The sequence below is a fragment of the Macrotis lagotis genome, chromosome 2 (genome assembly GCF_037893015.1).
Source record: "Macrotis lagotis isolate mMagLag1 chromosome 2, bilby.v1.9.chrom.fasta, whole genome shotgun sequence".
Taxonomy (NCBI): Eukaryota; Metazoa; Chordata; class Mammalia; order Peramelemorphia; family Peramelidae; genus Macrotis; species Macrotis lagotis.
The window spans coordinates 242,284,960-242,424,874 of record NC_133659.1 but is presented as its reverse complement, the minus strand read 5'-3'; the positions used below and the strand labels follow the sequence as shown (position 1 = coordinate 242,424,874).

The 139,915-nt window shown below is 41.3% G+C and overlaps 10 protein-coding genes and 2 non-coding genes across 22 annotated transcripts in view; 3 read left to right on the top strand and 9 right to left on the bottom strand.

The window, feature by feature from the left end:
* TP53 (tumor protein p53) overlaps positions 1–4,986 on the top strand; it is a 12,103-nt gene extending 7,117 nt beyond the window's left edge. The window contains exons 7-12 of the mRNA XM_074225515.1: positions 6–118; positions 219–328; positions 1,381–1,517; positions 1,628–1,701; positions 3,265–3,371; positions 3,768–4,986. Of these exons, the coding sequence (XP_074081616.1) occupies positions 6–118; positions 219–328; positions 1,381–1,517; positions 1,628–1,701; positions 3,265–3,371; positions 3,768–3,852 (626 nt within the window). The 3' untranslated portion in view covers positions 3,853–4,986. The remainder of the gene's footprint in view (positions 1–5; positions 119–218; positions 329–1,380; positions 1,518–1,627; positions 1,702–3,264; positions 3,372–3,767) is intronic.
* Positions 4,987–6,708: 1,722 nt separating this feature from the next.
* ATP1B2 (ATPase Na+/K+ transporting subunit beta 2) lies at positions 6,709–12,717 on the bottom strand. The gene is made up of 7 exons (XM_074225514.1): positions 12,556–12,717; positions 10,523–10,651; positions 10,123–10,227; positions 9,806–10,011; positions 9,528–9,584; positions 8,610–8,708; positions 6,709–8,448 (listed from the first exon to the last, which is right to left on the bottom strand). Exons 1-7 carry the CDS (start codon positions 12,665–12,667, stop codon positions 8,281–8,283), a joined length of 876 nt encoding a protein of 291 aa, XP_074081615.1. The 5' UTR covers positions 12,668–12,717; the 3' UTR covers positions 6,709–8,280.
* A 12,655-nt stretch (positions 12,718–25,372) lies between these two features.
* On the bottom strand, positions 25,373–27,926 carry SHBG (sex hormone binding globulin). The gene is given in 9 exon segments (XM_074221009.1): positions 25,373–25,429; positions 26,367–26,471; positions 26,768–26,844; positions 26,847–26,928; positions 27,082–27,248; positions 27,251–27,270; positions 27,481–27,519; positions 27,521–27,570; positions 27,828–27,926. Coding segments are annotated over 9 exon segments (696 nt in total).
* A 2,311-nt stretch (positions 27,927–30,237) lies between these two features.
* SAT2 (spermidine/spermine N1-acetyltransferase family member 2) lies at positions 30,238–41,182 on the top strand. Of its 5 annotated transcripts, none has more exons than XM_074225509.1 (7): positions 30,333–30,441; positions 31,154–31,205; positions 31,382–31,465; positions 32,019–32,120; positions 32,247–32,287; positions 32,410–32,565; positions 33,160–41,182. In XM_074225509.1, the coding sequence occupies exons 1-7, from the start codon at positions 30,376–30,378 to the stop codon at positions 33,421–33,423; spliced, it is 765 nt and encodes a 254-aa protein (XP_074081610.1). In that variant the 5' UTR covers positions 30,333–30,375; the 3' UTR covers positions 33,424–41,182. The 5 variants fall into 5 exon arrangements, with proteins under 5 accessions (XP_074081611.1, XP_074081610.1, XP_074081612.1 ...); XM_074225511.1 differs by having other exon boundaries at positions 33,194–33,370; XM_074225510.1 differs by lacking the exon at positions 32,019–32,120 and having other exon boundaries at positions 30,238–30,441.
* Positions 41,183–79,266: 38,084 nt separating this feature from the next.
* Positions 79,267–92,642, top strand: FXR2 (FMR1 autosomal homolog 2). 4 transcript variants are annotated; one of them, XM_074225501.1, is made up of 18 exons: positions 79,523–80,042; positions 80,379–80,431; positions 85,034–85,086; positions 85,456–85,549; positions 86,296–86,367; positions 86,521–86,669; positions 86,928–87,021; positions 87,605–87,721; positions 89,508–89,678; positions 89,863–89,941; positions 90,355–90,464; positions 90,651–90,737; positions 90,989–91,199; positions 91,348–91,542; positions 91,650–91,850; positions 91,954–92,049; positions 92,168–92,271; positions 92,542–92,642. In XM_074225501.1, exons 5-18 carry the CDS (start codon positions 86,353–86,355, stop codon positions 92,629–92,631), a joined length of 1,719 nt encoding a protein of 572 aa, XP_074081602.1. In that variant the 5' UTR covers positions 79,523–80,042; positions 80,379–80,431; positions 85,034–85,086; positions 85,456–85,549; positions 86,296–86,352; the 3' UTR covers positions 92,632–92,642. The 4 variants fall into 4 exon arrangements, with proteins under 4 accessions (XP_074081599.1, XP_074081602.1, XP_074081600.1 ...); XM_074225499.1 differs by having other exon boundaries at positions 84,929–85,086; XM_074225498.1 differs by lacking the exons at positions 79,523–80,042; positions 80,379–80,431 and adding an exon at positions 79,267–79,413.
* Positions 92,643–96,109: 3,467 nt separating this feature from the next.
* On the bottom strand, positions 96,110–102,735 carry MPDU1 (mannose-P-dolichol utilization defect 1). 2 transcript variants are annotated; one of them, XM_074225507.1, is made up of 8 exons: positions 102,568–102,653; positions 99,210–99,414; positions 98,306–98,371; positions 98,010–98,142; positions 97,547–97,632; positions 97,234–97,352; positions 96,960–97,070; positions 96,110–96,737 (listed from the first exon to the last, which is right to left on the bottom strand). In XM_074225507.1, the coding sequence occupies exons 1-8, from the start codon at positions 102,568–102,570 to the stop codon at positions 96,609–96,611; spliced, it is 852 nt and encodes a 283-aa protein (XP_074081608.1). In that variant the 5' UTR covers positions 102,571–102,653; the 3' UTR covers positions 96,110–96,608. The 2 variants fall into 2 exon arrangements, with proteins under 2 accessions (XP_074081608.1, XP_074081609.1); XM_074225508.1 differs by lacking the exon at positions 99,210–99,414 and having other exon boundaries at positions 102,568–102,735.
* Positions 102,736–104,779: 2,044 nt separating this feature from the next.
* CD68 (CD68 molecule) lies at positions 104,780–107,514 on the bottom strand. 2 transcript variants are annotated; one of them, XM_074225505.1, is made up of 6 exons: positions 106,914–107,514; positions 106,415–106,830; positions 106,126–106,245; positions 105,968–106,040; positions 105,690–105,860; positions 104,780–105,143 (listed from the first exon to the last, which is right to left on the bottom strand). In XM_074225505.1, the coding sequence occupies exons 1-6, from the start codon at positions 106,960–106,962 to the stop codon at positions 105,010–105,012; spliced, it is 963 nt and encodes a 320-aa protein (XP_074081606.1). In that variant the 5' UTR covers positions 106,963–107,514; the 3' UTR covers positions 104,780–105,009. The 2 variants fall into 2 exon arrangements, with proteins under 2 accessions (XP_074081606.1, XP_074081607.1); XM_074225506.1 differs by having other exon boundaries at positions 106,938–107,514.
* Positions 107,515–107,614: 100 nt separating this feature from the next.
* EIF4A1 (eukaryotic translation initiation factor 4A1) lies at positions 107,615–114,076 on the bottom strand. 2 transcript variants are annotated; one of them, XM_074225503.1, is made up of 11 exons: positions 114,039–114,076; positions 112,623–112,671; positions 112,021–112,153; positions 111,678–111,817; positions 110,757–110,925; positions 110,330–110,439; positions 109,756–109,899; positions 109,527–109,664; positions 108,837–108,926; positions 108,493–108,572; positions 107,615–108,315 (listed from the first exon to the last, which is right to left on the bottom strand). In XM_074225503.1, exons 1-11 carry the CDS (start codon positions 114,059–114,061, stop codon positions 108,171–108,173), a joined length of 1,221 nt encoding a protein of 406 aa, XP_074081604.1. In that variant the 5' UTR covers positions 114,062–114,076; the 3' UTR covers positions 107,615–108,170. The 2 variants fall into 2 exon arrangements, with proteins under 2 accessions (XP_074081604.1, XP_074081605.1); XM_074225504.1 differs by lacking the exon at positions 114,039–114,076 and adding an exon at positions 112,830–112,867.
* On the bottom strand, positions 110,538–110,674 carry LOC141515796 (small nucleolar RNA SNORD10). Its single transcript, XR_012476534.1, has one exon. It is a non-coding gene; the product is annotated as a small nucleolar RNA SNORD10 (small nucleolar RNA).
* LOC141515768 (small nucleolar RNA SNORA48) lies at positions 111,244–111,382 on the bottom strand. Its single transcript, XR_012476513.1, has one exon. It is a non-coding gene; the product is annotated as a small nucleolar RNA SNORA48 (small nucleolar RNA).
* Positions 114,077–114,992: 916 nt separating the features above from the next.
* SENP3 (SUMO specific peptidase 3) lies at positions 114,993–124,212 on the bottom strand. Its single transcript, XM_074225502.1, is given in 12 exon segments — positions 114,993–115,587; positions 115,907–115,957; positions 116,057–116,140; positions 116,509–116,646; positions 117,057–117,134; positions 120,010–120,057; positions 120,356–120,503; positions 120,820–120,931; positions 121,073–121,309; positions 121,838–122,551; positions 124,162–124,185; positions 124,188–124,212. Coding segments are annotated over 12 exon segments (1,770 nt in total). The 3' UTR covers positions 114,993–115,476.
* Positions 124,213–125,544: 1,332 nt separating this feature from the next.
* On the bottom strand, positions 125,545–139,541 carry LOC141512143 (uncharacterized). Its single transcript, XM_074221008.1, has 13 exons — positions 139,359–139,541; positions 139,099–139,149; positions 138,508–138,571; positions 138,112–138,165; positions 137,975–138,010; positions 131,172–131,296; positions 130,729–130,971; positions 128,449–128,730; positions 128,005–128,089; positions 127,823–127,870; positions 127,547–127,665; positions 126,915–127,050; positions 125,545–126,578 (listed from the first exon to the last, which is right to left on the bottom strand). The coding sequence occupies exons 1-13, from the start codon at positions 139,515–139,517 to the stop codon at positions 126,469–126,471; spliced, it is 1,512 nt and encodes a 503-aa protein (XP_074077109.1). The 5' UTR covers positions 139,518–139,541; the 3' UTR covers positions 125,545–126,468.
* Between the last annotated feature and the right edge of the window lie 374 nt (positions 139,542–139,915).

The following is a 139,915-nucleotide window of genomic DNA, read 5'->3' as shown; positions in this document are numbered from 1 at the left end:
TGTAGTCCTGGCACCCCCACAGCACCTGATCCGGGTGGAAGGAAACCTACGGGCTGAATATCTCAGTGATGCCACCACCATGCGACAGAGTGTGTCCATTCCTTATGAGTCCCCAGAGGTATGGTTCAGAGCCCCTGGTTCTCTAGGAAACAGGGATTCTCAACAATGACCTATTGGGGAGGAGTAACTGAGTAGATAATGGGTCTTCTTACTTCCAGGTTGGCTGTGATTGTACTACAGTTCATTACAACTATATGTGCAACAGTTCCTGCATGGGGGGTATGAACCGGCGCCCGATCCTCACCATCATAACCCTGGAAGACTCCAGGTGATGTCTGCCCTCTGGACTCTCCCCCCATCAGAGAATCCCAGATATATCTCTTTATATATGTCCCTTCTCTCATTCTTTGTGTCTGTGTTTATCTTCCTAGACTTCAGAGTCCAACTACCCTCTCCATTTTCCCTGTGACTCCTCATGTTTCTCAAAGCTAACCCCTTCTTTCTGACCCAGTTAAGCTGTCACCCTTTAAAAGTATCCTTCCTTCATCTATCTGCTAGGAATAATTCATTCCACAAGTTTCCCAATGTTACTTTGCTGGGATTTCAAATCCTTCCTTGTGTTAGTTATTTGTATACATATCTAATTTGTTTCCACACACTTCCACCCCCAATTAAATTGAAAGTTTGCTGAGTGCAAGAATTGTTTTGTTTTTCATCTTTGTATCCCCATTGCTTACCGTAGTTGGTTTCTCTTCATTCTAAAAGAGGACCAAAATGACATCACTATATCATTTTATCAAGTTACAGTGTGTCCCACTGTGACTGATCAGACCTATACTAGCTCAGAATGTTCTATCACAGGTGAACATTTGGATTCTCTAAATTTGCTCATCTCGACCATTTCTTTTGAAAAGAAAGATACCATGGAATTTTGTACATAAATATTTAATTAATATTTATTGAACTGAATTAGGAAAAAATCAGTCTCCTTTAGAGCACTATTTCAGCAATACAAAAGTTAATTAGTGCAGTTTTAAATTTTAACAGCTTTGGAGATTTTGGGGGTGCCCTATTTTTGAATTTTATCATAAGCTATTATTAAATAAGAATTGCAAATAAAAATCATTAATGATTTTTTTGAGTTCCTAATTTTCCAGATTTCCTCCTCACTGATACCCACACATTCACTCACTCAAATTTCCTCTTTACTCTTCTCTCACTTCATACCTCCAATTTCTCTGACTTAAAGAACATTTTGACTTGTGACTTTTCTGCCTATGCCTTTGTTTTATTTGGGGGGGTGGGATGGGAGAGGATAGGACATAAAGAAAATTGGGAGGCATACATGAATATTTATTCTTCTATCCCTCTCTTCCTCAGTGGTCAACTTCTTGGACGTCGAAGCTTTGAAGTACGTGTATGTGCCTGCCCTGGAAGAGATAGGCGGACTGAGGAGGAAAATTTTCGCAAGAAGGGAGGTCACAACCCACAACCATCTTCTGAGAGCAATAAACGTGGTATGAATGGGGAAGAGATTGTGTTAGAAGGACCAGAGACCTGGAGACTGGGAGGCAGACTGGTAAAAAGAGAGTCCACTTGTTGACTTGCCTTTGTCCATCTCTTCCAGCATTGCCCACAACTCCTGGAAGCACTCCCAAGGCTAAAAAGAAGCTATCGGATGGGGAATATTTTACCCTCCAGGTATGATAAATTAGACATTATCCTGCTTTCACCTCATACTCAAGGTTCTTCTTTAATCTGTAATGTCTTTGCCTTTCTGTCAGCTCTTGTTGGGAAGTCTGCGACCCTTTCCAGATCAGAATACTAGGTGATCTAAGATAGGACAAGTAAGAAGCTAGGTTAAACCACACCAACTCATCCCATTGTTATTATCCAGGAGAGATAGTGATTTAAGTAGAGACCTCAGAGTAGCTCAGTCTCTTGCTGGTTTAAGTCTTTCCAGGTTTGTCCTCTTTCTTGGTTTTGAGTTCTGCCAACAAGTGTGGTATGATGAAAAGTGTTGAATTCAGAGTAAGGAAACTTACTTGAGTAACCAACCTAGCTAAGATATGTATTAGTTGTATAATTATGAGCAAGTCATTTAATTCTTCCAATCTACAGTTTCTGCATCTGTAAAATGGAAGTGATAGTTGTCCTACCTGAGTTGATGAAAGAAAACTTTTTAAACCTTAGTTATTGTATCACTTAAAGTTTTAGGTTGTTTATAAAGCCAGCACTGAGTGAATTCTTTCCTACTTGTATTTTGCCTGCAGTTAGTATATATGTCCACCCGGTGGTGCTTGTGCCTCCATCCTAGGTCACCTATGGTCAGGAACTTAAGATGCTACCAATGATTTTTCTCTTATTCATAAAAACAGTTCTTTATAGGTAGTCACCTCATGTAAAGTACATTTTTGGAATTATTTCTTTCACCATAACTAATTGCAAATAAGCAGTCGGTATTATTTTTTCAGGAACTAGTCAATGTATCAGTATCAGAAAGCTAGAGTGAAGCATTGTCATAATGAGGCTTTGGGAGAGGGAGCTTAAGTCAAATATGATACCCCATTTTCATTTCTAAGCTTTGTGTTCTACATAGACTGATTTGAGTCTTTCCTTCATTAACTCATCCTAATTCTGTTAACTTTGGACTACAGCCTTCAGTAACAGGCAGGGCTCTACAACTTGACTTTAGTTCAAACACATGTAGTCCTTTTTCCTCAACCAGGACCTTTGACAGGCTTTATCCTTGGGTGTTTAACAAGTGTTTGTGAAATGAAATTCCATGGGAGGGGGCAGATGGAAGCCCATGGAGAATCTGTTATCACATCTTTAAGAGAAACTATCCTGTTCTAGTTCAAAACCAAAAAATGCAATGTGATGGTTTATAGAGACATTTTTCCATGTAAACTGAAGAAGCCTCTAAGAGCTATTTTTATTCCTTTTTTTTTTTAAAGCCGAAAGTGGACAGCTAGGTGATACAGTAGATAGAGCACTGGCCCTGGAGTCAGGAGGACCTGACTTGAAATATGACCTTAGACACTTAATAATTACCTAACTGTGTGACCTTGGGCAAGCCATTTAACCTCATTGCCTTGCAAAAAAAAGACTATTAAGTACTCCCCTTTTTATAGAATATAATAGTTACAAAATCTACTTTTTAGCAAAGATTTGTGCCTAAAACAACAATCAAACAGGTTTTCATAGTTAAAGTATATACCTGTTTTCATGTCATCATCTTCAATTCTCTCTACAAACACTTAGATCCGAGGTCGCCACCGCTATGAGCTGCTCCGAGAGCTAAATGAAGCCTTGGAACTGAAAGAAGCTCACAGTGGGAAAGAACCTGAGGGGAACTGTCCACACCGAAGGTGGGTATCCCAGGCCAGCTTCTGCTTCCTTCCAAGTTAAGTCCCTCCCAGCCTGTGTGTGGTTGGCCATAGGAGTCAGAGTACAGCTGGCAAAGATGAAATTAGCCTTGATAAAACCCATTTCCTGATAAAATTCCATCCCATTAAGGATCTTCTCTTGTCCCAAACTCCTTTAGTACTTAATGTAGCCTGAACAATAATGCTCACCCTGGTTTCTTTACTCCTTTCAAGTTGACCTCTCTTTCCTAAGAGAACCCAGTGATGTTGAGGTCAGAGACCATGTGTCCTTTTTAGTATAGTGCTGAGCAGCGCACTGAAAGTGCCTAATAAGTGCTTAGTGAGCTTCTGTGAATGTTTTCCCAGTTTTATCTCCTCTAAACTATGTCTTTTCTGCAGCCAATTGAAGTCCAAGAGAGGAGATTCTACTCCCTGTCAAGGCAAGAGACTTTTGGTGAAAAGTGAAGTTCCTGATTCTGACTGACATAACCACTCCTACCCCAGGGACCCCTCTATTTCTTATTTCTCACATGAAATCTTTCCTCTGAACTCTCACCTTTGGAAATTTCCAATCTTTAGCCTTCCCCCTTCTTGAAGTGTTCCTCATTAAAGGAGTGCAGAGCCTTTCTCAAGTCCTCTCTCTCCTAGTCCATGTTCCCTCATTTTGTTGTTCAGTCATCCAGCTCTTCATTCCTCATGGACCACAGCACTCCAATCCTGCCTACGGGGTTTTATTGGCAAAGTGGTTTGCTGTGTCCTACTCCAATGGATTAGAGCAAACAGAAGTTAAGTGATTTGCCCAGGCTAACATAGTTAGGAAGTGCCAATTTTAACCCAGGTCTTCTGATTCTCTTATCCATTGAACCACCTTGCTGCCTTCCTTCACTTTGTCACCCCTTTAAAAGAGGAAAAAGAAAAGTGTTCTGAATACAAATGGTAGGAACATTGGAATCATAGACTAAGGAAAGAGAACTCAAGATTACCGATAATAAGCAAGATATAGGATTTAAACCCAGCACACCCAAGTGATGGGTACTGGCTTTCTAGACTAGAGCCATGATGGTTTCTTAAAACTATTACTTTGGAAAGTGTTTGTGTATTCATTCAGATATATGTGCCTGGTAAGGTGAGGGATGGTAGTCACAAATAATTGTTGATGGGTTGACATCTATGACAAAATGAGATGTCTTCTTCCCATCTTATCCCCAGGATTTAGATTCTGAAATATCTGTTGGAATGTGCTTTTCCAAAATATTTTGTGCCCCCTAGCCTTAAGCTAGAATCCATAGACCACAGGGTCAGTAAAGTTTTCTTTCCACTCATCTCTAACTGAAATTTAGCATTTCCTTTCATGATGAATGTAAGTAACAAACATTTTGAGAAGGGAGCCGTAAATTTCACCAAGACTGCCAAAGGGGTTTGATATAAGAACCCCAGCTCCAGCCCCAGATTCTCAGGAACACTCTAAAGAAAGGAGAACTATTCCTTTTCCCCACTCCCACAGATGCTTCCTCAATTTCTTCCACAAACTATCATCCCTTTTTTTGTATCTTTTTTTTTTTGCTATTTTTATAGAAGGTCTTATTTTCAAATAAAGAGTTAATACTTGTCCATCTGATGATGCTAAAATGCACGGGGCCTCTGGGGGGAGCAGGTGCTATTACTAGAGGAGTAGAGGGAAGGAACCAGAAAAGTGTGGGGGGTGGGGAAATTGTGAAGGGGAGGGAACAGGCTCCAACTTCCAAGAGTAAAACAAAGCATGGGGACTGGGTCAGTCTGTGGGTTGCATGACAATGAGGGGGGCTGTCTTATTCCTGCCCTTCCCCCCCCCAGGTCTTTTCATAACTCTAGATCCTCTCCACTGTCCCCTTCCCCAGGAGGGCAAGACTAGAGGGGGAGGGATTCTGAGCTTCAGCCCTTTCTACTTCCCTAGGGATGGAACTACTATCCCTTCATCTGCCTTTCCTCAAGGATTATGGGATTTAAAGGTCCAATTTAGCAAAGCTACGCAGCTAGGGTGGCCATCTGCTCACTAGCAGAGTGGGGGATGGGAACAATAGGTCTACAAAATTCGGGTTGAGGCAGGAGCTAGGGGGCTTCTGTCCCAGTGTACCCGGAGAATGTAGGGGCAGCTGAGGTGAGAGCTGGGAGCTAGGATGGGGGTGGGGAGGGAAATCTGGCATCTCTTCAGGCTGGGCTGAGTGCCAGGCGATTAGATGAATTGAAGCTTTAAACTCTGCCAGGAAAACCTTTGAAAAGACTTTTGGGGATGGGAAGGCAGGGTTGGTTTAGGGGGAAGCTCAGTGTTTCCCTGTTCTGTTCTCAAGTTTGACAGTTGGGGAAAGAAGGATGCTGCCCTTCTCCCAGTTATCTAGCTTACTAGTTCTACAATTCCAAAATGCTTATTAGCTTCCTTCACTCTGTATCTTGAGAGGGGCACCTCTCTAGGTCTCTGAACCTAAAGAAGCCCCAAGTGGTCAGGATCAATGTCTAACCTCTAGAGTTTTGGGTTGACAAGGCCTGAGAATCCATAACCAAATAACACACCTCATGAACACAGTGTAAAGCTCTAGATTCCTATAGGAGAAATCTTAGGAATTGGCTAACCCCCTTAAATCTTGAGACCTTGCCAGGAAATTTAAAGCCAAATGCTTCAACTATACAAGAACTCCCTACAAAACTTTTGTACCTTTGGTGAAACTGGGTTACATTTGCATCTTTGGGGTCATAATCTGATCCCCCTTATCTTCCAGGGTACATTCAGCCTTTGGTTCTCCCACTCCACTAGGAGTGCTGGCTAATCAAAAGCATTGACAGTACTGATTCAAAACCAAAGCATACTCCAAATCTTTCCTCTGTCACTCGCTTTGGCTGTAACTTAAGCCTTCTTTTGAATGGAATGAATCCATACAGATGATTCCACTAATTCTACCTGAATTGAGGAACAAAGGTCAAGTTAGAGAGGCCAAGGAATGGGAAATGTGCCACAAGGCAGGAAATGAGGAACCAGTGGCCTAAATAATCTGAAGAACTGTCCTTAGATAAACAATTGGCCTTAGTTCCCATTATGGGATCATGTTTTTTTTAAGGTTTTTGCAGGGCAAATGGGGTTTAAGGGCTTGCCCAAGGCCACACAGGTAGGTAATTATTAAGTATCTGAAGCCGGATTTGAACTCAGGTACTCCTAACTCCAGGGCCGGTACTTTATCCACTGCACCACCTAGCCACCCCTATGGGATCATTTCCTTCTTAAAACCATAGAAAAAAATATGACACAAGACAAGTTAGATGTGTGATATATATATATATGTATATGTGTATATATGTATATAATCTCTCATCATATTGTACTTTTATCTTTTACAGTAGATCTGACAAAAGCATTAAATAACTGTAGACAGACCTCTGGAGCTCCAGAGGTAAGGGGAAATGGGAACAGTTGGGTGAGAAAGATAATAGTTGACAACATATCTAGCTATGTTTTACATTATCTCATTTTAACCTCACAACAACCCTGTGAGATGGATTACAGGTATTATCCCCACTTTACAGATGAGGAAACAGGCTCAAAAAAAAGATTAAGAAATTTGCCCATGGTCACAGGTAGTAAGTATCAAAGGCAGGATTTGAAACCAGGCCTTGCCTGATTTCAAGAGAAAAGGGAAGGGAGAGTGCAGCATTAATAGGGAAGAATAGATTTGTTTGGAAAAGAGGAAGGGAAATATTAAAACACTTCTGTGATTAAAAAAATACTGAGCAGGGGGTCTCTTTAAATATGGGAATTACAGAGCTAAAAAAAGCAGAGAGGGTTTAGAAAAAGAGGGGAACTTAATGGAAAGGAAGTGTTAGTGATTTAGCCAATGACATACCAAGAAAAGCTGGACTACGGGGGCACAAGGGGAGGGAATACAGGGTAAGGATGTGGCCAGATGAGTTTCCAAAATGGCCACAGGGAGCAAAGTCAATTCAGGATAGACACCCAAAGCACTGGGAAAATGGAAGTGGGAGGAGTGGTGGTACTGGTGAAGGGAGGTTTATAAGGCAATGATGCATCTCCAATCTTTGGAGTAGCAGATGCCAGGTTATAGAAGACATCAGAAAGGAATGATGTAGGGACAGTTTGGGAATTTTCAGCCAAGTGGGGACAAAAATGACATCCCTGTTCTTAAATACCCCCCCTTTAGAAATCCAGGGGATGGGAGAGGACACCCCATTTTTCAACTCTGACATCCACCTGAGAAGGAAGGAATTAGAAGAGAAAGGAGATCTAGAAATGGCAATTTAAAGACTTCAGGAAGACATGGAGGGTTGTAAAATAGATGGGAGGAAAATTTGACAAACTTTATCAACTCAAAAATGACCACTTAAAGAGTTTTTGGTGAGAGCAAATTGGAAAGGGGGATCAAGACAGGTTCCCCAAAATCGTCCCCAAATCACTAAGTTGGTTGGGGAAAGGGGAGATGGGTTTGTAATCAGAAGAGTAACCCTAGCTAACAGGACACACTCCCCACCACTACTAGGGAAGCCATGGAAACTGAGAAAAGGATTTATTCTTGGAAATAAAAATAAGGTAATTAATTATCAGTGTACTCCACTAGTAATCATAGTTGATGACATTGGAAACAAATTTGTCAGTAAAGGGGCAAAGATGGCTGTCCTGCTCTAAACCTTCGCATAGCTACAGAGGGAGAAAGTATTCTTCCAAGGAATCAAAATGACTGCCACCCAATGGGATGGGAGTTGAGAAAGCTTGGATGGAATTACAGCTCAGTAGTAAAAAAATACCTTTGGGGCAAGAAGGGTGTTGAGGAGAGGCAGGGAAAGGTCCTCAGGCAGGGAAGGAGGCATCCAGAAAGCATATTCCATAAAGCCCTGGAGGAGACAGGGAGAGGGAGGGCTACAGGGAGTAGATTCAGGTCTTTTTTATTATTCGGAGTTTGAAGGCTACTCGGCCAGCAAACTTGTCCCGCTCATCATCAGTGGCAATATTGACAGCATTAATGCGGCACTCAACATTTACTTCCACGTTGGGAGTCACATTCATGAACTTCACAGCCACCAGAGGCTGTGTGTAATTCACCTGTGGAGGTGTATAGAGAAGTAGGTGAAGGAACCACAGCATCTCACTTCAATTTAACCCTTACCTTTGGGGATCCACCCAATTCCTTTCAGGACACTCAACAACCATCCTCCCCTTAAAAGAAAGATTCCAGATCCTCCTCCAACCCCCATTGGACTTACATGAAACTTTTTGCCATAGTAGGGAAAATACATCAGATCAATGTTGCCATTGGTAGGGAACATAATGAAGTCACCAAGATTTTTGGCATCCTCATTGCGCTGAAGAATGAATGACAGGATGGTACTGTTAGAGATGAAAGACCCAAGCAATCAAAAGTTTTCTCCATTAGCAAAATACTCTAAATCACTATTGATTAGAGAAAAACAAATCAACTCTGAGCAGAGCTCTCTGTTCATATCCTGTCTCCCTTCTCATTAGCCTCAAGTGAAGGAATCTAGTCTTCCAACAGTTGGGGAGATCATATGAGATCATCTATCACATTAAACTAAATCCATTCCCATGAGGATGGAACTAACTTTCTACCTTCCCCACCCATTCCTAGAGCTCTTACCCTTTCTTCAGGAACAGGTTTCTGGAGCAGAGTCAAAAAAGAATAAAGATGTAAGAGGGCAATAAGCAGAAGTAAGGTTTGGGAGATGTGGGAGAGGCAAGGAGGTAGCAGTTCCTAAGTAAATGGATGTGAATAGAGAATAGGCATCCTTTACTTTTTTTGCTAAAATTGAGAAAGCTGATGGGGACAGAAAAGGAAATGGAAAATGAGGAAGAGGAAGAAAAGTTAGTGACACTAATAAGCTTAGGCTTTTGAAAAGGAGTTGTCTCTACTCATAGGAAGCTTCTAAAGCACCAGGAGCTATCCTAAATCAAAAACTAAACAGGTGTGGAAGCCTCTTGGGATCCAGGCCAACTTCATGAGTTTCCAAGACTCCCCACTCCCCTACAGTCTAGCCACTAGGTCCTCTTACCCCCTTATCCCTGTAGTTTCTGGGCCTCTGAGTGAAAGAAAAAGAAAGAAAGATGAATGATAGTAACCATAACCATAATAAAAGCAGTGAAACTTGGAAGTTACCCAGCCTCACCTTTCCTGCACAACTAACATTCATGCTCTGATTGGCTCCTGCATAGAAGTTGATGATCTAGAAAAAGCAGGGAGAGGTAATGTTAGGTATCCTCCCGCTCCTCTTCCACCAACCCCAAATCCACCTCTTCCCCAAAGCCCCTGTTTTCCTTTTAGGAAGCAAGCACCCAAAAAAACTGGTTCCCATTAATTCTGAGCAAAGGAGCTAGTGGTTGTCTCCCATCCCATCACACCCAAGCCCCAGTGCTATCTTCCAGGAAAACCAGCTGCCTGTAGTACCCGGTTCATCTTGATAAAGATGCAAGGCTGGCCAGTGCTGTAGCCGTAATGGGTAGGGTCACTAAGCCCTGAACAATCACCCAGCTGTGTCCTGTTGAACTGACAAGCACGCTTGGGATAGTTGAGAACCCCATTGTCTGGTTGTTCGTAATAGTGCCCTGGGCGGCAGACATCATTCTTCTGGGCCTGTACTGAGTCATTGTAGGCTGTAGGAGTAGAGAAAGCTGTAGATGGGATATATGTCTTTCCAGCTCTCTTCCCTCTACCCATCCTTTGTCCTTCCCTCAGGAATTTGAGCACCTAAACCCCACACTCACGCTCCAGGAATTTATTGAGTATCAGCACATGCTGGTTCCAGCTGTTGGGGTCACTGAGATTGACCAAAACTTCAAGGTTCTCTGTCTTGGGACGAATCATTAGACCTAAAGGAAGCATAAGGGGTATAGGGAACATGAGATCAAAGAGGCAAAAGAATCAAGAGGAATGAACTTAGCTAAGGGAAATTCAAGTTCTATAGGAGGCTGAGGGAGGTCAGTTGTAAAAACAGGCATCTTTCTCCATTGCACTGTAGTTACTTTGCCACCATCACCCTCTAGGGCACACAGTGGGGCAGAAGAATTGAGTGTGGTCAGGCTAAATCCCTTATCTGGGGGTTCCTGGGAGGAGTGGTCAAATAGGTAGGCTCACCCTGGGGTGAAGAAAGGAAAATTTACTTACCCGGTGTTGAAAGTTGGTCCTGGTATGTGGGAACATGGTCTGAGACAGTCTGTAGCATGACCCACATGGTGAGAGTGAACAAAGCAGTCAGAAACCCATAGAAGACAAGGTAGAAGAGGATGACACAGGCTATAAAGGAGGGAAGTAAGGGTTAAAAGACTGATTCTGGAAGAGACCTCAAAGGTCACCCAAGACATAAGCATCTGGCCCCAGCCCCTGACTCCCCGCTGTTTTCAACTCTGCTCTTCCTCCTTCCCTGCTGGCTTCCAGATCAGCAACTAAGTCACCCCCACACACAACCCCACTAGTTTCCCAACATGAAGCAACAAGTTCATATATTATGTATACGATTATGGTGGACAACTAGAGTCCTATGGATACGCATCAAGCCAACACAATGCTAACTCTATAAAAGATCCACAAGACCATAGACTCAGCTCCTGGCATACTGTAAATTTTAAAATCTTTGTTGACTTGTCACCTTTGCTGCTACCCCAAAGGCACGGCCATCTTGCTAAACCTCAAATCTCAAAACTACAACCTCAGAAAGCCTTCCCTCAAGAAAAAGGCACAACAGCCAAACCTGTATAATTCTTATGATGGAACAGGTTTGTGTTCAATCCCTAAAATTCCATCTTGCAACTTTTCCAGAACTACCACTCCAGGCCATAAGTCTAAATACTCAGAAGTGTTATGCAACTCCCTCAACACATGTACAACATACCACAAAAATACACATTCTATACCAATTACACTTTCACTTCCCTTCATTCCTCAGTCACACCTTTGAATGAACAATTACACATGTAACAAAAGGAATAAAATAACAACCATACTCAGATATTTAATAGTGATTAATGGTACAATATCATTAGTTGTTGGTTTGGTTTTTACTAGACCCAAACTACAATCATACAAAATAACCTACATACTCTATTACTGCTAGATAACTTTGCAGAATGTAAACCTCTCCTAAATCTCCCAAAAAACATGCAATCAAGTCTATTGACAATGACACAGAGGTAACAACTCTGTCTTCTCAAGCCTATCCAAATTCCAAATTGACTTATTCTGAGTGAAATTTCACAATCACTCAACTCAAAGGAGGTATCAAGACATTATCTGCTCAGTTTCCTTGATATTGATCATGCAGGTCTAGGATCCCAAATTGCTCTTCCTCGGTGATTTTAAGGAAACTACTATCACCAAGAAGAAATGTGATGCAACTTGATATTACTGTATGTAGTCCCTCAAGTCTATGCCAACTTCACACTTCAACACAAGTGTCCAAATCCCACAATCAAAACTCAACTGCCACTTCCACTTCAAAAGCCTCAAATATCAAACTTTAGGATCACAGGCAATTCAACTCTAAACTTAACCCCCTACTTTCCAGGCCCCTCTGCCCACATGCGAAGTCTAAAATAATCTGGGCCAGATACAAACAGTAGTGGAAGATCATTCTCACCACCAAACCCTAACTCTTTAGACCCAAGGGGAGCCAGCATAGGATCCAGGACCTGCGCACTGGTGAATACTTCAATATTATGGAGTGGGGCTTGATCTAAAAATAGACTAGGTTTGATGGAGGGGGGGTCCTTCATGTATGATGGAAAGAGCATAAGAGGAAAGCATGGGGGGGTGTAGAAAGGAAAGGGAAAAACATTTTAAAAGGAAGAAATCCGGTGAGAGGAAAAAAACTAACATGTGAACGCTATGGACCCCAGCTTGTGGGGGCTCCATGGGGGGTGAGAAGGCAGCCATGACCTACTTTCTCCACCTCCGCAGCAGCCGGGAAGATTAGACCCAATGAATCCAGCTCCCAAAGCCCAGATCCCCAGGGGGAAAAGAACTGGATGTCAGGGTCCCGAACGGGGAGAAGGTTGGCCAGCCTGATCGGGGGGATCTCTTTGCAACCCCTAGCCCAATCCCCCTTCTCACTGGGCCAGAAAAGCAGAGCAAGGCATCCAGTTCAGCCCTCCCTCATTTGTATTGCCTTCAGAGACCGAGACCCCTGCCCCCCAGCCTCGTACCCCAGCTGCTCCCGGTACGACCCATGAACTCGTGAGTCCGCGGGTTCCACACGAACTCTTTCCATTCCTCCATCACCTGTCCACCGGTCTTCTTCTTCTTTTCAGTGACCATTTCTGCGTCTCCGGGGCTGGGGGCTAGGTAGGCCTGGAGAAGGGGGACCAGAGGCCGGGAGGAGGGGCGCCAGATGAGGACACCTCCGGGGAAGTCGGAGATCAAAGGGCTGGGAAGACCCCCAGGGAGCCCAGCCCCACCGGACTGGAGCCCAGCCCCACCGGACTGGAGCCCAGCCCCACCGGACTGGAGGCTTTGCCTGCAATTCTCGGGTGCGATGCCCGGCGGAGGCAGCGGGAGCACCACGGACTGCAGCGGAGATGGAGAAAAAGGCTCTGGGCACAGGACTAAAGGCAACAAAAACGGGGGGCAGGCAACGCACAGTGGGAAAAGCAAAACTCAAGGGAAGATGGCAGCGATGACCCCCCAAAACCAGCCCAATGGAGAAGCAACAGTGGGTGAGTATATAGCAAGCGACCCGACGAGGATGTCAGGAGAGCTGGGGTGCGAAGAAGCGTCGTGGAGTAGGGAAGGAGGGGTCCCCCGAAATCTGGAATTAGCGATGGTGAAGGCAAAAAAAGCAGGCGCGACGACGCACAGAGCAGAGGTGGAGGCGGCTGGTTGCTAGGGTGTAGGGGGACTGGGATGCAGGGCGCAGCGGTGCGGGAGGCAGCGGGACTTGGGGCGGGGGTCGCGGGGGGAAGCTCAGCTGCTCAGCAGTGCGGGAATGGGGGCTGCGGCGGCTGCTCTATATACTAGGGGGCTGCGGGGTGGGAGGGCGGAGGCCCGCCCCCAGAGGCTCCACCTCCTAGGCGATGGTCAGGCCAGCTTCATGCATATGCAGAGATGGTGAGGCCACGCCCCTCCAGGCTTGTCCCTGGGGCAAAGCCATTCTGTCCTGAATATTAGTATTGTTAACATCATCCTCACGAATATCCTGTCATTTCTCTGGTCCAATTCTTGCCCTGCCTTACCCCCTCCTCCTCCTCCCGCTCCCCGCCCCCACCCCACAGCTACACTTGGACTTGAAAGAGGTGAATATGGTTGGGGGAAAGAGATCCCACTCGCGGATGCCAGCACCTCAACTGCCAATTTGTCTACACCTCTTCTTGAACCCTTTGGTAGGTGTCCATTACTATAAAACTACTTCATGGTACCCTGCTAAACTATTGGAGAGAAATGAGGAGACAGGGGAAAGGTTATGAAAAGGTCATTCCCAGGGGAAGAAAAAAATTGCAGGAATACTTAGAATGAGAAATCAGTGAGGAAGACAAAATCAATAGAGATTGAAATAGATGAAGAAAAGGAGAAACAAAAAGAAAGAGAGAGAAAAACTGAGATCTAGACAGAGAAAATCAGAGATTTGGCATCCATAAAAAGTCAAATAAGGTAGTCAGTGGAGAAAAAGTGAAGGTAGGGGCAGCTAGGTGGTATAATGGGTAAAGCACCAGCCCTGGAGTCAGGAGTACCTGGGTTCAAATCCGGTCTCAGACATTTAATAATTACCTAGCTGTGTGGCCTTGGGCAAGCCACTTAACCCCATTTGCCTTGCAAAAACCTAAAAAAAAAAAGTGAATGTAAAGAGAGATTTCTTTCTCTTTCCTGGAATTCTGTTCCTCCCCTTTGAACTATGATAGGTCTTCCTTCTTAAATCCCAAGTTAACTCCAGTTTAAAATTGCAAATAGGAGACTTCATGATCTTGTATACATTTAGTTCCAGTTTCAATCTTTCTTCTGAACTCCAGATCTGATTGTCAAAATTCCACATGAATATCTTCATTTAAATGTCCCTCTGTCAATTTAAACTCAACATATCCAAAAATAAATTCATTTTCTCTCCTAAATTCATTCCTCCTCCTGAATTCTCCATGTTTACGAATGGTACTCCTCTCTTTTATACCATCAGTCACCAAATCCTATTGATATATTTATTAAAAATGTTTTTAGAGGCATTCCAAATAAGATCAGGGGTGAAACAAGGACACCCATTATCACCACTACTATTCAATATTGTATTAGAAATGTTAGCTTCAATAATAAGAGAAGAAAAAGAAATTGAAGGAATTAAAATTGGGAAGGAAGAGACAAAACTCTCACTTTTTGCAGATGACATGATGGTATACCTAGAGAATCCCCCCAAAAAATCTAAAAAACTACTAGAAATAATTAGCAACTTTAGCAAAGTCATAGGACATAAAATAAACCCTCATAAATCCTCAACATTTCTATATATGACTAGGAAGATGCAACAGAAAGAGCTAGAAAGAGAAATCCCATTCAAAGTAACTTCAGACAATATAAAATACCTGGGAGTTTACCTGCCAGAACAGACTCAGAAACTTTTTGAAACCAATTACAAAACACTTCTCACACAAATAAAATCAGACTTAAAATAACTGTGCAAATATCAACTGCTCATGAAAAGGCCGAGCTAATATAATACAGATGACAATTCTACCAAAATTAAACTACTTGTTTAGTGCCCTACCAATCAAAATTCCAAAAAATTACTTTAATGAGTTAGGGAAAATTGTAAGTAAATTCATATGGAGAAATAAGAAGTTGAGAATTTCCAGGGATTTAATGAAAAAAGTGCAAAAGAAGGTGGCTTAGCCCTCCCAAATCTAAAATTATATTATAAAGCATCGGTCATCAAACTGTCTAGTATTGGCTAAGAAATAGAGTGGTCAATCAGTAGAATAGACCAGGTGCAATAGCAGGAAATGATTATAGTAATCTGCTGTTTGATAAACCCAAAGAGTCCAACTATTGGGCTAAAAACCTCTCTCTTCAATAAAAACTATTGGGGAAAATTGGAAGTTAGTATAACAGAAGAAACTTGGATTAGACCAACACCAATATATGATTCAAATGGATATAGGATTTAGACATAAAAACAATATTATAAGCAAACTAGGAGATCAAGGAATAGTTTACATGTCAGATCCATGGAAAGGGAAGCAGTTTATTACCAAGGAAGAAATGGAGAACATCATTAAAAACAAACTAGATAATTTTGATTACATTAAATTAAAAAGCTTTTGCTCAGACAAAACCACTGTAACCAAGATCAAAAGAAATGTAGTAAATTGGGAAACAGTTTTTACAGCTAGTATTTCTGATAAAGGACTCATTTCTAAAATACACAGAGAACTGAGTCAAATTTTTTAAAAAAGAAGCCATTACCCAATTGACAAATGGTCAAAGGATATGCAAAGACAATTTACAGAAGAGGAAATCAGTGATCCATAGTCATGAAAAACTGCTCTGAATCTAGGGGCAGCTAGGTGGCGCAGTGGATAAAGCACCGGCCCTGGAGTCAGAAGTACCTGGGTTCAAATCCGGTCTCAGACACTTAATAATGACCTAGCTGTGTGGCCTTGGGCAAGCCACTTAACCCCATTGCCTAGCAAAAACCTAAAAAAAAAAAAAAAAAAAAAACTGCTCTAAATCACTACTTATTAGAGAAATACACCTCTTAGACTGGCCAATATGACCAGAAAGGACAATGATCAATGTTGGAAGGGATGTGGGAAATTTGGGATACTAATACATTGGAGCTGTGAACTCATCCAACCTTTCAATGAAGAGCTATTTGGAATTACGTCCAAAGGTCAACAAAAAAAATACTCATAGCAGCCCTGTTTGTGGTGGCAAAGAATTGGAAACTGAGTGAATGCCCATCAATTGGGGAATGACTGAACAATTGGAAACTGAGTGAATGCCCATCAATTGGGGAATGGCTGAACAACTGTAATATATGTATATGATGGAACACTATTATTCTAGTAGAAACCAGGAGGGATGGGAATTCAGGGAAGCCTGGAAGGATTTGCATGAACTGATGCTGAGCTAGATGAGAACCAGAAAAACTCTGTACACCCCAACAGCAACATGGGGATGATGATCAACCTTAATGGACTTGCTCATTCCATCAGTGCAACAATCAGGCACAATTTTAGGATATCTATGAGAATACCATCTGTATCCAGAGAAAAAAATTTGGAGTTTGAACAAAGACTATTACCTTTAATTTTAAAAAAAAAAAAAGTTAACTTATTATGTAATTTTGCTATCTCTTACACTTTATTTTTCTTCCTTAAAGATATGATTTCTCTCTTATCACATTCAACTTAGATCAATGTATACCATGAAAACGATGTAAAGACTAACGGATTGCCTTCTGTGGGGAGGTGGGGGAGGGAAGCAAGATTAGGGGGAAAAATTGTAAAATTCAAAATAAGATTTCAAAAAAGATTTTTTTTATTGAAGATTTTCTTTTATTGAAAAAAATATTTTTTAGTATCTATTCCTTCCTTCCCCTTCTCATTGCCACCACTCTATTCCAAGTTCACAAAATATAGGTTAGAGGATAAAATGTAATAGTTAAATGAATGGACTGAATAAAAAATCATTTATTAAACATTTACTATATACTAGGCACTGGACTTGACATTGGAGATACAAAAAGTGAAAAATATTTACTGGACGTTTTCTGATGACCTCAGATGTCAGAAATAGGCTGTTATGAGGAAGAAAATTTAGGCTGGATATAAAGGGTTGAGAAAGAACCAGCATGAAATAGTCCACAGAATGCTGATCTTGGAGGCAAGGAGTTCTAATTTCACCTGTGACACCTACTAACTGACTGACTGGCTATCTATCCTCTAACTGCTCCTACAAGGAAACTTTTCTGAACAATCAGAGCTATCCAGAGGTGGAATATGGGCTACCTCAGGAATTAAAGAATTTACTTTCACTAGACGTTTTTAAGCAGAGATCGGATGACCATTTGGGGGGAATGGAGTAGATGGAATTCTTTTTCGGATACAGATTGAACTATGGGGTTCCTTCTAACTCCTAAATTATGTGATTCTGTAAAGATCAAAGTCTTCAGTTTGTGAATTAAAACCTTCCCCATTCTGCCACCAACCTGCTTTTCTAGGTTTCCCCTGTCCTTAGAGTGCTTTCAGTTTAGCTGAGGGATAGGGCCCATAACTAAAAGCATAAAACCCAAGAGAAATTATAAACATCTGAGCAAAGTTGCTGAAGTCTCTGATTATGCCTTGGGACATTTAAAATATACAAAAAAGACTGAATTTGAAGTCAGCATCCTGGATTTATGGTTTAGGTTCTGGCAGTTACCATCTGTGTGACTTTGGAGAAGTCACTTCATCACCCTGGGTCTCAGTGTCAGAGCTACAGAATATCAGATATGGAAAGAATACATACTTCCTTTTCAAGATGATCTGGTCCATCTGAGCTATACAAAGACCTTTTATACATCTTTCTTTTTTAAGAAATTTATTTATTTATTTTGAATTTTACAATTTTTCCCCTAATCTTGCCCCCTCCCCTCACCCCCCACAGAAGGCAGCCTGTTACTCTTTACATCGTTTCCATGGTATACGTTGATCTAAATTGAATGTGATGAGACAGAAAACATATCCTTAAGGGAAAAAAATAAAGTATAAAAGATAGCAAAATTACATAATAAGATAATAGGGTTTTTTCTAACTCATTAAAGTAATTTATTGGAATTTTGATTGGTAGGGAACTAAATAAGTAGTTTAATTTAGGTAGAATTGTCATTTTTATTATAGTAGCTCAGTCTATCCATGAACAGTTGATATTTGTCCAGTTATTTAAATCTAGAAAATAATTCTTTTTTTAGAAAGATTTTATTTATTTTGTTTTTCAATTTTTCCACCATTCTTGCTTCCCTCCCTCACCCCTACAGAAGGCATCTTGTTAGTCTTTACTTTGTTCCCATGGTATACATTGATCTAAGTTGAATGTAATGACAGAGAAATCATATCCTTAAGGAAGAAAAATAAAGTACAAGAGATAGCAAAATTACATAAGATAACTGTTTTTTTTTTCCCCTAAATTGAAGGTCTTTGGTCTTTGTTCAAACTCCACAATTCTTTCTCTGGATACAGATGGTATTCTCCAATCACAGATATCCTAAAATTGTATCTAATTGTTGTACTGATGGAATGAGCAAGTCCATCAAGGTTGATCATCACCCCCATGTTGCCTTTAGGGCGTGTTCTTCTGGTTCTGCTCCTCTAGCTCAGCATCAATTCATGCAAATCCTTCCAGGATTCCCTGAATTCCCATCCTTCCTGGTTTCTAATAGAACAATAGTATTCCATCACGTGCCTATACCACAGTTTATTAAGCCTATACATCTTTCTTAATAGGTCCACTTGAAGATATCCAGGAAGGGAACAGTTCATTCCACTTTCAAATAGCTAAAATTTGTTGGGAAGTGTTTTCTTAAGTGAACTCAAATCAACACCTCTTTAATTTACACCTGGCTTTTCTAGTTCTGTTTTCTAAGGTCAAGCTGAATGAATCTAATCTTTCCCAAGACAGACCTTCAAGTAGGTAAAGATAGGTATCTCTTTTCCAGACTCCACCCTCAATTTCTTGAACTGATCATCATATGGAATGATCTCCAGGCTTCTCACCATCCAGGTTACAGTCCTTAGAGTGCTCTCCATCTTGTCTTTCTTAAAATTCAGTGTTCAGCCCTGACATGATCCCACCAAGATAAACTAGGGCATTTTCTACAGTCTAAAGTAGTATAAGCTTTTTGGATGTCATCAACCACAGACAACCTATTGAATTTGTTCTCCACCAAAACACTTCCTCTGTAAATTGAGGGGACTGTCATACTAGCATGCAATTTGGAAATAAGCTAAAAAAAAATTACTAAAATGTCCAACCTCTTTGAGATCCCATCGCTAAACCTGCACTCCCAAAGAGGTCAATGAATTAATGAAATATTTTTAAGGGCTTTGTGCTCTCAAGGAGTTTACAGTCTAATGGGGAGAAAATATATATAATAGCTTTTAGCTGCAAGTCAGATGGTAAAGTTCCATGGTCTTCAATGCACTTCAATTCAATAAACATTTAAGAGCCCACTATGTCCCAGGAACTGTGCTAAGCACTGTGAATGGAAAAAAAAAAAAGAGAGAGAGGCAAAACTTAGCCCCTGTCTCAAGGAGCTTACAATCTAAGATAGGCAAACACATACATACAAACAAAGCAAACATGGACAGAATAAATGAGAAATAATTAACAGAGAGAAGGCAATGGAATTAAGGGCTGGGGAAGGGTTCCTATAAGTGGGATTTTACTTGGGACTTCAGCAGGCACAAGTGGACAATGGGGAATTTCAGACATGGGAGACAGCCAGAGAAAATGAAACAGCTAGGAGACCAGTGTCACTGGATCAAAAAGTATGTGTTGGGAAGTAAGGTGCAGGAACCTGGAAAGGCAAGAGGTGTCTAGGTCATAAAAGACCATTTACATTTGCTCCTGAAGGCAATCTGAGGCCACTGGAGTTTATTGAGGAGGGAGACTACCTGATAAAACTTGAATTTTAGGAAAATTCCTTTAGTGACTAAATGGGAAATACACATTGATTATGAGATTGACCCAGACATTACCAGAGCTAGCTTGGTGTTTGGAAGACTGAAGGAAAGTGTGGGAGAAAAGCAGTATTAGACTGCTACCAAACTGAAGGTCTACTTCATTGCTGCATGCCTGTGAAACCTGGACAATCTACCAGCACCATGCCAGGAAACTGAATGACTTCCATTTAAATTGTCTTAGATTCTGAAGATCATCTGGCAGATGAAGAGTTCCTTTCTCGAACTAAACTGTCAAGCATTCAGATGTTACCTCAGAGAGCACAACTAGGAAGGACTAGCTATGTTGTTTGAATGCCAAATGTAAGCTTGCCCAAAAGACTATTTTATGAAGAACTCACATAGGGCAAACTCTCAGAGGAGGTCACCCTGAATGTCTTGCTAAAGAATTTTGGAATTGATTGTGCAGCATGGGAGGCACTGGCACAGGAATTCCCAGCATGGTGTGCCCTCAATCAGAGAGGATGCTGTGCTCTATGAGCAAACCAGAATGGAAGCAACTCAAAGGAACTATTTAAACACCCCAGGTATTCACATGGACTATTCGTGTCTGACCTGTGTAGAGAATTCTGAGCTCATATTGATCTAATCTGTCATAGTTGGACACACTGCAACTCATCTCCAACTCAGAGATGTCATTTTGGCCTTCTTCCATAATGAAGGATAAGAACCAACCAACCAAGGTCTCTGGGTTTTTTGGGGTTTTTTTTGTTTTTTGTTTTTTTCCTTAGGTTTTTTTTGCAAGGTAATGGGGTTAAGTGGCTTGCCTAAGGCCACACAGCTAGGTAATTATTAAGTTTCTGAGAAGGGACTTGAACCCAGTTACTCCTGACTCCAGGGCTGGTGCTTTATCCATTGCACCACCTAGCTGCCCCCAAGGTCTCTGTTTTAATGTTATTTCTTTGGACCACATAATATCAGTTTCTGATGTTGAACCATTTGACAGTGTCAAAGACTTTGATGGTAAGAACTTTCTTTACTGGGTCCTTAAATAAATGTGATCAGATTGCTGATGAAGGCATTGTTATTTCCAATGTATCTTGAGTTTAAGAACAAAGGGGCTATCCCCATCTGAATCTAAAGGAAGATAGTGGTCAAGATGATTGGCAGTTGTTTAAGTAGCCTGATACTTGTTTCCCTGATGTTTCCCCAATGGCAGAAGGAAAAGTCACATATAAGCTAATAGTTGTAATATCTTTTGTAGTATCAAAGAACTGGAAACAAGACTGATTCATATTGAGAAAGGAATAGATAAACTGCGGTGGGAACTCCTTTTCCTCTCTCTTTTTGGATCCCCAACATTTAGCAAGTGCATAGCATTTAGTAGATACTTAAGAAATAATTATTGAATGACTATGTAAATGGGGGGATGGGAAGGGAAAAGGGGAGGAATCCTACAAAACTGAATGTTTTGCAATTATAATAATCAAGTTTGACCCTAGGTAATAGATGAGAAAATGAACCTCTCTCGCTAACTTACAGAAAAGTGGTACAATGAGAATATAATATACTATTATAATATATAATATATTAAATATAATATAATATAATGTAATGTAATAATATAATATAATGTAATATAATATATATAGTATATAATAATATACTGTTAGAGTAGAGGTAGCTAGGTAGCAATGAATAGAGCTCAGGCCCTGGAGTCAGGAGGACCTGAGTTCAAATCCAGTCTCAGACAATTAATAATTACCTAGTTGTGTGACCTTGGGCAAGTCACTTAACTCCATTGCCTTGCAAAAATAAATAAATAAATAAATATATTTATTAGGCTGGGCTGAAGTGACCATTAGTTTTTCTAAACTGCTTTTTTTCCCTCCTAATTTATTATTTGTTATGAGGAATGGCTTAATGGTCAAAGGAGAGGGAAATACATATTTTTAAATGTAGGTGATATAAAAAAAAGATATTAATGGAAATTTAAAATTTTCATTTTTTTAAAACGAGGAATAACACATTCTGCTGCAGGGGATGCTGAAGTCGGTGCACCTTTTGAATTCCAGCTTCTAAGTTACAGTGGGCTAATGAATGTTAGTATCAATATGATGAACCCTTAGAGGAAAGGATCACCAGGTTAAGGAGAGGCAGTTAAAGCTTCTGTGCCAGTCACTGGTGGGACTAGACATGTGAATGACTACTGAACTTCCAGTCTAACTTAGATGGGAAGATTTGGGGTCAAAACCAAACCAAAAACCAAATAAAATAAGAAACCTCATTAGTTGATAAGTCCCATCCAGTGCTAAGTCTTCAATTCTATGACCTCATAACTAAGACTAGCTGTAGAATGAAATCTATAATTTGGGGTAGGGCCAACCAAGGAATTTATTTTGTTTCCCTTCCAATGGCTGAAGAGAAGTGAGGGGAGAAAATGTCCTTTTGTCAATTGAAAAATAACTTTAGAAAAATTTAACCAAATTCAGGAACTGTTAAAGGAAAACAATCTGAGATTGGAGTAGCCATTTGGGATTACTAGATAAAGGTGAAGTGTGAACAAAATGCCATTCCATTGCCCATTACCTAGATTTGCAGGCAGTGGGGCTAGAGGGGGGAACTGAGGGAAGTAAAAAGACTAGGACCCCACCACTAGTCACCCTATTTTCCTCTGAAAGTATCTGCCTCAGCCTCTCCTGAGCACGATAACATAGAGTCACTGAGGAAAAGAAGGAATTCCTAAGTAGGAAAATAGGGGCAGGGGCAGCTAGGTGGCACAGTGGATAGAGCACTGGCCTTGGAGTCAGGAATACCTGAGTGCACAGTGGATAGAGCACTGGCCTTGGAATCAGGAATACCTGAGTGCACAGTGGATAGAGCACTGGCCTTGGAGTCAGGAATACGTGGGTTCAAATCAGGTCTCAGACATTTAATAATTACCTAGCTGTGCGGCCTTGGGCAAGCCACTTAACCCCATTGCCTTGCAAAAGAAAAAAAAAAGAAAAAAAGAAAAATAGGGGCAGGCAAACCACTGAGAGAAGAAGCTACATTTGTGGTGAAAGGAGAACTGATTGGAGTCCTACAGAAGCTAGCACTAGGCTGGTTTAGGGTGGGGGAAAGGGAGGGAATTACCCAAGGGTGTCCTTGCTGGGGGATAGGTGAACCTCGTGCAAAGACAAAAGCTGCTTCAATGAGAGGGTGTGGACAGCACTGAGAGATAAGCAGAAATCTAGGAATTAAATTGGGTTAGGACTGTGGAATGAAGAGGCCCTCAGGAGTTCAGTAATCCAGGTGCCCAGGTGAAGCACCTTGATTCAGTGGGGGTAGAGGGCAGAGATTAAAACCATCCCTAAGAAGCAGGACCTTTATCCAGCCTCTTGGGATGGTTCCTTTCAAAAGAAACATTTCCAACTACTTCAACTAAGTAGGGAAGATCAAAGGTACCTAGCATCCACTGTAGGAGCTCTTCAGGGCACTGGAAAATCATTTATCTTCCCCTCCTCCAGCCTCCTTTGCTACCTCCCCGAAAGCCTAGGGCACTCTCCCATACCTTCACATTTCTGCCCTGAAAACTTCTCTTTTGCCCAGTAACCTCCTTATTTTTTCTTCTAAGTGGAGGAGGAGGAGGAGGAGGAGGAAGCTGATAAGTGAGGGATCAAAGATTATAGAACCCCCTAATTATAGAGGGTTGGAAAAGAGGTTATCTGAAGGAGTCAGGGCAAGGACATCATCAGTTCCCTGAGGGCAGAATCTGCCTATTATTCCTTCTCTCAACCAGCACAGGCTAGTTCCTAGTTTAAAGCAGTGGAGATGCCTGGGACTGCAACTAGGAGACTATGGAGGAGAGATCAGAAAGTAGTTGCTTCCTTTATCTTTTTCCCCCATCCCTTTTCTCAGATATCACCCTTTCACATCCCCTACTATCCCCTAGTATATTTTATATGTATGTATATATGTATATATTTAAAGAGTAACAAAAGACCTCTTAGATTGACAAAATTTTAGCAATAAGGAGAGGACTTTTCAGGTCCCTCAGTCCAACCCATATCTGAATAGGAATTCACTGTACGACATTCCCAACAAATGGTCAGTTAGCCTCTGCTGGAAGTCTTCAAATATTAGATTTTTTTATCCATCTCAAGCATATAGTCTTATCTTGGATTCTAAGGCTTCCTACCAAAAATTGATAGAATGGAACCTGAGTCCCAGAAGGCAAGAGGAGCATAGCTGCTACCTCAAAAGGGGTAGAGTGAGGGAAGGGTTATAGGTTAACAGAACTTTAGAACTAAAAGATACCCTAGAGGTTATCATACCACCTTTTTTTTCCTTTTCTTAAACTGATGACTTCCCTGAGGTCACACAGGTAGTAAACTGTAGAGCTGTAATTTAATTTCAGTATCTGTGGCTTTTTTTCTGTTCTTTTTTTCACCATTCATATTGAGGAGGCCTTTGGGTTGAAAGATGGGGAAGGAGAGATGGGTGGTGTCTAATGGGTTGAAAGCTGAAGGAGGCAATTTAAGGGGCTCTTTTTTTAAAAGAAAGATTTTATTTATTTTGAGTTTTACAATTTCCCCCAATCTTGCTTCCCTCCCCCACCCCCTACAAAAGGTAGTCTGTTAGTCTTTACATTGTTTCCATGGTATACATTGATCTAAGTTGAATGTGATGAGAGAGAAATCATATCCTTAAGGAAGAAATAAAAAGTATAAGAGAAAGTAAAATTACATAATAAGATAACGGGTTTTTTCCTAAGTTAAAGGTAATAGTCTTTGGTCTTTGTTCAAACTCCACAATTCTTCCTCTGGATACAGATGGTATTCTCCATTGAAGATAGCCCAAAATTGCGCCTGATAGTTGCACTGGTGGAATGAGCAAGTCCATTAAGGTTGATAAGGGACTCTTCAAGAAAGTTTAATGAGGTGTGATAGAACTGTTGTTCAGACTCCATGGACAGCTGTGAGTCCAGATGTTTTTGCTTTGGCTCAGAGCCTAACCCATGTCCAGTTCCCTGCCCTGTACCTGAAATTCATCCAGACAAAAAGAGGCAGAAGAGACCTCTCCTGGATGAGGATGGAGGTGGAATGTCAAGTCTGAAAACAGAAACTTCTGTAGCCGCTAGCTAGTCTGTTTCCAGATGTCTTCTCTGCCTTTACCTTCCATATTACCTTGTAAATATCTAAACAGTCCCTCTTACTATGGCCTTTTCCCCCTTTCTCCAACAGGTACCTCACTTCTCATAATTTTTATTTTAGGTATTCTTCTATGTTCCTGAGATAATTCCCAGGGTCCTTATCAGTTTTCATTCTCCTTCCAGATAGAAATCCCTTTCAGCTCCCAGGGATGTATGTACAGAGGAAAGTAGAAGGAAATTAGGAAAGGTTCACAACACCTGTTGCCACTCCCAGGTTAAGGTTCCCTTCTGGGTGGGTCCAGAGGTCTAGGAGTGCAGGGGTCAAAATAAGAGACATTCCCTGTGGACCTTGGCTCAGTGCTACCATGGTCAGGCTCTGCTTAAGTTGAATCAGAGGCCCTGGACTCAGAGTCACCTTTTTTGGTAACCTGGCAGAAAGTACCAAAATCTGAGAGAGAGAGAGAGACAGAGACAGAGACAGAGACAGAGACAAAAAGAGAGAGAAGGAAGAGGAAAAAGACAAGAGAGTCAAATAACTTTCCAATAAGCCATTTCCACTGTTCAAGTACCACTCTTCATGTCTTCTCCCTAGTTCCTCAACCTCCATCCCAGCCATATCTACTCCCTGGGGTGCAGCCTTAAAAAGATGTATACTGGGGTGGCTAGGTGGCACAGTGGATGAAGCACCGGCCCTGGAGTCAGGAGTACCTGGGTTCAAATCTGGTCTCAGACACTTAATGATTACCTAGCTGTGTGGCCTTGGGCAAGCCACTTAACCTCATTTGCCTTGCAAAAAAAAGCAAAACTTAATTTTTGATGCTTTAGATTTTTTTTCCTTTCAAAACTCCCTATTAAATATTCCTTGATCATTTATGTATTGGGAAAGGGCCCTTAGTATTTTAAATTTGAACAAAGACCAAAGATTATTGCCTTTAATTTTTTAAAAAAGGTATCTTATATAATTTTTCTATCTCATATTTTATTTTTTCCTTAAGGATATGGTTTCTCTCTCAACACATTCAATGTTGATCATTCTATAGCATGGAAACAATGTAAAATATTATCAGATTGCTTTCTGTGAGGGCTGGGGGGAGGGAATCAAGATTGAGAGGAAAATTGTAAAATTCAAAAAAAAAGAAAAAATAGAAGCAAGAAAAGAGGCAAAGGTAAGAGAAATGATGCATACAGAAAGATAGACTTTATGAGGTGAATTTAGCTTTGAGACTGAACAGTATGTAGGCACCTGGGGGTAAGAAGTTAGGCTGGTTGGGTGACTGAAGGGTTCAGTGTTGCCAGACTGTTTAAGACAGATGTGCCATCGGAGAAAACCATCCAGGGCATGAATCATCTGAGAGGTGAAGGTGGTGAAGGTGAAGGTGAAGGAACCCCTCCCCAGGTCATGGTCTCTCCAGTTCTTCAGTTTTTCATCCCTCACAAACAAGTACATTATCTGTGATGGAATGAAGTTCTCTCATTACCGACCCCCCCCATTCCCATTTCTATGTCCCCTCCTCCTAATTTCCCCTTTAAGAATTCAAGTATTAAAATAAAATAAAATAAAATAAACTTTAAAAAAAAGAATTCAAGTATTCCACCTCCTAGCGATAGCCCTTCCAAACCTCCCAGGCAATGACCCTCTGTTACTGGGAGATGAAGGTCAGTAGGAGGAAAAAGCAAGCTCCCCAGAGCAATACTCATTGTGGGGAGAGCTGTCTCTGCCAGGGCCTAGAGACTTGGCTCAACCTCAGCACCTCATCCCCATCCACCTCCAGGAGCACAGAATCACCCTGATTCTTGACTTTCAGCTGCATGGAAAAAATACAAGGAGGTATCAGAGCCATGCATCACACACTGACACATACTCATATTCTCCCTCTCCCCCCCAGTTACTTGGGGGTCCTTACCCTTCATTTATACTAATTCATTCATTTACTCAACACTTCATAAAAAACATTCACCTGGTGCCAGCATCCAGCATCCAGTCGGGGCCCAGCTCCCACAGTGAGCCGGGCCCAAAAAATTGTGGAGCTGTATCTCAAACTGGCCACCCAAAGTCCTAGCATAAACCAGTCATTTTTGGGATTTGTATCCCCATAATAAATCATTCCTTCTAGGTCCCAGTGGGAAGCTCAAAGGAGGAGGGGGCTCTGAAGGGAAGTAAGGGTAGTTGAACTATATTTGTGGATATGTGGATACGTTTGTGTTTGTGTGTGTGAGGGACAGATTATAGAGTAGAGAGAGTTCTAAATTAGGAAGGGAGGGAGGGAGTAGAGAAGAGGGAAGGCAGAGGTGGAGGCTAGGCAGAATACAAGGTAGGATATAGGAAAAGTGAAAACAGTCTAAGGTTGCTCATTTACCTAGTCACCTTGGTGAGGTTAAAGTCTTGATGGTGACAGCTCTTCCCTACTATTACTACCCAGGTGGAGAACAGTTGTATCCCTGAAGATCTGTGGGGAAAGAACCAAAAAAGAGCTGAAACTGTTTCCATTTTGTCTTAATGCCCCCAGGTCCTAACTGGCACCTGCTTCACCACCAAAGTTTGCAGATTGATTGAAGTAGAAAGATAATATTCAGGAGAGATAGAAACATAAACACAGGCAGGACTCCAGAATTCTTATCTTCCTGCCCAATCCCCTTCCACCCCTGCCCCCACAAGACCCAGATCTGTCTCCCACTGAACCTCATCCTCACCCCAAGCATGCACTTTTGTGGGAAATGGAGGTTTAGCTGCCATTCCCTCCCAGGTTTCAGATGGCCTCAGCAACAACAGCAGCAGCAGAGTTGGTGACCACAGATCCTCCATAGTGGGGCAGCTCTCTCTGCTCTGTGATTCTGATGACTCTGGGGAGTCAGTTAAGGGTCAGGCACCGCTGCTGGGCATGGGAGGTGGTGGGTTAAAGGTTGCCCTGGGAGTGGAGGGAGGGTAGGAGACAGGGACACTGACCCCTCCCACCCCTCTGAGGACAAATGGGGTTAGGAATAGTCCATGGGGCTCTCCTCCTAGATTCCCCATCTGTTCTAGGCTCAAGTCCATTCTAATCCAACATTCCAATTTACTTTTATTAAGTGTCTACTACTTGCAATTCAGCATAATAAGTGACAGGAATCCCAAAATAAGAGAAGAACAAAAACAAAAACAAAACCTGGTCACCCCAATCCCTTTAACAAAGTTCCATTTGGAACTATCCAAAGTCTATCCACTACAAGAGTTGCTCTCCTATTCCAGCCTAAGAAGGCAATCTGCCCTTAGGCTCTTCTTCCTTTAAATTATTTCTTAACCTTTGCTTCCTCTATCAGATTGTCTGTCTCAGATTGGGCCGGAATTATTGCACTGAAACTTTAATAAGATTTTAGGGTTTAGAGCTGAAAGGGCCTTTAAAGATTATGTAGTACAAACTGTGCCTCTCCTCCAATATTTTATGGATTAAGAAACTGAGGCCTAGAAAGGGAAAGTAACTTGCACAGGCACTAGTTATAATGACAATCTGTGTTACTTGACTTTAAAACCAGTATTCTTGCTGCCACACTATACTTTTTTTTTTTAGGTTTTTGCAAGGCAAATAGGGTTCAGTGGCTTGCCCAAGGCCACACAGCTAGGTCATTATTAAGTGTCTGAGACCGGATTTGAACCCAGGTACTCCTGACTCCAGGGCCAGTGCTTGTGCCACTGCAATACCTAGCCGCCCCAACACTACCCTTTCTTCTGGATTTTCCTGTAATGTCAGTACCTGCTTCCATGCCTCAGTGTCTGAAATCCTACAATGACAGCTTCATGATCTTGCTCTTGTCAAGGAATTCCCCTTTAAATTTTAAATTCTCTGGGGACGATTAATAAAGTCACTAATATTTTAACATAAATTTCTTTATCTTTCAAGTTTGTCCCAGGGAGACAGGACTTGGGGAGACTGGAGAATGGGTAGGCTTTCATAGATCAAGAAACTAGTCCATTAGTGTATGTGTAGGAGTGGTAGGCAAAAACTAAGTGACTGGGGTGGCTAGGTGGTGTAGCAGATAGAGCATTGGCCCTGGAGTCAGGAGTGCCTGAGTTCAAATCCGACCTCAGACACTTAATAATGACCTAGCTGTGTGGCCTTGGGCAAGCCACTTGACCCCATTGCCTTGCAAATAACTTAAAAAAAATATAAAGTTGAGGACTCAGTTTTCACCTTGTGAAATCTGGGGGTTGAGCAAACTCTATTGCTTTTTCTGATAGCAGGAGCCTGGTCTTAGGACACACTCAAGGAGCAGGCAGAGGACCTGCACTAGATAGGACTTGTGAGCTGAAGGGGTGGCCCATATATCCCTCAATGTATTTTTGTTTTTTGGTTTTTGCAAGGCAATGGGATTAAGTGATTTGCCCAAGATCACACAGCTAGGGAATTATTAAGTGTCTGAGGGCGGTGCTCTATCCACACCTAGCTGCGGGAAGGGAGGCAGCCTTTGAGTAAAGGGACTATGATTTTTATAGAGCTGTAATTGGATCAGAAGCCTCTGATATCTACTATGCCCTCTTCTTCCCCAAGCCCCTTCCAATTGCTTCCCATCCCTTTTGGAGACGCACTAGGATCTCAAAGTCCCAGCGTCGGGGGTCATTAACTTGAGGTCCAAGGGCATGTATGTAGATAGCTTTCAATCGACAAGCATTTTTAAAAATTTTACTTATTTAAGGCAATGGGGTTAAGTAAGTTGGCCAAGGTCACACAGCTGGGTTATCAATCCGCGTCTAAGATCGAATTTGAACTCGATTTCTCCTGACTCCAGGGCCGCCCCGATCGACCAGTATTTAATAAGCGTCTGCTCGGTCAGTCCCTGACACATCGGTTCTTCATTACGTCCCTGGGGAATAGATTCTGTCACTGCGTCCACTTTAGGGATGAAGACGCTAAGAGGAACGTGTGCAGTAAACGTCGGGGTTCAGCTTGAACTCAGGTCTTCCTGCCTCGGTCCAGGACTCCATTCGCCGCAGAAAGTGGGACTCCAGCGGAGACTTTGGGGGGGCGGGGCGGGGGCAGTCCATGCATTCGTTTTTCCTCCTTTGATAACTGCACGTCAGTATCGTTGCTTTCCTTGGAAATCCCGTCATTATGTGCATTTAACCCTTTTCTGAGAAGGCTCGGAGGCTTCGCCAGGCTGCCAGGGCGGCCCGGGACACACAGTCCCGGGGCCCCTCGGAGCGGCCGGGGCCGGGCCGGACTCTGTCCTTCCTGCTGGGAGGAGGAGCCAGGGAACTCGTGGTGTCGGGCTTGGCAGCGATGGCGGCGGTGCTGATTCGGGAGGCCACGGAGGGCGACTGCGGGGAAATCATGAAGATGATTCGGGTGAAAGCTTCGGGGGTCCCTGGGGTGGGAAGGAGAGAGGGCGGATTGGGGGAAGCTTAGATTTCTGGGGTCCGGGAGGGAAGGAGATGAGTGTGAGCAGCCCACACAGCCAGCACCTCCAGTGGCCCCCTCGAGTCCTGACAATTCAACAAACACTTAAAACTTTAAGCTGGGGCATTCGCTTCCAGTGGTTGGAATCCCGAATAAGTTTTTCATTGTATTTTTCAATAAAATCAATTAATATTTAGTATTAACATGAATAATAATAGCCAATATTTTTATAGTGCTTACTGTATGCCAGGTACCTTACAAATATCGCATTTGATCCTCACAGCAACCTTGGGAAGTATTCCCATTTTAGAGACTTGCTGAGGGTCACATTGCTAGTAAGTATCTGAGATCAGATTTGAATTCAGGTGTTCCTCATTTCAGGCCATCACCAAAATATTTGTTTTCATTCTCCCCTTTCCTCCTCAGCCTTCCTTCACAATTTAAAGAAAAATAAAACCTTTCTAACTAACATGCAAAATCTGGCAAAATAAATCCTTGCAGTCCAAAAACATCCCATTCTTCAACAAGTACCTGAGATATACTGAGTATGGATACCACTAAGACAAAAGGGGAAAAAAAATGTCCCAGACCTCAGGAAGCTTACTTCGCCATGCCTATCCTGTTCTCACATATTATTCCTCTTCCGTCTATGTATTCACAGGAATTAGCTGAATTTGAGAAACTCTCAGATCAAGTGAAGATCAGTGAAGAAGGTGGGTTTCTGAGGTTAGAGACCCTGAAAGGGGGAGGGATAGTGTTTGGGGAAAGATAGTTGATAGGATTGAGACACAAGGAACCTTGGATCCCTCCTTTCATTTCCCTAGTCACCCCATGGGTAGATCATTGATCATTTTCTCTACCTCTATATATCTCTCAACTCTTTTTATAGCCCTGAAATCTGATGGCTTTGGTGAAAATCCTTTTTATCACTGTCTAGTGGCTGAAATTCCTTCAGAGCACCAGGATCCCCTGGGTAAGAGCTGCTACAGTAACAGATCCTCTGAGGGGCATTTTAGGGTAGAAGCATCACAATATCCTTCCTCTGACAATCTCCTCCTGATTCTGGCCAGGTCACTTAAGTCTTAGGGCTTTAGGCAACTCTAATAATATAAATTTCAAAGCAGTAGCCAATCTGCATGAGTAAAAGGAGTATCTTCCCTTCTTCCCTCCCCCCAAAAAGATACTAATGCTTATGGCTTGCAAAGTATTTTGTGAAAGTTATATTGCATTGTTATGTCTATTTTATAAATGAGAAACATTGGCAGTCAGAATCCATACCGAGGTTTTCCAAGTTCAAAATCATCATTTCATTTATTACTTCACATACAGCTTTTAGCACTTATCATATGATGAATATTGGACACACACCACTTTTCTTTTTTGGCACCCATATGTTAAATACTGGACACAAATGCACACACATGCACACAATTTTTCTTCTTTTTTGGTCCCTCACCAGTATTGTGTCCAGAGCCACCTCTTGCTCTCCTAGCCTCCTACTGATCTCTCCCTTCTTGCCCTCTCAGGTTCCATTATGGTGGGCTATGGCCTCTACTATTTCACCTATAGCACGTGGACAGGACGAAATGTGTACCTGGAGGATATCTATGTGATGCCGAAATATAGGGGTACTGGCTTGGATTACAGGCGTTCCACTACCTTCTAAATATAAAGTTTTTTTTCATTTGTTATTATTGCTCCTTCTAGCTAGGTTTCAATGCTCCCTCCCATTAATATTTTTCTCCTCATGTTAGGTCAAGGGATTGGTTCCAAGATTATCAAGAAAGTGGCTGAGGTAAGGAAGTCTATCTATTTGGGATATCTCTGAGTACAGGGGGACACTAGGGAGGTGAGAGAGAGAGCTGGATATCTGGGCCTTTCCCTCTCTAACTACTATATGGGGTGACCTTCCTGCAGGTTGCCCTAGAGAGAGGCTGCTCCCAGTTTCGTCTAGCTGTCCTTGACTGGAACAAAGATGCCATGGACTTCTATGTGGCCAGGGGGGCCAAAGATCTCACTGTAGCAGAAGGCTGGCGTTTCTTTCGATTTGACAATGAGGCCATGAGAGAGTTGGTGAGAAAATAAGATGAGGTGTCTGGACCCTTTAGAATCTCCTTTTCCCTTGGCTCTTATTCCCCTTAAGTACAATGGAGTCCTATTCTTATAGTCATCTACTTCAAGGAAGGGAAAATGGTTGTGAATTTAAAATATTCTAAAAAAATTAAAAAAAATTACAAAAGGACTATGTGTTTCTCCCCTCCCCATTCAGAGATAACAACACTTGAGAGTCACTAAATTACAGCTCTTGTAGCACATGGTTTGAGAATTGGAAGAATGGGAGGATGGGAGGAAAATTGGCATCAGTTAATTTAGGCAGTGACCTGCTTGGGTTAACATTAGTCTACAATGAGTTAGCCAAAATTCCTCCCTAATGAAGTTTTTTTTAATTTATTTTTATTAAAGATATTATTTGAGTTTTACAATTTTTCCCCCAATCTTGCTTCCCCCCCCCCCCCCACAGAAAGCACTCTTGTCAGTCTTTACTTTGTTTCCATGTTGTACCTTGATCCAAATTGGGTATGATGAGAGAGAAATTATATCCTTAAAGAGAAGTCTAAGAGGTAACAAGATCAGACAATAAGATATCTGTTTTTTTCTAAATTAAAGGGAATAGTCCTTGCACTTTGTTCAAACTCCACAGCTCGTTATCTGGATACAGATGGCACTCTCCTTTGCAGACAGCCCAAAATTGTTCCTGATTGTTGCACTGATGGAATGAGCAAGTCCTTCAAGGTTGAACATCACCCCCATGTTGCTGTTAGGGTGTACAGTGTTTTTCTGGTTCTGCTCATCTCATTCAGCATCAGTTCATGCAAATCCCTCCAGGTTTCCCTGAAATCCCATCCCTCCTGGTTTCTAATAGAACAATAGTGTTCCATGACATACATATACCACAGTTTGCTAAGCCATTCCCCAATTGAAGGACATTTACTGGATTTCCAATTCTTTGCCACCACAAACAGGGCTGCTATAAATATTTTTGTACAAGTAATGTTTTTACCCTTTTTCCTCATCTCTTCAGGGTATAGACCCAGTAGTGGTATTGCTGGGTCAAAGGGTATGCACATTTTTGTTGCCCTTTGGGCATAGTTCCAAATAGCTCTCCAGAAGGGTTGGATGAGTTCACAGCTCCACCAACAGTGTAATAGTGTCCCAGATTTCCCACATACCTTCCAACAATGATCATTATCCTTCCTGGTCATACTGGCCAATCTGAGAGGTGTGAGGTGGTACCTCAGAGAAGCTTTAATTTGCATTTCTCTAATAACTAATGATTTAGCATTTTTTCATATGGCTATGGATTACTTTGATCTCCTCATCTGTAAATTGCCTTTGCATATCCTTTGACCATTTGTCAATTGGGGAATGGCTTTTTGTCCTAATGAAGTTTTAGGAAAAAAGAAAAATTTGGAAATTTTTGCCAAAAAAAAAAAAAGAGAGAGAGACACTAGAAGATCCTGGCCCATAATTCAATGTTGAGGCATTTATTATTGCCTCCTGTGTGCTTGATGATTTTAAAAGTTTAAAATAAGTATAAAAGAAAAGGAACTATCAATCAATCAAAAAAAGCATTTATGGCCACTTTTTAATATGCCAGGCATTACATTAAGGTTAAGGATAGAAAAATAAAAAATGGAACAGTCTCTATCCTTACATTCAATTACAGGTAGGCAGGAATATTTACTATATGTGAACAAAATAAATACTTAAAATATGTCTTTATCTTCCATACACCCATTTGAATGAAAGCTCCTTTAATCCAGGAATTATCTATCTGAAAAATAATGACCAAAAAAAAATATCAGATTCTATATTTCAAGAATTTAAAAATAAAAATTGCCCAGAATTCTTAGAAACAGATGGCAAACTGTTTGCAACTACAAAGAACATGCTGGTCACTTCCTGAAAGCACCCAGGAATGTCATAGTCAAAAGCCAACACTCTTATGTCATAGGAAAAATACTACAAGAATCCAAAAAGAAAGAATTTAGGTACCAAGGAAATGCAGCAGGAATCATACAAATTTTGGCTACCATCATAAAGGAGAGGGGGAACTTGGGACCCAATATTCCAAAAAGCAAAATATAAAGGTGTAAAACCAAGAGTAATCTATCCAAAAAAACTCAGAGAAAAAAACAGATCTTTAATAAACTAGAGGATTTCTAAGGATTGCAGAATAAAAAGACCAGGATGGAGCTAAGTGGTAAAGTGAATAGAGCACAGACCCTGGAATCAGGAGGATCTGAGTTCAAATTCGACCTCAGATACTTAATAATTACCTAGCTGTGTAACCTTGGGCAAGTCACTTAACCCCACTGCCTTGCAAAAACAAAACAAAAAAGACCCCCCCCCAAATAAAAAGGCCAAAACAGAGTAGACATTTTGAAATGGAGACACAAGGAGCCAAGAAAAAAATAGAAAGGCTTATTATATATTTATTTAATTATAAGGAAATATGTGGAGATGAATTGGGTTTTTTCTGGGGTTTTTTGGGGGGGAGGCAAGGCAATGGGGTTAAGTCATATAACTGGCTAATTATTAAGTGTCTGAATTCAAATTTGAACTCAGGTCCTTCTGACTCCAGGGTTGGGGCTCTATCCACAGGGTATGAATTGTTTATATATACCAATAGGGAAATAAGAAACAATTGTCTTCCCAGAACCTTAATATCTTTAAAGGTCATAGATCAAAGTATGTCTGATAGAGGACCAGTGGGTGATTTATTTTTATTTTGATGGTCTCCAAGGAACACAAATGTTAGTGTTGGGGAACTGCCCATTAGAGGGAAGAAAGGAGGAAGGAGGGAAATCACTATCTCCTAATAAAGGAAAATAAGAATTTAAATGTGCTAGAAGTAGGGGAAAATGGCAAGACCTTATAATAAACTTAAAAGGGAGGGCAGGGACTATGCTTCTGGAGATCAGAATTTAAGAGGAAGCATAGTTAAACAGAAACATTCAGGAGGGATTAAAAAGGGAAGAAAAAGTAAAATTTTGGGATCAAGGAATAGAAGAGGAGTAATAGAATGTAAACAAGTCACTTTATTTCTAGATCATGTGACAGTCAAACTCACCTTTTATCACCTTATTTGTTAAAGGGGGGGAAAGTAAAGAGAGGAAAAAACTTGGAAATGGTGGGGAATTTCACAAATAACTGATTTACAGTGAATGGGAAGAACACTTGAATGCAAGAGAAAAGCAGAATGGATTAGAAAACAATCCAGTTATATGTTGTTTACAAGAAATACACTTCACACTATCCTTCTAATCACCTAAATTTAGAATTTAGGTGTCAGATTTGGATCCTCTCTCTTTCACCTCCTCTCCCTCTACCATAGTCAATCTGCTGGAAAGGCCTGTAGGATTTTATCTTTTTATCACCTCTCAAATATACCCCCTTCTCTTCAATGACACTTCCACCCACCTGGTGCAGGTCTTCATCTCCTCCTATTGAGACTCTGTTAAGAGCCTTCTGGTTGATCTCTCTGCTACATCTCTTTCTACCTTAGTACATTCAGCTGTCAAAGTGATCTAACTAAACTACTCAAATTCTGTAGCTCCAGATCACTTCCAGAATAAAATATAAAATCTTGTCATTCTGAACCCTTAACCTAAACTCCCTTCTCCCACAATCTTTCCAGCCTTACTCCTTTCACTCTTGTTTTACCTCTAGCTAGACCTTCTATCTCTCGGCCCCCAGGCATTTTCCCATGCATAAAATACTCTTCCCTCCTTATCTCCACCTCCTGGATTCCCTGTCTTCCTTAGAGTTGCAGCTAATATCTTCTATAAGAAGCATTTCTCAATTCCTCTTAATTCTAATGTCTTCCCTCTATTATTTCCTGATTATCCTTGTCATAGTTGCACATAGTTGTTTGCATGTTGTCTTCCTCATTAAATTGTGAGTTTCTTGTCAAGGGCTATCTTTTTCCTTTCTTTGTATCCCTAGAACAGAGTAGGATTGTAATAAATGCATATTAACTCACTGATCTACCCAGAATTAAAATGAGCATCCAGAACAAAATCTATTTTGCTTCAGCTAAACTCAAAAAAGCTGATGTAACAACTAAGATTTCAGATAAGACTATATAGATATAACTATGATTTAAAAAAAAAGATAAGCTAGAAATTACATTAAAACTGAAGACCCCTTATAAAAGGAATTAAAATCAATACACAAAACCAAATAGCATAGCATCTAAATATTTTTTAAAAAGAGTTAAATTAGGGGCGGCTAGGTGGTGCAGTGGAGAGAGCACCAGCCCTGGAGTCAGGAGTACTTGTGTTCAAATCTGGCCTCAGATAATTAAATTGCCTAGCTGTGTGGCTTTGGGCAAGTCACTTAACCCCATTGCCTTGCAAAAACCTAAAAAACAAACCAAAAAAAACAGTTAAATTGGAGGGAGAAATAGATAACAAAATTATGATAGGAGACCCTTAGGGTATCTCTTTTAGACCTGTGCAAATATAACCCAAAAAGCCAATAGGCAGTTAAAGGTTTGAATAGAAGTTTAGAAAAATTAGAGGTAATAAATCTCTAGTGATGACTGAATGGGAATAGAAAGGAATTACATATTCCCATTTGTACTTGGCACTTTTACCCCAGAACTGGTGCATAAACATCTCACTAAAAAATGTAAAAAAGCACAAGCATTAAACATCATATACTGATCATGATGAAATAAAAACTACATCAATAAAAGGTCTCTGAAAAAAAGAGTTTAAAAATAATTGGAGGGGCAGCTAGGTGATGCAATAGATAGAGCACTGGCCCTGGAGTCAGGAAGACCTGAGTTCAAAGCTGACCTCAGACACTTAATAATTGCCTAGCTGTATGATCTTGGGCAAATCACTTAACCCTATTGCCTTGCAAAAACTAAAAAAAAAAAAAAAAAAAAAAAAGTAATTGGAGATTAAACAGAATGATCCCCCCAGAGGACTGGTGGATCAAAGAATTACAGAAACAAAATTTCACCAAGGAAAATGACAATGATGTGAAAAATACCAAGACTTAGCTGATTTAGCCAAAGGAATTCTGAGGTAAAAATGCATATATCAAATTCTTTCATCATTAGAAAAAAGAGGATAATCCCTGAGTTAGGCATGCAGCTAAAAAAAAAAAGAACACACCAACAAATCAAAACCTAGGCAACATGATGAAATTCTAAATATGATAGAGTAATAAAATTGAAAACAAAATAAATTAAGAAATCTAGCTATTATTTTTAAAAACTAATAAACATAAACAGCTAACCTCATTTTTTTAAAGGTTTTTTTTTTTGCAAGGCAATGGGGTTAAGTGGCTTGCCCAAGGCCACACAGCTAGGTAATTATTAAGTGTCTTAAGCCAGATTTGAACTCAGGTACTCCTGAATCCAGGGCTGGTGCTCTATCCACTGTGCCACCTAGCTGCCTCCTAACCTCATTTTAAAAAAAGGAAAAGGAATTATTCATATTAGAAATGAAAATGGAGGGTGGAACTAAAATGGTGGTATGAGGGCAGGAATTCCTGGAAACTTGTCCCTAAAAAACTTCCAAAAGCCATCAAATTATGATTCTAGCCAAAATTTAGAGGGGCAGAGCCCATAGAAAGAATGAATGATACAATTTCCCAGTCCAAGACAACTTAGAAGATACACAGAAAATATCTGTTTTACTGGCACCGAGGTTTGGAAAAAGCTGCAACACAGCTGGGACGGCAGCACAGCCATTTGCTCCAACTTTCCAGGAGCAGCCCCTTGGGTGCCTAGGTCCCTGGGGTCGCCTGGGTCCTTGGCAGAGGGGGTGGTTTCCAGACCTCTTGGCCCAAGGATCTCAGGGCACCCCTTGAAGGGGCAGGTGAGAGAACTCTGCCGTACCAGAGTGAATGAGGAGCCCCAGCCAACTCAGGTTTCAGAGCAACCCTGTGGTGGGAACCTGTGCTGGGAAGCTGCAGAGCCACTGATTTCCAGAGCATTCAGCTTACAGCTGGTAAGGGAGAGGGGAGAAAATGCAGAGGTCTCTCTGCTATCTCTGGGCAGGACTCTGCTGTTTGCCCACACTCAGATCCAGGTCACAGTCTGGGGCCCCATACCACCATAGAGAAGCAGGGACTCTCCTCACAGCTCCAGGGCAAAGGGGAGTGCCTGTGGTAATCCATAGAGCACAGGCAAGAGAGTAATCAGAGCCTCTCATAAGACCTTGGAGGAATTTAGGTCCCTGCAAGTGTCCCAAAACCCTGCCAAAGCCTTGGGGTAGCAAATCAGTCATAGACTGAGGAAATGAGCAAACAAGAAAAAAAGAACTTGATCATAGAAAATTACTTTCTCATCTTCTGAGTATGTGTTTTGATCCTCCATGGGAACAAAATCAAAGCTTCTGTTATCCAAAGCCTCCAAGAGGCTATGGACAAACTCAGAAAAGACTTTGAAAAACAAGCAAGGAAGGTAGAGGAAAAATTGGGAAAAGAAATAAGAGAAATGCAAGGAAATCATGAAAACCAAGTTAGTAGCTTAGTGAAAGAAATACAAAAAACAAACAAACAAACAGTTTAGGCCAATTGAAAAAAGCAACCCACAAGGCAAATGAGAAGAATGCCTTATAAAGCAGAATTGGCCAGCTGAAAAATAACTCCTTCAAATGTAGAATAGAGCTAAAGGAAGCTGAAGACTTAGCAAGGATTCAAGAAACAATAAAACAATACTAAAAGAACAAAAAATTAGAAGAAAATGTGAAATATCTCAATGGAAAAATAACTGACCTAGAAAACAGATTCAGAAGAGATAATTTAAAAATTATTGGGTTACCTGAAAGGTATGACCAGAAAAAGAGCCTAGGCTTCATTTTTCAAGAAATAGTATAGAAAATTGCCCTGAGATCCTAGAAGCAGAGGGTAAAATAGAAATTGAGGGAATTCACCTATCACTTCCTGAAAGAGATCTCAAAATAAAAACTATCAAAATAAATTTTATTCACATAAATAATCAACATATATATATATATATATATATATATATTTATTTATTTATTTGTTTGTTTGTTTATTTATTTATAAAAACCAAAAACTTCAGTAGGCATTGCCAGGGACAGAAATTCCATTCAAAACAACTACAGAAGATATGAAATATTTGGGAGTGTGTCTACCAAGATTCACTCAGTGACACTATGAATCTAACAATAAAACTTTTTGAAGAAGTAAAGCAGACATAAATAATCAAAGAAACATTAATTGTACAGGGATAGATCAAGTCAAAGGTAATCTAGGGGCGGCTAGGTGGCGTAGTGGATAAAGCACCAGCCTTGGAGTCAGGAGTACCTGGGTTCAAATCTGGCCTCAGACACTTAATAATTACCTAGCTGTGTGGCTTTGGGCAAGCCACTTAACCCCATTTGCCTTACAAAAACCTAAAAAAAAATTAAAAAAAAAGTCAAAGGTAATCTAAGTCTTAGTTACAAGTTTTGTCCTAACAATACCACCTAAATTAATTCATTTATTCAGAACTGTACCAGTCAAACTCCCAAAAGGGATATTTTATAAAGTTAGAAAATAATGACAATCATATAAGAAACACAAGATCTGCTTTTATTTCTGCAGAACACTATAAAACACTAATGGATTCAAATAGATCCTGTTTTTGTCTAGCTAGAAACACTACCAAATATTTTCTACCTTCTGTAGTTCTTGGGAATGGAATTTCTCTTTTTTATCTCTTCCTTCTGGGTTTTTTTTGATGATATATAAAAATGCTGATGGTTTTTGTGGATTTATTTCATATCTTACCACTTTGCTGAATTTATTGTTTCAATTAACTCTCAGTTGACTTTCTAGGATTCTCTAAAATGTCATATCATCGGCAAAAAGCAACAGTTTTGTCAAAAACACAACTTTGATTTTATTTATTTATTTTTACCAAGGCAGTGGGGTTAAGTGACTTGCCCAAGGCCACACAGCTAGGTAATTATTAAGTGTCTGAGGCCAGATTTGAACTCAGGTACTCTTGACTCCCGGACCTGTGCTCTATTCACTGTGCCACCTAGCCATCTGCTCCTCCCCATCTTATTTAAAAGACCTGGAACATTTTTCCATTACATAGGTTTAATCAGTGTTTTACTGAATATTATTTTTCATATTAAAAAGGTAGACATCTATTACTATGCTTTATGGTATTCTTAACAGAAAAAGATTTTTATCAAAAGCAGCTATTGGGGGCAGCTAGGTAGCACAGTGGATAGAGCACCGGCCCTGGAGTCAGGAGTACCTGAGTTCAAATCTGGCCTCAGACACTAAATAATTACCTAGCTGTGTGGCCTTGGGCAAGCCACTTAATCCCGTTTGCCTTGCAAAAAAAAAAGCAGCTATTAATATAATTATGAAGTTTTTACTATTTATAATATTGACTTGATTTACGATATTTATATTTTTCCTTATGTTGAATCAGTCCTGCATTTCTAGTATAAATCCAATCTTGTCATAGTTGTTGCCCCCATTTGCTAATTAATACTTTACAATTTTTACATCAATATTCATTAGGGACATTGAATCATAATTTTCTTTTTCTTCCTTATCTTTTATTGGGTTTGACATCAAGACCATGATTATATTATAGGCAAATATTGGAAGATTATTTTCTTTCCTATTATTGCAAAATGTTTATGTGGTATTGGAACCAATTGTTCTTGCAATGTTTGATAAAACTCATTTGTAAATTCATCTGGTTCTGCTTGTTTCATTTCTTTATTTGCTATTAAGTTATTTTAAAGATCTATTTCTTCTGTTGTTAATCTGAGTATTTTTTATTTTCAAGTCAGTGTTATTTCCTTTCCTGAAATTTATTAGTTTTGCTAGCATATAATTGAGCAAAATTGATTCTGTTAATGCATTTTATTTTTTCTTTAATTGTTATGAATCCTCCTTTTCTATTTTTGAGACAATTTGAGCTTCTCAAAAAATCCTTACTCCCTTCATTTTCAGAATTTTTAATTTGTTGCTTTTTACAAGGAAGTGGGGTAAAATGACTTGCTCAAGGTCATACTGCTAGATAATTATTAAGTATCTGAGGTTGGATTTGAACTCAGGTCCTCCTGACTCCAGGGCTGGTGCATTATCCACTACACCACCTAGCTGCCTGACTGTACTATCTAGCTGTCCTAATTTGTTGCTTAATTATAGGACACTGTTGACTTGAGATTTATATACTGTTGCCCCTTGCTCCATCCCTGATCCCAAGATTTTACTCTTCCTTTCTTTTAAAATCCCTCTTGATTTTTCTTCTGTTCACAATGAAGTATTTTGCTTACAACTATTTTCATACACATTATATTCTACCTTTTAAACTCCAATATTCCCTTCTTTTATCCTTGTCCTTTCCTAGTTCCCTTTTAAATTTAGCATATTTATATTTCATGGCCTTTAAATGCACTTAAATGTGCTTATGTGTGAATATGTGTGCTTGGCAGTGGAGGTGGTGGTGATGAAAGAGAAGGAATTGTGTTTGACCTTCCTTTATTCAATTCAACTAAAAATGAGACTCATGTGATGTTTGTACCACCCCCTCTCAACCCCATGCCTCGGTTAGCTCATTATTGGGATAACCTCATCATCCTATAAGACCTCATCTGGCTTGGTTTTCCACCTCATCACTAATTTCTGCCTCTTTGACTGAATGGATGAGCCACAAATATCAAACCATTTAAGGAGAGTTCAGATATTTCATTTTTCAGCTGGTTACCCTAGGTTGAGAATTCTCTCACTGACCACCCTACCCCTGAATTAGGTACTTACCTCTCCCTTGCTTTTCAGGTTCTTGTTGTATGTTGTCTTCCTTCATTAGGCTATAAGGCTCTCTTTGAAGGAAATACTTGATTTTTTCAATTTTGTATCCCTAGCATTTAGCAAAATGTCTGATAGAAGGCACTAAATAAATGATTACTGACAATTATTGATTTATTAAACTATCTATAAATCCAGTGATTAATTAAACCATCCATAAATCCTCTATTAGATGTAAATTACCTTTATCTAGACTCTTAAAATTATTAGAGTTCTGTGAAAGTATTTGTTTCTAATCTGCTTTTCTCTCCAGTATAAATCTGAATCTCCCCATTGTATAAGTAGTCTCTGGATGGTGCCATTGAATCCTGCCTATATCCTGCATGGGGAAGATTCCAGTGCTAAGAGAAGGTCTTTTAGCATAACTAATAGAGGACAACAATCCTGAATTGGGAGGAGTCAATTCTAATCTAATGGAATGTCTGATATAGAGCTCCTCCACCCCATCTGTCTTCTGATAGTACAATTCAGTAAATATCACCCTCCTCCTACAGTTTAGGTTGGCTTGTAATCTGAAAGTTTAGAGAAATTTAATAAATGTGTATATTAACCTAATTTTGTTTGTCTTGAGACCAAACTCTGGAGGCTGATGTTTGTTATTAGGACAAACCCTGGAGGTTAATATCATGTTTAGTTTAATTCTTTATTAAGGCCAAACTCCCAGGGGTCCTCAGTAAAAAAATTAATCCTCACATTTTACTTTTAAATAAACAAATATATGCATTTTTCTATGTTTCTTTGGCTCTTTGATTTCAAAACATCTATTAAACTCTCACCTTTTTATCTAGAATGCTTGGAAATCCTCTATTTCTGAATAGGTTATTTTTAGTTGTGTGCCTTTGGATCCCAAATTTTATGGTAGCAGGTGGCAAATTTTGTGTGATCCCTACTGTGACTCCTTGGTAATTGAATTCTTTCTTTTGGAAGCTTATAGTAATTTTTTATTGACATGAAAAGTTTAAGTTTTGTCTATGGCAGGAAGTTGTAATTTGGGGGTGACTAAAATATTCTTCTTAGTTTACTTTTGCCCTGGACAGTTTTCCTTTCAAATTTTTTTCTTTTTTGAGGGGGGGGGTTCTTTCCAAAGCAATGGGGTTCAGTGACTTGCCAAAGTCACACAACTAAGAGGCTGCTAGGTGGCACAGTGGATAGAGCATTGGCCCTGGAGTCAGGAGTACCTGAGTTCAAGTTAGGCCTAAGGCACTTAATAATTACCTAGCTGTGTGTCCTTGGGCAAACCACTTAACCCCACTGTCTTGCAAAAACCCCAAAAGCCCAAAGTCACACAACTAAGTATTAAGTCTCTGAGGTTGCATTTGAACCCAGGTGCTCTTGACTCCCAACCAGTCCTCTATCCACTATTCACTTAGCTGCCCTTTAAAATTTTTTTGAAAAAATTTTCCAGGTGGCTGGGTGGTGCAGTGGATAGAGCACCAGCCCTGAAGTCAGGAGTACCAGAGTTCAAATCTGGCCTCAGACATTTAATAATTACCTAGCTGTGTGGCCTTGGGCAAGCCACTTAACCTCATTGCCTTGCAAAAAAAAAAAAAAGACTAGAGAAAAATTTTCCAATGTGATTTTCAGAGAGTCATAATTCTTTTATCTCTGCTTGATTTGTTTTTATATTATATATATTTTTTAAAACTATACTTGTTCAGGGGCAGCTACATGGCACAGTGGATAAAACACCAGCCCTGGTGTCAGGAGTACCTGGGTTCAAATCTGACCTCAGACACTTAATAATTACCTAGCTGTGTGGCCTTGGGCAAGCCACTTAACCCCATTTGCCTTACAAAAAAAAAAAAAACCTAAAATAACCCAAAACTATACTTGTTCATTGAGCATTTTGTTGTTATCTGGCCTATTCTAATTTCCAGGCATTCAGTTCTTAGCTAAGATTTCCCATCTTTTGTTCTATGGTATTAATTCTCCTTGACATTTTCTACTGCCTAGCTATTACATTTTGTATTTTTCATGTCATTTCTTCTTTATTGTTGTTCAGACGTTTCAATCCTGTTTGACTCTTCATGATCCCTTTTGGGATTTTCTTTGCAAAGAGATGGAATGGTTTGCCATTTCTTCTCCAGTTCATTTTATGGATGAGGCAAACAGGGTTAAGTGACTTGTTGAGGATCACAGACCTATTAAGTGCCTGCCTGAGGACAGATTTGAAATCACAAAGATGAGTTTTTCTGACTCCAGGTTCAGTACTATATCCATTGCATCAAACAGTTCCCATTTCTTTTAGTGATTCTTGAAATCTTTGCATCTGGTACATTTTTTCCCCCTCCAAAGCCACACCTGGATTTGTTATGAGATCAATGTCTCTTTAGGGTCTACTCCTTGGGCATCTATCTATCCAGGATATTTCTTCATAGTATTTGGTGTTTTCCTTGGTTTGTTCATTTTAGCATTCACTGTCTAGGTTAAGGGTGGGGTCCAAGCTATGATGTTGTTTCTGTATGACCCTCATGGCTCTAAGTGTGATTTTCAGAGATTAGTATCCTCCCTCAAGGAACTTGAAGACTATGGCATTGGACTCTTCCTAAAGGCCTCCTTTTTGCCCTACAGCAGTAGGATCATTACTTGGGTTAAACTCTGATTAGGACCCTTAACCCTGCTGCCAGGATCAGTTGCTAGCTCTCAAAGTGGGTTCTACCTAGGCCCTCTTGCCACCTGGTTCTCTTGCCACTCCTAGCCCTCTACCTCAGGGCTTTCCCTCCAGTTGACAGGCTTGCATCTTGTTCCTCATCTCCATTCTGGGCTACTGTTAGGGGTTCATCTTTGTAGTACCATTCCAGTTGCTATAAGGCTACTGGGTGATGAGCTTTTCACCCTCCACAGTTTATCTTCTTCAAAAGTTTATGCAAAATTCCAGTTGTCCTATGTAGCCCTGGACAAGATGGAGAACTCTTGGGTCATTCTCTTTATTTCTTTTAAACTGGTACATTTTTAAGCTTTACTGGAATGTTTGCAGGGCTTCAGAACTCTTTTAGATACTAGTTTGCTACCATCTTCACACAATCCTTTCCTGGCCCTTTGGTACCTACTTTCCTAAATGCATAAGTCTGTAATGATAGGTTTTTTTTTTCCCCTTGGATAAGAGAAGTATTTATTTCCTATAATATTTCTAGTTCAACTAAAAAGGTATTAATATACTTCCATAATACTGTATTTATTTGCTTCTATATATTCTATACCTAATCAATTCCACTGATTGACTTAATCTGGACCAAATCATTTTGATAATAATTGCTTTTTTTTTTTTAGATTTTTGCAAGGCAAATGGGGTTAAGTGGCTTGCCCAAGGCCACACAGCTAGGTAATTATTAAATATCTTGAGGTAGGATTTGAACTCAGGCACTCCTGACTCTGGGGTGTGCTCTATCCACTTCGCCACCTAGCCACCCCATAATTGCTTTTTAATATAATTTGAGATCTCTTACTATTAGGTCCCCTTTCTTCCCTAAATTACATTTTTTTTTAGTTCTATAAACAAATCTTTTGGTAATTTTATTGGTGTGGCTCTGAATAAGTAAATTAATTTATTTAATTTTGCCAGATCAGATCAATTTACCCATGAACAATTATTGTTTTCTCCAATTATTCTGAGTTATTTTTATTTTGGCAAAGAGTGTTTTGTTTTTGTTAGCTATAAAGTTCCAGACATGTGGCATGTAAAGTCACAATTCCATTAAAAATTTCTTTTTCCTCCTAATTCCTACTGAATTTTGTTGATAACACATAGGAATCATGATGATTTATATTCAGCTTTGTTGAAGTTATTTATTTTAAATTAATTTTTAGTTGAGTAGGTAAACTTTCATATCACCATCAAAAAGTGATTATTTTTGCTCTTGCTAAATCCCTCAAATTCTTTTTCTTGTCTTAATGCTATGTAAATAGCATTTCTAGAACTTTATATGACACTGAACATCCTTACATTACCCCTTATCTTAATGGAAATGTCTTTAGTTTATCCCTCTTAAATATAATGTTGGCTCTGGGTTTTAGATAGATACTATTTATCATGTTAATGAAAGGTTTGTACATTTCTATGTTTTCCAGTGTTTCTAACAGGAAAGTAGTTGTATCTAGTCAAAAACATTTTTTGTTTGCATCTTTTAAAAACTATGAATATGTTCACTATATTGATAATTTCCTTTATATTGAATCAACCCTACATTCATGTTATAAATCTAATCTGGTTATAGTACATGAACTCTGTGACTTGCTCTAGCACAATTGTCTGTTGATATTTTATTTAAAATTTTTTCATTAATATTGACTGTGCTTATTTTTTACAAGGATTTTTCCCCTCTTTTTTCTTCTAAGTATTGGGTAATGGATTAAAAGGAAGAGGATTAGCAAAAGTAATACTAAAAAGAATGGTCATTTTAACTTGGAAAAATATTCACAAAAAAGAACAGAAAGAAGCAGAAGAATTTTGAAAGAAATGGTAGAATTTATTATATACTTAAAAAAATCAAACACTATGAAATCAAGATTCATGGTTTCATATATAATCCTTTTTGTGATCATCTGTGTTTCTTTTTCTGTTTTAAGTTCAAAATGAAAAAAAAAATTTTTAAGAGACTGATTCCCCTATTGAGCTCAAAGTTCTTTTAGTATCAAACCTGATCCTCCAGTCCAGAACTAGTGACTCTTCGTGGGAGAGGGTGACCCACATTCCCTTGGGCTGGGGGTCTTTACAAAAGGAAACACTGTCTCTCACAAAGGGCCTTGAATCGGAGACCAGCCAAGACAGCAGAGTAGGAGGAAGCAATTCAGCCTAGCTACCCTGATTTCAGATGAGTACCAAACCAAACTGAATAGTGATCAGAAATCTAAGAAACCAGAGTGGGTCACTTTTGCATTAGAAAATCATAAATCTAACCCTTGGGAAGCGAATAGGGCAGTAAATATAGAACAGGTAGGCTGGTATTGAGAAATCATACCCTCACACAATGCAGAACCTTAGAGTAGGGAACTCAGCCTGAGTTCCCAAGAGCCAGGACCACTGCTCTATTGTTAGGACAGTGGAGGGGATGTTGAACAAGCTGCAAAGCCTTAGGACATTTGCATAAATTCCCAAGGGAGGATCTAAGTCTTAGACTACAGCCCAGAAGCTGTAATATTATCAGGGGGAGTCTAAGCTCTGATTCAGATAAAACTGGTTTGGGCCATAAAAGACCACTACAATCCTATTAGATGTGTATAAAACCCAAGTTTTCTCATATCAAAGACAACTAACCTGGAAAACAGAGCAAGGAGAGATCATTTTAGAATCATTAACTATAATTAGTATCATATTTCTTATCCTTTCAATGGATAGGGGAAAATGTGGAGGAAGGGAGAGAATTTGGAACTAAAAATAATTTTTTTATTAAAGAAAAAAAAATTGGACTACCTGAATGCTATGACCAAAAACAGAGCCCTTCAAGAAATTTCATATTTCAAGAAATCACAAAAGAAATTTGCCAATATATATTAAAACAAAAGGAAAAAGCAAAAGTAGAAAGAATTCACCAGTTACCTCCTAATAGCAATCCCAAAATGAAAATTTCTAGAAACATCACAACCAAAGTATAGACTTCTAGGTGAAAGAAAAAAAGAAATTATTCAAGTACTAAGGAACTACAGTCAGGATCACATGAAATTTGGCAGCTATCAAATATTCTTTATATAAAAGTGAAGAGCATGGAGTACTAAATTCCAAAAGACAAAAGATAAAAGTCTACAACACAGAATAGATTGGTAAAGTAGTAAAACTAACTATAATTCAATAAATGTTCCAGGTACTATGCTAAGTACTGAAATACAAAAAAAAAAAAAAAAAGCACAAGGCCATCCCTTCCCTCAGGGAGCTTACTATCTAACAGGGGAAACAACACAAACAAATATATAGAAAACAGGAATATACAGGGTAAGTTATTGCTCCTCCATTTGAAGAGGTCCAAGGACATCTTGAGGTGATGTCTTGACTTGCACATGAATTGCATTTAAGTAGGGCAGAGTTGTACAAAGTCATCAACCTCACTGTCTCTTTCAGAGTCACTGAAGTCCAGGGGCAGGACAAAAGTCAGGACACCTGGGGATCTCCATGTGCAGTGGATGACCTTGGCTTCTTCCATTTCTGCCTAATTCAGTTACCTGGTTGGTTGTTGGAACAAATTGTTCTCAAATGCTGGGAGAGATCTTATCGCCCTAACTCACCAATCAGTTAATCAGTTTGAAGCATAAAGGTAACTCTCAATCTGGTTTAGCCCACCTGCCAGGACAGTTTTACTAGGGTGTGACCACTGCACATGCTACAGCTTTTGGAACCAAAAGTTGGGTGAAAGGTAGATACCAAAGATAGATGAGCACCCCCTGAAAAGGGCTCAGCAAACAGCAAAGGTGCTAGTCCACCCTGAACACCCCAGACACAATTAGTAGACAGAAGGCACTGGAATTAAGGATAGGGAAAAGTGTCCAAAAGAAGGTGAGATGAAACAGTGGAATTAAGTGTGGGACCCAAAATCAGGAAGACTCTTCCTGAGTTCAAATCCAACCTCAGACACTTAGTAGTTAGATAACCCTGGGCAAGTCACTTAATCTTCTTTGTCTCAGTTTCCTCATTTGTAAAATGAGCTGGAGAAGGAAATGACAAACCAATTCAGTATCTTTGCCAAGAAAACTTCAAATGAGGTCAGGAAGAGTTGGAGACTACTGAAATGATTGAATAACATAAAGAAAACCAGGGAGGTCAGTGGTCACAGTGGAGTAGGGAAAGCATTCCAAGCATGAGGGATTGCCAGAGCTGAAAAATAGAGTGTTTGTGGGACAGCCAAGAGGCCAGTGTCACTGGATTAGAGTACAATTTAAGGAAGCAAGGTGAAAAAAAACTGGAAAGGTAGGAGGAGGCTGGGTTATAAAGGACTTTTAAAGCCAAACAGAACATTTTGCATTTGCTGGAAGTCATCTGAGACCACTGGAGTTTAATTGGTGGGGTACAGGAGATAAGGTCAAACCTCTGTTTTAGGAAAATCACTTTGGTGGCTAAATGGAGAATGGATTAGAGTGGAGAGAGACTTGAGGCAGGAGAGACACTTTAGCAGACTATTTTAGAAATCAAGGCATGGAGTGATAAGTGACAATGTCATAGGAAAGAAAGTGTTGCAAAGGTAAAATTTTCAAGCCTTGGCAAAAACCTGGATTTGGGGAAGGAGGGGAGTAGCAAGAAAGAGAGAGAGAGAGAGGAATCCAGGATCACTCCCTAGGTTGTGAGCCTGTGAAACTGGGAGGACGGAATTGGTCTTTATAATTCCTGATTAAAAAAAGCAAAACTGAATAAAAACTTCAAAATACAAAATAAAAGTCAACAAAAACATAAAAAGGGAAGTATTGGAAGCATTCTTCAGAACCCTAATGTCATTGGAGGTCATTTAGAAAATCAAATAAGACAGGCTTGGAAAGTGTTATTAAAAATCATTAAAAGTTTTAGTACTTTTTTTTATTTAGGTTTTTGCAAGGCAATGGGGTTAAGTGACTGGCCAAGGCCACACAGCTAGGTAATTATTAAGTGTCTCAGTTTGAATTTGAATTCAGGCCCGCCTGACTCCAGGGCTGGTGCTCTATCCACTGCGCCACCTAGCAGCCCCCATTAAAAGTTTTGATGAACAAAACTGGATTGGATAAGAAATAGAGTGGTGGACCAGTGGAATAGACTAGGTGCAATAGCAGGAAATGATTATAGTAATCTGCTGTTTGATAAACCCAAAGAGTCCAGCTATTGGGATAAAAACTCTCTTTTTGATAAAAACTGCTAGGAAAATTGGAAGTTAGTATGGAAGAAACTTAGATTAGACCAACACCTCACACCCATACCAAGATAAGATGCAAATGGATACAGGATTTAGACATAAAAACAATATTATAAAGCTAACTAGGAGATCAAGGAATAATTTACCTGTCAGATTCATGGAAAGGGAAGTAGTTTATGACCAAGGAAGAAATGGAGAACATCATTAAAAACAAACTAGATAATTTTGATAACATTAAATTAAAATGTAAGACAAAACTACTGTAACCAAGATCAAAAGAAATGTAGTAAATTGGGAAACAATTTTTTATAGCTAGTATTTCTGACAAAGGACTTATATCTAGTTTAGTTTTGGGGGTTTTTTGCAAGGCAAATGGGGTTAGGTGGCTTGCCCAAGGCCACACAGCTAGGCAATTATTAAGTGTCTGAGACCGGATTTGAACCCAGGTACTCCTGACTCTAGGGCCGGTGCTTTATCCACTGCACCTAGCCACCCCGAAGGACTCATATCTAAAATATACAGAGAACTGAGTCAAATTATTTTCAACATTTTAACATTTTATTTGTTTTCCAATTATATACAATAGTAATATGTAACCATCATTTTTTGCAAGGCTCTGAATTCTACAATTTTCCCTCTCCTCCCTTCCCTCCCCCCCAACAGAAGACTGTCTGATAGTCTCTACATTGTTTCCATGCCATACATTGATGTGAATTGAATGTTAAAAGAGTAAACATATGAATAAACATAAACCCCCTCCCCCCTAGAATATGAGAAACTTCAAGGAGAGAGAGAGAGAGAGAGAGAGAGAGAGAGAATTGTACTTTAGTCTGTGTTCAGATTTCAATGGCTCTGTCTCTGGGGTGAGTTGCTTTCTTTATCATAAGTCCACCAGAGAAGTTGCTTCAATATTTTTCCCTCAGTTGCTATTACTAGTTGTACCTCCACCTCCACTCTATTTCTCCCCACTCTCATTTATTCTATTCTCTCTCTCTCTCTCTCCTTTCATCCTGGCCCTGTCCAAAAGTGTGTTTTATCTGAGTATTCTCTCCCTCGATCTATCCTCTCTTCTATCACCTGCTCCCCCCTTCCCTCCCCCCATTCCCCCTCATCCTGTCCCTTTCCTCTCATCCTTCTCCGGGGCAAGATAGATTTCCTCACCCTATTAAGTGTGTATGTCATTTCCTCCCTGAGCCATTTCTGATGAGAAAAGGCTCACTCATTCCCCCTTGCCTTCCACTCCATTGAAAAAGCTTTTTCTTGACTTGTGCGTGAAATCTCTCAGCTTCTTCTTCATCTCCTTTTCCTTCCTCCCAGTACTTTCCCCCATCACCCATTGTGAATCAATTTTTTTTTTTAAGAAAGCCATTCCCCAATTGACAAATGGTCAAAGGATATGCAAAGACAATTTACAGTTGAGGAGATCAAAGTGATCCATAGTCATATGAAAAATTGCTCTAAATCATTACTTATTAGAGATATGCAAATTAAAGCATCTCTGAGGTACTACCTCACACCTCTCAGACTGGCCAATATGACTAGAAAGGACAATGATCAATTTTGGAAGGGATGTGGGAAATCTGGGACACTAATATATTGTTGGTGGAGCTGTGAACACATCCAACCTTTCTGGAGAACAGTCTGGAACTATGCCCAAAGGGCAACAAAAATGTGCATACCCTTTGATCCAGCAATATCACTACTGGGCCTGAAGAAATGATGAAAAAGGGTAAAAACATCACTTGTACAAAAATACTCATAGCAACCTTGTTTGTGGTGGCAAAGAATTGGAAATCAAGGAAATGTCCTTCAGTTGGGGAATGGCTTAGCAAACTCTAGTATATGTATGTCATGGAACACTATTGGTCTATTAGAAACCAGGAGGGATGGGAATTCAGAGAAGCCTGGAGGGATCTGCATGAACTGATGTTGAGTGAGATGAGCAGAACCAGAAAAACATTGTACACCCTAACAGCAACATGGGGGTGATGATCAACCTTGGTGGACTCGCTCATTTTATCAGTGGGATAAATTTCGGGGACAATTTGGGGCTGTTTGTGATGGAGAATACCATCTGTATCCAGAGAAACAACTGTGGAGTTTGAACAAAGACCAAGGACTATTACCTTTAATTTAGGAAAAAAAAAAACCCTGATATCTTATTGTTGGATCTTGCTATATCTTTTACTTTATGTTTCTTCCTTAAGGATATGATTTCTCTCTCATCACATTCAATTTGGATCAATGTATACCATGGAAACAATGTAAAGACTGGCAAATTGCTTTCTGTGGGGAGTGGGAGGAGGGAAGTAAGATTATGGGGAAAGTTGTAAAACCCAAAATAAATAAAATCTTAAAAAAAAAAGTTTTGATGAAAAATGGGAAAGGAGGTGGGGAAAGGATATGTAATTGATGGACACTAGTAGAAATCTATAGGGGCGGCTAAGTGGCACAGTGGATAAAGCACCAGCCCTGGAGTCAGGAGTACCTGGGTTCAAATCCGGTCTCAGACACTAATAATTACCTAGCTGTGTGGCCTTGGGCAAGCCACTTAACCCTATTTGCTTTGAAAAAAACCTAAAAAAAAAAACAAATGGGGGAGCAGAGCCAAGATGGCAGCATGAAGGCAGCATTTCCCAGGAACTCTTTCTCCCCCAAACTCCAAAAGCCAACAAATTATGATTCTAGTCAAATTTAGAGGGGCAGAACTCACAGAAAGACTGAGTGATACATTTTCCCAGTCCAAAATAACTTAGAAGTTCTGTGCGAAAGGTGTGTTTCATCAGGTTGGGGAGTTGGAAAAAGTTCCACTCGTAGTGCAACTGGGGAACAGCTTGAAGGTGTGAGGACAGAATTCTGCTACACCAGAATGAGTGTGGAGTTAGGGAGCACAAGCTGCAGAGTCCGCAGCAAGAATCCGGAAAAAGCAGCCTGCACCTCCAGACCACAGCCCACAGATAGTAAGGGGGTCAGGGAAGACTGCAGAAATTTCTCTGCTCTCCCTCAGGGTAGGACTTTGCTGTTTGCCCACACTCAGATCCAGGTTTCAGTTTGGGCTTTAATACTAAGATAGCTCAGCAGGACCTCTTCCTTACAGCTCCAGGGCAGAGGGAAGTGCTGTGGTCATCTATATATATATATATATCAAAGCACAGGCAAGAGAGCATAATACCTTGGATGAATAAAGGGCCCAGTGGGGTGTCCCCCCGAAAAATGCAAAGCCTTGGAAGTGCTGTAAATTAGTCTTGGGCTGAGGAAATGAGTAAACAACTGAAAAAGAAGAATCTGACCATAGAGAATTACTTTAGTCCCATGGAAGATCAAAACACATACTCAGATGATGACAAAATCAGAGCTTCTGTATCCAAAACCTCCAAGAGAAATAGAAAATAGGCTCAGACTATGGATGAGCTCAAAAAAAAAGACTGAAAATCAATTAAGAGAGGTGGAGGAAAAATTGGGAGGAGAAATGAGAGTGATGTAGAAAAATCATGAACACCAAATCAACAGCTTGGTGAAAGAAATACAAAAAAAAAAACTGAAGAAAATAATATGTTAAAAACCAGTTTAGGCCTAATGAAAAAAGCAAATCAAAAGGCAAATGACGAGAAGAATGCCTTAAAAAGCAGAATTGGCCAGCTGGAAAAAGAGATAAAAAAGCTCTCTGAAGAAAAAACTCCTTCAAATGTAGAATGGAACTAAAGGAAGCTGATGATTTTGTTTTGTTTTGTTTTTAGGTTTTTGCAAGACAAACAGGGTTAAGTGGCTTGCCCAAGGCCACACAGCTAGGTAATTATTAAATGTCTGAGACAGAATTTGAACCCAGGTACTCCTGACTCTAGGGCTGGTGCTTTATTCACTACGCCACCTAGCCACCAACTAAGAGGAACTTAATGATATTGAACTGTTTGTATTCCTATATGGGAGGAAGATATTGATAACTCATATGAACTTTCTCATTTATAAGAGCTGTTAGGAGCTGTTTTAATTTTCATTTCACTAATCAGTAATGATTTAGAGCATTTTTTCATATGACTATAGATAACATTAATTTCTTCCTCTGAAAACTACCTGTTCATATACTTGGACAATTTTTCACTTGGGGGCACCAATATAGTTCTTTAGGAAATTTTTTTCTTTCTAAATAACAACAAAAGAAAGGCAAAATTCATGAATTAGGCATACACATTAAAAGAAAAAAACTACAAAACTAGCCAATTAAAAGCCCCAAATTAAGCATCAATAGAATCTTAAAAAAAAATCAAAGAAAAGATTAATAAAAGTGAAAAAATCCATTGGATTAAGAAATAAAAGTAGGAAATTTTGGATGGGGGGATTATATTAGACAATTAACTTTTATTATTAAAAGAAAATGAAATTATTAGAAATTGAAAACAATTTCAAAACAAATGAATAAGGAATAAAGGATATTAAAAATGTTACCCAACTTAATGCCAAGAAACCCAATATTCTAAATAACTAGAGGAATATTAAATATATATGTGAATATATACATATATATATAAGTACCCAGAGTAACAGAACAAGAAACAGAGAATTTAAATAGATCAATCTTAGAAAAATAAATTGAACAGACCATAAATGAACTTCCAAAGAAATAATTCCCAGGATCAGATTATTCACAAGCAAAGTCCATTAAAATTCAATGAAAGATTAATTTCTATAACCAAACTATTTGCAAAAATAGGAAAAGAAGGGATCATACCAAATTCTGATATAGTCTTGAAAAATGAAACCAAAGAGAGTCAAAACAGAAAAACTATAGGCCAATAGAAAATGAAAACTGAGGCAAAATTTTTAAATAACATTTTATAAAAGAGGCTACATCAAAATATCACAAAGGTTCTTTAGAACCTTTAACAACCTATAACAAGGTTGGATTTATGCCAGGATTTCAGGTTTGGTTTAATATTAGGAGAACTATAAAGAAAATTGGCCACATTAATATGAGAACAGCAAAAATAATATCACTAAATGCAGAAAAAGCTGACCTCATGCTATTTTTGTTATGTGGTCTTCTCAAAACCCTACAATCCCAGATGACTTTTAGCCCCTGTGTTACCATCTCCATGTTGCTGAACCTCAAATCTTTAGGTTAATCTGATCTCTCTTTCTTCATTAAACACAATTGTACATTTACAATCTATATTACACATTTTTTTTAAGTTTTTGCAAGGCAATGGGGTTAAGTGACTTGCCAAAGGCCACACAGCTAGATAATTGTTAAGTGTCTAAGGCTGGATTTGAATTCAGGTACTCCTCCTGACTCCAGAGCCAGTGCTCTATGCACTGTGCCACAGCTAGGGGACACCTAACTGTCCCCACAAATTTTCACACATTATATAATCTCTTGTATTATTCTCTAGCAATCAGCTATTATTATAATATATTTTATCATATAAATACCATATTATATTTAGAAACTTGCCTAGAGTAGGGGCTATTTATTTTAAACAGTTATCTTCTGTTATTCTACATGGGTTTGAGCACATTTCTGAATACAGGCATTGTTATAGTTTAGAACCTTTATGATATTTTGATGTAGCCTCTTTTATAAAATATTATTTAAAAATTTCAACTCAGTGGAAAGACCACTCGATTTGTAGTCTGGGTTCATATTTAGCACTATCATTTACTATCTTATTGTCCTTGAGTAAGTCACTTAATTTTTCTCAACCTCGGTTTCCTAATCTGTAAAATGAGGGCATTGGTTTAGATGACCTCTAAGATTCCTTCCAACTCTAAATCTATGTTCCAAAGATATGCTCTATTAATACCTGTTGAATGACTGATTGATCTGGCAGCAGTGGAAGGGCAGCTGAGAGAGACTGAAAACAAGGAGACCAGCCAGGAGACTAATTCAATAATCTAGGTGTTGGATGATGAAGAGTTGAGCTAAGGTGACAGCAATGAAAACAATAAGGCTAAAATTGCAAAGTGTTAGAAAGAAAGTGGTAAATTTTGGTACCTGACTGTAAACTTGGGGAACATGGAGAAAAAGGAAAAGCTTAAAACCCCAAAGCCACAGGTCTTCCATTTAAGATGGTTGCATGAAAGACTGTAGATGAGACCAGCTGTCACATAAGACAAGCAAGATTTCAAAAAGAATACCAAAGTCAATAATGATGAAGAAATTCAAAGAGAAATTACATTAAGGGCCTCAGCCATCCCAGGACTAAATAACAAAGTAGCCAGAAGCCTATAAGCATGAAGAAAGTGCTCCTTTTAGAAAAGCCAAGATAACATTTAAATAAGCTAGAATCATAAATCAGAGATGCTCCAGGAGCCTCCAGGGATTTGTTTTTAGGAGCAAGAAGAATGCAGTGAGTGCTACAGAATGGTAGCATTTCATACTGAAATACCAGGTGCTCCAGAAGTTTGTAGCATTCTGACTTGAGATACTCCAGAAATCCCTAAAGATCAAAGCACAGTAAAACTTAGAATATCCAAAAAAGACTGAAAAATTCCAATGACCCTTACTAGTCATGTGACTCTGGGTTCACATCATATAATTTCTAACTGTCTGTTTCCTCATCTGTAATAACATTTACATTCCAGAGTTAAGAGGATCAAATTAAATAATACTTGTAAAGTGTTTTGCAAGACTTAAAGTGCTAAACGTCATAGGAATTTTGGAAATAGAGATCAAATACAGAACAAAACAAGACCCAATCATTAGTCTCGTCCTAATATAAAGTTCCAAATCAGTATCCAGGACTAGAAAAATGAATAGACAGAAAAGGATGCTGCAGATCAGATGAAATATTAGGGATCCAGAGGTGCTTGAGAGACAAATTCAGAAGAAAATAATTTCACAACTAGGAGAAGAGTCTCAGAGAAGGGAAAAAACCTAGGCCACCAGAATTACAAAAGTACCAGAAGAAATGAAATGAGATTTTAATAAATGAAATTATGGTGACAAAGAAATTATAGGGATATCTATCAACTGGAGAATGACTGAACAAATTGTGCTATATGTTCATATACCATATAAGAAATGATTAGCTTGATGATTTCAGAAATACATGGAAAGATTTGAAATGAGCAGAACCAGGAGAATGTTGTATTTAAAAGCAGCATCACTGTTTTAAGAACAACTTTGAGCCATCAAATCATTCTGACTATTATAAATGCCCAAATTAACTGCAAAAATCCTATGAAGGAAGATGCTGATAGATAGATGAATATAGATATAATATATATTATAGCTATATACATATTTGTGTCTAATGGTAGCCATCTCTAGGGTCAGAGGGAAGGGAGAAAAAGGTTACATGATAACTGTTGTATATTTGAAAGGAATAGTAGGTTGGGCACAATGAATCTGCAATTTAGGGTGCAATCCTCTTTTTTTCTATTCTACTTTGTTATGAAATGCTTATATTATTTCTTGAGTTCAGAATAATGCAATTAAAATTTTAAAAAAAGAAATATAAGTAAAATAAGAGCTCTGGAGGAAATAACTAAAAGACAATACAAATTAAAGAACCTCACTCAAAATATGGATTCTTTGAAAAACAGAATGGATTAAATAGAAATCAATGATTCTACATGAAAACAAGAAAAATTACGGGGGAAAATCAGAAGATTAAAAAAATAGAAAAACAAATGTAGCTATCTACTATTATAGACAACAGAGAGAATATTAGAACCTAGAGAAACCTAGATCCTCTGCAAATACCTTGTTAAGCTTAAAAAAGAACCCAATAAGAAGGGAATAAGGAGAATTACCTGTGGATTCCCCCACCCACCTCAAGGATGCTTGCAAAGATGTATGGACTCCTGTAGAAACTCTGAAGTAAAGTGGGATAAATGGAAAATGGACTGCTAAAGTGTATCTGGAGTGTGGGCATGATGTTTGTGGAATCAAAACCAAGCAGAGCAGCTAATGATAAATGAAGTTGATTATATGCTAAGGAGAAAAAGTCTACCAAGAAAGTCTTCTCAGAATTAGGGTCTCTATGACATAGAAAAGGATACACATCTGATAGATTATAGTATTATATTTATTCAGTGTCATCTACCAAACTATCAAAATTATTTTATATAACATGAACAACAGTAATAAATTCATCTGGAAGAGCAAGAATATCAAAAGAATTAGTGGGAAAAAATATAAAGGAAGGTGACCTAGCCATACACATCTTAAATTATATTATAAAATGACAGTCATCAAAACTGTTTGATACTAAGAAATAGAATGGTGGATCAGTGTAATGGATTAGGGGGAATCAAATAGATGCTCGGAAAACTGGAAAATAGTATGGCAGAAACTAAACAAAGACCAAGATCTCACATAATAGCTGGATACCATAAGCCAATCAGGAAAATAAGGAATAGTTTATCTGTCAGATCTTTGAAGAGAAGAGTTTATGACCAAAGAAGAGATAGAGAACATTATAAAATGCAAAATCAATCATTTTGATTACATTAAATTAAAAAGGTTTTGCATAAATAAAACCAATGCAACCAAGATTAGAAGGAACACAGCAAACTGGCAAGTAATTTTTAAAGTTAGTGTTTCTCAAAAATGACTCATTACTTTTTTTTCATTTTTTACAAGGCAATGAAGTTAAGTGACTTGCCCAAGGTCACACAGCTAGGTAATTATTAAGTGTGTGAAGTCACATTTGAACTCAGGTCCTCCTGACTCCAGGGCTGGTGCTCTATCTACTGTACCACCTAGCTGACCCTCATTTCAAAATATATAGAGAACTGAGGCAAAAATTTTTTTCATTTGGAGCATTTTTTTATTAAAGATATTATTGGAGTTTTACAATTTTCCCCCAATCTTACTCCCCGCCCAATGGAAAGCAATCTGTCAGTCTTTACTTTGTTTCCAAGTTGTATGTACATTGATTCAAATTGAGTGTGATGAGAGAGAAATCATATCCTTAAGGAAGAGACAAAAAGTCTAAGAGATAACAAGATCAGACAATAAGATATCTGGTTTTTTTTCCCCTAAATTAAAGGGAATGGTCCTTGAACTTTGTTCAAACTCCACGGCTCTTTATCTGTATATAGATGGCACTCTCCTTTGCAGACAGCCCGAAATTGTTCCTGATTGTTGCACTGATGGAACGAGCAAGTCCTTCAAGGTTGATCATCACTCCCTTGTTGCTGTTAGGGTATACAGTGTTTTTCTGGCTCTGCTCATCTCAGCATCAAGAACTGAATTATAAGAATTCATGTCATTCCCCAATTGATAAATTCTCAGGGGGCATGAAGAGAGTTTTCAGAGGAAGAAATTAAAGCTATCTATAGTCATATGAAAAAATGCCCTAAACTAATTTTTAGTAGAGAAATTCATGTTAAAAACAATTCAGGAGTACCATCTTACACCTATGTAATTGACTTTTTTTTTAGGTTCTAATTGACTTTTATGACAGAAAAATAAAATCATGTGTGTTGGAGGGGATGTAGGAAATACACTATAGGTAGAATTGTGAATTAATCCAACCATTCTGGAGAGAGATTTGGAACTAATGTCAAAGGACAATAAAACTGTGCATGCCTTTTTATCCAGCAATACCACTATTAGATCTGTATCCCAAAATGATAATAAAAAAGAGGAAAAGATTCACATATGCAAAAATATTTAAAGCAGCTCTTTTTGTAGAGGTAAAGAATTGGAAATTGAGGGAATGCCCATCAACTGGGGAAGGGCTAAACAATCTGTGGTATATAATTGTGATGGAATACTCTATAAGAAATGATGAATAGGCAGATTTCAGAAAAACCTGGAAATATTTAACATGAACTAATGCTGAGTGAAATGAGCAGAATCAGAAGAACATAGTTTGATGATTAACTATGATAGACTTTTCTAGCAAATCTAAAACCCACATCCAAAGAAAGAATTATGGAGTCTAAATGCAGAGCAAAACTGTTCACTTTTTAAAATTTGTTTTATGTTTTTTTCTTTCTTTTTTTTTCTCTTTCACAACATGACCAAGATGAAAATTACATTTAACATGATGATGATATTTGTCCTTCGTTCTCAAAGAACACCATGACATCAGGGGAGATGATTCCATGACAAGCATGAATTGAATTTGAGTGAGGGGGTGCTATGCTAAGTCACCAGCCTCACTTTCTTCTGGAGCCATCTGAATTCAGTGGCCAGGATGACATGAATCAGGATAGCCCTTGATCCCCAACGACACACAGCTAGTAAGTATCAAGTGTCTGAGGCCAGATTTGGACTCCAGTTCTCCTGACTATAAGACCAATGCTCTAACCACTGAGTTACCTAGTGAATAACCTTTAGCAGATCACTCATTGTCAAGGGGAGAAGTAAGTAGAAAAATGTGGAACTCAAAATCTTACAAAAATTGAATGTTGAAAACTATCTTTACATGAAATTGGAAGAAATAAATTATAAACTTAAACAGCAGTAACAACAAAATGCATCTCCAACCCCAATTTCACAGGATGGATGATGAGAAATTCTCTCTACCTCCTGACAAAGAGGTGATAGATTTTGATTGCAAAATGAAACATAAACTTTTTTGAAATGGCTAATGAGAGAAATTGTTTTGCTTGATTATGCAAATTTTTCCCTTTTTTTAATAGGTAAAGGCAGATTAGAGAGAAAAAATTGTGGTTCATGGAAAAAATTTAATTAAAAAAATAAAGTCAAGTAACAACACAATGGGTCTGTTAGAAAATATATCTCTAGAGGCAGCTAGATGGTGTAGTGGATAAAGCACCGGCCATGGAGTCAGGAGTACCTGGGTTCAAATCTGGTCTCAGACACTTAATAATGACCTAGCTGTTTGGCCTTGGACAAGCCACTTAACCCTGTTTGCCTTGCAAAAATAAAAAAGCTAAAAAAAAAAAAAGAAAAAGAAAATATATCTCTAGGGGCAGCTAGGTGTCACATAGGACAGAGCACTGGCCTTGGAGTCAGGAGGACCTGAGTTCAAATTCAGACTCAGACACTTGCTAATTACCTAGTTGTGTGACCTTGGGCAAGTCACTTAACCCTATTGCCTTGCAAAAACTTTTAAAAAAGAAAATATATCTCTATATTTTGTGTTTATCACTTCTAAGTCATTGCTTTTTTTAAAAAAAATTTTCCTCTTTTATTTATTTATTTTTTCAAATTACATGCAAATATTAGTTTTTAACATTCCTCCTTTTGCAAGCTTTTGAGTTTCACTTTTTTCTACCACCCTCCCTTCCTTCCCTAATCCTCATGGCAGTGAGCAAACAGATATAGGTTGCATATGTACAATTGTGTTTAACATATTTCCATATTAATCATGTTGTGAAAGAATTAGAATTAAGAAGGTAAAAAAAATCTTGAGAAACAAAGAAAAAATATAAAGGACGTATTAAAAAGTGAACATAGTATGTTTTGTTCTGCATTTAGGGTCCATAGTTTTTTCTCTGGTTGTGAATGGCATTTTCCATAACAGGTCTCTTGGGATTGTCCTTGATCACTGAGCTGCTGAGAGGAACTGTATCCATCATATTTATCACAGTGTTGCTGTTAATGTGTACAACTTTCTTCTGGTGCTGTTCCCAACTTCGCAAGTCTTTCCAGGCCTTTCTATAGTCCTGTTGCTTATGATTTCTTACAGAACAATGTTGTTCTATCACATCTATATACTGTAACTTGTTAACTTATTCAGTCATTCCCCAATTGATAGGCATCCCCTCAATTTCCAATTTTTTGGTACTACAAAAAAGAGCTGCTATGAATATTTTGTACATGTGGATCTTTCCCCTTTTTTATCATCTTTTCCTCCATTCCTTTTTTTTATTGAGTGTGATGTATTTTTTTTTGCAAGGCAATGGGGTTAAATGACTTGTTCAAGGACTTCCCCCTTCTAATAGAATCACAATATTACTTCTGATTACTCAAATAAATTAACCTTTCTAGGTTTATCTGGATGCTTGAGTTTATATTTTGAAGTCATACTTAAAAGAGAATCTTTTCATCAGAAATGCTTGAAAGTGTTCTATTCTTTTAAAGGTCTATTTTCTCCTCCATAGTATAATACTCAGTTTTACAGAATAGAATATTCTTAGTTATAAGCCTATGCATTCCAAGAACTCCTATCAGTTTTAGTATAAATTTCCAGGTCCTGTGGAACTTGTTACATGAACTACTTCTTTCTTGTTTGTAGTATTTTTTCTTTGACATGTGAATTCTGATTTTGGCTATGATATTCCTGGAACTTTTCCCCTTAAGGGTTGTAATAGGGTAGCTAGATGATGCAGTTGACAGAGCACCAGCCCTGGAGTCAAGAGGACCTGAGTTCAAATCTGCTCTCAGACACTACCTGTGTGACCTTGGGCAAGTCACTTAATCCCACTGCCTTGCAAAAACAAACAAAAAGGTTTGTAATAAATCCCTTACCTGCCAGGATTCTCCCTCCTTGACAACATGGGTGAGTTAACTTTTCCCTGAAAGGTAACAAAGGTGACCCTGGGACATGATTGGCTAGGAGGCTAAGACTCAAGCTTCACTTCCCTTGACACAGCTTCCTGTTTATCTTTGGTCTTATTGATTTGGTTTCTGGGTCATCTAAAGGTCTAAAAAGGCTCATTCACATGGAATTAAAGCTCTTCTGATAATGTGAAAATTGCTAAATGTCCCCCGTGGAACATATGAATTTCCATAAGGTTGTGGCAAAGGGGTGCTAAGTTGAATGCTAGAAAGTCCCTGGTTGTTAACTATCCTTCAGAAGTTAAATTGTCTTATTATGACCTAGTACTTTCAGTAACTAGAGAAAGAGCTCTTAGCACCACCTAATGAAGGATAAGGTTAGAAAACTAAGCTGATGTCAGCCTAAGTGAAGTTGAATTAGTGGTAAAAAACTGATCAGTTGCAAACAATAAGCCATGGTATGGTCTCAGTTATAGAAGTTTTACTACATCTTGCTGAAATAAGACAGAAGAATGAGAAAAGAAGTAAGAGAGAAAAGAAGTTAAGAGGGAACTTTGATTTATGGTTTTAAAAAAAATGTTTAATACTTATTTTTCAGTACTCCCGGAACATGGATGACTTGTTCTACTGTGGAAGCAGAGGGTTGAATGGGGTTTTTATGGCTAAGTAACTAGGTGGTTGCCTGAAGAGTTAATGAATTACTGGAGCAATGGTTCCTGATAGTGTGGTCTAAAGAGACCAATTCTGAGATGTTTTCCACAGTTGAATTCCATAGGCTTGGGGGACTCTGAAGATTTAATGTTTCAGTCAGCAAAATCAATTAAAAACTCCAGACTATGGGAGGCTAGGTGGCACAGTGTATAGAGCACCGACCCTGGAGTCAGGAGGACCTGAGTTCAAATCGGACCTCAGACACTTAATAATTACCTAGCTGTGTGGCCTTGTGCAATCCACTTAACCCCATTTACCTTGCAAAAACCTAAAAAAAGAAAAACTCCAGGCAAGAACTGCCCTTTGTTTCTTTTTATGTAGCTAAGATGGTAAGTTATTCTCCCATGGCCATAAATATGAATTCCCATTAAGCTGGATCCATATGAGAGAAGAGAAGAAAATGTATTTGAGAGATTGGCTCTATGTGAACCCCTCATGACCTGCCATGTAACTTGCCTCTGCAATTAAATCGTGCTTTCTAGCTTGAACTCTAATAGAATGGCTTTAGATTATAGCTATGCAAATCTCTTGCCAAAACTATATGGGTCTGGGTTGATCAATTGGTGAAATTGTAAAAATAACTGTGACAGTTGTGATTTGGGCAAATTTTGCTATCGATGCTAAAGAGAGGAGTTTCCGGATATAACCACTCTGCTGAATAGATAAAAATAATGACACCCTATCCTGGAGGAAGCTTTTCCGGCATTCCCCATTCCCCTGACATGGGCTTTGATAAGAAAACAACTAATGGCCATTCTATAAACGTGCTAAAAAATTTGAACAGGGAAATTCAACATCAGGGCAACCTTCAACACCAACCAAGCCTGAAGTATCCTCTAAAGTCGCTGCCCCATTTGAATCATTCAGGCAGACAATAGAGGGATAGGGTAATTTGAACTCTTTTTTTTTTTTTTTTTTTTTTTTTAGTTTTTGCAAGGCAAAAGGGTTAAGTGGCTTGCCCAAGGCCACACAGCTAGGTAATTATTAAGTGTCTGAGGCCACATTTGAACTCAGGTCCTCCTGACTCCAGGGCCGGTGCTCTATCCACTGCTTCACCTAGCTGTCCCATAATTTGAACTCTTGAGAGGAGGAATTTGCACGTATTCAGCAACCTCTATACAGGTTATTATGGGTAGCATCAAATGAAACCCTTCTAGTTTATCTGAGTCATCCATGTAGCTAGTAGTATTGGGACCTCTGGTATATGTATGTATGAAAGATATTTCTTTTCCAGTGAAAGAGATGAAGGAAGCTGGAGTACTTGATTATAATATAACCTATGTTGACCACAAGGAAGACTTGTTTTACTAATACTTTTTTTTTTAGGTTTTTGCAAGGCAAATGGAGTTAAGTGGCTTGCCCAAAGCCACACAGCTAGGTAATTATTAATTGTCTGAGACCGGATTTGAACCCAGGTACTCCTGACTCCAGTGCCAGTGCTTTATCCACTGTGCCACCTAGCCGCCCCTACTAATACTTTTTAAACTGATGACTCCCATCATGCAGTTGTTTGGGGAGTATGTCAAGGTGGGAGGCTATTGAACAAGTGGCATTGTTTGAGTAATTCTGTGTATACCCTGATGCCAACCTCTATGGCTAGTTTTCCATTAGGTTGGGATCAGAATAACAGAATTACTTTGATCTGAGAGAGCTGTAGGGGTCACCTGGAGTCTTAGAGCAGATGGGATCAGACTGGCGTCTTCCATGAACCTTATCTCCTCCCCAGCTGCAATGAAGCTTAGACAGGAGGTGGTGATGAACCTCCCCAAATTCCCTTTTCTTAAGGGCCAATGAGAATCCTCAAGCCATGAGGCAGCTAGTTGGTGCAATGGATATAGCACTGGGCCTGGAGAGAAATTCAAATTTGGTTAGTCTTTCTTGATGTAAGACTTGGGGTAAAAATTACCACAGTTTCCTCAACTATAAAACGGGATCACAATAGCACCTCTCTCTCAGGCTGTTATGAGTATGAAGTATGAAAAAAATTGTAAAGGGTTAGTACAGTCTCTAGCACATAGTAACAAATGTTTGCTGTTTGTGATGAAAGCTTCTCAAGTCAAGATCTTACAATTCCCCAATAGAAAATCCCTTTTTTTTATTATTATTCCTATAGATGTGAGAGAAGAGAAGTCACTTATGAAAAAAAATTTCATTGCAGCTTGCTTTTTGAAAGCTTCATTATAGTTTGTGTAATCTCTGTGTAATATGTGGGTGTGAGTTTGTATGTGTATATGAATGTGTATGTTTATATGACTTTAAGTATGGGTGTCCAATTTTTTAGTTCTTCTGGGCCACATCTCCCAACAAAAACATGTCAAAGACCACATTTAGAATTTAATATTTATTTATGATTATAATATAACCTATGTTACTGATGAATATAATAATAAAATATCTAATATATAATAAAGTATAATAAAATGTAATAATATATAATAAAATAATGAATATAATGATAAAATGTTTATTTCTTAAGCTAAAAAAAGAAATTGCCATTTTTAATGTGAACATCAAGCCTGCCTTTTCCATACCAGTGCATCTATATCTGGTTTGATAGAGGTTGTAGTGATGAGAAGAATATTTTCAAGATGCTTGTCTGAAATTTTTGTTCTATTTTTACCTTTTGTTTGCTTTGTATAGGAAAAAAGTTGTTCACAAATATACATACTCCCCCAAAGGAATGTCATGAACAGGGCATGTTCATGAAATATTGGATATTTTTCTTTAGGCCAATACAATTTATAAAAGTCCAATAAAAACACTTGAATAAATTTTTCTTTAAGTTGCATAACTGATTGCAACTCTATACATTCTTTTTGAAAGTTTGAAGACAATGTGTTAATATCAATTGTGAATGGAGAAATAAATATAGTGAAATGCAGTTGATGTTTTATAGAATCTTAAAATCTATTCTGTCTTGTGACAAAATAGCAATTAATGTTGTATACAATAACATTGCTGCAATTACAGTAAGTTATATAATACATAATAAATAATATCTTAAAATAATTTTATATGCATATCTTTTGTAAAAAGCAAAAGACAAAAACAAAAAATTCCAGCAGTCTGTGAGACCCCACAGTGTTAGCTATGTGAAAAAGTGAAGCCATGTCAGTTAAATTTAAGCTGTACTGTGATATTGCAACATTGGCACATGAGCTCACTCATGCATTTTGAGGAATGAATAACAAGATTGAACCTTAGAGTTTAAGGTCATAATCCCAATTTCCTCACAATAGTTAAGTTAGATCCCCAAAGAAAACAAGCTACATGTCCCCTTCAATGTTCTAGGAGGTATCCCTGAGGAATCAATATCTTTCTTATGCCATTGACTTGAATAGCAATTTTAGTGTGTTCTTCTCAGTATGAATTGCCAGTTATATGTTCCCTGTATTGATTAGCACCCCAAAATCATTTAATATAATTAATGTTTACAAAGGAATATTTACTAAAAGAAAAAGATACAGCAAAAACAGAAGCATAAAAATAACACATCAGATTATATTCTTCTCCTATAACAACTAAATCAATCACTGGGAGAGTGGGCTCATACTTAAAAGAAGTTGCTACAAAGTACTTACCCCACAATGCTCACTCTCAAATTCAAAGTAAAGATAAATGTATCAATTATTATTTGATCTCCAGCTGGACTAGATTGTGCAGCAGGTCCCTGGGCCTAGGCTCATCATCTGGATTTGGTTGCTGACAAATTCTGGTATGGATTATGATTCTGGGATCCCTGGTACTCTTCTAATTTTGTGAAACTCTTGAGGTTAGAGCCTAGTCTATCCCATTTTCAATATTTCTTCACCTAAGATCAAGAAAAAAAGAAACACAGAGACAGAAAAATTATTTCATCACGAGCTTATGGTTTCCTGTCACCAAGACGTGACAGGAATACAATAAGCTGTGGGAGCTTTCAGTACCCAGTGACTTACAGCCTTTATTGCTTTTCTTATCAAGGGGGGAAAAAGAGAGATATCTCTGACCTTTAACTATTTTTTGTTTCCTACTTCCCCCCACCCACCCAGTGGACAATCATAAAGTTCCTCTTGATTATTCAGTAAGTGGGCTGGAACTAGTCACAGAATACCAGCACATTTTCTGAAATGGAAAGCCTGTCCCCTCCATCTCATGTCATCATGAATTTCCAGAAATTCATCAAGTGTCCACATGGGTCAACCAGCAATTCTGTGCATTCTTCTATTGATAGGGCATATATTAGGCAGTCATCCATTAATTACATTTGTCATGCTACATTTTTGTGGTTATAGTTCCATTATTCAATTTCAATAAATCACACAACTAGTAAAAAGTAAAATTGTCTAAGTCCTTTGAATGAAATCAGGAATTCTTGATAGAGGAGTATCCAAACAGAGGAATGGGGGCTCAGAGATAAGAGAATTTTCTGTATTGATAATTTTGGGACATATTCCAGATTTATATAAATAAAACGGTGTTATGGGAGCCAAGATTGGCAGAGAGGAGGCAGGAATTCCCACAAGCTCTCCCCGGACCATCCAAATACCTTTAAATAATGACTATAACCAAATTCTAGAATGGAAGAACTCACAGAAAGACTGAGGGAAACAATTTTCCAGACCAAGACAACTTGGAAGATCCTCAGGAAAAGTCTGTTAAACTGGGTTAGAAAGGGCCACAGTCAACCCAGGCCTTGCAGGAGCAAACCCACCATCCAGGAAGAGCTCTCAGGGCACCTAGGTCCATGGAAGAAGTGGAGGTTTCCAGACCTCTCAACCCAGAGATTGCCAAGGACAGCTTGAAAACTCAGCAAGAAAACCACCACACCAAAGTAAGAGCAGAGCACAGTTCAAAATAGGCCTCAGCACAGACTAGGCCCCTAGGGACCAGGAACAAGTCTGGGGAGCCACCCAGCAGCTGCTTCTAGAGTGCTCAGACCATAGACAGTAAGGGGTCAGGGGAGATTGCAGAGGTCACTCTATTATCCCTCTCTGAGGTAGGATTCTATGGCTTTTCCCATGATCCAGGCTGAAGTCTGGGCTCCAGTCTCAGGAAATGGAGCTTTACTGCCATAGCAGAATGGGGACCCACCTCACAGTTCTAGAGCAGAAGGGAGTGCTTGTCATCATTCACAAATCAGAACTCAAGTCAAGAGAGCAATCAGAGTCTCTCATTTCCTTTAATGGGGGGGGAACTGATATATTATTGCTGATCTTGTTATCTCTTATACTTTATGTTTCTTCCTTAAGGATATGATTTTTCTCTCATCACACTCAATTTGGATCAATGTACAACATGGAAACAATGTAAAGACTGACAAATTGCTCTCTGTGGGGGGTGGGGGCAGGGAAGTAAGATTAGGGGGAAAAATTGTAAAACTCAAAATAAATAAAATCTTTAATAAAAGAAAAAAAACCAAAAAAAAAGAAAAATAATTCCTTCAAATGTAGAATGGAGCTAAGAGAAGCTGATGACTTTATGAGAAATCAAAAGACAATAAAAAACTCCAAAAGAATGAAAAACTAGAGAAGGAAATGTGAAATGTCTCATTGTAAAAACTACTAACCTGAAAAACAGATCCAAGAGAGATAATTTTAAAATTATAGGACTACCTGAAAGTCATGACCAGAAAAAGAGCCTAAATTTCATTTTTAAAGAAATAATCCAGCAAAATTGCCTTGATATCCTAGAAGCAGAGGGTAAAATAGAATTTCAGGGGAATCTACCAATTACCTCCTGAAAGAGATCCTAAAATTAAAACTTCAGTGAATATTATAACCAAATTCCAGAACTCCCAATACAAGGAGAAAATAATACAAACAGCCCAAAGCTGTTTGAGGCTACAGTCAGATTTAGCACTGTCTACAGTTAAAAGCTCATAAGGCTTAGAATATGATATTCCAGAAAGCAAAAGAGTTTGGATTACAACCAAGAATCAACTACCCAAAAAACTGAATTTATGTTTTCAGGGGAAAAGATGACCATTCAATGAAATAGGGGAATTTCACACTTTCCTGTTGAAATAACCAGAGCTGAACAGAAAGTAGATCTTCAAATACAGAACTCAGGTGAAGTACAGTGAGGGTGGATGGGAAGGGCAAATTATGAAGTATTTAATTATGTTGAATGGCTTGTATTCGTGGATGGGAAGATGATACTGATAACTTATATGAACTTTCTCATTTACTGGGGCAGTGAGAAGGAGCATATATAGATAAGGCATGGGAGGGAGCTGAATATGAAGTATAATATATTTTAAAGATGGAGTTAATGGGTGAGATAAGAATGTACTGAGAGAAAGAGGAAGGAGAGGTAGAGTGAGCTACGTTATTTCATATAAAAGAGGCAAGAAAAAGCTTTTACAATGGAGGGGAAGAGGGGAAGGTGAGGGGTGAGCCTTCAATCTCATTGAAAGTGGCTCAGAGAGGAAATGACATCTTAACTTAAAGGAAAATAGGAGAGGAAAGGGATGGAAGGAAGGGGACGGGGGAGGGAAAGTGGAGGGGAGAGGAAGGGATAGAAGAGAGGGAAAATCTTAGGTAAGTGTAGTCAGATACAACACACATTTGAGGAGGGACAGAGAGAATAAATGGGAGTGGGGAGGAATAGGATAGAGGGAAATACAACTAGCAATAGCAGCTGTGGAAAAAAATATTGAAGCAATTTCTGTGATGGACTTACAATAAAGAATCCTATCCATCCCAAGGATAGAGATGATGGTATCTGAATACAGACTGAAGAACACTTTTTTCTCTCTACTTTTCTTGAGGTTTCTCTTTGTGTGTGTGTGTGTGTGTGTGTGTGTGTGTGTGTGTGTACTTTTACAAGACTATTGTAGTAATGTGAAAAAAATTTTAAAATGTGTTATATTTGAGCTTACTAGTTGTAGAGAATTCAGGCTATTTGGGGGAGGTAGGGGAAGTAGCTTTGTCATATGTACTTGGAGCACCCCCTGGTGGTCAAGTATATTCACTATATTCCCAGCCAGTTGGTTAATTGACAAGACTGTAGATTGCAGAAAACACAAGGGTTCACTTGGGTATAGCTCTGCAATCAGTACCATTTGTATCTCTAGCCCACATCATTTGTCATTTATCATTAGATATGTAAAGGGAATTTGATAAAAATCCAACATTAATTAATAAGAAAAACACTAAAAGAAACAAGATAATTTTTTGTCCAAAACCAAAAATATTTACCCTAAATCAAAACCTATCATAGAAACATTCCCACCACAATAGGTACAAAACCAGAATGTCCACTTTTACCTCTTTTATGTAGTGTTGGACATTTCAATAGTTGCAAAAATTAACAGTGGAAACAAAGAAATCATTCTGTGAGACAGTTAAATTGTATGATTTTATAAAAACTTAATAAATCAATAAATATTGATGTGCCTATAGCTTAGGATACAAAATGACAGTCCTTGACTTTCAAAAGCTTACAATTTAATGGGGGGAGACAATATGCAAACAAATATATGCAAAAAAGCAATAACAAACCTAATGGGATTAAGATGTGTTGGAAAAGGTTTCTAGTCAAAGACTTGTCATTCTTTTTTTTTAGTTTTTTTTTTTTGCAAGGCAAAAGGGGTTAAGTGGCTTGCCCAAGGCCACACAGCTAGGTAATTATTAAGTAAGTGTCTGAGACTGGATTTGAACCCAGGTACTCCTGACTCCATGACTGGTGCTCTATCCACTACGCCACCTAGCCACCCCCCTCTTGGATATCTTTTGATGATGATTTTCAACTCAAAGAGGTGGAAGGAATGAGGAGTAAGTTGTCAAAAATAGACTTATGCAGAGAAAAAGAAATGAATAAGCATGAGGAGAAAGAGAAATATGGAAAGAATTTCATGAAATAACTTCAAAGTGAAAAAATCAGACCTAGAGAATAAGGTATACACTAATTGTAAATGCATATAAAGATAAGTAAATGGGAATGAACAGTTATATTTCAAAGAGCATTATATTTCAAGCATTAACTTTTTTTGTACATAATTGAAAAGCAAGTTTAATAAGTTATACTGATGTTTAATTATTTTTTAAAGAGAATGTCTTGGAAAGGTGTGGATATGTGAGGGATCCATGGCCATGCCTTCTTCCTGGAGCATCATGATGCTCCTCTCCTCATCATCTTCATCACCTTGGCCCCAGGATTTTCATCTTTCTAATCTTTCCCTGATCATTGATTGAAAAACTGTATGTTCTGACTTTCCTCATTCTCTGAATCAGGTTGGGGCTCTAAATTCAGAGATCTATCTGAATCAATGTATAATTACACCCTGGTCTATCATGCCCTCCTACTTTCCTCTTCTTAGTAACACTTCTTTTCCTTAAAAAGAGCGTGGCAGTATATTTTCTAGATTTTTTAAAATAAGGAATAAATTAGACATACAAATTCAGAAATGATATATATGACAAAATTAGAAATTAGAGTAAAAAGTAAATTTGCTAGTTTCAGACTGGCTAGGCTGGAACTTCTAATGTTCTCTAAATTTCTTTGTCATTTTTGGTATTCTGTCTCAGATTTCTTCAAGTCTCTTTTGAGCCTTTAAGTGATTTTTCTCTAGGTTACTTAACCTAATGATCTCTTTCCCATTGGTCCCAAAATGGGAAAAGTTCTGACTCCAAATAATTCCATGAACTTAGTTATTTGTCCATCTAAAGAACACTGATTTTTTCTCTTTGTATTCTTAGTGCCAAAGGAAAATTCAGCCTTCTGACTGAAGGGTTGATTTGAAAAGTATAATAAGCAATCTAACTTGATCCCTTCTTCCTCTCAAACAAGGGTAAGTGAGAAAACTAGAATTTGAACATTATCCTCTCAAAAAATCAAAATAAAGAAGCCCAACACAGGTTACCTTCACAATTAAAGAAAATATCCATTTTTATCAATGGATGGAAGAAAAATTTTTCTGGAAAAATAAAGTCTTGATTACTATCCAGATAAAGAGGACAGGAACCATTGCCAATAAACATGGATACAGGGCAAAAGTCTACATCTTTTCCCCATCCCCTCAAATGTTTGCTAACATTTGTTAAATTCTTTGAAGTTTAACAAAACTTCAAGACAATCTATATAGCCCAAACCCTAGCTTCCATTTCAATGATAGGAGCTGGAATGAATTCACTTACCCTAAATCAATTAGAGAGGATGGGGGGGGGGGCTTTGTCTGGTGTAGGGAGGTGGATTGGGGAGTGAAGGGAAGAAAAGTTCTTAACAATTGCCTGAATATCAACCAGGTGTGGTAACTATGTGCAACAAAAGAGCTAAAAGTGTGTTTATTAATTAGCTCCTAGGCACTTGGCTTGGAGTAGTCTCACTAAAGAGCCATAATATAGCCTTCAAAAGAAGATATAGTAGATGAGAGCAGTACTTTGTCAGAGAAGCAGTCAGTGGCAGCTTCAAAGGCAGTGGTTACCTGGAGGAGTCCCCTTAACTGCATGGAATCCCTAATATGGGTTGTCTCAGGAATTTTCTCACCAATGCAGGAGTCTATATAAGGGGGTTAGAAAATGATTCATCCCTGAGTTTTCTTCGTTATTTCCTTTGCTATTACTATCTATTAAGATAGTTTGCTATTTAATGAATGACTCTTGCCTGGTAGATAAGGCACTGGATTGAAGTTTGTTTTCACTTATGATACACAAAATACTCACTATACATGAAACCTGGGGAATCAAGGAGTTCCAGTGGAGTGGGATCTTTAAATACCCAAATAGATATGGAGTTGGTATGCTGTCTCAGATACAAAACTGAGATGTAATGAGCCATTTATAGTCCATCTAAAAGTTAGCTAGAGTAGAAGTATATTTAGGGAGGATATAGTGTTGATTCAGCTGAGCATAACTTTCCTAAACCAAGTTGATCAGACTGGTCCAAGGTCAGAACACTGAGGGTGGGATTGAAGCTCTTACATCTGGTCCTTTCTGTACTTTGGCAACCAGGAAGCTACTGCAAATATCCTAAATCTTAATTCTTGAGCCAGTTAAGTCTCCAAGACAGTTTCAAGGCCCTTTTAAGGAAAAGAACTATGTTACCAACCCCCTCCCAGTCTACTTTAGGGGAAGGTAAAGGATGTCTTTGTTGTATACTAGAGGCCTAAGAGAGGATCAAAAGTATTGAGTCAAAAAATTTGGAGCCTGTAAGAACTGAGAATGCCTCGATTTAGAATTGAGGGATATTTGGGAGGGGAATCACTTTTGGGAGAAATCCCACTAAATCATATAACACTTTAAGTTCCTATTTTGTATTTTATATATCTGTGCACAGATCTAATTTTCTCTGAAAGACTAAGTTCCTTGAGGGTAGGAAAAAGTGCTACTCATCTTCACATTCCCTATTCCTTACCAGAGTGACTGGCACCAGCGTAATTATTAAATGTAATCCAGTTCAATATTTAGTAAGGGCCTACTGTGTGCCAGACCCTGTACTAAGGGGTACTCTGTGTGTGTGAGGGGGAGGGAATAAAAGCTTTTTTTCTAGAAAACTTTGAAAAGTTCCTGTCCACAAGGATTCTATTTGAAGAAGGAAAGAATGTAATCTCACTCAGGAATTATTTTTAGACACTCCCTAGGGTAGCTTATTTGTTGCCAATCCTGGCCCCAGCCTTTTCACTCTTTTCTTTCCAACAGAATCACGTTACTGACTTATTGTCTCTGAACATCCTGTTCTTTCATGTCTCCCTTTGAATTTCCCCAGTTCTCCAACACAGACTGGCTCACTCTAGCTAGCGTTTGCTTTTTTTGGTAGGGGAAAGGGATTAAGACTGCACCTGTGATTTCATTATTGTAGGGAACTCCCGGTGAGGAAACTTTCTCTGTCAATGCTGGGACTGCAACTTTCCTGCAACTTCACAATCAGAGAGTTGCCTGCAGCAGAGAAGTTAAAAGACTTGTGTAGTTAAGCGATTTCCTTCAAATCAAACAGCTAATATACGCCTGGAGTGAAACTTGAAACCCCATCTTCTTGCCTTATGGATCTTCTCTATTCATTTACACCATTCTATCGATTACTTAATAATTTAATTATATAATTTAAATAATGTATTGCTTTTAAATATATTTGAATATATGCATTTTATATACATGTGTTCTATATAATCTTTTTTTTTTTAGGTTTTTGCAAGGCAAAGGGGGTTAACTGGCTTGCCCAAGCCCACACAGCTAGGTAATTAAGTGTCTGAGGCTATATTTGAACTCAGGTCCTCCTGACTCCAGGGCTGGTGCTCTATCCACTATGCCACCTAGCTGCCCCCCATATAATCTTTACATATACATATATACATTACAGCAATAGAGCATATGGTACTTATAGTAGATAGTAGAGGCTAAAAATATGTTGATTGATTGTTTGATATACCCTCTTCAAGGACAATGAATTTGGTCTTTTTCCCTTTCCTACCAACTACAAATAAATGCTTAGAGATTCTTTAAAAAGTGAAGAATTCACATACATCATCAGCATTTCTATACATGAACCAACAAAACCCAAGAGCAAGAGATAGAAAGAGAAATCCCATTTAAAGTAACTGCAGACAACATTAAATACTTGAGAATCTACCTCCCAAGACAAACCCAGAAACTGTATGAACACAATTACAAAGCACTTTTCACACAAATAAAATCAGATCTAAAAAATTGAAAAAAATGTCAATTGCTCATGATTAAGTCAAAGTTATATAATAAAAATGACAATTCTATCCAAATTAAATAACTTATTTACTGCCATACCAATTAAACTATCAAATAACTGTTTTAATGAGGTAGAAAAAAGTAACAAAATTCATAAGAAGTAACAAAAGGTCAAGATTATCAAGGGAACTAATGAAAAACAAATGTAGAGGAAGGTGGCCTAGCTCTCCTAGATCCAAAAACTATACTATAAAAGCAGTAGTCATCCAAACTGCCTGGTACTGGTTAAGAAATGGAGCAATTTGGGGCGGCTAGGTGGCGCAGTGGATAAAGCACCGGCCTTGGAGTCAGGAGTACCTGAGTTTGCCTTGTAAAAAAAAAAAAAAAAACCTAAAAAAAATAGAGCAATGAATCCATGGATTAGGATAGGTTCAAAAGAAACAGTAGTAAGTAACTACAGTAATCTGTTTGACAGACCCAAAGACATTAGTTTCTGGAATAAGAACTCACTATTTTTTTTTTGAATTTTTTTCTTTAAGATTTTATTTTGAGTTTTACATTTTTCCCCAATCTTCCTTCTCTCCCCACCCCTCATACACAGAAGGCAGTCTGTTAGTCTTTACATTATTTCCATGGTATACATTGATCTAAGTTGAATGTGATGAGAGAGAAATCATATCTTTTTTTTTTCAAGGCAATGTTAAGTGGCTTGCCCACGGCCACATAGCTAGGTAATTATTAAGTGTCTGACACTGGATGAGAAATCATATCTTTTAAGGAAGAAAAATAAAGTATAAGAGATAGTAGAATTACATAATAAGATAATGTGTTTTTTTTCCTAAATTAAAGGTAATAGTCTTTGCTCTTTGTTCAAACTCCACAATTCTTTCTTAGGATACAGATGGTATTCTCCATCACAGATACCCCAAATTTTCCCTGATTGTTGTATTGATGGAATGAGCAAGTCCATCAAGGTTGGTCATCACCCCCATGTTGCTATTGGGGTGTACAGTGTTTTTCTGGTTCTGCTCATCTCACTCAGCATCAAGAATTCACTATTTTATTTATTATTTATTTGTTTGTTTATTCATTTATTTATTCTTAGGTTTTGGCAAGACAAATGGGGTTAAGGGACTTGCCCAAGGCCACACAGCTAGGTAATTATTAAGTGTCTGAGGCTGGATTTGAACTCAGAGAATTCACTATTTTAGAAAAATTGTTGGGAAAACTGTAAAATAGTATGACAAAAACTAGGCATAGACCCACATCCTATACCAAAATAAGGTCAAAATGGGTACAGGATTTAGACATAAAGGACTAATTAGACTAATAGATCAAGAAATATTTTGTTGGATTCATGGAAAGGGGAGAAATTTATGATCAAACAAGAATTAGAGTACAATATAAATTCCAAAATGGATGATTTTTGTTTTTAGGTTTTTGAAAGGCAAATGGGGTTAAGTGGCTTGCCCAAGGCCACACAGCTAGGTAATTATTAAGTGTCTGACACTGGATTTGCACCCAGGTACTCCTGACTCCAGAACTGGTGCTTTATCCACTACGCCCCCCAGCTGCCCCTAAAAATGGATGATTTTGACAAAATTAAATTTTAAAGTTTTTGCACTAATAAAACTAATGCTGACAAGATTAGAAGGAAAACAGAAAACTGGGAAACAATTTTTGCAACTAGGGGTTCTGATAAAGGTCTCATTTTTAAAATATATAGAGAATTGAATCAAATTCATAAGGTTACAAGTCATTCCCCAATTGATAAATAGTCAGAGGATATGAACAGGTAGTTTTCAAACAAAGAAATTAAAGCTATATATATATAATCATATGCTCCAAATTCTTAGATTAGAGAAACATAAATTAAAACAACCATGAGGTTTGTTGTTTTTTTTTTAACAGATTGGCTACAATGACAAAAGAGGAAAACAATCAATGTTGGAGAGTTGTAGGGGGATTGGAATATTAATACATTGTTGGTGGAATTGTGAAAGTGATCTAACCATTATGGAGAGCAATATGCAACTATGCCCAAAGAGTAATAAAACTGATCATATCCTTTGACCCAGAAATTCCAGTGCCAGGCATATAGCCAGAAGAAATAAAAAAATGGGAAAAGTCCCATATGTTCTAAAATATTCATAGCAGTTCTTTTTGTAGAGGCAAAGAACTGGAAATTGAGGGGATGCCCATCAATTGGGAAATGGCTGAATAAGTTATGGTATATGAATGTTATGGAGTACTATTGTTCTATAAGAAATCATGAATGGTTGGACTCTAGAGAAGCATGGGATGAATTACTGATTGCTGAGAGAAGGGAGCAGAACCAAAAGAACATGGTACACATTAACACTGTGAGTTGATCAGCTTTGATGGATGCAGCTCCTCTCAGCTGTTCAGGGACCTAGAACTACCCTGTTATGGGGAATGCTAGCCATATTAAGAGGAAGAAAAACAAAACAAAACAAAGAAAAACCTACTGAATCTGAAAGTACATATTTTCTCCTTTTAAAAAAATTTTTGCTAGGCAATGGAATTAAGAAACTGCCCAACAAAGAATTGGAAATTACATCACGTAAATGTCCTTCAATTGGGGAATGGCTTAGCAAACTCTGGTATATGTGTGTCATGGAACACTGTTGTTCTATTAGAAACCAGGAGAGACAGGAATTCAGGGAAGCCTGGAAGGATTTGCAATGAACTGATGCTGAGTGAGATGAGCAGAACCAGAAAAACACTGTACACCCTAAGAGCAACATGGGGGTGATGACCAACCTTGATGGACTCACTCATTCCATCAGTGCAAACAATCAGGGACAATTTTGGGCTGTCTGCAATGGAGAGTACCATCTGTATCCAGATAAAGAACTGGAGTTTGGACAAAGTTCAAGGACTATTCCCTTTAATTTAGGAAAAAAAACCCAAGATATCTTATTGTCTGATCTTGTTATCTCATACCTTTTGTCTCTTCCTTAAGGATATGATTTCTCTCTCATCACACTCAATTTGGATCAATGTACAACATGGAAACAAAGTAAAGACTGACAGAGTGCTTTCCGTGGGGGGGGGGCAGGGAAGTAAGATTGGGGGAAAAATTGTAAAACTCAAAAACTCAAATAAAGTCTTTAACAAAAAAAAAAAAGAGACTGCCCAAGGTCACAAAGATGAGTACAAGTGTCTGAGGCCACATTTAAACTCAGGTTCTCTTGACTCCAGGGTCCGTGCTCTAACCATTGCACATGTAGTGTGCAATTTCTGTTGTGTTTTTCTTTCCTTTCTCATGTTTTTCTTTATTTTCCCTTAGTTCTAATTCCTCATATAGAAAATGACTAATTTTTAAATATGCTAAACACACATGTATATGTTCAACGTTCACCAGATTGGTCACTGTTGAGGGGGAGGGGGCCGGGAAAGGAGGATGGCAGGAAATTATGTAACATAAATATGCATGAGCATGTGGATGAGTATTGAAAAACTTTCATAACATGTAACTGGAAAAATAAAATAAAATATCAATTGTGGAAAAAAGTGGAGGGGAAAGAGAGGGTCGGCTGTGACCCCAGCGCATGCGCATTAAATTCCTTTTCCCCGCCCCTCTTCTCTCGAATCTAGGAGTCTGCGCTACAAGGCAAACAAAAGAGAAATTGGGGGAGGAGACAAAGTGGTAGAAAGTGACTTAAGTAGGCGCTTCGCCCTTCGACACGCCCTTGGAAGGGGTGAGGAGGGGTGAACCCCTAGGTTCCGCGCACGCAAGTACAGTTTAAGGTGTCCTGCGTGAGTGCGTGCGTGCCTGTGCTAGTGGGCTTAGGGTTAGGGTTAAAGGCTCCAGCCCCGGTGCGCGCGCCAACCAGTTACGGTCACGCGCTCCTCCACGCCTGCGCCGTCTTTTTTCTCCGGTCTCAGGGCGCGGGGAGAGCGGCTGCCGAGAGCGCCTGCGCAGTGGACGAGCAGCGCCGGCGGCGGCGGCGGCGGCGGCGGCGGCGGCGGCGGCGGTAGGGGGAGGGAAGGCGGGGGGGGAGGGAGGTGGCGGCGGCGGCGGCGGCGGCGGCACCTTCCCGGGATTGAGGCAGGGCCCGAGGAGACGGCGGTGGCGGCCATTTCCCTCACAGTGGCGGAGACCGAGGCGGCAGCGGACGGGGAGCGGCCCGGCCCCGGCCCCCTGCTCGTCGGCTGCGGCGGGGCCGGTGTGGGGCCTGCTCGGCTCCCGCCCCCTGCGGCGTCCCCGCCGGCTCCTCCTCCTCCCCCGGGGGGGCGGCGCAGGGGGCCCGGCCCGGCCCGAGCTCAGGCCGCCGCCGCCGCCGCCGCCACCGCCGCCGCCGGAGGAGGAGGAGGAGCAGCCGGAGGAGCAGCCGCCGCCGCCGCCGCAGCAGCCGCAGCAGCAGCCGCCTCGGGCGGCGGCGGCGCCTCCATGGGCGGCCTGGCCGCCGGGCGGGACATGGAGCCGGGGCTGCCCGTCGAGGTGCGCGGCTCCAACGGGGCCTTCTACAAGGTGAGGCGACGCGCCGACCCGGGTCCTCGCCCGCGCCCGCAGGCCGAGGAAGCCGCGCCTGGACCAGCCCACGGCCTGTCCCCATCCCCTCCCCCGCGACTGCTCGTGGCCCCCAGTCTGCGCCCCGCTTCCCGGGGCAGAGACAGCCGCTTCCCCCAGGACCTGACCGCAGGGACACCCTTCTTGCTCCTCCCGCTGACCTTCCATCTGTGTTGGCCTAGGGCCGCTGAGACTTGCATCGCGTCTCTGGGTAGTCCACGCCCACCCCCCATTTCTGGGAGAGACCTCAGGCCATTATCTCAGGCAGAGCCCCTCCCACTTCCTAGTCCCCCACTGAGGGGGGAAAGATGAAGCCCAGCTCTAGCACCCTGACCTCTAGGAAGTCTGCTCTGCCATTCATTTTGCTTTCTCATTCGTCGATGGCTTCATTACACAAGTCCTCCTCCATACTTCTACTTACCGCGCAAGACCTACCTAGAATATTGCTTGATCCCGGTAAGGACCAGTACATGGATGCACCCCTCCATTATCGATGCCATTCCCCAAGTGGAACCTGAGTTCTCCTCAAAGGACCTCAAGTGGACCCCTTTGCAAGGAGTAGATAGCCCTTTCTGTCATTTTTCTCTAAGGTATTTCTGTCTCTAGAACGTTCCCTAGTTAACTTTCCCTATTTGAGCATTCTCCTACAGCTCTTTTTTTGGGGGGGAAATCCCTTTGGAGGACCCTTTTTTCTGTGTACCCAAGCTCCCCTCTGAAGGCATTTCTGCAGAGGTTCCTTCCCTTTGTCCACACCCTTTTCTTCCCAGCCCTAAATTGAATTTCTGGGGTATCCTTTCATAGGTGAAGTAATTGAAGGCTCACTGCTTCCCAATAATTTTCTTCTCCTTAATTCTCTAATATGGGGGGGCTGAAACGGGACATCCTTGTAACTTATACCCTGCCAACGTTTTTGTTCTACCTCCCAGGCCTGAGTTTGAACATAGATTGTAGCCTATCCTACATCTGGAAGAACTAGAATGTAAGTTCCTTGAGGGCAGATTGTCATTTTTTGTCTTAATCCAGCTCCTAGCAAATAGTTACTTGATAAATGTTTATTGATATTTCTCCTATATCACCACATGTAGGGAGAGATCCTGCCCTTCCTTTCCTCTCCTACTTTACCCGGTAGATCCCTATACCTTTGAGACCTTCTGCTCCCTTTCTTCCCCAAAGTATATTTCATTTTATAACTAAAAAGGATTTGGTGTTTGCCATGAGGTATACTCTCATTTCTCTCATCATATAATTTTCATCTCTGGTAACCTGGGTCTCAGGTTCACTCCCTAATCTAAGTAGTTAACTATATAAACTTAGCTTAACCATCCTGAATCATTATTTCCAGAAAACTTCCTTAAATCTTCCTATAGCAAAAAGACATTTCTTAGTTGATTCTTTGTCATTTCTTTCCTAAGCCCTGGGCTCCCGTTTCAATATCATGTGATAGCATAGTCTTTATACTAGCACCCCAGAATAGACTCTTGTTTCCTCCTGAACTCATCCCATAGCAGCATTCCTGGCAAAAATTTCTACATTCCCAATTTAATTCTGTATTTGGTAGTATTGTGCTTGTCCTCAGCCTCTTCTCCTCTTATGTTTCCTTCTCTCTTAAATTAAATGTACATCTAGATGCCTATTTAATCTTGAGTGGTCCCTTGCCCTTCTTTTATATCTTTTCTAAACTCTCAATCATAAATTCTTTGAATTCTAGGAGAAAGGGGTTTTGATGTTAGGTCAGAGGTGATCTATAAGATATTTTAGTCTTCTCTCATTCTTCTCTTAATTGGTATGTTCTGGACAAGATTGGTCTTATAAGAGAGTAAGAATCATCTAGATGAGAGGGAGTTCTTCCCCCCTTTCATATACATAAGTATCTAAGTCCTCTTTTTTTAAATATTCCTTTAAATATTCAGTTTCTCCTATATTTTGTTATCTTTATCCTCAAACAATGTCATTGTGGTAAAGGTGAGAATTTGGTTTGAGATGAGGATGCTTTGGATTTGAGAAATCGGAGCTTGTAGGGTTATATCGGTTTCTGTATTCTTTGAAATTTTTTATTTGTCTCATTCCCCCCTTTTGAATACTAGAATACCTCAAAACAATCTACATTTCTTTCTCAATACCAGCTTTTTTAATATTACTCTCTCAGCTGGGCTCCTTATCCTTTTATTTTTTAATACTTTTTCTGCCTTTAGAACCAGTTTTCATGACTCAGCAAATCAGGATTAGGGTTAGTTGTGTGAGAACTATATCTTCAGTAAAGTTCCTTGTGGGAATCCCATTGGATGTCCTTTTCTGATACCCCTTAACTCTTAGCTCTTACTCTTCCCCCTTCTCTCAAAGAGCTTACCTATATTTCCACTTCAGTCTTTGACTCTTTCAAATTCCATCTCCACCTACTTTTTTTTTTGCAAGGCAAATGGGGTTAAGTGGCTTGCCCAAGGCCACACAGCTAGGTAATTATTAAGTGTCTGAAGCCAGATTTGAACCCAGGTACTCCTGTCTCCAGGGCCAGTGCTTTAACCACTGCTCCACCTACTTTTAAGATAGAAAAATAGCTCCTGATCTGCACAAGAGCCTTGACCTGGTTGATTCTCTGTTTTTTAGGCAACCAGGCCCCCACCCCTTTTGGTTTCCCAGATCTGGCATCATATTGTTGCCAGACTTAGATCAGAAACTAGTCATAGGAGTCCACTGCAGCCCTGAACTCCCTAGTTCAAGAGGTTCACCAGCCTCAGCTTCCTTGATAGTAAGGATTTTGTGCAAGATTTCACAGCCTCCTATTTTATTCTAAGGAACCAGTTTTCAGTTCTCCCAGCTGCTGCTTCCTTATGAGACTGTATCATCTGGGAAAGTTTTCTAAACATAGTTGAATAGACCTTGGTTGCCATACTAAATATGAAGAAGCTGTCATAATGTACTCCCTTGTGGAAGAAAGCGGGAGATAAGCGTTAATTAAATTCTTCCCAACTGGACAGTGGAGAGAACCCCACACTTATCCCCCCTTTTCTTTAATTTCTTTGACATTTGCCTTGTTTCACTGAATCAGGTGAGATGGTTTGGTTTAGCTGCTTTTTAAGTTTTGGGTGCTAGAAGGTAGAAAAGAGGTTAATGACAGATCCTTGTACATATTTTTGTGCTAGGAAAACAGGACTAGGAACCTGAGGTTCTTCACTATGTCTTGATCTTCTAGAACCAAAGCCAGGAGATGCCAAAGTCTGGACCAGTGAACTCCTGGCTTCTGCCTGTCCTTGCCCTCAGTTTCCTCCATGCATCTTCCCATCTGGTTCTAGGTGAAGTCTTTGTGGTTTCTAAGAGTGGAGTAGATAAAATTAAGCAGCAGGGATCTGAATTCCCTGACTAGAATTCTACTTTCAAGGATTATGACTAGAAAAAAGACCAAGGTAATCCTGTTATTTCTCCCTGCAAGCCAGCTCTTGAGTGGTCAGGGTATAATAGGTTGACAGATATAGATATGCATAGCCTTTGTGAATAACCTGAAGCAGGCAAGTACTTGTCTTTTGTCATATCCTCTTTTCCCTTTAAAGAACTTTCCAGAACAACTGATACTATCTTTTTTTTTTTTTAAGTATTTTTTGCAAGGCAGTGGGGTTAAGTGGCTTGCCCAAGGCCACATAGCTAGGCAATTATTAAGTGTCTGAGGCCGGATTTGAACTCAGGTACTCCTGACTCCAGGGCCAGTGCTCTTATCCACTGCACCACCTAGCCGCCCCATCTGATACTATCTTAAGAGTACTGTGATGACAGAAGCTCAAAGATATTTTAGATTATAATAAGCTAAGGCAGGTGTGATGTCCTAAAGGTCTATTAGAAGACTTTTTTTTTCCTTAGGTTTTTGCAAGGCAAATGGGGTTAAGTGGCTTGCCCAAGGCCACACAGCTAGGTCTGAGGCCAGATTTGAACTCAGGTACTCCTGACTCTATCAACTGTTACCACTTAGCTGCACCCTAAAGGTCTATTGAGGTATTCCTTAAGTATAAATGGTAGAGTCGAAGGAGTACTGCAACATGAAGTATGAATATATGAACTATGAAGGATGAAGGCAACATAAAATGGAAAGGAACCCAGAGGTAGTGAGTCTTTAGGAAAGAATTCCAGACTAGGAAAGGGACTATCCTATAAATAGGAAATTTACAAATTTACTATCCTGTAAATACTTATTTACATTTTAAATTTTAAAATTTTTAACATATATATATATAAATGTGGAAGGCTAGCTATTGTTTTTTAGTAACTATAACCTGAGAATTAGAAAAGTTTTAACTTTAGATATTATCAGCATAAAGGGAACCAATAATGCAATTGAACAATCTGAACTTAAAAAATTGATAGTGGGACTGTAGGAAGGAAATAAATATTTACTAAATGCCTGTTATATGCCAAGTACCGTGCTATTAATAATAGTAGCTAACTTTTTATCTCTATGTGGCAGGCACAAGGGGTAGGCTACATGCTTTATAAATGTTATCACATTTGATCTTCACAACAGCCCTGGGAAATTGATGCTATTATTATCTTCATTTTAAAATTGAAACTGAAGCACACAGAGCTAAGTTACTAGTTAGCCCAGGTTACACAACTAGTAAATGTCTGAGGCTGGATTTGAATTCAGATGTTTCCAGGCCCAGTGAGGTCTATTCACTGAACTAACTGCAGTAATTTCTCTGTGCCAGCTTCTTGAATTTTCAGGGTACCTTCATTTTATGAGGATGGGGAAAATGGAAACCGAATTGGGCAGTTGATTAGGGTTATCTCATTTTAGAATATAATCTATCCCTACCCTAACTGGGAAGCATAATTTATTATTAGAAACATAGTTCCTTGAATCTATGTCTTTGTGCTAGAACTTTCATCACCTTCCTCTTGTTATCTTTATTCTTTTCAGTACCCAAGCATCCCACTTCTCCAAATCCTTACCCTTCCTCTAATAGTATTCTGCCTTCTCTCCTCCACCCTCCCTATCCCCTTTTTCCTCTTAGGACAAAGGCATCAATGTTCTTCCCTAGGGCAGTTTGGGCATGCCAGGTTTCCTCAAGTTTAAACTATTATGAAGAGGAGGTAGAGTTTTGTCTCCTCTGTGCTTCAGAATATCAACTCCTTGTCTTTGGTGATTTTCTTAGCTTTGACGAATTCTTGAATTGGACGGTGGCAGACTGTTGAACAGAAAATGAAGATTGTGGGATGGGGTGGGGCAAAACATGAGTTTCTGTATCCAGAAGGAAGTCCACTACAGCTCTGAAATCCCTAGCTCAAGAGGTTCATCATCCTCAGGTCCCTAAATTATTCTAGTCATTCCTACTACCCCCAGTTCCTGCCCTTTCCTCTTGTTCTAGTGGTTTGCCATTTGGCCATATGTCTCCCTACCCCTTAAAATACAGACACACTTTTCTTAGAATATGAATGTGTGTCTCTGAGCCCTCTCCTGATTTTCCTCACCCAGATTGCTTCTGTCCCCCAGAACTCAGGTTTCCTGCTTCCAGCCTGCCCCTTATTCCCTTCTGGAGTTCTGAGCTGATGGTAAATCTCCATTTTCTTTCTCACCTTACTCCGCCACCCACTGTAGGGTTTTGTGAAGGATGTCCACGAAGACTCAGTCACCATCTTCTTTGAGAACAAGTAAGACCTGGGGAAAGAAAATGCAGGATATCTAGTTTTTAGAGAGAGCTCCAGGGTGGGTGAAAGCTAACAGAGAAAAACTGGTCCTAAAAAGGGTTACTTTGGGGAGGAGAGCCAAAAGTTAGCTATGTAATCCCAGGCATTCCTGGGACTACAACTAGAGTGGGAGGAGGAATAATGGTCCATAAATATTGAGTTCTATTAGGGGGAACTAGGGACAGGGGTGTGTGTGTGTGTGTGAGAGAGAGAGAGAGAGATTAATAGTCTTCTAATTCTGAAGGAGTGAAAGCAGGGGGAATTGTTATGGGAATGTTCCCATTTGGGAAACTTCATCAGTCTGAGGCCCTTTTGACACTGTCCCATTTACAGCTGGCAGAGTGAGAGACAGATCCCCTTTGGGGATGTTCGGCTACCACCACCGGCTGACTACAGCAAGGAGATCACAGAAGGGGATGAGGTGGAGGTAAGGACACTGAAGTTCCATTCCCTTAAATAGTCATTTCTAATCTCGGAAGACAGAAACAGTTACCTTCTTCTCTCCTCCCCATCTCCCCCACCTCACAGTTTCTACCTTTCACTTGTTTCTTTGTCTCAGTTACCATTCATCGAAGATTCCCTTTATTTATTAGACATGTTCAAACTGTTTCCCTCTCTTTCACTATTGTTAATTAGGTATAGAATGATAAGGAGAGTGTCTGTCTTGATTGAAAATATCTGCAAAGAAGAAACTTCACCCCTAGGTGTTTTTAATTTCCTATCCTAAGCTTTGCTGCATGCCTGAAGTCTTGTTTGTTTCATGCTAGAGTTTCAATTTTTCTCCTTTACATATCATAATATGCCAAATTTTAAGAAAGAGCTCCCATCTCAGTAAAAATTTCATGCATTTAAGATAATAGAGAGAAGGGGCAGCTAGATGGATAGAGCACTGACTCTGATGTCAGGAGGAACTGAGTTCAAATCCTGCCTTAGACAGGTAATATTTACCTAGCTATGTGACCTTGGGCAAGTCAGTTAATCTCATTGCCTTGTAAAAAAAAATAGAGAAGGGTATCTAAAATCTCTTACCCATTCTATTAGTGGCTACCCATTCTATTAGTGGCACTCATCTCTGGTTATTTTTTATTCTTGATTCAAAGGGGTTTTACTTTATCTGCAGGTTATTGGGCAGTTTCCAAGATCACTTCTATTTTCTTCTCTAATTTCCTCTAGGTATATTCCCGAGCCAATGAGCAGGAGCCTTGTGGTTGGTGGCTGGCAAGGGTTCGGATGATGAAGGGAGATGTAAGTGATCTTGGAGGGTTAGGGAATGGGACAGATAGTCTTGGGAATAGAAACTGAGGATAGAAAGGTAGGAGAAAGCTTTAATTCAAGGATTAATGGGGATTAGATTCCAAACATTTAAGATTTCTTGTCTTTATTATTTCATCCCATCAGTTTTATGTCATAGAGTATGCAGCTTGCGATGCCACCTACAATGAAATTGTGACTCTGGAACGACTTCGACCTGTCAATCCCAGTCCTTTGGCTACCAAAGGCAGTTTTTTCAAGGTCACCATGGCTGTTCCTGAGGATCTGAGAGAAGCGTGAGTGCCAGGGCTATCCACCTGGAGTGCCCCTTACCTACAATCTGGACTCTTCCCATGGTCACACTACCCCCTTCCTCCGTATTCTTTTTTTCCAGCCTCTGTTCTTTTCCTGTCCTTATCCCATTATCTATTTTATCCATATCCCTGTTCAAATTATTTTATCAATTACCAAGTTATTTTCCTTGTTACTCCATTTCTGTTGCCCTGAATTTTTTTCTGAATCTTGATATCTGAGAATTTGTCTCTTCTCCTCAGCTGCTCCAATGAGAATGTCCATAAAGAGTTCAAGAAGGCTTTAGGAGCCAACTGCATCTTCCTAAACATCACTAACAGTGAGCTCTTTATTCTGGTGAGCATGTTTACCCATGTACTTTAGTTCTTTTTGTACCTCTGATCCTTAGCAGAGAGGGAGGGACCTGAGGGGTTTATATTTTTAATCAAAGGGTTCTGCCTCCTTGGCTCTTGACCCTGTTTTTTTCTTGGGAACTGAGGCTTCTCACCACCAGGGTCCAACATAGCATAGGACAAAGGGTGTGTTTTCAAGGCCTGACAATCAATAACTTTACTTGAATTTCCAAGGATAACTTAAAATGTAACCTTCATTCTTTTTCCTAATAAGCCTCCCCTACCTTACATCTAATTCATTAAGTCTTTGTTAAAAGCTTACTCTATACCAGCTACTAGGTCTAGGGACAGAAACACAATCCCTGTTTATTTAATCACAAATGTTTATACTTTAATTATCCAAATCCTAGAAAATTTATTTGGTTTCCTTCTATACCTTGAAGTTATTCCTCATTTCCTCCACTTCTTTATTTTATGGATTCCACCTCATAAAATCTAATCTTCCTTGAGGACCTAACTTGGTGCCCAACGCTCTGTGGAATTGGGAAGGTGGGGGGAGAATCTGGTTAACTTCTCTTCTTACTTAGTCAACCACAGAAGCTCCTGTGAAACGGGCATCCCTGCTGGGTGATATGCATTTCCGAAGCCTACGCACCAAACTGCTGCTCATGTCCCGAAATGAGGAGGCCACCAAGCATCTAGAAGTGAGCTCTGGTGCTATTTTCTTTTCTTTTTTTTTTTTTTCATCCTGTCTAGGAACTCTCCCTGTCTAGGAATTCTCATTTTCACTGAGCAAATGACCCAGTTCCCTTTAGAACAGTAGTCACATGAGTTCTCTTGATTTAATCCAAATTTATCCCATCAACTCAAGTCATAAAAAAATTTTGGAATTGGTCAGGAGGCCTGAGTTGTAGTCCCAAAGGGACTACATGTAGGCTTCATCTGTTGTGGTTATACTGTACATTTATTTGGCCATTTATTTAATAAAGAATATTTAGACCCTAAGAAATTGTTACTTGTTAAGAATGTTTAGGTTTTTATTTCCAGTATTCTTTTCATTTTATTTATGTTTATATCTTTTGTAAAATAAAGTTAGACTTTAACTTTCTGGAAAAGATTAGCTTTGCTGATTAGCATTACTTCTCAAAGAAATCATTAGATTTATTTTTCCTTTTCACTCTAGGCTCATTTTTCTTAAAACTTTCTCTCTTTCTCTCCTGATTTCTTGACATACTGTTCTTGTAATTCTTCTCTCTCTCTCTCTCTCTCTCTCTCTCTCTCTCTCTCTCTCTCTCTCTGATCACTTTCTTTGTTAACTTCAGTAGTTTTCCTTTTATTGGTTTAGAGGTTGCTCTATATAATTTTTAAGCTCTATGAACATGTTCTTTGAGCATCCTGAGTAGATAGGGTTTGGGGTAGGAATGACCTCCTTTCCTTAGGTATTTCTAATATTTGACTCAATTTTTAGGTCCACAACTTGGTAAATTCCTTTTAGGGGACTTGTAGAACTCTTTTAAAGTTCCTAGATGCCTTGCATGCCTAGCATTTCTTTCAGTCCTTTTCCTGTGGGAAATGTGCCTTTTTGGAACCTCTCTGTTCAGGGAACTCTTTTCTTTTTTTTTTTTTTCAGTTTTGTTTTTAGGTTTTTGCTAGGCAATGGGTTAAGTGGCTTGCCCAAGGCCACATAGCTAGGTAATTATTAAGTGCCTGAGGTCAGATTTGAACTCGGGTACTCCTGACTCCAGGGCTGGTGCTTTATCTTTATGGAGTCCTGTAGTTAAACAGAAAAGGCATATTTTAAGAGCTTTTGCTTTAGAGATGTCCCATGACTTTGTCACTGCACCACCTAGCTGCCCCATAGGGAACCCTTTTCAATTTTTCTTTCTTCCCATCCAAAGCTTACTCCCGAGATCCCTTTCTTCTTCAAGAATTAGGCAAGCCTGTCTTAGACTGTTTCTCAAGACCTGATTAGTAGTTGGACCAGTAACCCTTGGCTCTCTTCCTCATTGTTTGAAGTTTGTGGTAAGGGAGATAACTGTATTGCTTGGAAGAGTGTAAGATAATATTTGATTAGTATTTTAAAGTGCTTTTGCTTTTTCAAAGGGCTATCACACCTTTGTGATATGAACTTTACAGGAATTCTTCACTGAGATAGGTGGGGCACCTGTCATGTAATAGATGTGACTTGAAGCAAAGAGATTGTGATTTGTCCAAAATCACACGACTTAGCAGTATCAGAGAACTTTTTTACCACTTGATTACTAGATGTCCTTTACCTGGGCTTTGGCAGAAAAATAAAGACCTAACTTCCTGCACTTTCTGCTTGTATCACAAGGGCCAGTGGACACTAGAAGTTACAGTTGCATTCCTTCTAGCTCACTGTCTTCCCTGGTCCTGAGTCAGCTTGATCAAACAGAAAGAGGAGTCCTTAGGTCAGACACTTTCTGAGCTTTAGAGATGTCCCAGATGACTTTCAGTCTTTCCTTCCAGACAAGCAAGCAGTTAGCAGCAGCATTCCAGGAAGAATTTACAGTACGAGAGGACCTAATGGGACTAGCAATTGGGACCCATGGTGCCAATATCCAGCAGGCCCGAAAAGTGCCTGGGGTGACAGCCATTGAACTGGGAGAGGAGACTTGTACCTTTCGGATCTATGGGGAGGTCAGTACTGGGACTTCTAAGGGGTGGAAGGGTAAAATAGAAAATATGCTGGAATTCTTCCTGGTTTTTGGATTTTAGTGGTAGCACATTTCTCAAAAACAAGGTGGTGGAAGGAAGGAAAATGTAGATTTCTTTGGGACTCAGGCCCCTATGTCTACTAATCATCCTTCCACTTTTTCCCCAGACCCCTGAGGCATGCCGACAGGCCCGAAGTTACCTTGAGTTCTCTGAAGACTCTGTCCAAGTGCCCCGGAACTTAGTTGGTGAGTCTAGAGTCTGTGGTTGGGATGAAGCAGAAGAGAGGAAGGATCAAAAGAGAGTGCAGTTTTGGGGACCAGTATAAGAAGTAAAAAATGGGGGTGGGGGGTGGTAAAAGAGAGGATCTCTAAGAAGGAGCTTAATAGGCTTACACTGGACCAAGGAGTTACCACTCCCCTGAAGACTGGACAAGCAAAAGCTACAATATGAATAATATAGATTAGATAGAAAAATTCCAAGAATATCTGGAAGTTTTCATCTTTCTTCTGTTGGGATACAGACAAAGGGAATGGATGAAATAAACTGCTTTTAAAATACTATCTCCTTCATCCTGTAAATAACTAATTCTTTCATCTTCCCCCCAACACACACACACACACACACACACACATACACATACACACATATACACACACAGGCAAAGTGATTGGGAAGAATGGGAAAGTGATCCAGGAGATTGTGGATAAATCTGGTGTGGTGAGGGTTCGAGTGGAAGGTGATAACGACAAGAAGAATCCCAGGGAGGAGGTATTATGGGAAAGGATTTCTCCAGGGAAATGGGTAGGAGTAAGTTCCTTAGGACAAGAACTTTTGCATGGTGGGCATGTGGATGGGTTTTGTTGGATAGATCCCCAATCTATATTCTTTTGTGAAGATAAGGGGGAAAAGGTTTTGCTGTTTTTTTCTCCTTACTGACCCATTCTTCCATATCAGGGAATGGTTCCTTTCATATTTGTTGGCACCCGGGAGAATATCAGCAATGCTCAGGCCCTACTGGAATATCACCTGTCTTATTTGCAGGTATCAGGGCTGTTTCCCTGGGAGGGAAATGGGTAGTGTCCTGAGGAGATTTGGAACTTAAAGCTGGGGATTTTGGAGACTCTCTGAGAATAAGACTAAAGAACGGGATTGAATGTACGATGTGTCCATGTTTAGGATCTGTTTTTCTGTTTTGATTTTCGCTAAATAATTTGTTATTCAGAGAGCTTTGGTGGTACACAGTTTCAGCAGAGGATTCTTAAATTTCTCTCCCTTTTTTGCCCTTCAACCAGGAAGTAGAACAGCTTCGACTAGAAAGGCTACAGATTGATGAACAGCTTCGGCAGATTGGACTGGGTTTCCGTACCCCTGGAAGTGGTCGAGGGAGCAGTGGTGGTGACAAGACTGGCTACACTACAGATGAAAGCTCTTCCTCTTCCCTCCATGCCACTAGAACCTATGGGGGTCGTGGCCGTGGCCGGAGGACAGGAAGTTCCAGCTATGGTGAGATTGTGATTTGTGGCTAGGATGAGAGGGAGGAGTGATGGGTTGTGAAAGAACAAATTGTATGCAAAGACTTTTCCTTGGGATTGTAGAAAATCAAACAATATTTTTTGGGAAGTGAGAAACCAAATTGCCTCCTGTTTCCTAGGCCCTGGTTCAGATCTGTCCACTGCTTCTGAAAATGAATCTGAGAAACGAGAAGAGCCTGACAGACCTGGACATACTGACCAAGAAGCCTCTAGCCGGAGTGAAGAGGGTCGTCGGAGACCAGTGGGGGGTCGAGTTCGAGGGTCAAATACATCCCGGCTTCCCACTAAGTACAGCACCTCTTCCATTAGCTCAGGTACTGAGGGAACAACCTAACATTCACCTGGGTCTTGGAGGGAAATGGAGGTAGGAGCTGAAGGCAGGATGCCCCAAAACTAAACCCTTTTCCTTACTCTTATCTAGTGCTGAAGGATCCTGACAGTAACCCCTACAGCCTACTGGATACATCAGAACCAGAGCCCCCAGTTGACTCTGAACCTGGAGAGCCACCTCCAGCTAGTGCCCGGCGACGGCGTTCACGCCGCCGCCGCACAGATGAGGACCGGACCATCATAGATGGAGGACTGGAGTGTGATGGATCTAACCTGGCTGAAAATGGTCTGGGTGAGCAGGATTCCCTAGGTCACTGAGAAAGATGGGGCCTGGGAGGCTGGGTGCCTTCATTTTTTGAATATCTTTAATTTCTCATCACTACCTTCCCCTACAGAAGAGGAATCCAAACCCCAACGACGCAACCGAAGCCGTAGAAGGCGTAACCGTGGTAACCGGGCAGATGGCTCCATCAGCAGAGACCGCCAGCCAGGTGAATAGCTAGGATTCTTCCTTAGACCTGAGAGAGTGGGAATAAGGGGTTGTAATGCTACAGGTTTCAGTAGAACTAGAAGACTGGGGAATGGATATCAGATCCCTTCTTCCCACAGTGACAGTGGCAGATTACATCTCCCGAGCAGAATCTCAAAGCCGACAGAGGCAGCCCCCTGAGCCCACTCATGTTCCTTCCGAGGACTCCCTCTCAGGACCAAAGGTAGATATATATATATATATATATAAATATATATTTCTCCTTCCTCCTGTCCTCAATCTCCCACTCTTACCCCACCTCAAGCTTTGTCTTTACTATTGAATTGAGGAAGAGAATTTCTGCTTTCTCCTGCTAGAAGGTGGTAGGGGGGGATTTTTGGGTGGTAAGGCAGTTTAAGTTCACAGGACTTAGGACTCTTTGGGGAGTTTCAGTAAAAAAGAAATAGAGGTCTCCTCTTTATCAGCTTTGTTTTTTCTCTCCCCTCCCCTCCAGGGTGTCAGCAAGCTTCCTAAGGGCCCCTCAGAAAATGGGGAACTCTCTGCCTCCTTGGAACTGGGCAGCTTGGTGAATGGGGTCTCATAAAAAAAAGTCCCTCTACCCCTTCCTGTCCCCCTCCCCCCATCTTGCTTGCTACCCAACAAGCCCTTCCTGACCCGCATTGGAGCTGCTCTTGTCTAAGGGGGGAGGGAACAGTGGCCACACTGTGGGTTCTTTCCCACCCCCCAGGGGCTTGGGGGGTGGTGTGGGGTGGTGTGCTTGTTACAGGGTCACCTTCCCCTTTTCTTCCTCTGTCTACCCCACCCTATGGTGAGGGGAGCCTCCCCCCATCAGACTGGATGTGCCTTTTATCCTCTAATGCCCCAATCTCTCCTTGGCCCCCTAATTCTCTCCCCGGCCTGTTTGTGGGGAGGGTCCTCCTGTACCCACCCAAATTTGATGGTTTGGGGGGTTCCCTTGGCACCCTTCCTCTCATCCTGGTCCCCCCCTCTCTTGGGCCTCATCACTGTGGAAGATGGGGATGGTGTCATTGGGTGGGAGGCATGGGGAGGGGGGGTTTGAAGCAGGGGTAGGGACCTATTAAGGGTCTCTGGGGGGTGGGAGGTAGGGGGACAGACTTTGTCTGGCTAATGAGAAGGTGTATTTATTTTTCACTGTACAGTATTTAAAAAGAGAATAAAAAAATCCAAATGGCTCCGTTCTTTGTCTCTAGTGTTATTTCTCATATACATATTAAATCTGAGCTACACCGCTCCCTACACTCTTGTCAGTCCTATGACATCATCTTAGCATCATCTTCACCAGGGAGCTGCCCAAGTATCGCCACCCAGTTTGTCAGTGGGTGAGTTAGGCCACTCCTATACCTACCCTACCTTCTGCTGTGACTCAAGGATGCTCCTCTCTAAAGGCTGAGATCTGACCTAGGCAAGGCAGCTAATTTAATCCTAAATTATTTTGGGGTCCCTTAGGGCCAGGGTTGGGCTAAGAGAAGGTGGGTCACAAAAACCAACTTTTCCTGACTGGCCTCCTGATCATATTTTGTTTCTGGAGCTTTAGACTTTTCTCTCCCTTCTCCCCCACCCCCCAGTCTTTCCCAATAGTGGCCCTGCCGTTCCCATGGCCAACCTTTCTCTCCCCACTTCCTTTGCGAAATTTGAGAATATAAAGGAAATGGCTCCGGTAAGGTTAGGATAATCCTCGGCGCCAGGGAGAGTCAAGTCACAGCTTGAGCACCTGCTAGAGAAGAAAGTACCTTAACTTCTGCAGATCTTCCCCACGGACAATGTGAGTCAGAGAGCCCATCTGAGAGGGAGAAGAGTGTGCTTTTCTAGGACTTACTCTCACTTCCCATTAATGCCTTTAAGGGGGCTAAAGTTACTTAAGGAGAATAAATTCTGGGGAGCACCGGAGGCAACCTCGAAGAAAGCTAGGATTGGGGAGAGAGAAATGGTGGGTCAGGAAAACTGAATCTCAGTGAGCTGGGGGAGGGCCTTGATGGGGAGGGGTTCTTGGAGACTAGTCTGCCTACAGACACGTGCAGGGCTCCCCCATGCCCCCTGCATCCTCCCGAAGGTGGCCCCGGGAGCGCGCGGACGGAGCAGTGCCGGCCGCCCCAGCCTTCACCGGGAGGCGTGAAAGCCTTGGATGTAGAGGAATCCTGAGGGGGAGCCGCCCTGGCACTGTGGCCCGCCTCTCGGTGGGCAAGGAGGGGGCAGGTGCTGGAACCGCTGCCCCGGGTCCCCCTCCCCCCCACAGCTCAGACCCGCGGCCCGGGCCCTCACGCTGGCCGTGCCCGCTGCCCCCGCGTCCTCCACGTCCCACCCGGGGGTTCCCGGGGAGCCCCACGAGGGTGAAGCGTGGAGCTCGGGCCGGCGGCGCCAGGGGGCGCAGCTGCACCCCGCGAGCCCCCGGGCTGCAAGAACACGAAGTGGGCCAGGGCCGCGGCCCCGAGCGGGGGGGGGGAGGTCTGGGGCGTCCACCCGGGCAGCCACGGACCACTGCGTCCTGGGCCATGGGGGGCTGGGACGGGAAGGTTGGGGAGGGGGACGTGAACGCAAGTGTGGGTCGTAGAGAGGAGCCTTGAGCCGCAGACAGGAGCAGTAGCACCCTCACAACAAACAGCCCCAGGTTATTTACCTTCACCTGGGCTCGGAGTTTTAGGCTCCTTGGCTAATGGTGAAATCGGTGGCTGGCCTACCATGGGATGGGCATGGAGTTGGAGGTGGGCCTGCCAGCTGCCAGCCCCAGCCCCAGCCTGGAGGGGAGAGGCGCAGGGGCAGGATTAACAGCGCTTCCCTGCCTCTACTAACATCTTCAGTATCCCAGGTAACAACGTGGAGTCGTGGTATGGCAGACTTCTGCCTCGCTACCTTTTCCAAAGGAAACCCCAGCTAAAGGCTAGGAAATAAAACCTCTCTTCACTGCCTCCACAGGCCCACCCTCCTCCACTTTCCATTTTCAGAGTCCGGGCCTTTAGCTGACCCAAGACACTCTCTCATCCCCTGGGGCAGACTGCAAACCTCTCTTTGTCCTCCCTGGAAAAGAAAAACAGCTGGGGAGCATACTTGCCCAACTATGTCAACACGCCACAAAAAGACCGAATGGTAGCGTAAGCCACTAGAGGTCTCTGTCCCACGCATATACCAACCAGTGTCCGCACAACTGTGCCACTAGATGAGCCAGAAACAAGCTGCTGCTCCACCAGCCTGCCCAGAACAGGTCTAACTTGAAAGCTGGGGAATGTGATTGAGGAAATCTACCCTGACACACCCTCACCTGGGAAAGGAACAGAGGACAAGCTGGGTCTGAGAGGGGAAGCAGGCACCAGGAATCCAGACCCCAGGAAATTATGGAGACCAAGGAATGGGTTGACAGACACCCATGTTCTTCTCATACTTCCCCCTTTCTTTACAGAGCTCATCACTGTAAACCACTGTAAACCCTTTGTTCCCTTCCTTTTGGAGCTTCACTCCACGGGGAGCTCATGAACCCATACCTCTGGCTCCTACCCCCATACACCTCTAATATGCCTCTTCCATCTTTCACTCAGACCCCCCTCTCCTAAGAGCAATAATCCCCAGTCACGCATATGTCGCCTTCAGGTGATTGGACACCTGAATTCTGAGGGACCTAATTAAGAGAGAATGCTGGATTTTTTTTGTATTGAAGATACAAACTTTTATATATTGTATTTTTATAAGATTAAAGTTTGAGTCTTGGTCCCACTTTCTTCCACAGCTTCACCAACTGAGGGGATCATCAGCAGGGTCTGGGTCTGTTTCTCCACCTATGACATGCCCAGTTGGGGGTGGGGAGGACTGTACTGATAAGTTACCCAGAACCATTCCCCATCAACCTTGAAGTCCAATATAACAGGATGGGGCTCCCACCTGAAAAAGCTTTAGCTTAGGTTCTGGCCAGCTGTCTCCATAGTTTTGGTCATTGCCTGTATTAGTGTGCAAGTGCCACTTCCCTTTATCTCCTGGGTCTATAACCCTTTGAGTACCCCAATAGTATGTTTGAAGGGGACCAGGCAAGAGGAAATATCTTCTAGGAATGACAGGTAAGAAACATATCAAAAAAAAAAAAAGAATCAAAAGGAAAGGGAACAAAGTTCCTTTTGAGCCCTACCAAGAAGCTAGAAATCCTACCATGAATAATTAGGACCTTGGTACAAAGCTAGTTAATTAGGCATGGCTGACATAACCATGATCCAAGGCCACCATTAATGAAGTCCCATATCCCTTCCTCCCAATCTCCAGGTCACAATCCCTTTTCAGTGGAGGATGCTCTGAGGGCTAATTCTTTGAAACTTCCCAACACACTGGAACAAGAAGCTATGGGGAGGAGGGGGAGGACAGGGAAGTCTGGGGATTACTGTTTAATCTAAAAAAAGAAGTTACCACATCAATAGAGTGGAATAAAGGGACAGCTCCCCAAAAATCTTTTTTTTGGGGGGTGGAACCCAGATCAAGAAGAATAAAATAAATAAAATGAAGACCAAACTGGGGCCCTTGAGATACTGTTCTGCCTGGGAAGAGAGGGAAGTAGCATCCCAGACACTATTGATGCTTCTTTTCCCATTTATGAGGAATCTTGACATTCCAGTAATAGAGAAGCTGGAAGGCAATGAGACCATTGCAGATGGAGGAGACAATAAAAGTCACAGCCATGAGCGGGTCACCTGTTTCCTGAGGATAGAATAGAAACAAAAAACATAAGAGTGAGGGCAAGCAGCTAGTTCAACCCATTCATTTTACCTGTAGGAAAATTGAGGCAGGAAGACTGAATAATGATTTGCCAAGGTCACACAGTGTTAAGTTTTTAGAGATGGCCTAATTAATCTCATTTTCAGAAGTAAGTTGACATTTAATCAGTGGGACTTCTAAGGAGGTCTCTGAGGGGACTATTACCTGGATGGAGGTAAAGATTCGGGCAAGGGAGCCAGCAAAGAGTAAGAAAATGGTGACGGCTGACAGATGTCCTGTATGACCATTTCGGTAGTTGGTGATCACCTGGAGTAACTAGGGAAAATCACAAGACCCTTGTACTCATGCATCTGTTGCTTTCCCATCATCTGAAGTGTTCTTCACCCCCATTCATTACCCACCTCCTTTTCCCCCTATCCTCCATATTTTCTTTGTCTCTCTCCAAACCAATCCCATAAACCTCCCCCTTCACACTTACCCTTCCTACAATCACAGCAGGCATATTGGTGGCTTGGAGCAGGGTGACCACAGCCTTGGGCATCAGAGGAGAGAGCAATACCAGCAGGATCAGGACATAGAAGCCTAGTAAGGCCACACCTGGAGTGGTGCCAGGGAAAGATCAACTGAAAATTCATTTTCATGTCTTCTAGCTTGCCCACTTTGCTCCCACAGAAAGCCTCATCCCTTCTTCCATTATGGTTCCCCAAGATCATCCATGTTCCACCCATGCAGGATTGTAGGGAACCCAGTCCAGAGCCTCCCCAACCTTTCCCTTGGTGGTGCTGGGGTACCTCTCATGGTATGTCCTCTGTAGTGCAGGATCAGGAAGCAGATGGTAATGGTCTGTAGCATTAAGAACAAGGCCTCACCCCAAGAGCTGAAGGGGAGCCAAGACATGGATCAGAGCTGGCCCTAATCCTCTTCTACTGTCCTTATGTCCAACTCTCAGGGGTTATTCTCTCTCACAGCCAGTGCCTTTCTGAGGTTTATGGGAGTTCCTTAATACTTTCATCAATTTTTGAGAAGCAAGGTGCCAGAAACCCAAGGCTGTCCTTCCCACAACTTCTGGCCTTGACTGGTCTAACTTCCTCAGGTCCCAAAGCTTGGAATATACAATACTCATGGACTTGGTTATTTTGAGTTTGTGTGTGTTTGTTTTTTTAAGGGTAAGATGGGTAGAGAACATTTCAATTCCATATACTCCTAGGGAAATAGTTATCACACTCCCAAATCCATCTGGGCCCCCTCAGTCACCTGAATGGAAAGCTGTTGGCCACACTGTACACGATGGTCCCAGTCAAGGCCACCAGTTCTAGAAGAACAGCCTGGAGGTTCAGCCCTTCTGCGCTCTTCACCCCCAGAATTTTAAACACCTGAGGTAGTTTCACTGTGAGGGGACAAGCAGAAAAGCCATATCCTGTAAATAGAGGTCTACTCCCTTCTCAGCCATATTTTCTTTTTGAGGAAAAGTGGACCAAGTTCACTTGGGAGCCCTTACTCCTGGTGGGGGGTGGGGGATGACACACTTCTAATTCCCACTGAACACTCACCCAGCAGTGATCCAGCCACAATGCCAAGGCCCAGGCCTTTGCTGATTAGTATCTTGAGGCAGGGAACTGGAAAAGGGTGAGAGGAAGTAGAGAGTTAAGATATTAGGAAAGAAAGTCAAGGTAGCTACAAGGCCAAGCCTCACATCCCCACAGCCTCCTCTGACTGTGTGACTGTGCTCTTGCCTTCCAATGCCAAGAAATAAGGTTACAGGGACAGACAAGTCTGTAGAGTGTGTCTACTCTCCCATACCTTGTCTACTTTTTGGCCCAACCGTGGGGACATTACCTCTCTCTAATCTTCTTCCTTGAAAACTATTTGGGAAGATAGTTTCATAAACTCTGAAGTCTTCTGAGGGGAAAGAATGACACCCCCACCCTCCTTGCCCCATTTTACCCTGGTTACTGTCTCAGTCCTTCCTGTACAACACTGTCAGACTCAGGAAAAGTTCAGGATTTGAAGTTAAGCAACCTGGATCTTTTAATTGTTACCTCTGTGACTTTGAACACATAAGTTAAATTTCTGAGTCTGTTTTCCTCATTTTGTCAAATGAAGGGATTAGACTTGAGGCTCTCAAAAATCCCTCAGAATTCTAAATCTTATGTCCTTCTATAATGGGGTTAATATTTGTACAATCTAACCCACTTCGGTAATGCTGCCAGGAACTACTTTGAAAGCCTCAAAATCTTATATGATCCATTGTTACTGTCCTAATGCATCTGCCCAGAAACCTTCAATGGGGCTCTTCTACCCTATCAGTCACTCAAAGCTAATCTCCACTGCTCCCCAACAGAAAGCCTCTCTTATCCTTGGGCAAGCCTCAGTGCTGACTTTTCCCCACCACTGAGCTCTTTTACCATTGCTCCCATTTTACAACACCCTCCCCAAACCCTGTCCAAACCCTACCTATTCTTCCAGGCCCAAGCTGTCCCTGACCACTCTGGCCCAAAGTGATCTTATTCTTTGTTCCATCTTGATTCTCCTCCTGCCTGTCTGAGTGTTCCTTCTCAGATGGTTTGGCTGGTTTGTCATCTATATTGCATCCCCTAACTGTAGGGAGGGCCATTTCCAGTCGTCCTGATCCATATCTGGTCACTGGACCCAGATGGCTCTGGAGGAGAAAGTGAGGCTGATAACTTTGTCCTCTCTCTCGCTTAAATCCAATCACTTGCACGTAATGGCATTGCTTTCCTGATGTCACTGTGCTGGTCATTTGGGCAACACATAGCAACACTTGAGAGCTCACTCACACTCACACTCACTCTCTCTTCATCACCACCCCCCCACCCCCTAAATTACTCTGGCAGCAGAAATCCTGGGGGGAATTTCCCTTCCAGATTGATTTTTTTTTGACTAGGTAAAAGAGGTCAGCCTTAACTTCATTTTTTTCTTGCCTAGACTGATCACTCAATGGTGGTTGCCTCAGTCGAACTGAGACCTGTTTAAAACCTTACTTTAAAAAAGGTCTCCCACTACATCTGGGCCAGCTCTATAATCTAGTCACTGGACCCAGATGGTTCCGGAGGAGGGAATAAGACTGGTGACTCACCAGTCCTTTCAGTTAAATCCAATTCACTTTTATCTCATAGCATCACCTTCCTGATGTCATGGTCCTCTTCAAGAATGAAGGACAAAAAGGAACAACCATTATAACTGTGGTGATAACCCAAAGGCTCTGTTTTAAGATTTTTCTCTCTATGGTCCCTTGGTGAGCAGTCTCATTAGTTCCTGTAGGTTTCCTATACAGATGACTATCATAATATTCTTTATATCTATCCCAAACTTTTCTGCTGAACACCAGTCCCAAATCATTAATTGCCTATTTATTACAGATTTCAAAATAATCCATAGACATCTCAAACTCAAAATGTTCAAAAAGTAATTCATTATCTCTCCTCCAAGGTCCACACAGGAATTACCAACCTTCTAGTTACTGGATTCACAGTAATAATGATGTAACAGTACCTAGCATATATAAATATATATAATCTCACAACAATCTAATGAGGTAGATGCCATTATTATCTTTATTTTGCAGACAAGGAAACTCATATACAGAGAAATTAAGTAATCTGTCTAGGGTCACATAACTAAAGTCTGAGGTTGGAGTTGAGCTCAGTTCTTCCTGATTCTGAATCCAATACTACATCCACTGAGGCACTGAGCTGACTTAGTGTCATCCTCAACAATTCACACTCCTCACCTCATATATTGAATCAGTTGCCAAGTTTCATCTCTTGTATGTTTAACATTTCTCATTCATACATCTTTTTAAGATTTAGGAAGTTACTACCCCAATTCAAGTCCTTAACACATTGTCTCCTGGATTATTGCAATAGTTTTCTAGTCTCTCTCCCTTTAGTTTCTTTTCTTCCAAATTCATCCTCTACCTAGTTACAAAGCTATTTCTGACTGTGTCACTTCCCTACTCAATAAACTCAAGTGGCTCCCAATTACCTCCAGGATCAAATAGAAATTCTTCTGTTTGGCATTTAAAAGCCTCCCTCATAAGCTGGCTCCATTCTACTTTTCCAGCTTTATTATGCATATTCCTCTTCATAAATTCAATGGCCAGTCAAATCAGGCTTCTTTCAGTTCACCTAAGGAGCTGATGTCTCTGACCTTGGTTTCTTTATATAGGCTATTTCTCCTCACCTGTCTGCTGGAATACTGAACCTATTCTGGTCTCTCTCAATTTATCTTAAATGTATTTTAGAGGTATTCTCATATATGCACACACAGTCTCCCACAATACAAAGTAAGGTCTTTTGAGGCCAAGGTCTATTTCATTTTTTGTTTCTGTGCTAGAAGTGTTCATAGCAGGCTTATTGATTGACTCCAGCCTTTACTAGCCCCATCACTTGTGCCTACTTCTGTTTTTCATTATTGGAGGGCAGCAGAATAAAGATGTCTTGGGTCCAAATTCCAACTCCTGATACTTTTTTAATTTGGGCAACTCCCTTAACCCCCTCCCCCCTTAGAGCCTTTTAAAGTCATTTCAGCTTGAGATCTATGATACTATATGACTTCTCTGGGCATCAGTTCTTCATTATTAAAAGAGTTCTCAATGATTCTAAGATAGTGTTACATATACTCTTGAGTTCTGGGAGGTCTCCTTACATTCTCCCCAAAGTTTAGCATAGTACATTGCATATACCAGTTGCTCAATAAAAGTTATGGTATTGTGTCAGAAACCTGAATTTGAGCATTGCTCAAACTCATATTCAGTTTGCTTTGGTTTCTTCTTGAAAAATGGTACAAATACCATCTACCTTCACTTGCTGAGCAGTATATTCAGAGTCTAAGGACTCCAAAGGAATCCTGATACCTTACAACTAATATGATCCTTGCCCTCTATTAGCTCATTTCCTAGCATATAAAATAAGGGAGGTGGTAGCTTATCTCCCAGATTTAAGTCCTTTGAAATGGTACCGCATGAGGTTGTTTTATAACACAACAGTCTTCAAAAGGACCAAAATGACATCAATATGCTAGAGTCATGCGCTACCATAAGTCAGGTACAAATAGGTCATGTGAAGAATAAGGGTGGATCATTAAATTTACACATCTCGAATTTCTTCTAACTACTACAATTCTGCTTTGCTTGAACATAGAACCTTCTCTGATAAGGGCTAATGCTAATGCTATGCTAATGCTCTCATGTCAAGCAATTAATTCCAAAGTTCTTCCTTATTATAACTTTTCCTGACCATCTTGTGAGTCCTTCAGAACTCTGGCCTTGGGATGCTTGACAGATTCAAATTCCACCTAGGGCTTTAAATATATACATGGCGTGACTTATTAGGAAAACCTAGGTTTAAATCTTTTTCTGAGCAGCCTCGGGCAAATCGCTGGACCGTCTATTAAATGAGAACAATCCAGCTGGTTCTGCTCGAACTACACCTCTCGGTCGCCTTGTGAAAAACAAATAAACTTTAGGCTGGATGGTGCAGTCCAAGAGCAGCTACTGTCAGTATTTCTCTGGAACCTTAACAGTTCCGGGGGCAACTCGGCTAACCTGGAAACTCAGGAGCAGCAGGGGCTCTTACCGGAAACCTCATCCTTCCCCGCCCCCGCCCACGTCCCTTCCCACGTGGGACGGAAGGCACTTCCGCTCTGCCCACATGGCCGCCCTCAGTCACTGCCGGCCCGGAAGGTCAAGCCAGCGGCTGCCATGATCTCGTCATTTGACCCCCCCACTACCGCTGTTCTGACCCAGATCCCCTATTTTCGGAGAACCACGTGATATTGCAGAGGGGCTCACCATCGAGCAAATCCAGGTTAACAAAAAACCGATCGTAGCATTTCTCGGGCAGAAGAAAAGGCACCAGGAGTCGCTTTAGAGGCCCTTCCGCTTCCGCCGCCATCTTGCAAACTGATCTCTTCCGCCTACCTATCCCTTCCCCCTCTTCCACCTGGCCTGCCATTAAACTTTGGAGGCAGGCGCATGCGCGCTTCCGGCACGTCCGACTCCTTTCCTGCACTATCGCTCCTGCGCACGTTGGCGCTCTTCCTCACCCCCGGAAGTATTTGTCTTCAAGGCGCCGCCTCACGTTGTTTAAAACAAATTTTTTTTTTTTTTTGCTCTTTGCCTAACATGTTTAGTGGCTGTTGTGGTGGAGTGTGGGACCGGGGTGGTGGACGGGTTAAAAGGGCGATCTACGCATGTGCGAGCGGTGCTGTGGTTGAAGATCCGTTTGCATGAAAATCACGTTCTCAATCACCAGGGCCACCTTTGGCGCCATTTTGTCAAATCCCAGCCAGTTTGGGTCCTTTTATCTTGTTAGAGGCCATGAGAAAGCACTTTTGTTAAACCGAATCAGCATCCCCAAGAAGGCGGTCCTGGTGTGCCAGGCTTCGCACTTTCTCTCGACTGTAGTTTTTCCAGGGACCTGCCAATAATCCTGCCCACGTGATGTAGAAATTTTTAATGGAATTAATCTCCCATCCCAACAATTTCTTTTTGTCTTTATAACCCAGAGCTTAGTGAAGCCTATTGCTGGCAGCTATCTTGAATCCTTGTCAACAGTCCTTTTTGACAACCCAAGCCCCTATAGGCCTACACTCCTGCCTAGGGTGTTTCTGAGGCAGGGAACTTAAGGTAGGACTTTGGTGAATTGGAACAGTTCTTCTGGAAAAGGCCACCCAAAGTGGCTGGTGGAGACCACATTTGGCAGCGTAGAGACAGGTGAGCCAAGGGTCATCTTGTGGATGTCCAGGTTTTACATTGTGTCCCTCTGGGGGTGAGGTGCGATTTGTCCTCCATTCTGGAAGAACATGACATCAGGGAGGTGATGCCACGACAAGCGCATGAATTGGATTTGAGTGAGGAGAGGCTGTGCTAATTCACCAGCCTCACTCTCCTCCAGAGCCATCTGGTCCAGTGGCCAGATACGGATCAGGACACCTGCAAATGGCCTTGAATGGGAGATAGTCAGGATCTCAGGTTGGATTCAAACTCCCATCCTCCTGACTCTTAAGATCTATTCACTGTGCCATCTAATTGCCCTTCTCTGGGGATGAGAGCTGTTGCATAGATAAGGTTTTTCATATAGCAGCTCTTTGGTATCTTCGATTCAGTGGCATCTGTGATGTATAAGAGACTGGTTGGGTTGCTGAACTTCCCTCACATGTTCCTTTCCTTGCCCAAGTAATGTCTTACACCACACCTATTTGGAAATCATTGGCTCCTATTTGGGAGTCCATGTCCCCACTTGGGTACCTGATTATATAATCATAAATCTATTCTGGGGAGATTCAGTTCTAGAGGCTTCCAGAAATGACTGTCGGGTACCATCCTATCATAGATGCTGGACTAGGTGTAGCAGGCAGTACAGACTAGAGGCTTATTGTTTCCCAGGGGCCTCTCAAGATACATATGATTGCTACTTCTCCCATTGCTGATGCAGCATTTGGTAATGAGGCAATGGCAACATCAATATAAAAGGTAATACAAGCAATCTGATGGAGTGATGGAGTGAATGATAGAAAGTGGAATACGCAACAGTAGTAGTTGTTATACATACTAATCTGTTCCCGGGCTGTGCTGCGACCTGGCTTTTTCCAACTCCTGGTCCTGGTGAAATACACCTTTCCCACAGAACTTCTAAGTTATCTTAGAGTGGAAAAATGTATCACTCAGTCTTTCTGTGGGTTTTGTCCCTTCTAAATTTTGGCTAGAGTCATCATTTGATGACCTTTGGAGTTTTGGGGGGAAGGAGTTCCCAGGGAAATACTGCCTTTACACCACCATCTTGGCTCTGCCCTGTAATACCATAGTAATTACTGCCTGCTGAACTCTGCAGTATTTTAGGACTAAGGTAAGGGAGATGCCAAGGGGAAGATTCAAAGGGCCTACTGACCCCAGTCCCAAAGGAGGAGAGAGGGAAAGCATAGAAGATGTGGGGAGCACTGTGCACAATTTCAGGGAAAACACGGGTTTTCCTACAGGTCAGATTCCCTGAAAGTACATCAAGGACAAAGAACCAGACATAAGGCAAAGAAGTTGTGATCTTTAATCATTGCAGGAGTGGAAAAGTCAAGGAAAATACACATATTTCAAATGTCAAATCCAATAAAAATTCTCATTGCTCACAATCTCTCCTATTGTCTTTAGAGAAAATGGAAAAAGAAGAGTGTAGTCACCCTGGGGTGAGAGAGTGGCAAAGGGATATACTCAGTATGAAGGAAATAAAGGAATAGGCTTTCAGAGAGGCTGGTAGGCTGGTGGGTGTCTTCGGGAGATGCAGAAGGCACTAAGGACAAGGATGAGTAGCGTGAGGAGAACAAGACCCACCACAAGAGGCACTAGGATGTTGAGCTCAGCAGAGCAGGAGAAAGCTAAAGGGAGAAAAAAGGGAGAGGTAATGTGAACAGTGAAGTACCCAGGAATAAATAGGCTTTAGGGGAAGAAGGGTGTAAAGGGTGTATTTTAGAGGCTACTCCTAAGGTGGGGTGGCAGCGGAGATAAAGCTTTTCAGTGTTTGGTCTGAAGGAGATTCTGAGGTGGAGATCTTAGAGAGTAGATCTAATTAGAGCATCTCATTTTGCAAATGCGGAAACTGAGGCCCAGAATACTTATTACACAACCTGAATTCAAACCTAGGTCTTCTCTACTTGGTTATCTTAAGAAGCCTAAATTGTGTGCCAAGTGGATCAGAGATTCCTGAACACGAGGGCATTTCACTGGTGGGACCAGTGAATATCTGCTTTCAGTCCAGTGAAGAGGGAGGGCATTTGGGAAGGCAGCAAAGAGGAAAAGACTGGGATGAGGGGAGGGGAAAGACAACTTCCTTGGAAAAGAAGTAGCTTTGCACACAATAGGCCTTTATACTTAATGAATTAAATTGATAGGATGATGGTACAAATATATCACAGAAATCTTACCTGAGCCAAAGGCCCCATTTGGAGGTATCTGAGCTGCCTGTAGCTGCAGAGATAACAAGTCGAGATGGATCTCTGGGGACAGGTCTATACTTATATTTCTACAACTGAAGCTATGACCCAGTGGTGTTTGAAGATCCTGGAGTGATGAATTCTCTGCTGAGAACATCCACCCTGATTTAAGGAGTGTGGAGAGAACAGGGAACTAAGAATTTTCTTTTTCTTTCCCCTCCTTCCATTTCCCCTTGGTAAACCCAATGTTAGTATGTAGAAGTACTCACGGGTTGCAGAAGGGAAGGACATATTGAATTCCGTAGCCAAGCAACTCAAATAGACAGTTTTCTTGATTGAGTCCTACAAGGAGTAGTGTTAAGACTGATGATAAATTATATAGTGAAGGCTGGAGAGGGGGGTTATCTTTTGACCATTAAAATTGTACCTGTTGGAAATCAAAGATGAGCTTTCCATCTGGAAAAGAGAGAATTAGGCTGGAGTGGTTCCCCTCACAGCTTCCCTGAGCAACCGTTTTATTGGGGTTCAGAACAAAAATGCCCCAAAGCTGTAGGAAGAGGAAAATGAAATGGAGTCATTTAACCGTTTTCACATCATCTTTCCCTTGTTTTTTTCCCCTTTTTTCTATTCTTCCCCTGCCCTAGCTTTCATTTCCCCTCACCCAGTCCCCATTTTATCAGACTCTTGCTGTCCTCTACCAGTGTACCCTGCCTGACCTTTCCTCCCCTATGGCCCTGGTACAGGACCCTCATCTGGATCTGAGCCCGGAGATGAACACAGAGCTGGGAACCATTGGCCCCAATGTAGTCTCCAATAGTCCCACTGGGGCCAGAGGTGGGTTTGGGGGATGGTGGGACTGGCACAGACTGTGATGGGCTGATGGTTGAGGTATTTCTGGGGCTTGTGGTAGTTCCTTGAGTGTTAGCTGTTCCTTCACTTGTGGTAGCGGTTCTGTTACTGAGGGAGGTAGTGGCAGCTGTAGAGGTTCTGTGGGTTGTGGCTGTCCTCTCATGGCTGGTAGTAGTTTCAGGGCTTGTGGTGCTCCTCTCTGTGGCTATAGTTGATATCGTGAATGATGGCACCAGTGTAACAGACTTCTTATGGGGACATTTATCCCCTGCACCTTGGTCTTCTAAGGAAAGAGTTAAGGGCAAATCAGCCCTGGAAGATAAGGACTAACCTAAAATTCCCAACCTTGCCACCCTTCCCCCATACCTGCCAGAAGCCCCAGCAAGATACCAGAAAGTAGCAGAAACAGTCTCATGGTAAGACAGGATCGCCAGTTGGATCTTCCTCTGTTCTCTTCTTCTCTGATCCCAGGGACTGTTTCACTGCCTTCTTTTTAAGGGAAATATGAAATCTACTTCCTAATAATCCTCCACCCCACCCCCACCCCATGATTCAGGCACCTCAGGCTCACCAGACTCAGTGCTGAGTCAAGAATTTCTCAATCTTGTGTTTGCCTCAACTAGTGTTGTCATGAGGTTCCTATTAGACTAAGAGGAAGCTGAAGGGATGTATAGGGGGGTGGCATTAATGGTTGAAGGAACAAAAAAAATAAAGGTCAAACTTGTGATAGCAGGGAGGACTTGAATGCCAAGAATTGAGAAATGTGGCAAAATAGGCAAAGAGGTACCAAAAAGGAGAGGTTATTTCCCCTCCTTTTTTGCATTATTCTCCCACCTTTATTTCTTGGTAGTTCAGATACAAAAGCCTTTCACCTCCAAATAAAGGTAATTATTGATTTCTAAAGGGGATATCCATATATTGATACTGGGAAGACAAAACTATGGAGACAGCATTTTAACCCTAGAAGATTATGTTTTACCCTGTTAATAAGGACACCAGTGAAAACTACCTAGAAACTGGGTTGCGGAAAGGGGAAGATTAAAAAAAAAAATAAGAAGCCCAAACAGGCAGTTTCCAAGTAATTTTATTCAGAATTTTGTGTTTTCTTTCCTGAATCAATAAATACTATACAAAACAAGGTAAAAATGACTACTTTCTCTCCCCTGCTCCCTTTACCTGGGAGGTAAAGTCAACCCAATGAGTGATTTCAAACTCATGTAAGGGCTAGAACCCCAAATTTTGTCCAGGAACAGGGAGTGGGGTAGAGTGGCCAACCTTGGCCCATCAGCTACCTTTTTTGCAGGGGTGGGGTGGGGGAAGAGGTATTTGGCTGCTGGGAATGGAGGACAGGCTGACTTGAAACAGTGAAAGGTTGGATTAGTGTTTTGAAGGGAAGAAATTGGGGGAGGTGACGGCGCCAAGGGCATAGACCTGCCCCAAAGAAAAAGGGTGTCTGAAGGTTCACAGCTCCTTTTGCCTCAAAAATTGACATTTATTCAAAGTCAAAAAAAAAAGGAAAAAAATGACAAAGGTGTCCATCCCTTATTCCCCCCCTCCCATTCAGCTCCCCCTCCCCCCATCCCAGAGTGCAGGGCCCTGGGTGAAATCAGGTGGGGAAGCCCCTCAGATGAGGTCAGCCACATTGAGAGGCATCTCCTCAATGGAGGTGTTATAGAAGGTCTCGATGTCTCGAAGAATCCTCTTGTCTTCCTCTGTCACCATGTTGATGGCTACGCCTTTACGACCAAAGCGTCCACCACGGCCAATTCTGGGTAATGGAAAATTTAATGTTAGGGTAGTATGAAAAATTTTGTTTGGGAGTTAAAAAAGGGGAAATGGAATTAGAGGAAAGAAGCACCAATTGGACAAGAAAAATTATAACCACCAGTGTCATCACCTCCATTCAATATTCTCACTGAGATGGATAGTTCTATACCCTGCTTACCTGTGAATATAATTCTCCCGGTTGGTGGGAAGGTCATAATTAATAACCAAAGATACTTGCTGAACATCAATACCTCTGGCCTAAAGGAAAAAAACAAGTCACAACCATGTGATATCAATAATATCCTTATTTTACAGATAAATTTGACAACTGAGTGTGTCACAAGGTACCAATTAATTCAATGTTCTATGATGGTAGAATTTTTTGATTTCTAAGATAAAGGGTCTGATTTGGTAAAGAAAACATTCAATGCTTCCCCACCTTCACCACTACAAGTTCCATTTTTAGGGGGTCAGAAACATCCTTAAAATTAGAGACATGTCAAAATTTTCCTAGATGCTCACCAATAGGTCAGTGGTAATAAGCACCCGACTGGAACCTGAGCGAAACTCCCTCATGATTACATCACGTTCTTTTTGGTCCATGTCTCCGTGCTGGGGAGGAATAGCAAGGGGAAGAAAAGGTCAGATAGGAATAGAGAACAAGATGAATTGCAAAAAAGGACTGGACAGATATAATATGTAGTGGGATCTGATTGTTTCATTTGTAGGGGAGTCTTAGGGGTTCCTGAGAGCTGTCACAGGGGTTAAATGACCAAGCATATGCTCAGGACAGGAATGAAGCTGTGGGGAGACAAAGGTGAGATTTTTCTGTGGGCACAAAAGCCAAGTTAATTTTATTTAGACTGCTGGTCCACCATTCATTCCATTCCACTTATGCAGCTAGCTATAAGCAGCAGCTTGCCCCCCGCTTGTCTCTTGTTACTAGACAGAATAGAATGGTAGACAGGCAGTTGTCCTTCCCAAGGGCAAAACTGGTAACCAACTGTAAAGGAAGGGAGCAAAATCTCACATACCCCCTCCCTTCTGCATCCCTGGTCAGGTCCTGATCTGTGTCTCACTCAGTTTCCCCCTGTGGCAAGCCCTCAGACTCCCAGAAATGGAAACAATTGCAGAACCTGCATATATCAAAAAATCAGCTCTCTCAAAGTCCAGTGGAAGTAATACTAAAAGGGTGTTGACCTAGTAACTCACCATTGCAGAGACAGTAAAGTCACGGGCATGCATTTTCTCAGTGAGCCAATCCACCTTTCGGCGGGTATTGATGAAGATAACAGCTTGGGTAATAGTCAGCGTTTCATACAGATCACACAAGGTATCTAGCTTCCACTCCTTTAGGGGAAGAAAGCAGTCAGGCCCAGTACTACAGAATCCTTCCCTCCCCTGGCTACACACCACACCACTTTTCTCTACTGGGTCCCACCTCTCTTTCCACGTTTATGTAAAACTGACGAATGCCTTCCAATGTCAACTCCTCCTTTTTGACTAGAATCCTGATAGGATCCCTCATAAACTTCTTGGTCACTTCCAGGACATCTGAGGGCATGGTGGCTGACAGGAGTACCACCTTGGAAATGGAGAAAAAACATAAATTAAGAATTTACCTAGACTCTCTATTCTCTCCTTTAAAATTACCAAGGTAATTTGTGCTATCAAACATGATGGACATTCCCATTTAACAAATGAGCTTAAACAGACCTAGAATGTCTTATTCTTAGTTCTTTATTCTATAAGGGAAAAGTTGAGGACAGAAAACTTTGGTTATGAAGTTGGAAGACCTAAGGAACAAATCTTGAGATCCTAGAGAACTTACTTTCAATCTAGGCAGTTTCCTTATCTCTTAAATGGAAGGAACACAAGAGGGATAATAGATTAGGTCCCTTTTGGTTTAAACCTATGATTCTATGTTTTAAAACTATAACCTCTTTAGCTTTAGCTTACCTGTGGAAGAAAACATTTAACCAATACACTAAGACATTTGAATCTGTTCCTCATACCTGAGTATTGCCACTGAGTTTCTGGAATATATCATAGATCTGGTCCTTAAACCCACGACTCAACATTTCATCTGCTTCATCCAGAACAAACATCTTGATGTATTTAGGAGCTGAAAAAAAAAACCAAACACAAAACATCACAGGAAGCTTCAGAAATTGTCCTCTTCCACAAACCCCTATCTTTCCTTAAGAACTCTCCAATTAGACTGCTCTCAGGGTTAAAGTATGATCATGTGCATAGAGACCTCTGCCAACCCAGAGACCAGAGGGTAAGACACCCACCAAGACCTGGAAGAACAGAAGAAGCTAGGCTCAGATGACACGCATGGGGGATCATCACGGAGCAAATAGGAATGACTCCTTAGACTAGGTTATTTCAGTGGGGCACAAATGAAAACAAAAAAAACAAAAACAAAAACAAACTCACATAAGTATCGCCGGTTAAGCATGTCAAAGACACGGCCTGGGGTGCCCACAATGATGTGGGGAGCTTCCATCTGCAATTTCTGAACCTCAGCTCTAACGTTAGTTCCTCCAATGCAGGCATGGCACGAGGCCCCCATATAGTCTCCAAGTGCCATCACTACCTTTTGGATCTGGGTCCAAGGAAAAAAGAAAAAAATAGCCCATGATATGCTTGCATTCTACTCCCCCGAGGAAGTGAGTTCAAATAGATTTAGAAGTTAACTTGGGGGAGGGCATATTAATGAAATGTTGTAGTGACAAGTTCTAATTGACCAGTCTTCAGAATTAATGGGACTGATGGTACACATGGATTGAATTCATTTTGACTTTCACTGAAATAAAGTGGAATACATTCCCTTTGATTGCAGATGAACAACTTCAGTTAGTTATTTCACTAGTTCTAAAGAAGTTTCTAAGAAATTAATACTCTTTCCCCCAAAGTACAATAGTCATGTGCCCAGGGCATGAACCAGCTATGGCCACCAAGCAAAGCATCAAGCTGGGATGAACCTGGACTGCTACTATACCCCTGACTGATATGAGAAGAACACCATCAAAAATGTGTCTCTCTACCCAGTGTCAGGGGTGTGATGAAGAACATGGGCAGTCAAGAAATGGCCTTTAAACTTGACCAGCCAAACTACCATGCTCCACCCAGGATGCTAGATCTCGAGTCAGGCAATTAGAGGTGTTGGTTGCTGGGGTTAAGACAGGAAAAAGGGATGGACTTTTAATTATTTGGGGGGGGGGCCCCCCAAGTTGAATTGTAAGAAGGAATCACACCTGAGGTATTCCAGGATGCCATCTTAATTTCTGAATCTTTTAGCTTTTTTGCCTACTTCCCTTAAGTTTCACAATTTCTTTCTATGGTGGGAAGTCTTACCTGTTGAGCTAGCTCTCTAGTGGGTGCCAAAACCAAGGCCTGTGTGGCCTTTAAGTCCAGTTCAATCTGTTGCAAAATGGAAATGGCAAAGGTAGCAGTCTTCCCGGTCCCAGACTGGGCTTGAGCAATCACATCATAACCTGGAAGAACAGGACACAGAAATGGATTAGTGGGGGCTACAATGCTTACCTGAACTTATTCCAAAAACAATGAGTTTGGTCTAAACACAAATTTAAGTTCCCTAACTTGTATTGAAAAGGATAAATATAACCAAAGCATTAAGCCACCATCATTCACAGCAGATATAACTAGGACACCAAACCAGTAACAAGAAAAATCTTACCCTTGATACAAGGAAGAATTGCACGTTGCTGAATAGCAGATGGCTTCTCAAAACCATAGGCATATATACCACGAAGAAGTGATTCTGAGAGGTTCATATCATCAAAACTATCCACAATCTCATTCCAGTTACTCTGTTGGGGGGGGGGGGGAACAGCAAAGAGAACAATTGAAGAAATATGTTTACTGAGCAGTATTCCACAGATGCTAGACATTCTAGTAAAGATGGGCAATGCCTAACCCCTTAAAATCCAATTTGGAGGAAAAAAAGGTGAGTTTTGGTCTAAAGATAAGTTTTGATGAATTTTTATAAAGAAAGGAGGAGAGAAAAACAAAAAGTCAGTTGAAGACAAGCACTAAATCTTTTTTATTTTTAGTTCTTGCAAGGCAATGGGGTTAAAGTGCCTTGCCCAAGGCCACACAGCTAGATAATTAATAAGGGTATGAAGTCCGAATTTGAACTCAGGTCTTCCTGACTCCAGGGTCGGTGCTCTATCCAGCTAGGTGCCCCATGCACTAAATCTTTACTGTAAACAAAGTTGTTTTGAAATTGGTTGAGATTGAAGTGGTTGACAAAATAACACAAAGTAAACAATCTATCACCTCGATGACACCATCAGGGTCCATTCCATCAGGGCCATTGTCTCTGGATCTGGAAATGAAAACAGTGTTACAATCGATCCCCAAGGCCTCTGCCTACCCCAGGAGTGGGCCCAGCCAGTCCCTCCCAAATACTCAGCTACTCCTTGGGAATCCCGGGGCAAATTCTCCCGGATGTGACCCCCAACAGCTAAATATGGTTCTGGAGACCTCCCCTGAGCAGTCAGCTTCATCGCTCTATGTTGAGTTCCGCCCCATTCCATCTTCATTGGGCGAAGGGGAGCGCGTGGGGGGGGGCGAGCGGCGCTCTCGCCCCCTCCCCCCGGCCCGGAGCGCCCGGATGTGGAAGGGAAGGGCAGCCTCTGCACACGGCCTCGTCCACGTGCCCGGAGCCGAGTCCCCTCCGAGTACGCGGGAAGTCCCGCCCCGTCTCACGTCATGACGCCCACATTCTCCCCTCCCAGCCTACCCCTCCTTTCCACTCCAATTCGCCAGACCCCTCCTCCCCTCCGCCTCGCCGTGTGCCCGGATGTGGGAGGCCTCGGGCAGCCGCGGCCTCGCGCACAATGAAGCCAAGCTGGGTCCGGGGGGAGGGGGGAATTGCACAACCCTCGAGAAACGGGAGGGGGACGGAACAGCGCGGATCGAGAATTTTAAAGTAGCACATGTTCGTCTCCTTTTATTCCAGAAGGAAAGCCCTCGAATCCAAACCACCCCGCAGCCATTTCCCTCTCCCCCGGAACACAGGGTGGAACAGGCCACATCCCGAGACCCCTTTTCGAAAAATGGTGTCGCCTGCCCACACCCCAATCTGTCCCTCCGGTAGGAAAGTGGAGCAGCTCCTCTGCAGTTCACCATCCCCTTCTCAGGGGGCAAAAGGGAGCCGGCGGCCAGGCGTTAGACGTGGGCAAACTGCCTTTCCAGTCCGCCCCTCCCAGTTTTTAATATTTCTCTTCTAATTCGGCAAAATGATCGGCCGGAGGCGGCAAGTCGGCCGGCGGATTGACCCCCCCACCGGAATGGTTTCACCCGAATTCCCCAGAGCCCAGAAATGACCCGCTCGGAATACTCCGCCCGGACGAGCAATCTACATGGCAGTCCCCCGGGCTGGAGCAGGCCGGCTCTTCACGTTCTTTTCTTCGCCGACACCGCCCAGCTTCCGCTGCTTCCCCCCCCAGGCCGGCGTCTGCCGCCGCAATTCCCCCTCGCCCCTCTCTCCTCCCCGCCCCAGCACTCGGACCAAGGGTTTGGCTTTATTCCCCCGACCCCTTGCTGAACTCCCGTGGCGGGATCGCACGCCGGCCCCTCCCTCCGCCTCCGTGGCCTCGAGGGGGTCGAGACCGGCTCTCCCTCCGCCAAGTTCTCGAACAGTCTAGATGACCACCATTGAACCCTGAAGTCACTAGACCTCCTACTTACCGGGAATCCTGACTCGCAGACATGATCCTGGGAACTAGGGCGGAGGATCCGCCTCTCGACAACTTATAGAGCACTCAACCCCGCCCCTGCCATCGCATTGGTTCCGTGGTCCGCACCCCGCCTGCCGCCACCCAGCAACGCGCCGTGACGCTGCTCCGCGGACACCCAGCCGCGCAGCTTCCATTGGCCTACTTCGACGTACATCAGACTAGAGACCCGCCCCACCCCTTCATTGGTCAGGATTGCCGCCATTCTCATCCATTCGGAAATGACGTTTAGGACGTGAGCCTCGAGGTCGAGCGGCCATTTTGCCCCCCACGTGTGGCGGCAAGTGTCCTGATCACGTGCCACGTCCACCATCACGTGAGAAGAGGTTGACTCTTCAGTTCCCGAGACTTCCGGCCTCCAAGATAGCTACAATGCCTAGGTAGCCCCCTTGCATCATCAGAATACCATAGTCCCTAGAATCTGTCGCCCAGTTCATAAATTCATAAATCCACCAGTAACTCCCTTACAACTTGAAAAAAAAATTTTAAACGATACACTTTAAATCATTCACTCTCCTCTCTCTCTCAAACTCAGGGCCCTAGCAATGATCCCATTCAAAGTTCTGTTTCTTCTACTTTATTCTCCTGCCTTAAACCAACCCAGTTCTCCAAATCCCTTTGAAGTTGACATGTTTGTCCTGGATCTTGGATCAAAAGTATTTATCAGGAAGATGTTAAGATAAAACAAACCTCTGAAATCTGCCCTTAACTCCCCATAATGAATTAGGCATAAAGGAAGAACACAAGTCATTTTTACCTGGAAGAGAAAACATTACCTATAACCTGGGCATGGTCTGATAATATCCCTTTGCCCCAATATCCCTTTGCATCCCACTTATAGAAAGGAATAGAACAGTATGATCATTTGGGTTATTCAACCTGCATCTAGCAAGACATCCACCACACACAATCTCCAAAGGATCCTTTATTGACCAGCGTAGGATCACTGTTTATATACATACATACATATATATACACACAAACACACACATATATATGTATATAAACAAACAAGCAAAGTTTGATGGCATGGCATACAGGAATCCCTTAACCCACCACTCTTGCCCCTCCCCCCAGCACACACAAAACCTGCCCCCACCGAGTTCCATGAATATGGATGGAGAAGGGCTCATCACTCCCTTCTTACCACACTTCCTTCAGGGCACAGGAAGGAAAAGGGGTTCCTTAGTGCCAATCCTACCCCCCCATAAATCAATAGGGGATTCTTTAAAAGAAAAAAAGAAACCAAGGGAAACATTTAAATATGAAAAACAAACAGGTATTATGAGGAAGTCACGAGGGAGAAAAAGGAATAGGTTTTTGCAGGTCAGAGAGGGGGGAAAGACATTCTCCAGCCTTCACATAGGGTTTGGGGGCCTGGGATCCAAGGCTCACACAGTGAGTTTGCAGTGACACAGCTCTTTGTAGATCTGCCGACGAAGTTTGGGCATGTCCTGCTGTGTGAAGCTGAAGGGCTGAGACAGGGCCAGGTACTTGCAATACTGGGTATGAAGTAAAAAAGCGACAATGAGGGTAACAAGGGAAATACTGAGAAAATGCTTAACAGGAAATAATTGTGTTTGGAGTCAACTAGAGATCTCTTCTGAGCCCAAGAACATTGAGAACCAGATGTGGGTAATATTCCAAATCCCAAAAAGGGAGGCTAGAAGAATGCCACAAAAGAAAAGGCAGAATGGGACAAAACCCTTCTGAACTTTTATAAAGTGGTGGGGGTGCTCAGAAGACTTGCTGTTACTCCCAATGTTTGAAATGACAGAGTCCAGAGGAGAGGATAGTAATATAGTCTATGATCTGGCTCACCTGCAATACGAAGGCACCACAGTCACTGTCATTATTTTGTCTGGCCACATTCTGGTAGGGGAAAAAAGAACATATGAACTTTGCCTTGAAGTTTTTGAATATTTAAGTTCTTCCATCCCACACACTCAAGTACCATACTGGTTTACTCACCATCTTGAAGTAACCCTTCCATCCCTGGTGGAAATCTAGCCGATCTTTCTTTACTGCCTCAGCCTGTAGGTACTTAGCAATATGCTGGATTGGTGGAAGAATATTAGCAATAGTTATATATATATATATAATTTTAGGGTTCTAAAAACACTTTACATATATTATCTTATATCATGTCCAAAATAACCCTTAAGAACCATAGGTATTATTATCCCATTTGATATATGTGGAAAATAAGGCTCAGAAAGATTACAAAATTTCTAACAGTCTTTACAGTGTCACATATTCAAAAAAAGTATAAAAAAAAGAAATTATACTCTAAATTTTCCTTTCTCTTAACCATATCATTCAATCTCTCAATATCAGTAACCAGAGGTTATGTTCCCTAAGTTCTCTTCCCCCTAGTTCTTGCCCAGAATTAGAGTAGTGTTTCCCTTATTTTAACTCCTCACCTTGGGACATCTTCTGTTGAGGGTACGTTGTGAGTCAAAATAAGTGATGGTCCGCTGCCTCACATCCACAGAAATGAGTGACCAGTGTACTTCCAGGTGGATAGGGATCAGTAAGAGTTCCTTATTGAAAATATCCACCTAGGAAAGCAAAATGGAAATGTAAGATAAGAAAGATTTCTGAACTTCAAAAGGAAAACTGGAGAAGTGCAAAGTTCAAGTTGCCATGGATTTATTATGGTGAGGCAAGGTTTTGGGGACCTAGTCATTGGGATATAGGATAACATTCCAGATCTCCCTGAATTGTGCCTCACCCCCCCCCAACACCTCTATAAGATTTTATAGTGATGAGTCTTGCAAGATATAAGGCAATGATGAACTAACACAAAAGATGTTGAGATTAATGGTCCATTCTGGAATACATCTGGGTCTTTGGGGCAAGAAATCTTTGGGAAAAATCAGAAGGAAAGTGAAACATAATCTAAAATGTAAATTAATCTAAAAAGGTAAAGAATATTATTGGTAAATGGAGAGAAAAATTCAGAACTCACATTTTTGGTCCACCTTTTCACTCCATCATAACCCTTGGTACGGAGCTTGTCATAGAAGAAACTATTGAAGAAATGAACCTGTTGAAATGACACAAAAGCCAGGTAGTTATCTGAAGTATTGAGGTCCCAAACACCTGATCCATTAAACAATCCTCTCAAAGAGATCCAGGCAGTTGGTCCCTCAGTGTTGAAGGGGAAGTTCCTGCCCCTTCTCTAGCAACCTATTTTTCCACATCTATTCCATCATTCATCATCTTTCAATACTTGGCTCTTTGGAAAACTAGGGGCCAGGATTTTTAATCCCATCTTTATACCACACTTTAATAGAGGAGTACTAGAATTGCTTTCCCCTTTTTTCTCTTTCTTCAATTGCATCGAAAAATCAGGGGAGTGACAAATATGGGAGCATTCTCAATTGTTTCAGAGATTATGGCACAAAAGGATAAAGAAGTTAATGCCCACCATTAGACATTCTGCCTAAAGTAATAAAGGACCCTTGTAATAAATACATAGCGGATGACCTTCGAAAAACTGGCAGCACTGAATAACTGACACATGTAACACTTTAGGTAGATTAGAAGTATTTTTCACATACATTGTTTCTTTTTAGTTTTAACAACCCAGCAAACTATAAATACTATAGGCATTCCCCCTTTTACAGAAGAACAAGCTGCATATCAAATTAAATGACTTACCCCACATTCACACAACTAAGAGGTAGGATTTAAATTTTAAGTCCTAGTTGCTCACACCTCAATTTCAGTAGTTCTGTCCATTTTTCCCACTATACTTTGCTATCTTCCACCCAAAATAGATTTATGAGGTTTTCAGAGCAGACATCTGGAGACTTCCCACTTTCCCAGACTTGGACGAGTTTACCTCTAAATCCCCTTCCAATGCCAGTCTCCTCCTCTGACCATACTACATATTATAGAGCCTATAGCAGGATCATCCTTCCTGGTTCTTGGAAAGGAAGGACAGGTGGTTGTCCTCTGGTCACTGGCTCCTTAACAGAGAGGAAGAATAAGAGAGTCTTCTACTGGTAGTGCATTTCCTCCTGTTTGTCCATGAAGCAGAGTAGGAGGTATTCTGGGCTAAAGCATTATCTCCTTCCTCTCCTCCCCCTACATTCTCTTTGAAGGGAGCCCTCTTATAATTAGTCCACTTGCTGCCAAGTGTAAAGACCCAGGTGGTGACTGCTGTGTCACTAATTCAGTCCACCTCTCACTCCCTGTAGCTCAAGGAGCAAAGGACCTTTACCTTTCTTGATTTAAAAGGTAAATTCCATGCAGAAAAGGTAATTATTGAAGATAAAAGCTGCACTGAAACAGAGCTTCAAATTCAGCTACCTCAGTACTAGTAAGAGTGCTATACTTGGATTTATGAAGTTTCCAGTTCGAAGTCTACCTCAGATACTTAAGTGATTGTGTGACCCTAAATCATTTAAACTCTTTCCTCCTCTGTAAATTGTCTAATAGCGCTACAAACATAGAGTTGGTGTGAGGATTAAATAAAATTAACATATGTAGAGCAATTGGCAAACTTTAAAGTGCTATGTAAACACAGGTTATTATTATTATTGTTGTTGTTGTTATTATTACAATTACTATCCTCCAGAATCAATGTGGAGGTACACTGGCAGATAAAGAGAGATCTAGTAAGTGGGGAGGGGGGGAGGGGGAGAAGGCAGGGGAAAGATGGTATTTGGCAAGAGGAAGAGCCAGTCTTCTTGGGAGGAAGTTTAAAGGGAAAAATTACTTTTTTCCCAAGCTTTCACCTTTTCTTCAATTCTTCAAAGTCCACTTTTGATCCCAGTTTTTCTAAAAGTCCCTATTTCCCTCAGGATATCTAATCTTCACCTCCTCCATATCTCTTATAGCTACAATTTCCCCCAGTCCCCTCCTCTTTCCAAGTAGCTTGTTAAGAGCTCAGTTTTCAATTCAAGAAAGTCTTAAAAGGCTGCAAATGGTAAGAATGATTGGGGCTTAGTTAAAGGAGAGGTATACCAGCAGGAAGGTATTACAGTCGTTCCTGATTTGGTCTGTTAAGCATGGACTTTATCCATCAATTATCTACCAATGCCTGCCTTTCCTCAAAGGACTCAGGAATCTAATTTCCCCAGTTTCACACATAGACTAGACCTCCGCTTTTGGACTGTTGTATTGAAATGAACCTGTTCCCAAAGCTGGGTATGGAGAAGGAATAGTCCAGTGTGGGAAAACATTAGGTACCCATGTTTGCCCCCTCCATTAGACACACTACAAAAGGGCTATAGGGTGCAGGGAAGAAGAATGGTACAGTAGTGGACCCTTTGGAGTCAGAGGACCTGAATTAGAATCATCCCAACTCAGCCACTTATCCTACTTTCAAGCCTTTGGACAAGTCACTTTATTGTGCCGGGTCCCAGTTTCTACACTGGTAAACTGAAGTGGGTGGACTTGATGACCTTTTCAGGTACCTTACTGGTCAATCCTTTCAGTAATGTCCAACTCATCATTGGGGTTTTCATGGCAGAGATGCTTTAGTGGTTTGCCATTTCCTTCTCTAGCTCATTTCACAGATGAGGAAACTGAGGCAGAGTGAAGTGACTTGTCCAGGGTCATGCAGCTATTACGTGTCAAAAGCCGATTTGAATTCAGGTCTTTGTGATTAAGGCCCACTACCTTCTCTTTTTGTTGAACCAGCTCTTTGACCTTTAAGGTCCCTTCCTGGCTTAAATCTATAATTCTTTGACAGAAGTACCAGAGCTGGCTTAAATCTATAGTTCTTTGACAGAAGTACCAGAGCTGTTTTTACCCACAAAAAGTAGGATGAAATTCTCCTGTTACATCCTGCATCCCTAATGGAAATGCTCTTCTATCATTATTTCAAAGTCCTATGATCACTCCTTTCTTTTCAATTTTTGTCCATTCCAACTCCAGGCTCATTTTAGAAAGCATTTGGTCCATCCTACCTTCTCCGGAACTGTGTCCATTACTAGATCTCCATACATATTCATCACCTTTGGGAGAGAGAATTAAAAGGAAAAATGACATTAGAAGATGTTAGAAAAGAAGCCTTAGAAACTTTGTCTTTCCTCCTCCCCAACTTACAGACAGAAAAGACAGGTTGACCTGGTCCCTCCCCTTCTTCTTTAGAAGATCTATCCAAAGACTATTTACTATTTCCTGTCTTTCCTCCCCTCAAAGATCACAGAATCTAACGGATGAAATGTATTTCAGAGACCATCTAGTCCAACCTGTACTTAAGTAACATGAATGTATCCCAGCCCCAGGTCCTCACCCAACTCTATCCCTCACCTGGTCATTAAGCCAGTTCTGCCCGTACAAGGTCCCCAGGTCATCCATGGTCAACACATGCCGCTTATAGGCCACACGAAAGCCTCTCACCATAGCATTGCCTGGCATACGCTGGTATGACTGGATCAGCTGCTGAACTAACCCTTTTCTGGTAAGGTCCAAGGATTGGTGACACAAGAAGAATGAGACAGGCAAAGAAGTGCCAGCAACAAAAGATCCCCTCTAAACCACTGTCTCTTCCCTACCCATATCTCCCTTTTAACATTTTCTGCAGGTTCTATTCCCTTTAAAGGTTCAAGCACCCCATCCCCAGTTCCCTGAGATCTATGAATCATGTTGCCCAGTCTTTGTTTCCCTCCCCATGGGCAAAAAGTATCCCTCTTTCAGTACCTACCCTGGAAATACAGCTATTTAATATGGAGGCATTAAAATTCTAGTGAGTGATACTGCATCCTGAGACTTACCTAGAAGGTGTGGAGAACTCTTGCTGAAAAATATCCTCCAGTTTCTCTACCACTTCATCTGTGCTAAGAGGAATGAGGCTACCATAGGTCTGAAGAAATTCATCTAGAATGCCTAGGAAAGAAGGGACAAAGTGCTAAATTGATTTGAGCCTCTGAACAACAATCTGAAAGGAATATGGAAACAGTAAAACTTGAAAGAAAGAAAAAAGGGACCTCTTGGTCTCAACCCAAGGGTACTAGGACATATCCTTACTCTGTACACATGTCACATGCTCCTCCCGAAGGGGGCTATGCTGCCCAGCCTTTTCTCCTGGACGCTCCTGCTCCTCAACAGGTCCTAATTCAGATCCTTGGAACAGCTCTTGGGCAGTCCGGTCTCCAATGCTGCATACATTACTGATAAGAATGCTAGCATCGGGAGGGGCCAGGCCCAGGTCCCCATCCAGTCCAGATGTTCCCCCAAAGCCATTAGGCAGAGAACATGGAAGACCTGCATAGTCAGGGAGAAAATTTGGGCAATAGAGATAGAGTTGAGTTGGGTAAATAAAAATAAGGAAAGCCTAGAAGTTATAGGATAGAAGAACAAAAATAATTAGCAAAGATAGAGAGCCAGTAGCAAAGAATGAAGAAAAGGAAAGAAGGAATTGGAGAAAACTACAGGGAAGCCCAGGGACATGAATTGGGCTGAAACAATCTCTTCTCTTAGGTGAAGAGGTGTTCAAAACTGGTTGTTCCCCCTCCTCAAAAAAAAAAGTGTTCCTTCCACTAATTTACTTCCCAAGAAATTGGTTTTATAGCTACCATTTAAACACTCTTGGATCTAGCCTTTGACTTTTGGTGATACCTTAGGTTCCCAAATGTAGGCCCCATCCACTCTCACCATTCCAACACTCAATTGAGGACTTAATAAATGCTTTTTCAAAGCATTCAAATATCCTATCCCTGAGAATCATCACTAGTTTCCCAATCATGACGTCCATATATCTTGCTCTGATTAATTCTCTTCTGTCCTACCTACCTGCGTCAGCTTCCAAAGGTTGGGGGGACCTCTGGGTCCACTCATGTCCATCTTCCTCCTGAGAGGACCCACTGGGTAATGTGGGAGATCCCCTAACCCCTTCTTCGGCCATCAGAGCCCCTAAAAGCCCCAGCCCAGCTTGGGGAGGTCCCCTTGGTGAGTCAAGCCTACAACTGGGGGATGTGGCAGGGGGGGCTGCTCCTCCTTCTCGGGGAGGGAGGAGGTTCTTGGGGTGTGGAGGACCCCGCCGCCGGCCCCTCAGTCGGCCCCATAGCTTCCAGTGGAATGTCAAGGAGGAGCTCTTAGAGTACAGCAGCATTCGAAAGGCTCTCATAGCTCGGCGGCGCCGCTGAGAACAAGCTCTACGGGGTGGAGGACGGGAAGGACGGGGATGCTGCGATGTTCCTAGCTGGCCCCAGCCTGAGGGAAGTCCCCAGGCCACCACTTCCTCCTCATCCTCTTCTTCATCATCCTCATCATCCTCTTCACTGGCTGAAGCATCAAATGAGGGCCGAGGGGTAGGAAGTCGATGGGCAGGAACTGTGGTCCCAGTCCCTGTGTCTGGCCCAAACCCCCCACCTGACTTTAACAGTGGTTTGGGAGGGGGAGGCCAACGAAGGCGCTCTCGACGGGGAGATGGAAAGATGGGGGATGTTCCAGGGGTGGCTGGCCTCCAGGGCCGATTCCCTTGGAAGGTCTCTTTCATCTTCAAGCCTTTAGGAAGAAAGAGAGAAGTCATTATCCAGGAACCAAGCTCTTCATTACCTTGCCCTTTGCTTCTCCCAGCTAACATTTCCTTCAAAAATAAAAATGTCTTGTCCTGTGTAGAAACTCATATTTGAGGGGTGGCTAGGTGGCGCAGTAGAAAGAGCACTGGCCTTAGAGTCAGGAGTTCAAATCCAGCCTCAGACACTTAATAATTACCTATTGTGTGGCCTTGGGCAAGCCACTTGACCCCATTGCCTTGAAAACTCTAAAAGAAAAAAACAAAAAAAACCTCATATTTGAGACATGGTTTAAAATTTACAATAAAATAGCCTCCTCACAATCCTGTGATAGGAAGCTGGAAGAAAGTCAAAAGCAAATTAAATGGGAGGCAAAACTCCACCTATAAAAATATACAGACAAAGGCCCAAGATTATCCTGTCCTTCACATCTCCAATGGACAGGCTAAAATTTAGTTATGAGATTTCTAATCAATACTTAAATTAATCATTAGTTACCTAGACTAATTTCAAATTGAAAATTGTTCAAAAAAGTGGTTAAGGTTACTACAAACAGCTTTCTCCTCTACCAAAGGATTTTTTCCTAAAATATGGGCCCCATCCCTTTGGAAAGAGAAAAGTCTCTTGAAAAGTCTCCCATTCAAGCCTTCCATTACAAGGCCTCTCTACTTCAATTTTCACTTCCTCTTCTCATCCTTCCCCCCCCATCCCAAACCTATCCATTTAAACAAGGGGAACTTAGCTCTGAGGGTCACTGGAGTTTGGGGTAGTGATGGTATGGGAACTTAGGTCTCCCATTACTCATTTAAGTACATTTCTTTAGTTATAATAACTATTAGTCTCTCAGGTATACTGTGAGAATTTTTAAAAGGTATCACTATAATTCTGAGGGAATGACCAGCCTCTCTGAGACTTAAGATGAGTGGATCAGTGTCCTCAAAAGAGGTATAAAAGGGAGAACAAAGTTAACAGGTTATTACTAAATGAGGAAGGGTAAAATATGAAGCTCTTGAAACAATAAAATTATTTCTCTGGGAAGGGAAAGGATAAAATACTAAAATTGGTTTACTGAAATATGATTTTTGAATAAGTCTAGAGAAAGAAAATCAGCTTCTAAAGTAGAAAATAACTAGAATTATGGGAGGGGAGCAAGAGGAAGAAAAATACCTAATAGTGCAGATAAAACACAAACATGGGAAATAACAGCCTGGAGCCTCCCCAGTTCCTGCATCCATCCCTTCCCTTCCTCACTCTTTTTATTGGCCCCTCTAAGCCTCCAATGGTGCATCTTCAAACTCCAAATCGACATCACCACTACCCCCTCCCCCAGCTGTTTTTTAAAAGCCTAAAAATGTTTCATTCTCTTCAATCTTAAGTCTGCTGCCTTGGGTGGGGGCCAGGAAAAAAGGTGGGGGAGGGGCGGAGAGGTTAAGCTCGTGGAGCTCTCTACCTGAGGGGAGGACCCTTCCTGTGGGTTAAGGAAGAGGGGAATGGACACAAGGGGGAGAGCTCATTCTGGCTAAGGGGGATGGGAAGAGAGGAGACTCTGTCCTCGATTTAGGGGGTAGGCTCGAGCTCCACCTCGCCCCCCCTTCTCACCCTGGAAAGAGGCAGGGGCCCCTTCGCACGGGTGTGGTTAGTGCAGAGCATTCTGAGAGGGGAGGGGTCTCACGGCCCGGTCCTCACCAAGGGAGCCGGAAGGGGAGCTGGAAGAGTAGTAATGGGGAGGGAGAGGGAGGTGGGCCCAGGCGTCTCAGGCTCCCCGGCTCATCCTGGCGGCAGCTCCTTCTTCTCCCTCCCGTCGCCTACGGGACTTGGCGCTTCGCCTCCTCTGCTCGGGCTCACGTTCCTCGGCTTTGCAACCGCCACCGCCTCCTTCGTTCCCACCACCGCTACCTTTCCCCTGTCCTTCTTTTCCCTTTTTTTTCTCCTCCTTCTCCTCCACTCTTCCCTCCCCTCCCCCTCCTCCCCTCACCTTCTCTCCTCTCCTCTCTTCTTCTCTACTCTCCTTTCCTCTCCTCTCCTCTCCTCTTCTCTCCCTTCCCCTCCCCTTCCCTCCCCTCCCCTCCCGCGAGCCCCTGGGCCACCGGGATTAAAGCGGCGCTGGATTAATACGTCATCACCCGCCAGTGCGCAAGCGCAAAAGTCCTTCCCTTCTCCAAAGATACCCGCCAGCCCTCGGCTCCGGTCCCGCCTTCTTCCCTACTAGCCGCCTCCAACCCGCCGCGGTCTACTCCCACGCCGGCAATAGACTGCGCAGGCGCCTCTTGGACCCCGCCCACTTCCCGAGAGATTCTGCCCCCCCCAACCGCCGACTTCGGGGAGGAGCGGATCGTGCTGCGACGTCCTCGAGGGGCAAACTTTGGGCGCAGAAAGGAGATGCCCAGGCTGCATCTCGGGGCTGGCCCTGGGGTCAGGCCGGGTTCGACGGTATGGAAGCGTGCGGGGCACTCCACGTAGGAGTGAAGGTAGTAGAGGATGAGGTGAGCACGGGAGACTGTAGAGAAAGCCAAAGCTCTCCCTTTCCGTGGCCGAGACATCTGGACACTTAGCATCGAGCCCCACGGCGTTCCGAGTAAATGTTTTGTTTACTGAATGAGTGAATAAAGATGACAGGAAGAGGCCCTTCATAATAATAAGGCTTGGACCAACTTTCCTGGAAAATAAAGCGGTTGACTGGATCATTTCCATAGTATTTTTTCAGTTTTAACATCCAGTGCTTCTACGGAGTATGCCCAGAAGGGGTTTAAAGATGAAAATCAATCTATAGTATTTAATGTGATACTGTATGTAAAGCACTTTGTATGCCAATGGGTAAAAAAAATGGGGCATAATGAATAGAACATACTAGGTGGGTTTGAGAACCAAAGTTAATGGGATGTAGGGACAAATTAGTTGGGTTTAGAGGGTAATTAGGTTGAGGAAGATCGGGGAACCTGAGTTAGAACTAGTGTTTTGGGGGAAATAATGGGAGTATACTGCTAAAACGTTCACTTTTATTTGATACTTATTCAGGTTTAATGATGAACAGAAAAGAAAAGCACATCATGGAAGTAGTAGGGGCTAGGCAAGGCTTTAGCTAGGACATGAAGGCCCCAGTCGCCTTCAGGTGTGAAGTAGAACAAGAAAGACCATATAAATGAAGTATCTAAAACAACATATCAAAAGATAAAGAAGGAAGGCTACTTAATACCTGGGTGACCCTGGTTGAGTTATCCTAATGTCTTAGGACTCAAATTTCCTTATTTGTATAATATTCCAGCTCTAAAAATCTATAATTCTGACATTGCCATTCTCTGACCTAGTATAAACAGTTAAAAGGATCACAGATTTAGACATCTGAGAATATATAGTTCAGTCCTTTCGTTTTATAAATGAGAAAACAAGTCTAAAGGATGTGACTGCTTAATTAACTTTTACAATAAGGAAGATGAAATACGGAGTGAATAAATCAGAGTAGCACATCAGGTGAAAATGAGGGATTATTAAATGTGTAAAAATGAATCTTGAAACCAGGAATTATGAAATATGAGAGACTGGGAACATAGTTCATTTTTTGTTGTGAGGCATTGTGGAGTTAAGGTGAGCTGAGAGGGTAATATCTCTAACTTGCCACTATGTGGCACTACTATTGTGGAGGAATGCCAGTGGTACAGGCTAGGTTGGAGGGTATGAGGCAGTAAAGAATTGGGGTTTGGAAGGTGATAAGATCAGGTCCTTTCTCCCTTTACCCCAAATTTGTCCATAGGAATGGTGAGAAATGAGGGAAGAAGAGAAGGAATAGAGACAGGGGAGAGAATTAGATCAAAATCAGGAAGTAGTCTCTGTTATAAAGTACTAGCCCTCCAACTAGTCTACCCTTTGGCTGTCTCTAACATGAATATGTTCACCCTTTTCTCTCTGTGATCAAAGTTTCACCAAACCCAAGAAAGTGCCATGGGGAGTGAGATCAAGTTTGGCTCCTGCCCGAGGAATTGTGAGACTCAAAATGTCCCCTTGGTATAGATGGAACACACCTGAGAAGGGGAGAAAGAGGAAGAGACACTTCAGAGAACACATACCTCCTTCAAGGACCCTTTCAAGAATCTTTTCATTACTTTCCTCCTCTTTGGATTCCTTGGCTCTCTGCATCTCTTTCAAGTCATCTCCCCTACTCCTATTTGTTTTTAACCCCCCCCCCTTTTTTTTTAACAGTCTCAGACAATCCAACTCTTAGATTTTTCACCTCACACACCCCCAGATATCCCCATTTTTCTCTTGAGAGTGAGTATTCTTCCTCCCCATAGCCTTCCTTAAGACCTAGGAGTTTTGCCCCAGCTCATCCTTTTGAACCTTCATCTTTGCCCCCTCACCTGCAGTGTAGCAGCTGTTATAGGCCTGGTGAAGGTTGGAGGGCATGCTACAGATACATCGGGATAGGATCTCCCTTCCTTGCCCATCCCGATACACCACCTGACCCATGGTGAAAGTTACATCATGAAACAGGACCTGGCAGAGCAGGGAGTAGTAGGGAGAGCAAAAAGGTCATTAAAGAAGGGAAGCAGTACTTTGAAACTTGTGAGTCACTCTAGAAGGGAAGGAGATAGACCTACCATGAAATGGGAGTAGAAGGGTCTTTTATGTTCTGATCAGAGCAGGGGGCCTAGGATATATTGACTCTGATCCCAAGGGAACCAAAGAATTCTCAGAAATGTGATAGAGAACATGTGACCTTATAAGGCCATGGATGAGGGATTTCTTATGACATTTATGGCAGAGATTGTTATAAACTAATAGATTTCAGAATCTCAATGAACTTAGGGCAACAATTACATTTTTATTTCAATATAATTGGATTCCTTTTTAATCCTATATATTTTATCTTATGTATTTAAAACATTCTGAGAAAAGTTTTCAAGGGCTTTAAACTGCCAGAGGTACATGACCCAAAAAAAAAAAAAGGTTAAGAACCCCTGCTCTAAGATCAAAGTATCTCTCAGGCTACCTGGCTGTACAGGAAATACATTCCAGTCTCCCGGACTCCAACAACATGTCCTTGTGGTTCCAGACCTCCACCATGCCTCAGTGCTGGCTCCCACATTATCTCTGTCACATCAGACTCCTCTGGAGGTAAGGGGTGGTGTGGCTATCAGAATGACTCCCTGAGATTTAACCCTGACTAAGGCTTTTCCATCCCACAGCTTCTACTCCCCTTGGAGACCCATCCCTTTAATCTCAGTTTTCCCTGCTTCCTTAAGCTATCACCCAAAATGACACTCACCTCTAGAGGTACTGTTAATGGGAATAAGGTGCAGAACTGAACGTTTTCCTAAGGGAGAAAAAGGGATACTTTCAGTTATGTTGTCTACACTTCTTGGCCCTGAACTCCAACTCCATTCCTCCTCAACTTTAAACCAGGGGCCAATCCCTATGGTCTTTGTTTTTTTCCCCATGAAGTCTCACTCTTGTGCCGAAGTTCTTGGGAGAGCACTTCTCTCTTCCTTCTAGACATTTCCTCATCCTTCAAAGCTTCCAGTTCATCAATGCCCTGCTTATAGAAAAAGAATAAGGATTAAATGGAATCCCAGGGGTCCTGCTCCATCAGATTTCATCCCCCAAGCAACCTGTCTTCTGAACCATATTTCCTGTACTCCTTTTCTAGATCCAAGTGTTCATTTTGATGATTGTGTAATTGTATTCCAGCATCTGCTAGATTTCATAAGCTTGTATGGAAAACTTGGACTTTCCCTTTGCTTCCAAACCAGAGTACTTCCCCAATATCCCATTTTAGGGGTAGAAAATCAAGTGTATAATGGGGCATGAAAGGCAGAACCTGCCAGTTGTGCAGGAATTCAGTTCACTCCAGGCCCATTTTTTTCCATTGTCCCTTTTTTTCCCCTCACTCACCTGCTTGTGGGGGATCAGCAAGGGCTGCTTATTTCCCTTCTGATGAGACCCTCCATTCCCTTTCAGCTGGGCCACCTCTTCCCTTAGGGTCTGGAGCTCTGCTTGCTGGGTTAGAAGTGCCACCACACAGGCTGCCACCCCCAGGGCTGTCCCCCAACTCACCCAAAGGGAAACCAAAAGGACTGGATCCCGGCTTGGACCCCCTATTTGCCCAGGCAGGGGCCTGGGAGATAGCAAAGAAGGAGACATGACTAGCCTGAGGACCCTGCTAGCAGCTGTGTGTCACAATAGAGGGAGGTGGAGGGGGGGGGAGATAGAAAGGAGGAAGAAAGTTACGCAAGGGAAAAGTAAAAGGGAACTTGAGAAAAGAGGGAGGAGGAAAGGACATATCGTCCTATTTCTCAGGTGCCCCCAAAATTGGACCTCCTAATCACTTTAAGATCCACCCTCCCTCTTACCTCCTTCACAACCCCAAGAGGAGAAAGAATGGGTTTCCGTCTCCCAGGCAATGAAAGGATGGCTGCCAACACACATTTCACAGCAATACCCAAGGAGAAAGGACTTTAAGGGAGGGATGGATTGGGTGGGGGCAGCCCCAGAGATAGGGGAGGGAGACTTGGAGTGGGTGGAATTCCTTGTTTGAGCAATAGAAAAATAAGTTTTATGGGTCAGGGAAAAGATTAGAGATCTTTAACACCCAGTGATAACAGGGAGGGAGGTCAGGACTTGGAAGCAATAAACTGGCCCAAGCTCTAGGGTTATGTCTAGTACTGGGGTGTGTTGGAACATGTCCTGTTACTCCCAGTGCTGAACTTGGCAAACAAATGACTTCCTGTTTCCAGAGAAAAGTTCTTACATGAGGTTACCAGAAAGAAATGACATTGAAATACCAATCAAAATCTCCCTCCTCTGTACAAGGTGATTAGTCTTCTCAAGTGCCCATCTAGGACATCTTGTTTACTGGTCTGAGTCCCCCATCCCACCCCCACCCCCTTCTATCCCTGTTCTGTACCCAACAAAACTCAGATCTCACTCTCCTTCCTGTGTCCACAACCTGTTCCATGTACTAGAAGTGGACAGGAGGAAGTCCTAGCCTCACCTATCCCTAGGGATTCTCCCTCTGGACTGAAATTATGATTAATGAAACAAAGTTCTCAATAGTTTGGGTTCCATGTAATGGAAATGTCTTGGATTTAGAATCAGAAGACCTGGGTTCAAATTCTGTCTGCCATTTCCTGGCGACTCTGGAAAGTCACTATTCCTTTCTGGGATGAAAGAATTTATAAAATGAAGGAATTGGATTAGATGGTCTATAATTAACTCTAACTCTGAGTCCTATGATCCTCACTTCAGGCAGTATGGTTTCAGCTTCTGGGATTTAGAACCACCTAATCCTCTGTCTTCCAACCCCTCCAACTTTCAGGAATCTGTAAGTCCTCCCTCCCTCCTCCCTCCAAAGCACCCAATTCTCCAACCATCATTCCCTTCAAGTACTACTCTGGTTCCTAAACCTCCCTTCCCACCCCTACCCTGTCAAACAGAGGCTGTCACTTTACCTTTTTAATATCCATTACCAACAATTCATTTCAATAATAAAAATATCTTTTTAAAAATCCACAGGGATTTTAGCAGGGAAGAGAAAAATTTTTATCTTCTAGTCCTCAATTTTGGAACCCACCCTACCTCCCCACAAGTCTCCTGAGCTTCCCCACACCCCACCCCAGTCTCTCTGTTTTTCAGGTCCAGTACCCCTGTGTGAGAAATAGGTCTTCCTGGGCCCCATCCTGGTATTTAGGCTTTTCCAAACATATTGCTTCCACAAGGAAAAGGAAGGCAAGGTAGGATAGAAGGTTGAGGGATCCAGGACTGGAACTGAATGATAAGAGTATTAGGAGGGGAGGGAGGTGGAGAAAGGGGGAGCAATTAAGAGTTATCAGGGTAACTGAGGACCAGAACTGAGCAGTAGGGCTATGGAGGGAAAGAGTTGCAGGTCATAAGAGGAGAAAAGCCAAGGGAGATCAAGTGTGATTGGATAAATGTTGGGAGTGATTTGAGGGTAACTAATGAGATAGGAACAAATGCATTCATGATAGCCTGGAGATGGGAGGATTTGAATGATAAGAAGTTAAGGTTAGGAGGGGCAGGACCATGAGGAATTGGGGGAGAGAAAGTTGTAAGATCTAACAAAAGGGAGTTTTTTGGAGGAGCAAGAAGAGGGATGAACAGAGCTTTGCTTGGAATCTAGAAAAGCAGTCTTGGAGTCAAGCAACATCACTGCACTTGGAAGAGTCCAAAGTAGGTAAGGAAGGGGGCAGCCTTGAGGTGTGCCAAGGGAAGAGTTCGGATCTTCAGGGAGACTCCTGGCCGTAGGAGCAGTAGCCCTGACACTTGGCAGAGCCTGAGTTGTGGGCCTGGGGAGCTGGCTGCTGTGGCTGAGAACTCTTCCAGGCAGCGCAGAGCCAAGGAACCATCCACAAGCAAGTCCAGCTTCAGGTATACAGCCTTCCCCTCATCAAAGTGTACCTAGGAGGGATATAAGAAGGCAAAAGAAGGCAGGTGGAATCCAGACCTTCAGTTCTCCATTAACTCTACCCCCAACACAGTATTCTAGCAACTCCGGCATTGTGTCCTTCCCAGTCTCCACTCTTCTGTCTTTGGTTTCTTCCTTCCCTCCCCTCCCCATCCTTTCCACTTTAAGTTTTGTTTCCCAAGAGGGATCTCACCTGACAGTACAGGTAGTAGAGGCCAGCTCTGGTAACTGTAAATTGTGCACTCTTGGCATCATAACTCAGTGGGTTGGTGCTGTTGATCTTGGCCTCCTCCCAGCCACTCACTGTCCCATCCATACCTGTATAAAGATACATACTTGATGAGTTGGAAAGAGGATAAGAAAGGGTTCTTTCCTAGGCCTCTCCAGCTTTCTCTTATACTTCCAATTATAAGTGATAAGATTTGGCCCATTATATGATTCGGCCCATTATATGCAGAGACCTATACAAAAAGAAATAGAAGATTCCACATAAAAATCTTTACCCTTGGAATCTCAAGAATATTCCTGTTCAGGGGCAGCTAGGTGGTACAGTGTTTAGAGCACTGGCCCTGGAGTCAGGAGGACCTGAGTTCAAAACCAGCCTCAGACACTTAATAATTACCTAACTGCGTGATTTTAGGCAAGTCACTTAACCCCACTGTCTTGCAAACACAACAATAGCAAAAAAAGAATATTCCTGTTCTTTGTGGAATTTACAGTTGGGAAGTTAAAACATCTGAGAAAAAAATGGCCAACATGACTGTTATCAGCCAGGACAAAATGGCACAATTTTAATGCAAGATGAATATGTGTAGCATCAGAAAACAAATGCCAAAAATGAGGCTAATCATGGAAGGTTTCTTGGAGGGTGTGAGTTTTGAACTAGATTTTGAAGGAGGGGAATAACAGGACAGAGTCTAGTAAAAAAAGAGGAGATAATAGGATGAAAAGCCATTTGATGGCAAGATTTTGAAACTGGTTTCAAAAGTGTTTGAATTAGATACAAAGGACAGTGTTCAGAGATATTATGATTTCTGTGAGTGTGCCAGATGCTATGGGTAATACAAATGAAGGAAACATAAAAGTGCCCATGTGTACTAAAGTAGAACAGTTTTTTCATAGTAGTCCCAAACTGAAAGGGAGAGAATAAGAGGTCATAGGACTGAGTTTTACGGGAGATATACAATTAGTTTTATTTGGATGAAGATCCTGCAAAGGAATCTTGAGGAATGCTTAGGCAGGTAGGAGAATCGAGAAAGCACACTAATGAAAACCTAGGGAAGAAAGAATATCCATCAGGAGATGGTGAACAAGTGTCAAATGCCTCAGAGAGTCAAGAAGAATCATTGGTAACTTCTGAGAAAGAGCATTTTCAGTGAAAGAACTAGATTGAGGAAGACTTATAAGAAAATGAAAACATAAAAGTGGAAGCACAAAGTACCAATTTTTTTCAATGAGTTTGAGAATGGAAGGAGAAATAAAACATAATAACTAGCAGGAATAGTAGGATCAAAGATTTTTTGTTTGTTTTTTTTTAAGAATGGGGCAGACAAAGGTATGTTTGTGGGCAAAAGGAAGGAGACAGTAGATAGAGATTATAGAGTAGCAGTGATAGTAGGGGCCTTCTGCAGGAGAAAACACGAGATATGATCAAAGTTGCATGCTGAAAGATTGGAATTGACTAGGAGAAAGGCCATCTATTCCACAGAGACTGAAGTAAAGGAAGAGACCGTGGGGGAGATGATATCATAGGATGTGACATGAAATGAGGAAAAATGGGAATTCTTAGGGAAAGGCCTCTGTTTTCTTGATGAAGTGTGAGTTGAGGTTTTCAACTGAAAGGATGGTAGAAAAAGTTGCTGTGGGAAGCTCTTCAAACAAGATTTGTCATAACCACTGTGGAGAGTGGGATAAAGAACTGATTAGGAAGAAATAGGATTACTTTATTACAGTAAAGATCCAGTTGGGGTCAGATAACAAATTTGTGGTAGACTCAATCTATGTACTTTGAGGATTTTTTCCACAGTAAGTGACTAAAAGCAAAGGAGGCAGATGTCAGAAATAATCAAGGATTAGAATTTGTCAATGAATGACAGGCAGTAGGACAAGGGGGCATGAGATTTGAGAAAAGAAGATAATATAGAGTTGAACTGGTTCACCAAGGAGCTGAAACTGGGAAGACTGTAGCCAAAATAGGAATGATGGTCTGGGAGAAAAATGAAGGGTGGAGGTCCTGGTAGAGATAAAGAAACGGGTTGATAGTCCTAAAGCATAAGGAAAGATATATTTTTTTTAAAAAAAAAAGAGTTCATGACCATGGAAGTAGAACTTTTGTGGATAATGGCAAGATCAAGGGTATGTAGAGTAATTGAAGTGGAGTGGAGGAGTAGATAGTAGGAATTGAATAGAATGAGGAACTAGGAACTAATAGAATAAGGAACTCTATTCACTACACCACCTGGGCAGTTGTTAAAATGTGCAAAGGCTAGAGCCATGGGACCTAGAGTCAGGAAGATCTTAGTTCAAATTTACTTTCAGATACTTTCAGATCCTGGAGAAGTCATTTAACCTCTCCATCTCAGTTTTCTCATTTGTAAAATGGGGATAATAATAATAGCACCTACCTCCCAAAATTGTTATAAGGTTATAATGAGAGAATGGTTTGCTCTCTTCTTTATCAGCTCATTTTTCAGATGAGGATGCTGAAACAAAAAGGGTTAAATGACCTGCCCAAGGTCACACAGCTAGTAAGTCTGAGGCTGGATTTGGTCTCAAGTCTTCCTGACTTCAGGCCTAGAATCCTTAAGTTCCTGAGTTCAAATTTGACCTCAGACACTTACTAGCTGTATTACTCTGGGCAAGTCATTTTGAACTCAGAACGATATGTTTGTGACTCTAGACCCAAGAGTCATATCTTCTAACTGCCCCATTGCTATTGGTACTAATATATATCATTGGCCACCCTTTCCAGTAACCTCCCCATTTCTTTCTTTCAGCCCCTGGGCCTGGAGGAGGAATTACTCCTCTCCTTTCTCTTCAGTGCTACTTCCAGACCATTCTTTCATCACCATCATTCAGCAACTCCTCCTTTGAAGCTCTAGGTTAACAATTATTGGTAATCTATCTCCAAATTATTCTCCTTTTTTTCTCTATACCAGATCCACAGTCTTCCCATCTGAAACCTGTCCCTCAAAGTTTAGGACTTCAGCTTAACACAATAGTATTCCCTTTAACATCTTGGTGTCCTATTACATCATCTTCACATTAGCCATCCACAGAGATGGCTACATCTTAGATCCCTCCATGACCTTGAACTTTGAAATTTTTTTCTCTAATCATAGCCTCTGATTTTTCCATCTTAAATCCTGCTTCACTTCTTTAAAACTTATTCTTTGTACTTATCATAATCTAGAGAGTTCATTTACTCTATCCTATCCTGCCAGCTTCTCATTCCTGCTCTGGTCACATTTTCCTTCATTTTCAGATGTGATATTTTATTGTCCAAACTAAATATAGATTATTATCTTCTTTGGAATCCCTTGTCACCTCAGTCAGTTGTGCTCAGATCTTACCAAACCCCAATTTTGAGTTACTTTTATCAATCTTTTTTTTTCTACTTGAGTAGAAATACTGCTAAATACTGCTAAAGAAAGTCACAAAACTGTGCCAACTAGGCCTAATATAAGTTTGTGTAATTTCATCTCAATTGACCTCATTGCTTCATGGCAGTTTTTATTCTTTCCCAGTTGATTCCCTGTCACACTTCCCAAAGGGATTATTCCAAACCTTCTCTTCTCTCCTCATATCTCCTATATTGCCTCTTCAATCAGCAGAGAACTTCCCCTCCTACTTAACTGAAAAAAAAATTACTTACCATGAATTCTCTCCTCTCTCTAATTTTACATTTCAGGGAACTATCCTTGATGGAAACTCTCTAAAGTCTCTCTCCTGGAACAGCATCTTTAGACACAGGGAAAGCTGGATTTGAGTTCTGGGAGCTCTGGCAAGAAGTGCTGAGATTGCCCCTTAGATGCTAGGAGAATGTGCTCTGCCCTCTTTTCAACCTGTTTCTCTGGCCTGTCTCTCCCAGCATATCTGCAGGACTCCCAGGAATTGGGGAGGGAAGGTCTTCTATGAATTCCAAGATTGGACAGAGGAAGCTAGATTAATAGTTGCTAATGGTCTTTCAAATGCAAAATGTGATAGCTTCATCCTGCTTAACCTCTCTGTAGTTTTCAGTACAATTACTACCCCACTCTTCCTATATACTTGCTCCTCCCTAGGCTTCTGTGAAATTATTCTCTTCTGGTTCTCCTCTTACCTGTTGGATCACCTGATCATCCCTAATGGGAACTCACTAACACTGAACACCTCTGAACTTTCTGACCTTATAAGGTTCTTTTCTGTATAAACTCTCTTGGTGATCACATTAGATTCCATAAAGTCAATTATCACCTCTATATAAATGACTCCCAAATCTATATATCTGACTCTTATACCATTCTTGAATTCTATTCTTGTTTGACAGATATCTATTAGATATATCCACCTGAATGATTTGTTCTTGATTTATATACTAAGCATTTTCTAGGGCTTCAAAAAAAAAAAGGATGACAGTCTCTGATTTCTAGAAACTTATAAGCTAATTGAAGAGACCATCCCCCTATATAAAAATTAAGTTGACAATATAATTAAATGCTAAATGATGTGCTACAGATTATAAAATGTCTACACAAGAGGGAGAGCAATGTGAAATAAACAAGAAAAGCTTCATGAAAGGGATGGAATTTGAGTTAGACCTTGGAAAAAAGTGAGATTTGGCTAAACAAGAGTGAATGTGAGGCGTTTGTGGCCTGATTAGAGGGAAGGATTTCAATTGGAAAATAAGATTAGAAATACAGGCACCTGAAGACTTTAGGTTGGATACTGGAATCACAGGTCAGAGAGTCATAGCTAAAAGGAACCTGAGGGTCACCCAACCAACTCTCAATGTATAGACAAAGAAAGGAGACAATGACATGCACAAAGTCATCTATCTTATAATAATGTAAAGGTCTTCCTGATACCAAGTACACCCTGACACTAGGCAGGTCCAACATACAATCTGGACATGTAACCCACATCACAATCCCCAGTGGAGCAGAGCCAGATGAAAATATAATTGAGAAATATTTTTAAATAAACAAAAATACAATAAAACATAAAAACAAAACAAAAAACAGGCAAAGGAGTTGCCAGTGTACCCCATTTATTTCAGTGGGGAATAAAGCCATTACATGATCCTAAGGAAATGTAGGACATAATGAAAGTGAAATAGTTGTAGAGATGGCTAGTATGGTTTGGATGGATAGACCAGAGTAGGAACAGGCCTCCTCATTGCTGTAATAAATTAGGGTTTGGGGCCTTATATTGAAGTTGGAACAGTAGAGAGGAAGGGACATAAATAAAAGAAAACGCCACAGGTGACTAACAAATATGGAGAGATGATAAGTTTTGAAAAGTGAAATTCCCTTCCCCACATCTCTTCTGTTCCCATACTACTTTCTCAATCTGGCTTTACTTGCCTCCTTACCTAGACTATACCCAATGCACCAGCTTCAAACCTCAAAGAAAATCTCTTGATTTAATAAGCCTTCTCCCTTTCTGTCCTCTCAATCTCAGAATCTCTTTGCATTTCATCTCTCCCTTTATGTTTCTCTCTTCTATTTTTTTGGGGGGGATTTTTGCAAGGTAATGGGATTAAGTGACTTGCCCAAGGTCACACAGCTAAGCAGAAAGTGTCTAAGGTCAAATTTGAACTCAGGTCCTCCTGACTGCAGGGCCAGTACTCTATCCACTGCACCACCTAACTGCCCCTCTCTTTATATTTCTAATGCAAAAGCATACCTTCATTTTATCAAATTGTTTTTGTTCTTATATCCTGTCCCCTCCTGTTTCCTTTGGGACCTATTATTCCTTCTGTTGTGTAATTTAGTTTCTCTTAACTAGTTCCTTCCATTCTGCCCACAAATATTCTTGAGTCTCCTCATTAAATAAATTTTCCTTGACTTTTGTGATCCCTTCAAACTATAGTCTTATACTCCTTCCTTTCACTATCAAACTTCTAGAAAGAGTAGTCAGCATTCAGGGTTTTAATTTCCTTGCTCCTCTTTTATTTTTTTTTTAAAAGCCATTTACAATTTGACATTCATCACCCTCTGCTCCACTGAAAGTGTTCTCTCCAAGTGATTTCTCCAGGGACCACCTAATCAGAATTCAATGGTCTTTTTTCAGTCTTTGGCTATAGCTGTGGATATTATCTCCCTCTTGAAGTTGTCTCCTTTCTTGTTTTCCAAGGCAATTCTACTACTACTACTACTACTTCTACCACTTCTACCACCATTTACTTTTTGTGAGCTCTGAATTATTTTTATTTCAATTTCCTTCAGTGACTTTTCCTACAGGTAGACATTCCCTAAGGTTTTGTCCTTGACCTTTTTCTCTTCTTGTTCCTCTGAAATCTGATTCTTTTTCCTCCAATAATTTTATTTTCAGTTTCAAATTCTCTCCCTTTTCCCACCCATGAAGAAGGCAAGAAAAACAAATATGTATAGTCATGTAAAACAAATTACATTAGACATTTCCAAAAATAGAAAAAAGAAAATAGGCTTCCATCTTCACTCCTTCACTCTTCTTCCTATAGTCATTCAGTTTCTAAGATTTGAGAGTAGAGAAGATATGGCTGGCAAAAGGAGTCCCTACTCCCTTTTTGAGATTTAGTATGTACAACCAACCCTTCAGCAATTTCTACCCTTTCAGTCCCTCCTCCCACCCCAGTTTGTCCATCCTCTCTATTTCTAAAGCTATTACTCTGCTGCAAACTATATAACTGGCTTTCAAGGACTTCCACCAAGGAATGGAGGCTAAGAGTTTGGGGGAATTGGACAGAAATCAAAAGCTTTTTGTTCCTGTACAACTTCAAGAACAACAGCACAGAAAATAGAATCCATTACTTACCGGCCTGAGCTCCATCCAGCCCTGATTTTGCACGAACTAAAAAACAAAACTATTGTTACTTAAGGAGGAGAGTTCTAGATTCAAGTTCCCCAAAACTACTATCGACTTAGGCATGTGTCCCTTTGGTCATATCTCACCTTCATAATGGGCTGCATTCACTTTTCGAATCCGAGCTCTATGACCCTTCACAGCTAAGAATAAAGGAAAAACAGATGAGCAAAGGCATTCTTTCTGGATATCCACAGGTGTGATTTCCCCAGGCTCTACTACCTTTCCTGAGTTCAGACCTTTATCCCAGGCCCAACCAGTTCTTATTTTATTCATGAGCCCCTATTCTCCCCTCAGAGCATACTGTTATACTGTTCTCTTTCTCTCTCTCTCTCTCTCTCTCTCTATATATATATATATATATATATATATATATATATGTACACACATATATATGTATATGTATGTATATATGTCTTTCCCTCCATTTCTTATTCATAGTTGAGATCTGATATGAAGCAAGATTGGAATGATGAGGCACTCACCACGGGGAAGGCGTACTCTTCTCTTCAGTGTAGGAGCTAGATTCTGGCGTTGGGAAATCATTTGCTAGGGGAAGTAAGTGCAGATTTGAACCAGAACTTTGGCCTCTATAGCCCCAGCCCAATATCAAACAAAAGAGACACACAAAACATACAGTAAGAGAGAAACCTTCAAAGTTTGTGACTGAGAAGAGGAGTGCAAAGATAGAGATAAAGCCAGGAACAAATATAGCAACAGAATTTCAAGACTGTTGGAGAAAGTGAGACATCAGTTCATTTTACAGGTGAGCAAACTGAGGTCAAGACTGGGAAAATGACTTCCCAATTGTCATTTAGAAAGTGAGCCTGGACTTAGAAAGTACTATGTTCCCCCAGGATATTTCAATTTTAGAAAAGACCTAGTCTTTCATGACATCTTTTAAAAATGTGAATTAGGGTAAAGAGCAGACTGGATCTGCTCCCAGGATTATTTTGTCCTTAAACCTAAGATTTAAAGCTGCGGAGACACTCAAAGAGAATGAGTCACAGAGACAGGAAAATAGAACAAATAATGAAACACAGGAAGATGCATCTCACACAAATAAACAAACTCACCATCACTGCCTCAGCCTCCTTCTCCTCTACCATCTCTTGCTGGGCTAGGTCCTACAGAAGGGAACAGGGGAGGATATTACATGGGAAACAAACCCTCTCTCTCCTCCACCTGATGCCTCACCCCTTGGCTCCTCACTTCCTTCCAACTAAGTTCGATGCCTCATTTTCCTCTTGTGTCTCTTCAATCAGTTCTTCTTTGTAGTATTCTCATTCTGGCCTTTCCAAGTACTCCTCTATTTCCAGGGCAAAAGGGATCTCACCTGGGAGAATGGGGATGCCTGGGTCCCCAAGCTGATAACCACTAGCAGAAGGCCGAAACAGGCAAGAGAGAGGCCCAGGGCCAGGACCAGGGTGGGTAGCAGGGCGGTGCCCAGCTCCCCCCTTCTCCCTTTCCGCCTCTGGCTTCTACGGGTGGCCATGGGGGTGGGGGGGCTGTGCTTCACAGCGGGGCCCCCCCCCCCAATCAGGACCGGAGGGAATGGGGGAGGGGGAAGTGGGAGGGAACAGGCTGGAAAGAGGGAGGGGCAAGGGAAACGGGAGGGAGGAGGGGGATGAGGGACAGGAAGCGGACATGTATTAAAATCGGAGAAAGCTTGTTAGAGAATGCTTGTTTTTATATGAAATAGACCTCAATAAATGTTTGCTTTTTAAAAAATCTCTGATTAAAAAATATATAAAAAACAATGATGAATATAAAACAAAGAATATTGGTGTGAAACCCCTAGAAAGCATAAATCTGATTAGAGTATGTATAAAACAGATTAATTTGTTAAACAGAAATGAATATGTGACAAATAGACAAGAGAGGGTATATCTG

What these genes read in the sequence shown, in the direction of transcription:
- ATP1B2 (XM_074225514.1), bottom strand. Translation starts at nt 12,667, where the DNA reads ATGGTCACTGAAAAGAAGAAGAAGACCGGTGGACAGGTGATGGAGGAA. An exon ending in TCGTACCGGGAGCAGCTGGG is followed by an intron (nt 10,652 to 12,555) that starts GTACGAGGCTGG and finishes CCTCCTTTATAG; the next exon opens with CCTGTGTCATCCTCTTCTAC. An exon ending in TCTTTATCAAGATGAACCGG is followed by an intron (nt 9,585 to 9,805) that starts GTACTACAGGCA and finishes TGCTTTTTCTAG; the next exon opens with ATCATCAACTTCTATGCAGG.
- SAT2 (XM_074225509.1), top strand. Translation starts at nt 30,376, where the DNA reads ATGGCGGCGGTGCTGATTCGGGAGGCCACGGAGGGCGACTGCGGGGAA. An exon ending in AGAGCACCAGGATCCCCTGG is followed by an intron (nt 31,466 to 32,018) that starts GTAAGAGCTGCT and finishes TTGCCCTCTCAG; the next exon opens with GTTCCATTATGGTGGGCTAT. An exon ending in TGTGATGCCGAAATATAGGG is followed by an intron (nt 32,121 to 32,246) that starts GTACTGGCTTGG and finishes TCCTCATGTTAG; the next exon opens with GTCAAGGGATTGGTTCCAAG.
- FXR2 (XM_074225498.1), top strand. Translation starts at nt 79,333, where the DNA reads ATGGGCGGCCTGGCCGCCGGGCGGGACATGGAGCCGGGGCTGCCCGTC. An exon ending in ACCATCTTCTTTGAGAACAA is followed by an intron (nt 85,087 to 85,455) that starts GTAAGACCTGGG and finishes TCCCATTTACAG; the next exon opens with CTGGCAGAGTGAGAGACAGA. An exon ending in TTCGGATGATGAAGGGAGAT is followed by an intron (nt 86,368 to 86,520) that starts GTAAGTGATCTT and finishes TCATCCCATCAG; the next exon opens with TTTTATGTCATAGAGTATGC.
- MPDU1 (XM_074225507.1), bottom strand. An exon ending in TGTGGCTGGATCACTGCTGG is followed by an intron (nt 98,143 to 98,305) that starts GTGAGTGTTCAG and finishes GTCCCCTCACAG; the next exon opens with TGAAACTACCTCAGGTGTTT. An exon ending in CAGAGGACATACCATGAGAG is followed by an intron (nt 97,353 to 97,546) that starts GTACCCCAGCAC and finishes GCACCACTCCAG; the next exon opens with GTGTGGCCTTACTAGGCTTC.
- CD68 (XM_074225505.1), bottom strand. Translation starts at nt 106,962, where the DNA reads ATGAGACTGTTTCTGCTACTTTCTGGTATCTTGCTGGGGCTTCTGGCA. An exon ending in TCATCTTTGATTTCCAACAG is followed by an intron (nt 106,041 to 106,125) that starts GTACAATTTTAA and finishes TACTCCTTGTAG; the next exon opens with GACTCAATCAAGAAAACTGT. An exon ending in AAATGGGGCCTTTGGCTCAG is followed by an intron (nt 105,144 to 105,689) that starts GTAAGATTTCTG and finishes TTCTCCCTTTAG; the next exon opens with CTTTCTCCTGCTCTGCTGAG.
- EIF4A1 (XM_074225503.1), bottom strand. Translation starts at nt 114,061, where the DNA reads ATGTCTGCGAGTCAGGATTCCCG. An exon ending in GCTTAACCGGCGATACTTAT is followed by an intron (nt 110,440 to 110,756) that starts GTGAGTTTGTTT and finishes TTTTTTTTTCAG; the next exon opens with CTCCTAAATACATCAAGATG. An exon ending in TTATTACCACTGACCTATTG is followed by an intron (nt 108,573 to 108,836) that starts GTGAGCATCTAG and finishes TTTTTCCTTTAG; the next exon opens with GCCAGAGGTATTGATGTTCA.
- LOC141512143 (XM_074221008.1), bottom strand. Translation starts at nt 139,517, where the DNA reads ATGGCCACCCGTAGAAGCCAGAGGCGGAAAGGGAGAAGGGGGGAGCTG. An exon ending in GAATGCAGCCCATTATGAAG is followed by an intron (nt 138,011 to 138,111) that starts GTGAGATATGAC and finishes TTTGTTTTTTAG; the next exon opens with TTCGTGCAAAATCAGGGCTG. An exon ending in CCAAGAACTTCGGCACAAGA is followed by an intron (nt 127,871 to 128,004) that starts GTGAGACTTCAT and finishes TTTCTCCCTTAG; the next exon opens with GAAAACGTTCAGTTCTGCAC.